The 121,896-nt window shown below is 41.7% G+C and overlaps 5 protein-coding genes across 7 annotated transcripts; 3 read left to right on the plus strand and 2 right to left on the minus strand.

Annotated features, from left to right (window-relative positions):
* Positions 1 to 36,430: 36,430 nt before the first annotated feature.
* eme1 (essential meiotic structure-specific endonuclease 1) lies at positions 36,431 to 42,868 on the minus strand. 3 transcript variants are annotated; one of them, XM_041974516.1, is made up of 9 exons: positions 42,818 to 42,868; positions 41,130 to 41,830; positions 40,859 to 40,986; positions 40,653 to 40,739; positions 39,971 to 40,092; positions 38,728 to 38,866; positions 38,313 to 38,428; positions 38,048 to 38,237; positions 36,431 to 37,273 (listed from the first exon to the last, which is right to left on the minus strand). In XM_041974516.1, the coding sequence occupies exons 2-9, from the start codon at positions 41,809 to 41,811 to the stop codon at positions 37,097 to 37,099; spliced, it is 1,641 nt and encodes a 546-aa protein (XP_041830450.1). In that variant the 5' UTR covers positions 41,812 to 41,830; positions 42,818 to 42,868; the 3' UTR covers positions 36,431 to 37,096. The 3 variants fall into 3 exon arrangements, with proteins under 3 accessions (XP_041830450.1, XP_041830449.1, XP_041830448.1); XM_041974515.1 differs by lacking the exon at positions 42,818 to 42,868 and adding an exon at positions 42,523 to 42,786; XM_041974514.1 differs by lacking the exon at positions 42,818 to 42,868 and adding an exon at positions 42,395 to 42,786.
* Positions 42,817 to 46,640, plus strand: mrpl27 (mitochondrial ribosomal protein L27). The gene is made up of 4 exons (XM_041974517.1): positions 42,817 to 42,903; positions 44,054 to 44,182; positions 45,374 to 45,441; positions 46,120 to 46,640. Exons 1-4 carry the CDS (start codon positions 42,852 to 42,854, stop codon positions 46,324 to 46,326), a joined length of 456 nt encoding a protein of 151 aa, XP_041830451.1. The 5' UTR covers positions 42,817 to 42,851; the 3' UTR covers positions 46,327 to 46,640.
* A 4,635-nt stretch (positions 46,641 to 51,275) lies between these two features.
* Positions 51,276 to 58,604, minus strand: LOC121632547. Its single transcript, XM_041974135.1, has 5 exons — positions 58,396 to 58,604; positions 57,488 to 57,594; positions 54,813 to 54,908; positions 54,567 to 54,728; positions 51,276 to 52,012 (listed from the first exon to the last, which is right to left on the minus strand). The coding sequence occupies exons 1-5, from the start codon at positions 58,430 to 58,432 to the stop codon at positions 51,797 to 51,799; spliced, it is 618 nt and encodes a 205-aa protein (XP_041830069.1). The 5' UTR covers positions 58,433 to 58,604; the 3' UTR covers positions 51,276 to 51,796.
* Positions 58,605 to 61,338: 2,734 nt separating this feature from the next.
* LOC121632546 (ras-related protein Rab-37-like) lies at positions 61,339 to 80,823 on the plus strand. Its single transcript, XM_041974134.1, has 9 exons — positions 61,339 to 61,551; positions 72,942 to 73,052; positions 73,562 to 73,603; positions 73,690 to 73,756; positions 73,862 to 73,914; positions 74,136 to 74,201; positions 75,363 to 75,419; positions 75,507 to 75,583; positions 78,891 to 80,823. The coding sequence occupies exons 1-9, from the start codon at positions 61,396 to 61,398 to the stop codon at positions 78,994 to 78,996; spliced, it is 735 nt and encodes a 244-aa protein (XP_041830068.1). The 5' UTR covers positions 61,339 to 61,395; the 3' UTR covers positions 78,997 to 80,823.
* Positions 80,824 to 86,655: 5,832 nt separating this feature from the next.
* slc9a3r1a (SLC9A3 regulator 1a) lies at positions 86,656 to 120,583 on the plus strand. Its single transcript, XM_041974348.1, has 6 exons — positions 86,656 to 87,350; positions 110,776 to 110,946; positions 116,582 to 116,735; positions 116,840 to 116,880; positions 119,713 to 119,817; positions 119,901 to 120,583. Exons 1-6 carry the CDS (start codon positions 86,877 to 86,879, stop codon positions 120,042 to 120,044), a joined length of 1,089 nt encoding a protein of 362 aa, XP_041830282.1. The 5' UTR covers positions 86,656 to 86,876; the 3' UTR covers positions 120,045 to 120,583.
* Positions 120,584 to 121,896: the final 1,313 nt, after the last annotated feature.

A 121,896-nucleotide genomic window follows, 5' to 3' on the forward strand; every position in this document is an offset into this window, starting at 1 on the left:
TTCAGTGCATTTATTTAAGTACTGTAGAGGTTTAGGGTACCTGAAAGTATTCTTCCCTTTGGTAATCTAATACAGTCTTTTAAAAAACTACATTTTTGGGGAGTGTAATTTATATTTGTATGATTAATATAGTCAATAATGTAATTACCAAGCAAGTGATATTATTAGTCGACAGAGATTAAATCTTCAGGAACATTTCCAAACTACCCAACATATTAATAAAGTCATTCATTTTAGCCTTAAGACTGAACTCAGGAACACTTTATTGCATCAGTATTTCTACCCTGATGGCATACTAAGCAGTTTTGGTACTTTAACTGTACTGTGCCACGTTGTTGTGTTTGTCTTTTCAGTCAAATCTTTAAGGCAGGACTTTAAAGCTTCATTTCTGCTCCCTTTACGTACAGAAATAGATACGTCTGTGTCAAACATCAAACATTACTGCCCACGTTCATGTGTCCTTTATATTGCCATAGTTGTTGGACAACACATCCACTAGAGGGCAGTGCAGAGCTCATCTCTGCGTTCCAGCATCAGTTAAAACCGTCCTTATGAAAGGGTGAATGAAACCTTTCAGGATAATAACTGACATAAGAACTTAGGTCAAAGACATCACATGGTGACGGTGGAGGCTGTACAGCCATTACATACGTCGCAGCTTATTCTTCTTCTTTGTTCTTTTTATTGGTTGCATGTCAGTTATACTGCACAACACTGCCCCTGTGATTCCGGCTGGTACTGCTCCATTTGCTACGTCTGGCTACGCATCCCCAAGCTCTCTGACAAACAGACTGAAATACGTCTGTAGCTACAGGAGGCAGCAGGACAGAAAGCTCTGTCTCTGTGTTTTTAACATGGAGCATAAATAAGTTTGCATGTTTCTACACAGTGAGATTGATTGTGATACTAAAATACTAAACCTGTACTCAAAGCTGCAGTAATGTTATGGACAGTTATTTAAGTAACATTGTCGGGGTGTGTGGTCCTGATAACTCTACCATGTCTGAGGTTTTTAGGGTACATTTCCTCAATGGGTGTTTGGAACATTAGTCGGTCTGGTTCCAGATTCCCTGGAGTTACTGTAGGTTTTATTCATTGCCATCAAAAGATTTAACATTTCTTCGGTGACTTTTATTAGAATGCTTTCCACATTTTTCTGCTCATTTTCTCTCTGACATATTTTGAAAGTGAAGAAGTTGTTCGACCATGAACAGCCATTGTTTGTTTGAACGACTCTGTCTTAGTTAAATGTTTACAGACATGGATAAAGAAAGAAGCGCCGTCTGTGCCAACTTTTCTGTGGAAAAATAATTGCTAAGTTCATGAGGGAAAAGCTGATTGCTTGGTTACCTACACATCTAGTGAAGAGAATAAAACCTCTGGGTTTTTGTTGAATATTATCCACAACTATCCAATGTTCAGACAACATGCAGATTATACTGAATAAACATTCATAAACATACACCAGTTACCAACACCACAACACCTACCGCTGTTAAACTGTACAGCCCCCAATGAGGAGGTTATTACAAAGATGAATGGCTTTGTTTATTACTTAATTTTTTTTCTTTTTTTAGTGACATACCACATACAAACACATAGTATAGGAACAAATCTATGGATGCACATTTATCATTTACACACTCACACCCTTAATCCATCAGAGCATTAAGAGTATGAGTTCTGTAATTATTAAACAGGTGGATCTGTGTGCACACAATTTCCTCCAGGACTAATAAACCATTCTGGTTCTGATCTGAAAGTAGTGTGGGTGGGAATCAAATTTAAGTAGATTAAAGTTAAATGAAAAATGCTGGGAAATTGTATTATTGAAAGTTTAAATTTGTTTATTTGTTTGTTTGTTTTAAAAAAAACACATTAATAATTATGGCGGTCAAAAATTACGTGTTAACAGCGGTAACTAATTTATGTAATTAATTGCGTTAAAAATTTGAACATAATTAGCGTATGCAGGACATGACAAGCCCCATACATCCGTCATTTCTCTGTTACGACGGCGTGATGTGGAGAAGCACGATGGAAGAGGTGAGCCGGCTGGCTCTATAGATGGATTTAAGAATAAACTCAGCATTAATGGAGCGACCCATGGGCCTCGCCTCCATGGAGAATGAAGGTTTTAACACACACTCTTTTCCTGGTGAGATGGTTCCACACCTGCATTTTTCCCGTAATTTTTTATTTTTTTAACTTATCCTGCGTTTTGCTCCAACATGGCTGCTCTAGAGAATCTCTGGTCGTCTCTGTTTGTGCAGCAGCTGCTTCCTCCTCCTCTCATGTTGTTCTGTGAATCATGACGGCTGTTGGTGATCAGCTGATCGGCTTTTCTCTCCTGCTGCGTATGTTTATGGATCAGCTGAGAAGGAGGAAACTAGCGGTTCATGTTCACACGTCACATATTTACCCCAAAGTCTTGTTGTTGGCAGGACCTTCTCTAACACAGTAGCTGCTGGTGGTAGACAGGGTTTATACTTCAGCTATGCAGGGGCGGGTCTAGAAAAGTTCAGATGGGGGGGCCAGGAGCACTGACCAGAAAAAGAGGGGTCACAAATTAGACCTTTTTTAGATTTTATGAAATATTGAACTGATCATTACAATTAAAGTGATCATCTAATGTAAAAAAGTGAAGAAAAACTAGTAAAACAAGCAGCCAATGATGTATTTTATCAGCAGGTGTTTACTTTGGGTGAAGCTGCTGTAGGACTTTTATCACTGCTGCACGAACACTCACACTTCAATGAAAAAGAAAACCCCTGTTTTTATCCAGATCATCAGTTTTATCAGAGTTTCTTCATCAATGTCAGCTGTTTAACTTCAGTCGTCACATCTGCTGGTTTTAGGACAGAAATTATCACCATGGAGACGGTTGGTGAGATGATGATATATGAATTCTGAATTATGATCTAGAACATGGTAGAGATGATGCAGAACAACATATAGAAGTTCATTACATGCTGCATTTACTGACCCTTGGACATCTGACGTTTACCCAAGGGAAGGTCAGTTAACAGTAAATATTTGTAGCATCGGCTCATTCTGGAGATACAACACAGTAAAAAATAATCGTGAATGGTGATTAATCGTGATTAATTCATTTGTAAACTGTGATGAATCTGATTACAAATTTTAATAATTTGACAGCCCTAATAATAATCTATTTGAAGACAAAAAGAAGCCTTGATCTGGAGGTCGATGGCTGCTTGCAGGAATGACTTCTGCTTCTATGCTGCATTTCCAGTCCAGTCTGTTGTCCGGCTGAACTCCAAGTTGTATTCCTCCACCACCTCCACCTCTTCTCCCAGGATGTAAACTGTTTTTTTTTTTACTCCTGTTGCTCCTGAAATCAACAATTATGTCTTTTGTTATGTTTGTGTTCAAAATGAGATGATTGTTTCTATTCTATGACAGGACTCAGAGTTGTATTGGAAGTTAGAGGTGTACAGTGTGAAGCGAAATGGTGAGGGTTCAGTCCTCCAGTGCTGCTGACCACCATCTCAGAAACATAGTCTCACAAACTGTGGTCTAACCTGCCGGTTAGCTGGTCATAAATCCAGCTGGTGGTGGAGGTATCCACCTGGAATTTATGGACACATAGCACATAAAAGAGGAGCCTGAACTATATTAAAATCACCTGAGAAATCAAAGAACATGATCCTCAAAGTGTTGCCTGATTGGTGCAGGGAGTGAATTACAGATGTGAGGAGCAGAGTGGCTCAATGCTTTCCCTGCCATGATGCTGAGACGGCTGAAGGAAGAAGGCCTGAGGGAGGGGGAGGAGGTGATGATGTGCAGGAGATCTGACAGAGAAGCAGATGGAGGTTGTGAATGACCTTGAATGTGTGCAGGAGGAGCCAGTGCAGCTGCAGAAGGGTTGCAGTGATGTAGTGAAAGGAAGAGGTTTTGGTGATGATGCGACACTTATGGAGATATTTCTGAGGAAGACCGAAGAGGAGAGCATTGCAGTAGTAGGAAGTGACGAGGCTATGAACAAGGATAGAGGCAGTATGGGCGGTGAGGGAGGGGCGGAGACTAGATGGAAACGTACAGAGCGAGTAACATTACTGATGTGAGCATGAAATGATAATGAGCTATCAAGGATAACACCCAGTCTCCCAATATGAGGAGAGGGGGGAACAGGGGAGCTGTAGAAGGAGAAAGAATGTCAACTTTGGATGGCGTAGATTTGTTTCCTATGAGGAGGATTTCTTTTATCGCTGTTTAGCTTGAGGAAGCTGGAGGTGAACCAGGATTTATAGACATTATGATAAATTGCCTCCAGTACATGTCGTTGGCACTTTCAACATTTACACAGAGTTGGTAGAATTCTCTGAGTATGAAATAAACAGAGATGTCACATCTCTAAATCCATGTTTTATTATTACGTTTTGTACAGATCTGTGTAGACTGCAGAAGAAGAGGGGAACTGGTTGTGTATTCTTTAAGTCCTCATGAGAGAAGATGTGCACATCAATTAAAAAAAAAAGAAAGATGTTAAACTAAATCTTCCATCTATGAATGGAAAAGGAATGTTGTTATACTTTCAGTCAGGATTTTAAGAAACTAACTCTGAACTCATTATTTCATTTCTGGGGGTGAACTGGATGTTTACATTGATTTATTAGAATCAAAAGATAAGTAATGGAGTCCATCACCTCCACATGGAGCTGTGACTGGCAGCAGATGTACACAACAAGCATCTTTAATCAGAATGAGCTGTTGCAGTCTCCTTTAAGAACATTTACTCTATTTCAGTGCTTTACATCATATTTGTGTAATTTAGCTATCGTGCTTCAAGCTTCTTCACTGTAGGACAGTTGACATCAAAGCTGACTGTATCAATGATTACACTGAAGCAGGGATCAAGCTAGTTTTCTTTCTCTTTTCTTTCAGCACTTCTTTTTCTTGCCACTTCCATCTGTGTCTTGATGAGTTTTATGTGAGCGGCCACCTAGAGGACGTTTCTGTAACTACAGGTGTAGTGTAACTGGGAGCTTTACATCATTGTGTATTGAGTCACAGTAATGGCAACTGAGCACACAGTGTCCAGAACTGCTTCTGGCTATGTAGTGATTACATTTTAAAGAAAGCATTTATTCACGGCTAAACAAGACAGCATGACCAGGCGGGTAGACTCCACAACAGAATCTGTAACTAGAGTAAAGCATGGAGTGAAGCCGGACATTACACACCATCTCTGCATTGATCTCCAGCCCTGTGTTTACCAGCTGATCCGGCTGTACGTTCATGTACGTTCAGGTGACTCGCTGCCTCCTCTCAGAGATCTTGGCCCTCCCTCCCTATAAAAGGCCACAGCCAGCGAGTGAAACAAAATGTTCACCTGAAGCAGACCAGGATCCGACTTTACCTCTAAAGAAACAAACAAAACTGTGTGCTAACACCGTTAGCGGAGATCAGACACCGTATGATGCTAATGGTGACAATGGATTCATTTACAGAAGAAAACTGTATAGAAAACCTGCCGAAGGTAAGTTCTCTTGCTTGTGGCATCATGATCTTATAAGTTAGTTTATTACTTGACATGTTCCAGAAATTGGTGATGTTGTCTGACTCAGTGTGTTTTTCCTTTGCAGACATTCGTTTGCTGACGAGGCAGGTGGGGGAGGGGGAAGCAGCAGAGGGAGGTGTGGCTCATGCCACGTTTTGTTTTAGTCTACAGGCAATGCACAACAGCAAATTTAGCTTTTTTTCCTTTTAAAGATGCACTACCAAACATGAGCAGGTTTTCTCAGAGACGCCTATCGACGGCTAATCCAGCCAGTAAAAATCAGTCTCCACTCATGTCTTGTTCTGTCCCTTTCTCTCTTTCTTTTGCTCTCTTCCTCTGATATTTTCCTATATGCTGTAAGTGTCCCGGAAGCGAAGAAGTGGTTTCTCAGCCTCTGGCCTCTGGTGAGTAGCGACGGCTCCAAAAATGTAGATAATAGATTTCACTGAGCCAGCAAGCAGGTCTGGAATTCAGAGTTTTAAGATCGGAAAGTTACGAAGTGCGTCCCTAAATCTAAATACTTGTCCACATTAAAGCATAGCTCTTGATGCAGTTCATTTGCTTTAGTGCTTAGTTTTATCCAGACAAATATGTTTTCCTCAGTGGTATCCATGTTTCACACCAACTGTCACACGTGATTACGCTCCACGTTGTTTGTGGCAGGTTTGATTTGACCGCAATGGAAATGGAAACCGAAGAAATCACGGAGCAAAATAAAAAGACCAAGACAAAGTGTCATTAGCACCGTTTCAAACAAAAGAAAAGTGAATTTATTGTGCTGTGTGTCCACTGTAAAACTGTATTAGCTTACCATAAAGGACAACATTAACGATAGCATGTCAGCAGAAAGCAGCTAGTTTCCACATCCAGTCAAACACAGCAGAACAAACACAAGATAATGTTTCATGTTAGCATTTTAATGTAAATCTGAGCCTCAGCTAAGAAAGCACATTAGCTGAGGTTTGCATTTGACAGTAAAAAACCTCTTTCATTTCTTCACACAGATAAAACAAGCCCATGATTTCTTTTCCCCCCAAAAAAGAACTAATGCCAGTTTGCATTAAAAAATCATCTCCTGTGGTTCTTCAGCTATGAAGAGCAGTAGGTGTAAAGGAACAAGGAATCACTGGAGTTAATGAGTCTGTTCAGTCACTCCTGAGCTGAGGTAGCTTCTCCTCAGCTGACTGCCATTTATTTTCTGTCAGGGTCATTTCAAAAGTGGCACTGAAGCCTGAATTTATCTGGCAGCCCACATCACTCTGTGTTGTCACCGCCAGCCCTGGCAGGAGAAAATGACTTAGCATTTTTTAAAACACACACTCTTGTGCTTCTTGTCAAAATTAGCAATTCAAATGTAAAAGAGACAACAGCAACATTAACTGGCTTAATGGCAGCTGTACTAGCAAATATGTGCTTGATAGTCATCTCATTATTTCCCTATTAGTAAAAATGACACCGAATATTTGGATAGCAGAATTTCCCTAAAGGATTCTGTACATATTCCTGACCTGTCATGGATTTGTTTCTTCATCATTATTAATATTTTTGGTGGTGTTCATCAGGTGATGGCTGAAAGGAGTAGACACAGGTAGTGATTGAACTTTCGCTCCTCCGTGGGTAATGGGGTGGACAGCAGGGAGTAAACAGGGGCCTGGGCAAAGGTTTGGCTAATAGAGAGTAACAACAGGGGCCAGGTTGTTGATGTTTATATGAGGTGTAAACATTGGAGCTATTGACTGCTGTTGTGCCTACTCTTCAATCGCAGTGAAAACAGAGAAGCAACAACTACTCATGCAACAAGTGTCACAAACCAGTCAGCAGCTGTAACCTCCAAAGTTCATTGATCCAAAGTTCATTTGTTTTATGGATTGAATGACCAGGGCGTGTGTACTGAAATCCTAATAAAGCCTCTTATTTACTTTTTCTGTTATTAGTAGTGAATCAGAAGAAGACTGAAACGACACCAGTTAAGATTTCTTCATATCCAGCAGTCACTGATTTTCTTTTTGGTCGTAAGTTAATGTAAAAGGGCTGAGAATATTAGGTCACATGAAGTTTTCCAGGCTGAAGTGTCTCAGATGGGCAGGTGGAGAAGTTTTAGAGGCTCTCTGGTGTGCCTGGCCAGGGGCACTGGGGCCCGACTAGAGATGTGACGTTCATGAACAAATCGATTCTTTTGAATGACTCTTTTAAATGAACGATGGGAACCGATTCACAGCCGTTCATTTGCGAGACATTCTTTATAAATACAAATTTTTGACACTGCCTTCATCAAATCAAATCAAACTTTATTTATAAAGCGCTTTTCATGCCATAGGCAACACAAAGTTCTTTACATGATTAAAAACATAAGAATAAAAACACTCAATGAAATCTTTCACACAGTCACATATGCCCCCCCCCCCCCCACCTCTTCTAGCTAAAAATGACTGAATGAATAAATAAATGAATAAATAAGTAAATAAGAAGTAGTACAATAAAATGAATAACATTTGTGACATCATAGAAGTCTAATGTCAAACACGCTCCATTCGCAGAGAGTATTGTTTGGAAACAAATACTGTGAGTTCTATCCAAAACATTTACTAGAATTTATAATTTTTTAATCTTGTATAGTAGATTTTATATAGGTACATATTTTGATTGTTTGTCATTCTTATATATTGTGAAATTTTGTAAGATATTGTGAGAACGAGCCAGTCCTTTAAATGGCTCTTTGAAAGGACAGCTCCTCAAGATCCGGCTCCCTTCAAAGAGCCATAAATCCCATCTCTAGTGCCGACCCTCACTGGGGCCTGGCCCTGCTCTCATACCGGGCCTTCCCCAGGGCAGTGGGTGGCTCTCTGGCTCACGGGACTCTGGGTTCTGTCCATGACTCATGCTTAGGGGTCTGGTGCCTGGCGGGGCTGGCAGACCGCTGCCCCTGGTCCCCTGGGGCATGCGCTCTCTGGCGGAGGGGGGGGTCTGGCTGCGGCCTTCCTCTGCCTCCTTCTGTCTGGACGTATGGCTGCTCCTGCGATGGTCTGTCTCGGTTCTGGTCTCTGTGGTGGTTGCTGGTTGCCCGAGGCTTGGGGCTCTCTCGGTCTGCTTCTGATCCTTGGAGGAGGCGTGATTGCATTTGCATGATCACTCAACACAACTCACCCCTAATGTTTTGTACACACACACACACACACACATTTCTGTTTCTGTTGTACTTATTGATGTTCCTGGTTTTTACAGTTTTTCTTCCCAGCAGTGCTCCTGATGATTGTATCCTCTGTCCACCTTCTTTGTTCTGTTACTCCGGTCCAGTCCAGCAGTTATGAGTAAAATTGACAAGAAACATTTAAAAATTGCTAAAATAATATAACAATAAAGAATCATATTTAAGATTCAAGGGGAAGCTCATATCCGAAAAGCTCCTCTTGTACTAAAGTAAATTAGTTTGGCACATCACGGCAGCCATCATTCTGCTGTCACGATGTTGGACTGAAAAAAAAAAGGAAAAACAGCCATGAGGAGCGTCTGCCCCGTACAATAGATCTGCTGCTCTTTCATGAAGCTTCCGTATTTAGTGGAACCGAGTTACAGTTCCAAAACGGTTCTTTTATCAGCATCACTCGCAGCATCTATTTTATCCTAATTCAGCAAATGTGAACGGTTTGCGTTAAGGTAAGAAACTTTTTATTCAGTGTTTTCACAAAAACCTTGATTACATGCATGTTTTGTTACAAAAAATACAGATTTTAATGGAAACCTTTACTTGAACAAGTGAACACAGAACCACATCAAACAAATCAAACAAAGGCAAACATTATCACACTTTTACATGAAGTGATGGATATTTTCATTTTACTAATTCTGCTCTTGGCTATTCAGTCTCCAATATCTTTGAAATAATGAGATACTTATTTTTCTGCTAATTTATTTGAACTTTTCTTGACATGACTGCATTGAAATCTGAGCTGGGCTTCCTATAGGAATCAAAGAACTGCAAACAGAGAGAGAAAGAAAGCATACTTCCTACTTTGTGCCATACAGATAAACTAGCTGAATCCCTGTAAACACAGTGGGAGCTGCTTTGATGGAGCAGAGGATCGTCTCAAAGGGCCGCTGCCATCCTGTGTCCCTGTTTGTGTTCCTTTCGTCCAGTCTTTATCTTCCTGTGGCTCACTGGGGAGGGAGGCAGTCCAGCCTCAGAAAAGAAGCAATGATGAATGACATAACACAACTCTCTCTCCCTCTGTTATTTTCTGTCCTCTTGTCTTTCTTTCCTGTTGCCTCTTTATCTCCCTGCGAGGATGAGGACGCTTGTCTCCTCTTTGTCATGTGCTGCTGTGCAGCTGCATAAAGACAGGACATCATCCCGCGGTGTTACAGCTTGCAGCCGGTCGCTTCAAGGACCTGTCACACTCTGCCATGCATTTTGAGGACTGTGGGGATTGAGCCACTTCGGGTCCAAGGAGTTGCTGTGTCTGAATTGAAACAAGCTCTGTGAAAGGCCCTCAGTCTGCTGAAGGCGAGCCAGCTGGTGACGCATAACAAACTTGTGTGTTGACTGTTAAATGACAGGGGAAAACATGCATCCTCTGTTGGGTTATGTGCACATTAAAAGCATGCATTTCTCCTCTTATTTCCATTTATTTGTCCTTGACTGCCTGTCTGTGATTAGAAAACCGTGTTCCTTGGGCTCCTGTGAATGCACTGTGTTTTGAAGTATTCGATCAAAAGCTTTTCACAGTTTGTTTCTCTGCATCAAACAGCTTAAATGGCAGCTGAATGGATTTTTTAAAAATGCCCTTGCCACTGTATTTGCAGTTTTGAGTGAATACAAAGTCTGGTAGAGGGAGTTGGGGGTCCGGTTTGATTTAGGAGATTTTCTAAGCTTCTCAAAACTGCTGTGTTTGTGTATTTTTGATAGAGTTCAGTCTCCACAAAGGACCTTGTGATTTCTGAAACTGCAACTCTTCTCTCCAGTGTAACGCACGGCATGCTGATTAAGAATGAGGAGACGGATGTAAATTTAATGAGTAGTTTGCAGGTCCCAGATCCAGCCGAGGCAGGTCGCTCAACTGACTTCAGATCATTTATTTAAGGTTCAGATTTGTGATTGACCTCTGCTGCTGTTACAATGATCACACGAAGGGTCTAAAGACCCACTATGTACCTTTCCAACCTGTCCAGCAGCATCCAGCGCAGGCTTCACACGCTAGCAGGCAGATGTAAAAAAACAGGCTGTTTTTAATGCGCACCGACACTGATTCAGCAAAGAAATGTTAGAAGATATTATTGGTGGAAGAGAGGAAACAAAAGAGAGACAGATGAGACACTAGTCAACATGAGATGGTCTGGAGAGGTCTCACAGTACAGGCAGGATGCAAGATGGATGCTGAATTAGGCGTCGATAGGGTCGCATCACTGAGAAAATGGCAAAGTTATGTAGTGTATCTTTAAATATTACAAGATGGAATAACATTTTTGACAGCTTTGTGAACACACCAGTCTTGGTTTGTGGAGGAGAGGGTGTATACATAGAAGAGACAAAGACAAGGATTCTTTTTAAAGGCTTGAAAGCATATATGTTAAATCTACACAAGCATATCACAGATTGGTCGAGAGACTAAAACATAACTGACGATACGTTACTATTGTAAAATGAATTATTGTTGTTTTGGGTGAAAATAGTTTCACATTTGTTGGGACTATATTGTGCTACTGCCACAGCGGAGAGCGGGCGGAGTGATACGGCTGAGAATGCTCTCAATGTCTGAGTAGAAGAAGAGCTGCAGTGTTGTGTTGTGACCGGGTCCATCATATGTTCAAGTCAGAAGTTGTTCCCGAATTATTTCTCTCACCCACAACCTGAATTTAGTTAGCAGTTAACGCTGAAAACGCAGACAGCATTACACTGTGGTTCTGCACACTGATGCTGTCTTCATCTGACCGGGGGAAACAACCACAGAGCGTAAGGAAAGAAGATTGACAGATAAAGAGTAAAATGTCATGGCAGACTGGCCACGGTGTGTAGAAGTAAAGACAACCTAAATGTAGAGTGATGAGACAGCAGGCTGGCAAATTAAAGGTTGTTCAACCAAACAAAATGCGCTGCACTGGCAGGGCGATAAACAAGAACCAAAAACAGCTTCAGCAAAAGTCGACAAAGCCAAGGTACCAAAAGAACAAGCTCAACCAGGATGCCTCACCCGAGACTTCAGCTCCTGGGCCCCGGCTTTGTCCGTGACCGTCTCCACCTTAGAGAAGTTTGTGCTTTGGAGAATTTCTCTAAATGCTGAGGCAATGGCTTTCATGTGGGTGACCCTCACATGGAGGTTTTCTGAAGTCGGCTCCCTCACAACCACCTCCTTGTTGCCCTGCTAAAGCCTTGCCTTGTCTCTGCCACTGGAGACCTGCAATAAAGTCCACCAGGGGAAAAATATGGCGGCTGACTAGGGAGCAAAACGGCGGCAGAGGACGTCAAAAGTCTGGGCTAACTTTACGTTAAACTTTTAAAATAAATTAAATGCATGCAAGATTTATCAAGCGGACCTTGTGTACCACGGAAGTACGTCTGCAATGCTCGAACATTTAAAGAGGAGGCACGGCGGACTTTCATAACAACCTCATGCAAGATTTCAAAGCTGAAAGTGAAATAAGATCCATTTATAATAATCATGAGGTACATAATCCGATTGGTCAACTAGTCGTTTTAATAGTCGGTGACTAATCGACTATCAGAATAGTCATTAGTTGCAGCCCTAATATGAACACAACTGGACTAATATTGAACTGCCTGTGATGGACTAGCGACATGTCCAGGTGTACCCTGCCTCTCGCAGACTAGGCTCCTTCCCTGTAACCCAGAAATGGAATAAGTGGTATAAAAAATAAATACATGAATTGTGCTGAAGTGGACTGTGTATGGAAAAGTGCCTTTAAGCAGCACTTTCACAAAACAATCATGTTGTTCATACCTGCAAATTCAGAACGTGTGACGAGGGATGCTGGGGGCATCTCATGAATAAAATAAGAAATTAGATAAGTTGAGTTTCTCAGGGGTTTAAGTGCCAGCATGCTGGGTGGGATGTCCTCCCACTCTTCATTATATATATGTTTTCCTTTTTTTCTTTTCCTCTGGCATTATTGCTCTGTCAGGTGAAGTTGTGCACATGCGTGTGGGTAGGGGCATGCCGGTTAGAACACTGCCTTGAACGGGCGCGGTAACCAAGGAAACAGGGTTGAGTTCATGTTTCCCGTTCCACAGCCAGGGTTTATTGCTTTATTGTGGTCAGCTTTGAGAGAATCGGGAAGGAGCTGGACAAGCCCAACAAAGCAGCTACGCTCAAGAAAACAAGCCCAAAAACCTGCAACTGAGGACTTTTCCAGGTTACATCGCTTATAACAAGCAGACTTGACAACACTGGTCTTCCTCCTGAAGCTCTCTCATACTGGAGAAGAATTGTCCAGATATTATCGATCGGGCCAGGGCTCCCTCTTTACAACCTGAAACTGTCGTAGATAAATTCTTTATCAAAAGGGCTGCTGATATTAAGAGTCTGCAGACAGAGGTCTTTAATGATCCTTTATTCGGCCGACCAGGGGGGACACCCCTTCAGGACAAAAGACCCCGTACAATCATTCTCCCAAGCTTATATAGCCTGCCTGTCACTATTTTCAGACACACAGTACCCAGGTATGCAGCCTTGTAGGGCTGACTGGTTGACATCATTTTGATATCATGTTATAATGTCATCCTATTAATATTGTGCTGACCAGGGCAACTGCACCTGTTGTTTTTCAACTCTGATGCATTCAAACTTCCACATTTCCCCCTTTCAAATATTTCAGAGTAATCGGCCCTAAGACGATACTCTGAAACTTACAATAGGGAAACCTTTTTTAAGCACACTTGTCCACACACGCAGGTCTCAAGCATAACATAGGAGCCAATCTGAACCTCCCGTACGAGGGCGAAAAAAAACCCCGAAGGGAGAAAAAAATTCCCCCGTGCCCCCCCTGTTGGGCGAGCACCGGTAACTTTTTGATCTCACTTGACACTCAGGCACGGGTAGGCCAGCGAACCCCTGCAAGAGACCTTCTAAGTACTATGACAGAAAGTAACCATACACACACAACAAAGAAACACATTACAATCCGTTTTCACAAGGATAAGCTATTACAGAAGATTTTCAACTACAAAATTCACACGTGAATAACACAAGATAGAGTCTTTTTCCAGTCCGGAGGCAGACAGGAGCATTGGGTCACCAGCCTTCCGTTACAGGCTGCTGCCCCTTTTGTCCAACCGACTGTAGTTCTCTTGAGACGTCACAGGTCCAACTCAGTACGGACCAATTGGGCAGCCATGATGAAGGATGTCTGTTTCTTGAGACTCGTACTCCATGCTCTCCTCAGGGCGGGAACGATGCACATGCCAAACAAGAAAAGAAGGATCAGAACCAAAGCTGACCCAACTCCCACCTTTATCAATACATTTTTCCAGTCAGCCATTAACTGGTCCAACCAATCAAGAGACCAGTCGCTCTTCCCAGCATGCTCCCGCACCTCTCTCCCCACCCGCATATTTCTTCCATGGCAGATGCAAAAGAACCAACTGGCGCTGTGTTAGCTACACTTCATACCACACATCGGGAGCCCAAAGAAAGCATTCGTCGTTGTAGACTTGAACGCTTCCTCTTTACACACCCGGCGTTGTTCCTGGGCACACTCCCAAGAGTTGTACTTGTCTGGGATAACAACCGGAGGGGCTCCAGGCGCCTTTGAGCACCATATGCATTCCTCCGATGTCATTTCCTTTACTGACAGCCAAGCCCAGCGATACCAAGTGTTGGCCATCGCTTCCTTCCATAAGTAATCTTCACTAGGTCTAAACCCTCGTACTTCCGGTTGCCCCTTTACATCCTCCCCCCCCTCTAATGTTTTATCATGATAACTATCTACCAAAGTATCTAACCCTAGAGGGGGAAGAGTGAATGACTCAACCACCCCACTGTCTGGTTGGCCATCAGCAACCACGGTGGGCTGCGGTTCAGGTGTAAAAGCAACTTTATTCACAACAGGGGTATTAACTGTGGTCTGGTAAGAACTTACAACCTTCCCAATCTCCAATAGACCTTCCAGTGTGTTCCAAGCAGCAGCCCATACCTGGTCAACCATTAAGGATGTTATACGTGCTAAGTGTTCATACCCCAGTCCTCCTGGTACTGACTGATGGTTACCTATTCCTGCCTGTGGGCGTGGAGTAATGATTGCTTCAAGACCAACCTTATCCGGCTCCAGGGCCGGAACCACAGCTAGAGGGGGAGTGGGCCCCTCCTTTACAAAGTGAACTCCCCATTGCTTGGCTGTTGCAGCTGTGGTAACATAAACACTTAAGTCTGAGCCCAGAGGTTCTAGCCTGGACCCCAAAGCCTCACCTCCCTGAGCACCGCTTTTATCATCCACCCCAGGATTCACTGGAATGTTATGGCCCTCTACATCTAGTTCCTTAATTGATCTTACTTTCCGCCTATGTTGTGCCAAAAGGGCAACATCTGTCTGAAATACTGAGTCACGGGTAGTGTATAGATGTGTGCGGGTGCATGCCGGCAAGAGACCTGACCGATAGTGACATTTGGCATGTGAGTCGTACTCCCCTTGGTCACTGAGGTCGCTCCCTCGTTGCGCAGTTGCCCCTCTGTTTCCTTGAGAAGGCCCTGGTGATGGGACGACGTGGTGACTGTTGCTTCGGGTCCGGATTGGTTGAATTGTCCCTGCCGAGATCCCTGTCTCGCCCAGAAGAAGAAACCAAAGGAATGTCAACCACAACATCATCGGGCGGGAACTCTGAATCTGCCCTGACAGGACTATCTTCGTCAGATGCATGCGAGGCGATACTTCCCCTTTTGGGGGACTGGTCATTTGAGAACGCTGTACAGTCCGACCAGTCCCCAGGGCCCGTTTTGCAGTTGTTGGTCGTAGGTGCCAACGAACAATGGTTCAGATGATGCCAAGCGACGCTCCCCTCAACCTGGACCGAAGTCGGTGTGGCGCGGACCACCGTGTAAGGACCTCGGCGTCTAGGAGTGTTCCACTTTCTTCGAAACTCCTTAATGTACACCTTATCCCCGGGCACCACTGGACCAGATGTCACAGAGACTGGTTTTGGCTCGTTCGCTTTTTCCTGAAAATAAATCGCTTTATGGATAGCAGACAACTGTTTCATATAACTGTGCAGCTCCTTCTCCAACTGCTCCAGCGGGGGTCCTTTGAAAGGACCCCGAAACTGCGGACCCGGCATAGGGCGACCTGTTAACATTTCATGAGGAGACAAATGTGTGACCCGATGAGCTTGCATGCGGTAACTCATTAGGGCCAGCGGTAATGCGTCATGCCACCGCAACCCAGTACATGCACAAATCTTATTAATTTTTGCTTTAAGTGTGCCATTCACTCGTTCCACCCCTCCCTGGCTTGAGGGAGTGTAGATACTTCCATGGCGGACTTTGATTCCCAGCTGACGCAGGACGCCCTCGTAGACTTTATTGATAAACGCTGGTCCCGAGTCTGATGAAAGGATGGATGGTAAGCCAAACCTAGGGATTACCTCACGGACCAGGAACTTCACAACCGTTCCCGCCCCCATGTCCTTCGACGGAGTGGCCTCCACCCAACGACTGAAATGATCAAAAACCACCAAAAGGTAGCGCTTACCGTGTACCGGGACCAACATGTCCACAAAATCTAAAATCAGATGACGAAACGGGCCTTCCGGGACAGGAATTCGCGCTGTGGGGGTGACAATACCTTTTCGAATGTTATTTTGCGAGCATATCTCGCACCGATTAAGCGCATCCGTCACCAGTGCCTGCAGGTACGGCGCCCAATAACCCTGTTGTTGTATTCGATGTATCACCTCATCTCGCCCACAGTGGTCTGGTTTGTGACACTCTGGAATTAAAAGAGACAAAAGTGAGATTGGAGCGACGATCAGGCCGGTATGTGACCGCCATAACCCTCGCCCATCTTTTGTAGCACCCCTTTTTTCCCACATGTTTTGTTCACTCGCGCTAGCACGCGCTTGCATTAATGTGATATCATCAGGTGTGACAGATGGTTCCAACTCCACAGCTGGGGCCAAGACGGCGACCTTGCAACCTGAAGCGTGCTTTGCAGCTTCGTCTGCCGCATTGTTTCCCATTGTGGTGATGGAGTTGTCTTTTCGATGAGCAGGACACTTGATAATGGCCAATCGATGTGGAAGCATCATGGCCGAGATCAACTTCATAATCTGTTTCCCATGCCGAACGGGTTTACCATCTGATTTTTGAAAGCCGCGCAGTTTCCAAACTGCTCCAAACAGGTGACAGACTCCGTGAGCGTATGCTGAATCTGTGTAAATATTAGCAGAGGAGTCTTTAGCAAGTTCACAAGCTGCAGTAAGTCCATACAATTCAGCTAATTGTGCAGAGCAAGGTTGTAAACATTTTTCAGCTTTTACTGTTACGAACGTCCCTTCCCTTTGTTGCACCACGGCGTAGCCTGCGTGAGTTCCCATGTGGTCTCGAAAGCATGACCCATCCACATAGTACGTGACCTGTGCGTCGTCCAACGGCTCAGATTCCAAGTCCGGTCTCAGTTTCGAGTACCTCGTGGTCTCAGCGACGCACTCGTGTGTATCACCTTCAAATTCAAAAGGTAACATATTAGCAGGATTTGTGGTCTCACATCTCTTAATTGTTACATCTGGATAGGTGAGCAATGGTAGATACTGAAGGCAACGTGCTGTTGTCAGAACAAGTTTACTGTGATTGATCAATTCTGTGATTTTATGATGGGTGTAAATAACCACAGGATATGACTTAGTTATTGCAGACGCCTTTTCATACGCCATGTGAACAGCTGCGAGGCCCTGGTAGCAGGGGGGCCACCCTCGTGCTACGTCGTCCAACCTTGCACTGTAGTAAGCGATGGGTTGTTTCCTTCCACCAGCACATGAGTCTTGTGCCAATACAGCCGTTGCGTACATGTTGCATCTGTTTGAAACGTAGAGATAGAAAAGTTTGTCATATTCTGGCATTTTTAGCGCGGGGGCATTTTGAAGTTCCTGCTTGAGCATATCAAAAGCCAACAGTGCCTCTGTGGTCCACTCCAAAGACTTCTTTAAAGTCTTGGCTTCAGAGGACTTCAGGAGTTCCCTAAGCGGCGCCGTCTTTACTGCGTAGTCCTCCAACCACTCCGCGCTGAATCCTGTAATACCTAAAAAGGTCATTAGTTGCGCGCATGTCTGTGGACGCGGTGCTCGACTTATGCCTTTGAGGTGGTCAGGAGACAGAGCTATTGTTCCATGGGAGATTACTCTGCCAAGGAATTCCACCTGAGGCTGGCAGAATTGCAGTTTTGTCCGAGATGCTTTGTGTCCACATTCTGCCAGTCTCTGCAGCACTTTGATCGAGTCGCGCTGACAATCTTCAATGGTGTCTGAACAAATCAATATATCGTCTACATACCGGATTAGGACGCCGCTCAAATCCAGCTCCTGTAGATCCTGACTCACCACACGATCAAACCACGCGGGGCTGCTTGTCAGTCCCTGGGGCATTCTGGCGTAGCTGTATTGTCGACCTCTAAAGGTAAACGAAAACAGATATCGTGACTCTTCTGCCAGAGGGATACTGAAAAATGCTGAACAAAGATCCACTACTGTAAAAAACTTAGCTTTAGTAGGGATGGCATTCAACAGTGTGTGAGGATTTGCGAAGTCTGCAGCGACATCTTCAAGAATGGCATTGATTGCCCTTAAATCATGGACCAGTCGGTACTTTGATTTATCTGCTTTTAGAACTGCAAGAATTGGGGTGTTACAAGGACTAGAAATCTCAATCAGCACTCCTACTTTTAAAAAACCATCAATTAAGATTCCAATCCCTTCTTCATCTGCGGGATTAAGTTTGTACTGTGGCCGCCAAGGTAAAACTGCACCTGGTTTTAATTTGACAGTAACTGGGCTGGCTGAAACTGCCAGTCCCACATCCGTCTCATGTCTGGACCACAGTTGGTCCGGAACCTGTGTTAAAATATCAGTTTCCAGATCACTGTTAAATCCAAGGGGGTTGGTTTTGCATGTCATCATTATGTTTTTTCCCTGGTAGCACCACCATCTGAGGTGTTGCTTGTAATGACAGATCACACCTAATTCTTAACATTGAGCCATCCTCTGAAAGAGAGATTAATGGGTTCTCTGTACTGTTCCATGTTAAATGCTCTGCAGTTCTTACCATCGGACCGAGGTCCCTTGAATGGTATCCTGGGTTTACCAACAGTGTAATGTGTGGTAAGGATTGAGTAACACAGTACCATTTATCAATAAAGGTGTTCCGGTTTACCTTTAATGCTGCACCCTGGCCTCCAATCAGGATATATGGAGCCTGTATTTTAACCATCACTCCATCCGTCTCCTTTTCCCACTTATCCTGAAAGGTTGAGCTGGCTGATGGATCAAAGAACATTGTACAGTGAGGAGGTAATTTTGGTGAAGAACCCTCCAGGGCCCAGGCCTCCATGCATGCCCTCCATTTCTCCAACTCCGAACCCAGAGGCCCCTCTATGTTCCCCAGCCAATAAACATTTGCTGGTTCTGCTTGGGCATTCATTTGTAAGTTTAATCCACAACTTTCCACATATATTCCCAAAGGTGAACATAAAATTTTGAGCCCAAGTTTACAAAGTGCATCTCTTCCTAACAGATTGACAGGAGTTTGGTCCGAGACCAAAATGGGTATTTTAATTTCATCATTACCTACTTTCATTTTTACGGGAGCAGTAATAGGAACCAATTGACTTTTTCCCGAGAATCCTACTGTCTTCACAAAGTTGTTTGACATGGGAAGGTTCTTGGCAAGGGATCCCTGTATGCATGAATGAGTCGCCCCCGTGTCAATCATCATTTGGACCTGTCGATCCTCAATTTGGACATTTATCATGGGGTCAGTGCGTGTATGCATAATCAATGGGTACGAACCTTTACCCGCAGGATCCTCGGGACCCCCCTAAAACTGAGAGGGTCTTGGTCGTGGGCCACCCAGGGGTCCACCTCTTCTAGGGAAGCCTCCGTTTCTTCCAGGACCACCTGCTGGGAGGGGCATAAGCCGTGGGCAAGCCTTAGCAAAATGTCCAAACATTCCACAATACCAGCAGCGGTTGGATCCCTGCCACGCCCCAGACGAGGGAGTACCAAGCCTTGAGTATGAAGGACGGAACGGCTGGGGACCCCTAGCGGCCTGTGTTGACTCAGGAACTCCAGCAGTCCGTCCCGCACCTGGATCTGTGAACACAACAGCTTGAACCTTTTCTTTCAGCTTGCCTTGCAAATCATTTAGTTGCATCTGTGCCAGCTTCCTTTGAATCTGGAGGTCCTGTTCAGAAGTCTTAGTTAGGTCTTTCCTGTATCGGGTTACTGCATGAACCACATGATCACGGAACTGTTGCGCTGGCATAGATGTTAGACCAACGACATCCTCCAAACGTCTGCTGACATCCTTTGGCATTGAATCGATGACTGCATTTCTGAAAAGAGTGAGCAAAATAGGATCATTTTCCACATCTTTCTGAGACTCTTGACGCCACCTTTTTAACTGTGTATCGATGTATGCTGCTGGGTTCTGGTCGTCCTTCAGAGGTTCCCCTTTTAAAGCATCAACATCAATTTTATTAGGGTACTGTTTGCGTATTCCTTGCCAAATCACCCCCTTATAGGCTGCTAATTCTGTTCCATCTGCCCTTTCACTCAAAATCCAGTCCAGTTCATTGTCTCTGAAAAACTGCTGCATTTTAGACAACCCCAAAACCTGAGCGAGGACAGCTTTGATGTCACCCAGTGAAAGAAATGTTCCAGCCGTGTTTGATTCCAAAGCCTTAATCCACTTGCCTCCTCCTGCGGATATTTGAGGGAGCTCTGAGACCAAACCTGTCAGGTCCCGAGCTGAAAAAGGATGATAATCAGCCCTTGTTCCCCGTATCAGAATTGGGAACTCCCCCCCCTTCAATCTGTCAGGAGGTCTGATGTTAGGTCTGTATCTTAAATCATATTCGTCTCTAGGGACCCCTGTGGACGTGCCGGGTTTCTGTAAGCATGCAGGCATGGAAACTCCGCCTCCTGAAGTGGCCCCCTCCACCTCCTCATTTAAGTCATCTATTTCCTGTTCCATCTCAACTATCTGGCTCCGTCCCAACTCACGTTGCAAATCTTGCTGACGTGGTCCTAAGTTCATCCAAAAGCTATCATCTGTCTTACCTTTCCGAGCCAGTTCGGTTCGATCCTGGTAACAGTTAATGATTCCAGACTGACGTCGCTGTGTACTACAGTATTTTGGAATTGTCATGTGGGGAGGAGTTTCCTGTTTTTCTCGAGGAGAATGTATAGAGGTTGAATGCCTTCCTACCTGGGCGTGTGCTTCCCCAGTGCCCTGTAAGGACGCACCCCGCTGTTTGAAGTTGGGTGGGTCTGGTTGGGGCAATGCATCAGTAGGAGGTCCCTTCTCCGCGAGCCCTGAAGCAGCAGATAACCTATTTTGGATATCACTTACATTTCCGGGTACGCCAGCATCAGTCAGTCCCCCTAGAAGGCTCTGCTGGTCATCAAGATTAAAGTCCCCATCAAATTTTATCGTTCCTGTTAAATTTGGAAAAAGTTCGGCGTTAGTACAGTTTCCAGTTTCCCCTGGACTATCCGTGAAAGACACAATCGTTTTGACATTTCGTTTAATTGGCTTGCTAATTTTAAATAAGTTTAAAATTTCCAATTCAAGCTGTCGTTTCTTTTGTCGTTTCTTAGAATTATTTTCAGCTTTGTAATCTTCAATGCGATGTTGCATTAATTCACAAATCTGTGGGTCAAAGCTTCCTGTAACAGGCCATGGATTTATCAAATTTTTAGTTCTTTTGCACCATTTTTCAGACATGTGTTGAATCTCTTTCATTCTATGGGGATGACGGATGCCAACAATAGCCTGTGGCGTGCTCATTGTTATCCTATTTAATCAACCCTGCTTTTAATACAATATGATAATCATGCAACTCAAACGAAAACCACTTGGGTGCGCCGCAGCTCCGTTTCCTGTTTCTAGGCGTCGGTCCAATGGGAGGAGTCGTGTTCTGTTGGAAGGAAACCAAAAGAGTTCAGCGGTCTCATTTTAACAGTTATAATAGTACAGATTACATCCTTGTAGCTGCACGAGAGAAGAGCACTATTTTATTTTGTCAGTGCTTGTCTCTATGCGCGTTAGCAAGTAGCTTAGTGTCAGATTTCACCAGACCACTATTTGTGAGTTGGGGAACGAGTCAATTTATGCACTGCAATACAGATTAATTTTTCAACATGCAGCATGCAATATTACTGCAAACAGAGGCCTCTGTCTCATGCATAAACTTTCTTCCAACAGTTACTTGCAGCGCTGCTTCAATCTCCAGTTACACTCAGTCACGCATTCCTTTCCACATTTAGTCCATTCTTTGACACACAAGCTTACTCGGTGTCCAGTTTCGCTCAGACACACACTCACTCAGACAATTCATCCTCAGCTTTTTCCTCCTCTCAAAGGAGAGTTTAAAGCTTTCTTCTCTTATTTTTTCTCACAGAATTCACAAGTTTACTTTCAGCGAGAGAGGTAAGGCAATCAAAGAATAGTCACACACTCAGTCAGTCACACATTTCTGTCCGGTGCATCACACACTATCCGCTTCATACACACACTTCAACAGCTGAGCAAATCACCATTAGTCAGAGGAGAATAAAACCAGTCAAAACACAGTTTAAAACTTTTCCCTTATTTCCTCACATAGAAGACATCAGTTTACTTTTCGTTGGAGGGGTAAAGCAGTCAAAAGACAATTTTCAGCTCACTCAGACACCCATTCCTATCCGCTTCATACACACACTTTAACAGCTGAACAAATCATCATTAGTCAGAGAGGAATTAACAGTCAAGACCAGTTTAAAAGTCACAAGTTCGCTCCCAGTGAGCAGTCCAAAGAAGGAATATGTCAACAGTCAGTTTATAAAGCCTTTTTCCTTCCTTTTTTCTACGTACGTTATTTAATGTTGCAACAAAGTTTTTCACAGCTGTACTGCGCTAAGCCCCTTTTACGCAGATTTCCCGGGTTAACAGAGCTTAAACCTTTCACTACTGGCTCTGTTTAATTTAGGATCAGATTTTTGATCGATCTTTGCACCTTGCTTTCCTATGAACCTAGTCATAAGCTACTCACACCCACTTAACTGACCCCGTACAAGACCAGACTATGGCTCGCAATCTTGCGGGCCCTGTGTTTAACTTTTTACTAAATTTGAACTCAAAACGGATCGATCGGTGCCTTCACATCATTTTCACTTTTACTTCACTTTCACTACTATTTTTGTTGCCAATTTACTTTCGCCGCTATACTGACCCTCCTCTCAAAGTTCCCGGGCGACCGCGTCCAGTAACGCCGAGGTTTTGATAGGGCCTTGAAATGTTACACCTTAAAACTGACTCCCCTCCCACTAATTGGTGGAGTCCTCCGCCTATCTCCTTAAACTGAGCCCCTCCCCACTAGGCTGGTGGGCTCCTCAAAAACTACTTTATTTCTCCTTAAACTGAGCTTCCTCCCAGCTACCTCTGGTAAGGCCCTCATAAACTACTTTATTTGTGCGCACAAATTTATCTGTCTAGCAGAGTCACACAGCAGCTGTATAACTAAGTTCAACTTGTAGCCAGGACAGCCCCCCCGCCCCGACTCACTTCACCCAGAAGGATTTAAAATGGGGCTTACCTCCCTGAGCGGTGAGTCGAAGCGATCCAGGCACCCGGCCCCAGCGGTTAACTGGCTGGCTCGCCAAATGTCGTAGATAAATTCTTTATCAAAAGGGCTGCTGATATTAAGAGTCTGCAGACAGAGGTCTTTAATGATCCTTTATTCGGCCGACCAGGGGGGACACCCCTTCAGGACAAAAGACCCCGTACAATCATTCTCCCAAGCTTATATAGCCTGCCTGTCACTATTTTCAGACACACAGTACCCAGGTATGCAGCCTTGTAGGGCTGACTGGTTGACATCATTTTGATATCATGTTATAATGTCATCCTATTAATATTGTGCTGACCAGGGCAACTGCACCTGTTGTTTTTCAACTCTGATGCATTCAAACTTCCACAAAACGTTTGTTAAGGTTGACCCCAAACGCACCGACCACGTTAGATGGTCCATCAGATTGGGTATTAAAGTCACACTGGTGTGTAGAGTTATGAAAGTTCAATTTCTATAAGAACTAGTTCAAAGTTCAGTTCACACATTCTAAAAATGAACTAGTTCATTTTTTTTTTTCACAATGTGTTGCTGCGAGCTGTTACCCTCAGAATACAGCATTTTCCTGTTGTTGCCACCCATTCAGTCCACGCTCGTAGCAGCTGCAGCTTTCATTCCTACGGGATAAAAACATGAGGAAAAACTTGCTTAAACGGTCTTTTTTTTAATGAGGAATTATTAAACTATCTGAACTAGGAACCTGGCTGAGGTAGAAAACAAAGAATGTACCTCAAAGTGCAAAACATTTAAACATTATTTATCTTTTCATTAAGTCACTTTTTTTTCTGACTTGTTTGTCCAAAGAAAAGTTCTAGAACTTGGGGCATAAAAGTGCATCGTGTACTAATGAACTAATCAGGGGTGTTAATTGTGATATATCGATTCACCGGATAAGGATTCAGTGTTTCCTAATATATCAAATTCTGTCACAATAGATTCTGCTTGGATTCAACACATCAAATTTAATTTTCATGAGCTCAGCTAGACATTTAAATTAAATACAATCTGTTATTTTATCAAAACAGATTATGCAGGTTTCTTTCTTAGGCTGTCTTGTAACTGATTACTGTGTCAGTGTTTGATCAGTAGAAGAAATAACGTTAACAATTCATGATGCTGTAGGTGTTCTTACCTGGCTACCAGCATGGCATCCTAAGATGGTGCAGGCATGGGTAACCCCATCTCCAAGAAGAAAGAAGCAAGCTTGGGGACAGAGAGGCTCATTCACCGGAGATCGCCAAAGAAAAATCTCCTTTGCTGTCACATACAGCTTGGATTTCAGTGACAGGAAGAGCTTGTGGTTCTTTTGTGGTTCAGCAGGAGTGAAATATTATGATGTAGCGCACATCTGTTGCAGCATCCTCACTGTAGAGAGGATACTCAGGTCAGCAAAGGCCTACAGTCGCTCGAGGGGGGAATTATCCCATGATGGATTTCCATCATCTCTTCCACTAAACTCTTCTACCCTGCTAGCTACGGCTATTTGCAGGGTATAATGCCACATGGAAACAGACAGTGTGCTAAATTTCATCGCTCCATCCATGTTTTGTTTTTTTTTCTTTTACTGGAGTAACATCTGGACCAGCATGTTGATGTTGTCCCTGGAGAGCTGAAAGGCATCTTCCAGGTCTGCCTCAGAGGAAAACATGCAGCAGATTGGGACGTTGTTTCAGCTCCGACCGCTCGATCCTGTGTTTAAAAAGAAATATTCATATAGAATATTTATTCAGCTTACTGGTAACACTCTGTTTATGCATTTATGCATCATGAGTTTTCTGTTTACTGTATTTATACAAGAATATTTCACATCTATATGTATGAAACATGTATTTATCCCACCATTTATTCCAAAATATGTTGCAGCTGTAATATATATACATATATATATATATACATGTACATATACACATATATGTGTATATATATATATATATATATATATATACATATATATATATATACATGTACATATACACATATATACATGTACATATACACACATATATATATATATATATATATATATATATATATATATATATATATATATATATATATATATATATATATATATATACACACATACATATATATACAGATGTGGATAAAATTGTTGGTACCCTTTAATAAATTAAAGAAAAATTCACAATGTTCACAAAAATAACTTTGGTCTGACAAAAGTAATAATAAATAAAAATTCCATTAAATTTAACCAATGAAAGTCAGACATTGCTTTTTAACCATGCTTTAACAGAAATATTTTAAAAAATAAACTCATAAAACAGGCCTGGACAAAGATGATTGTACCTTTAACTTAATATTTAGTTGAACAACCTTTTGAGGCAATCACTGCAATCAAACGATGCCTGTAACTGTCAATGAGACTTCTGCACCTCTCAGCAGGTATTTTGGTCCACTCCTCATAAGCAAACTGCTCCAGTTGTCTCAGGTTTGAAGGAGCCTTTTCCAGACGGCATGTTTCAGCTCCTTCCAAAGATGCTCAATAGGATTTAGGTCACAGCTTAAAGAAGACCACCTTAGGATAGTCCAGTGTTTTCCTCTTAGCCATTCTTGGGTGTTTTAGCTGTGTTTTGGGTCATTGTCCTGTTGCAAGACCCATGACCTGCAACAGAGACCAAGCTTTCTGACACTGGCCAGCACATTTCTCTCTAGAATCTCTTGATAGTCTTGAGATTTCATTGTACCGGCACAGATTCAAGACACCCTGTGCCAGATGCAGCAAAGCAGCCCCAGAACATAACAGAGCCTCCTCCATGTTTCACAGTAGGGACGGTGTTCTTTTCTTCATATGCTTCATTTTTCCATCTGGAAACATAGAGATGATGGTAAAAAGTTCCATTTTTGTCTCATCTGTCCATAGGACATTCTCCCAGAAGCTTTGTGGCTTGTCAACATGTAGTTTGGCAAACTCCAATCTGGCATTTTTTATGATTTGTTTTCAACAATGGTTCCTCCTTGGTCGTCTCCCATTAAGTTCACTTTGGCTCAAACAACAACGGATGCTGCGATCTGACACTGATGTTCCTTTAGCTTGAAGTTCACCTTTAATCTCTTTAGAAGTTGTTCTGGGCTCTTTTGTTACCGTTCGTATTATCCGTCTGTTTGATTTGTCATCAATTTTCCTCCTGTGGCCACGTCCAGGGAGGTTGGCTACAGTCCCATGGATCTTAAATTTCTGAATAATATGTGCAACTGTAGTCTCAGGAACATGAAGCTGCTTGGAAATGTTCTTATAGCCTTTACCTTTAATATGCTTGTCTATAATTTTCTTTCTAATCTCCAGAGACAACTCTTTCCTTTGCTTCCTCTGGTCCATGTTGCGTGTGATACACACACTGTCACGGAACAGCACAGTGACTACCTGTAGCCCTATATATAGGCCCACTGACTGGTTACAAGCTTGTACACACCTGTGATGCTTATTAGTGGACACACCTTGAGTTAACATGTCCCTTTGGTCACATTATTTTCAGTCTTTTCTAGGGGTACCATCATTTTTGTCCAGGCCTGTTTCATGAATTTATTTTTTTAAATAATTCTGTTGAAGCATGGGTGAAAAGCAATGTCTGACTTTCATTGGTTAAATTTCATAGAATTTTTATTTATTATTACTTTTGTTAGATTCAAGTTATTTCTGTGACCATTGTGAATTTTTCTTTCATTAACCGAAGGGTACCAGCAATTTTGTCCATGTCTGTATATATATATATATATATGATGAGAATGTTTTAATTTCCTTCATTCATTTTAACGGAATCAATGATTTAGTATGTATGATGTTTGTACCATATAGTTAAATATATCATAGTTATCTATGTTTTACTGAATAAATGTGTGTATATATGTTGTTTATTTAAACTGGTTTGTCTGTGACTCTTCTGGGTGAATGTTGCTGTTATCCTGTGAGCCAACAATGGCTCTTAACTTTGTTTTTATTATTGTTGTGATTATATATATTTGGCTTTTTTAATGAGCACATTATAGACATGTTGCATGGTCAGTTTACGGTAGTATTAGGGTTGATTGCCACTATAATGCTTACATGTACAGTTTGCCTACAGGAAAAAAATAAATGTTTGTGGTAACGATAAAAGAAAAATCCTTACTCATCCAGCACTTATCTGAATCTTTATTACAAAAGGCAAGTAAGAATATTTAAACAACAAGTAAGATAACTAAAAAAAGACAAAGACAAGAGCCAGACAGGCTAGAGGTGGAGGCAGAGGACGTCTCAGGAGACAGAGAGGCTATAGGTGGAGACAGAGGACGTCTCAGGAGACAGACCGGCTAGAGGTGGAGGCAGAGGACGTCTCAGGACACAGAGAGGCTATAGGTGGAGACAGAGGACGTCTCGGGAGACAGAGATGCTATTGGTGGAGGCAGAGGACATCTCAGGACACAGAGAGACAAGTGGTGGAGACAGAGGACGTCTCAGGAGACAGAGAGGCTAGAGGTGGAGGCAGAGGACATCTCAGGACACAGAGAGGCTAGAGGTGGAGGCAGAGGATGTCTCGGGAGACAGAGATGCTATAGGTGAAGGCAGAGGACGTCTCAGGACACAGAGAGGCTAGAGGTGGAGACAGAGGACGTCTCAGGACACAGAGAGGATAGAAATGGAGACATAGGACATCTCAGGAGACAGACAGGCTAGAGGTGGAGGCAGAGCACGTCTCAAGAGACATACAGGCTAGAGGCGGAGGCAGAGGACGTCTCAGGACACAGAGAGGCAAGAGGTGGAGACAGAGGATGTCTCAGGAGACAGAGAGGCTAGAGGTGGAGACAGAGGACGTTTAGGAGACAGAGAGGCTAGATGTGGAGACAGAGGACGTCTCAGGAGACAGAGAAGTTAGATGTGGAGGCAGAGGACATATCAGGAGACAGAGAGGCTAGAGGTGGAGACAGAGGACGTCTCAGGAGTTAGAGAGGCAAGAGGTGGAGGCAGAGGACATCTCAGGAGACAGAGAGGCTAGAGGTGGAGGCATAGGACATCTCAGGACACAGAGAGGCTAGAGATGGAGACAAAGGACGTCTCAGGAGACAGAAAGACTAGAGGTGGAGACAGAGGACATCTCAGGACACAGAGAGGCTAGTGGTGGAGACAGAGGACGTCTCAGGAGATAGAGAGGCAAGAGGTGGAGGCAGAGGACGTCTCAGGAGACAGAGAGGCTAGAGGTGGAGGCATAGGACATCTCAGGACACAGAGAGGCTAGAGATGGAGACAAAGGACGTCTCAGGAGACAGAAAGACTAGAGGTGGAGACAGAGGACATCTCAGGACACAGAGAGGCTAGTGGTGGAGACAGAGGACGTCTCAGGAGATAGAGAGGCAAGAGGTGGAGGCAGAGGACGTCTCAGGAGACCTAGAGGCTAGAGGTGGAGACAGAGGACTTCTCAGGAGATAGAGAGGCAAGAGGCGGAGGCAGAGGATGTCTCAGGAGACACAGAGGCTAGAGGTGGAGGCATAGGACATCTCAGGACACAGAGAGGCAAGTGGTGGAGACAGAGGACATATCAGGAGACCTAGAGGCTAGAGGTGAAGGAGGAGGACATCTCAGGAGACAGAGAGGCTAGAGGTGGAGACAGAGGACGTCTCAGGAGACAGAAAGACTAGAGGTGGAGACAGAGGACATCTCAGGACAAAGAGAGGCTAGTGGTGGAGACAGAGGACGTCTCAGAAGATAGAGAGGCAAGAGGTGGAGGCAGAGGACGTCTCAGGAGACAGAGAGGCTAGAGGTGGAGACAGAGGACTTCTCAGGAGATAGAGAGGCAAGAGGTGGAGGCATAGGACATCTCAGGACACAGAGAGGCAAGTGGTGGAGACAGAGGAAGTCGCAGGAGACAGAGAGGCTAGAGGTGGAGACAGAGGACGTCTCAGGAGACAGAGAGGCTAGAGGTGGAGACAGAGGACGTCTCAGGAGACAGAGAGGCTAGAGGTGGAGGAGGTGAACTGAACGTATTGAAGAACGTGTTCAGCTCATTAACTCTGTCCAGACCTCCATCAGTGTGACCCAGATCTTTTAATATTGTTTGAGTATTCAGTGATAGAGAAATTTAAATGCTACAAATGCCTTGACTGTCATTTTTAAATTTTTAGTGTGCATAAAGCCATGTAGCCATTAGAAATTACAGTATGTGAAAGGGGTTTTTTAGACACCCTAAGAATCCCTGGATTTCACATACTGATTCTAACCGAAGTTAACAATGATCCTTATGAATATTACACTTTGTAATATCTAGTGATTGGCCACCCCATTAAAAATTTCCTGGATATGCCATTGCTGTCACCCCATTTCAGGAGCCAGTAATGCAAAACACTGGATAATATAATGTCTCTTTTTATCAGTTATTAAGGCAGATCCAGACTTTCTCTCAGTAAACAAGTATAAACAAATATTTGTTGTTGAAATTAATTCCGAATCATGTACCATTAAATTGTGTGAGCATAAGTATGATTTTAATGTGCTTAATAAAGACAGAAGTTGTGCAGCTGTTTGCTGCATTTATTTCAGTTTTGTCAGCTCTATTGTTGCCTAGCAACAGATGGTTGTAAATTAAATCATTGTTTTGTGCCACACAATCATTTCAGAAATTATTCTGACACCCTCTAATTCTGCACCTTATTGTAGATTAATTTTGAGTGGGGAAAACTGGTATTTTCTCCCATCAGCCAACTCTTAATGTCCCACAACAAGTTGACAATTCTACTCGTTTCTTAGAAATCTATCCATCAAAAAGTGTTCGGATCCTAGTTTGAGAAGTTGGTTGAGGCCTCTTGGGCTTCAGTTAGAGCTCCAGGTGTTTTTGTGTGAATCTTTACTATTGCTGCACATCTGGATTTGGGTAATTTATCCCATCCTTCCTGACAGATCCCATCAAGCTCTCTCATACTGAATGGAGGATGTCTCTGAACATCTGTCCTACAGTCTATTCACAGATGTTCGGTGGGGTTAAAGCCTGGGCTCCCACTGATTCACTCAGCTGCCCCCCACTCGTGTCATGAAGGATTTTGTCTTTTGCTTCATTTATCCTCCCCCTCAGGTCTGGGATGTTTCCTTGTCCTTGATGCTTAGAGGGACCCCACAGCATGGGACTGCCACCACCATGCTTCCCTACAGGAACTGCGTTAACAGGGATGGGCAGCTTAAGAAACAATTGCAGGCAACTATAAAATTTCTGCAGAAATTTTGATGGATGCCAATGCAGCTATTGCCTTCTGAGATATTCATTTAACTGCATATAACACACAATGGGGCAAGACATTAAGGAAAATATTGGGAAAAAAAGCAGCTGCTGTGTAACTGGTTGGTATAGTGACAAATCCGGTCCTAATGACTGTGGGGGTAGGGCTGAAGAAAGACATACTGGCTGTTTCCTAATACTAAGTATGCTACACTTGCTAGTATGGACTTGAGAAGTTTGACTTCGAAGTAGAAACTTCTCAAGTCCAACGTCTGAGGATGGAAGGACCAAGTACTCATTTTGTATTTGGAACAGTAGAAAGCTTGATGATATCAAAGTCGTTCCCACAGAAAAACTTAGTTTTGCAGAAAAAATTGCAGAAAATGTACAAAATGTTATAAAAATAGTTTTCATTACTATTTTTTAAATAGTTTTTTTGTAAGTCATTTTGTTTAAACACAAGATCATGAATTCATCAAACAATATCATCAAGCATAAGTGCACGATTTCATGACACAACTTCATCTTGGGCATAAGTGCACACAGCTTATTCAGTACCTGGTTGAGCCAAAGAGCTGGACAAATCTTTCTAACTCATTTAGTTAAGCTAAGTGTGGAAATGCTCCTTAAACAACTGAGTCTTTAGCTTGCTTTTAAAAGTGGATAAGGACTCTGCGGATCGGACGGAGTTTGGTATATTGTTCCACCACCGGGGAACAACAGAGGAGAAGAGTCTAGCTACTGATTTTAGCGCCACCTTGTGGTGGGAGCACTAGGCGTCTTTCACTGGCAGAGTTTAACTGTGGAGAGGGGGTGTAGCTCCGGATTAAGGAGTGAAGGTAGACCGGAGCTGTTTGGGTTATTGTTTTGTAAGCCAGAAGCAGAGCTTTGAATCTGATGCGCTGCAACTGGAAGCCAGTGGAGAGCGATTAGCAGCGGAGTGACATGAGCTCTTTTGGGCTGGTTGAAGACCAGACGTGCTGCTGCGTTCTGGATCATCTGCAGAGGTTTAACTGAGCATGTAGGCAAGCCAGCCAGTAAGGAGTTGCAGTAGTCAATGCATGAAATGACCAGAGCCTGGACCAGGAGCTGGGTCGTGTGTTCAGTCAGGTAGGGTCTGATCCTCCTGATGTTGTAGAGAGCAAATCGGCAAGATCGAGCAACCGAGGCAACATGGTCCTTAAAGGTCAGCTGGTTGTCTACCATGACACCAAGACGTAGGCACAAGCGTGATAGAGTCAAGCTGCACACTTATCTGTGGCGGTAAGGAAGGATTGGCTGGAAAGACAATAAGGTCGGTCTTGGACAGATTTAGCTGAAGGTGGCGATTCTTCATTCATGCGGAGATATCAGCAACATGCTGATATTCACATTGAGATTATTAGGAGAAGCCATGAGAGCTAATGATGCACGGAGTGAGGAGGTGTATAGTGAAAAGAGAAGAGGGCCAAGCACCGAGCCCTGAGGCACCCCTGTTGTCAGCCCATGTGATCTGGACACGCCCCCTCACCAAGATACTTTGAAGGATCTTCCTGTGAGGTAGGACGTAAACCACGAGAGGACAGATCCTGAGATGCCAAGAGTGTGGAGAACAGTATATGATGGTTGACTGTGTCAATTAAAAAGAAAAGTATATAAAATACAGGTATGTGTGTGTGTGTGAGAGAGAGAAGTGATGCGCTAACGTATTGTAGCGTCTGTATTAAAGTGCTAAATCACAGCACTTTAACCACTGATGTTAAACAAACAGAAACTGTAGATGGTTTATTAAATGCATCCTGTTCCACTGAATCACTATATATTACTGTTTCTGGATGGTGTGTGCATGACAATGTTTCACACACAACTGTGTCTGCTGGTTACCATTGCTATGACGACGGCCTGCTGGTTGCTGTTGTTACGCCAATAGACATTATCTGCCTGCTTATTCTCAGAAACACACAAAGTCAGAGCTTTTGGATGATTTACAGCTTAGTGCACCCCTCGAACAAACAAGAAACATCTTCAACAACGAAGAGCCACATAAAAAAATACTTTAACTGTGAGCAGCAGAAGGGTCTGCCGGACACACTGATGTAATTTTTGTCATTCTACTGTCTTCTATGTAGTTTTTATGACAAGTTAAAAACACCCCTCATCTTTTTGGCTGTGGAGAAAAAAGAAAATATAATGACAGTGAATGGAGCCAGAAGTGGGGGTACTCTGGACTCTGAGACAGTTCGGCAGAAAACCTTTAAGCCTATCGCAATGAAGATTACATTGAATGGCAGCCAGGGAAAATGCCTGTTTTTTTATACAAATAATTTGTGTATGTGCAGGAAAAACTTTGGGCCTGAGTGAAATTCCTTAAGAAATTTTCTGAAAAATTTTGAGGGCCAAATTAAGAGTGTCTGTCAGAGCGAAGAGATTCTGAGGGAAATTTCACCTTTTTTTTTTTTTTTTTTTAGAACTTAACCGGCGTTTGTGTCAAAACTGAAAAAGATAAAGAAATATTCTTTCAGACAGTAAAAGTTTTATCTTTTTTGACTCATTTAAACTTTAAATTAAGTTTCTACATAAAAATATGCCTGAGTTATAGGACTCCAAATTTAACTGGGTTTTTCATTTATTTCAGCCCATTTAAGGAAAAATTGCAGTTTTTTATGATTTAAGTAAAAACCAAAAGCAAATTTTTCCCGATTAAGACACACATTTTGATATAACTTGTGGGGGGTGAAGATGAAGCTGTGCGTCTAGATAGAAGCCTAAAATCACAACAGAAACAAAGTAATAAGAATATATGAATAATATAATTCATTCAAAGATCCTTTTATTAGGTTTTGTTTTTTCTCCATTAAATGTGATTTTTCACAAAACAGCCATTCAAACATGCTGACCTATTGCGCATGCACACATGTGGAACAGCCCCATCCCCCCTTGACATTTGCACTTCATGATTATACAATATTAATTGGGGCACACAGCAGGGTCTGAAGAACCTGTTCCATAATAAGCCACACTGACACCCCCTGCTCATACCAAACTGCAACCTCCAACAGCTAAAAGCAAGGCAAGCCACCAGCTATTAGACATCCCGCATGGAAACAAAAACCTCATTGACACACCCTTCACTGTGAAATCTTATTGCAGGAAGCAGGAAACCCTCCTCTAACTTACTAGCGCCATTTATCAACATCTTCAGCTCTCTGTGAATATTTGTCTTTCCCTTCTACTTTAGTTTACATGATGCATTTTCTGTCTGTCTGATCATTTATCCAGCCTCTGAAATCCTGACACATACTGACGTTTTTCTATCAGCCGCCATCTGCCTCTGGTCTGAATCGCTGGGGTTAATGGTGCAAGCCTGCCCTCTGGTGACTCGGCACCATCATACCTGGCTGAAGCCTCCAGAAGAACTCAACTTCAGTTAGAGCATTGGTTTTCCATTTTAATACAAGGTTTGAATGAAAAAAAAAAACAGTCCCTCCACCTTTTAGCCTTGTGTGTGTAAAATTCAGGATCACTGTTAAATTGTTTAACCTTAAACAGACTTTGCAAGTCATCCAAGATGACCAGAGATGAATCTGTTCGATATCCAAACCAAACTAAGAAACATCTGGTCTGTCTGAAGGTTTTGATTATTTACCTTTTCAAAATAATCCAATTAATTTATCTGAGCTCCTCAGCTTCCGTTAATTCTTTTGATAAATACATTTCCTCCACTTCGAGTTAAATCACAGAATAAATTGCACATCGTCACCAAACTAGTGATGTTTGTCTGTATGTTGCCACATCTTTGATTCAATTCAATGTAGTCCAGTTAGAATCTAATCAAAACAAATTCATTATATGATTCACAATAGTCCAATTTCTAAAAACTGTGTTCATATAAACAAATTCATGAGAAAAATTACCGAAGTAAGGAAAACAATGGATTGAATAAAAAATTCATTTAAATTCAATCCTCCATCCTGAGCTGAACAATGAAACAGTAGAGAGAGAAAACCTTTTTTTTTAACAGGAATCCATCAGAGCCAGAACCAGAAAGGCCACCAGTTGGGGGTGGAGAGGAAAGGAAAGAGGCCTCAACAAGAAGTATATCTAATCCAGGGATTCCTGCTGAGAAAGAAGAGAAACACAAATGAATGTCAACAATATCAGATTTTTCTACATGGAGAGTAAAGCAAGCAGAGAGGAGCCCAGTGCATCATGGGACGTCCCCCAGCAGCCTCAGCCCATAGCAGCAAGACTAAAGAGATGGATCAGGGTTAAAAAAAAAGGATTAACGTGTTAATTTTCCTGCAATTAATTCTTTGTAATTAACACATGAAAGTCCCCTTTGACAGCGTGGCTCAGCAAGGTAGAGCGGTCATCTTGTAACCTGAAGGTTACCGGTTCGACCCTTGGCCAAGTCGAGTTCATGTCGACACCGAACCCCAAATTCAGGGGTGCTCATGTTCGGTCCTCGAGATCTACCATCCTGCAACTTTTAAATGCAACCCTTCTCCAACACGCTTGAATCAGATGTCATCTGCACGTCATTCAGCTCTGCAGAGGCCTGGTAAGGAGCCAGTCATTTGATTCAGGTGTGTTGGAGAAGGGTTGCATCTAAAAGCTGCAGGATGGCAGATCTCGAGGACCAAACTTGGGCACCCCTGCTCTAATTGCTCCTGATGGGTGGTGGCTGAGCGCCCTTGCATGGCAGCTTCCGCCATCAGCGCGTGAACGTGATGCATGATGTAAAGATGGGTATCATTCCAGGTAAAGCGCTATGTAAATACCAACCATTTACCTCCCTAACCTGACTCATCGGACCAGCAACGTTTCTCCATCTTCTATTGTCCAGTGTTGGTGAGTGTGTGTGAATTGTAGCCTCAGTTTCCTGTTCTTAGCTGACAGGAGGCACCCGGTGTGTCTTCTGCTGCTGTAACCCATCTGCTTCCAGGCTGGACGTGTTGTCTGTTCAGAGATGCTGTTGTGCAGACCTTGGCTGGAACCAGTGCTTATCAGACTTCCTGTTGTCTTTCTATCATCTCCAGCCAGTCTGCCCATTCTCCTCTGACCTCTGACATTCTGGTTCAGACAACTGCTGCTCTGGATATTTTCTCTTCTTCAGACCATTCTCTGGAAACCCTGGAGATGGTTGTGGGTGAAAATCCCAGTAAATACTCAGACCATCAAATCAAAATCAAATTTTATTTATAAAGCCCTTTTCATACATAAGGTAATACAAGGTGCTTTACAAGATTAAAAAAAATTAAGCACAATTCAATTCATGCATATTAAAAACAAAAAACATCAAGATGAATTACCTAAAAATGAAAAAACAAAAAGAGACATCCCTCTGCATCTGCAGTTTCTCCAAGCGCTCTCCTCCATATCGTAGTCTTGTCCTCACCATGATCTGTTTTAGCACGGTCTCTCTGCATGCAGGGCCTGGAGTAAGACATGTTGCTCATCTTTTAAGCCCATTTTACAGCTCATTACCCACCCGTGTCTCTCCCCCTCTTCTTCCCTGTTCCAGACCCGTCACTTTGGTCAGGTTCCATTTTTACCAAAGCCGTGGAAATGAGCTGTGGGGCATGGCAAAATGAAGTGGAGCACGTCGGTGGCAGCGTTTTACCTCTGCACTCCAACACAAACAAGGCTTGACCAGCACAGACAGCACCTGCAGCTCACGTAGACAACAGGCGAAAGACGCGAGGGCTGACATGTTCCACCGCAGGTAGCAGCCAGTCGGATCATTGCAGAGGAACCAATCTGGATCCTGTTGGCTGAAAACTCAGGTTATAAAAGGTCCTGCTTCTAGGAAACGTCTGTGGATGTTTGAAAAAAGACCCGTTAAAGGAAAACTCAGTTTAGCGTTTTAATGTTAATCTGTGTTTATTTATGATTCATTTGTTTAATATTAAATTGTAGTTTTTTTTTTTTTTTTTCCTTTTCCTGATTTTTTTCTTGTTGGATAGGTCCTGCTGGTGAACAGAAATCTTGAGGTCTGAGCTTTGAAAACACTCAAACATTTCCCGTTAAACCACTCCATGTTTCTCCAGCAGGATGATGAGGGCCACGGTCCTGCTGGAAGGTGAACCACCATCCCAGTCTAAAGTCTCTGGAAGACTCAAACAGGTTTTCCACAAGTATTTCCCTGGATTGATCACCATCATTCCCTCGACTATGACCAGTTTCCAAGTCCCTGCCAATCCCCACAGCATGATGCTGCCACTACCATGCTTCACTGTGGGAATTCTCGATGGTTTGGGGCAGACATATCTGCAAGCCCCTGTATATAAATTTGAGAATTTAAGTCAGCCTGACTCCAAAATCAAATGTTCGAATAAAACCTGGTTCAAAAGTGTAAAAGTTTCCATTTAATAACTTGAGAGCAGCACGATGAGGGCAGAATGTTCTGTCAAGTAAAATTAATAATAAAGTAGTCCTCCAAAATGATAAGTTTCATCAAACTTTAACATGTCAAAATAAAAAAAAGAATTTTGACTGAATGAATTAACTACCAGCTAATTACATGATCTTAAATGAAAGCTGTGAGCACTGACAGAAAGATAAAGAACCAAGTTCAGAGGCTGGAGTCCAGCGTGAGCTCCGGATCACGGGAATGCATCATGAGGTAGAGGCGTTTGGAAAGCTCCGGACCGACCCTTCTGGTTGTGGCAGTGACGCCCTCGCCTCGACGGATCAGGAGGTCGGACAGCAGAGACACCTTTTCGCTGTCTGACCTGCACTGGCTGTAAGCCTGGAGACAAACCGGCCAGTTTTAGTTTCCAGAAAGCATTCACACAGATTCAGATACATCACTTCTTCACGCTGCAATAATAGGAAGGATCTGAAGGGCAAAGATGTGATGAAGGAGTGAAGACTATGTATGATGCCCATTATACAGAATTCAGCCAAATAAAAAGTATTTACAGCCCTGTTCAAGTTCCAGGTTTCTGTAATGTTAAAAAATTAAACCACAAAAAATGACTTCTAAACTTTTACAACCTTTAATAACCTGAATAACTCGATTAAAAAAAACTGGCTGCGTGTATGGACGCCCTTAAACTAAAACTTTGTTGAGTCAGCTTTTGATTTAGTCCCAGCACTCAGTCTTCTTGGTAGGAGTCTCCTCATGGAACACGGATGACAACACAAGCCATGGCACTCGGGGGTGCCAGCAATCTAGTGGAGTTTTAAGGGTTAAAGAAGAGTTTATAACGAGCCTCTTACTACCAACACTGGAACTGTGTCCATCCTGCAATGTTTGTAACCAAGAAAACTATAAAAACTATCTGGAAGTCAAGCTCGCACAAGATTTTATCTGATCTAAAAAGATATTTTACATTTTCTAAAACATTTAATGCTTGATATTCTGGAGCAGTCAGCAAGCTGATGAGTGAAAAATAGTCAACAGAAAACTGAGTTACATAATCATTAAATGTCAAATGATCTTGCTAAAATGTTCTGTTATAAAGAGAAGAAATGAAACGTGTAGAGTCGGTGAATGTGTGTGAGCTGGGTGTAAATGCACCTTCTTGAGCAGCTGTGGGGAGGGATAAGCTGCCAAGATGGCAGCAGCCATGTCTGGACTGACTCTGTTGAACTGTTGAATCTGTCTCTTCCACACCTGCAGCAGGCCTTTACCGGCTTTATCCACCCGCTGGCCTCCCGCCCACTCCGTCTCCAGGTAGAAGGAGAAGCCCGTCTTCTCCCTCTCGCGCCTGGAAACAAACCGAGGAATGTAGGAAAGACTGTTTGATCTGGCAGCAGAGTCGTGAAGACCTGAGGATGCTCACTTGAAAGGGGCCTCTGCAACTGCTTTGGTTGCCATGGTGACGTGGTCTGAGAAGTCCTTCCAGGTGGATAAAAAGTGGACAGAGACGCCAGTGTGAAGCTGCAGATGAACCACAGCCTGAAGGAAAAGAGGGACCACCAACAAATCAGATACGTAGATATTGAGTCTTTTGTTTGATTTTTATTTCTTTAACATATTTAGCTAATCCATTCTATTTTACCGTTTTTATTTATGCTCATTTGGTTATCTAATAGCCTTAGGTATGAATAATGATTTTACTGTAATTATAAATCGGATTATAACTGGACTACAATGAGCTGGATTAAATTGTGCTTTTTTCTTCTTCTTATACTTTCCCGTTTGGGGATTAATAAAATATTTTTCATTGAATTTCTTTAATCATGTGACCAACCTACCTCCTCTACTTCAACTCGGGACACTTCAGGCAGAACCTCCCCTCCATCATTCCTCCTCTTCTTCTTCACTCTTCCTCCTTGTGCATCTTCACCTGTGACAGCCTCTTTAAACCTCTTCTGGTTGTGTGACTTCTGCAATCTGGGAACAGAGAGGATTTTTTTCTCTTTAATTAAACACACTGAACACCTTCTGCTCCTTTTCCTCCCTTTCCCCAGTTCACACAGTTTCCAGCTGAATCTGCCAGACTCCACAGACAGCAGTGTGTTGACGCTGCCATGTGTTGTCATCGAGTGTCATTCTTTACGATGTTGTAGACGTTCGCTGCAGCAGGTGTTCGTCTCCACAGCTGCTTCCACCACATCACTCGTACCACGAGGAAGGTGACTGCCGTCAGCTGGGCTCCTACGAAGTCTACACAGGTATAATTTAGCAAACATTTCTAAAACTATGACTGATAGCAGGAAGTGAGATGGTCTGAATATGTTTTGAATTCACTACTAATTACGTACTGATTTCTGTACAAGCTTATTTTAAATGTGTGTTTCTGCAACTGCAAGTGTGAGTCTGATCAGGCCGTGTGAGGCCGAAGCAGCCAGTAATACAAACATCCTCCCACATCAGACCTCCGTAATTTCATTAGTGCCAGAGGTGGGTAGACAAAAACTATACTCACGTAAGAGCAGCATTACTTCAAAATAACATTATTCGAGTAGAAGTAAAAAGTACTCAACTTACTCAAGTACTGAGTAACTATTTGATTGAAACGTCTGATTTATTTTTGATAAGTTATCAAAACCATCCTGATCATTTATAATCTGCAAGAATAATATTTCTTCTTCACAAATTTACTCAAGTAAAAGTATAATGCTGTAAAACTACATTTAAAAGTACTCATCATCATTATCTTTATCACTTCGTCCTATTAAGGGTCGCGGGAGAGCTGAAGCCTAACCCAGCAATTAGCGAGAGGCAGGGTACGCCCTGGACAGGACACGCGTCCATCGCAGGTGATGTGATGGTGATGAGATACAGATGTAGATAACCGCAGGCTGACTGGGATTTAAAACTTGCTGTTTTATATTTTAAAATAAAACACAACAGGTGGAACAATAAAACAAACCAAAAAATGCCTGAGCTCACTGCCTGAGGGTTAATGAAAATGAACAGTATGCAGATACAAAAGGAGCCTTTATGTTGTTAGTTTATCTGCAGCTTCCGGAGCTTCGTGCTCGGCGCTCCTACCTGAAGTATTTTTCCAGCTCCACGACCGCCAGGCTGAGGGTCTTGGTAGGATTGCGTCTCTGCTGATCCTGGACCCAAGATGTCAGAGTCGGACCACATTCTGACCTGCCACGCCGCTCATTCTGTATCAGACGGGAAAGTTACATCTACGTCTGAGTGATAATGTCATAACATAGCTAACCTTCTTTTATTTGGAATTTTTAGACAAGTTTGAGTTTTATTGTATGTGAGGTCAACACTGCTGAGTTTAGATGTGTAACTGTAAGATTTTTGCATTAAAAAAAAGAAAACTTTCTCCATTTCTAACATTTCTTTTTCCAATTTTCACTTGTTGAAGTCTAAATTATTATTTGAAATATTGTTTTGAATGTTTAAAGCTATTGTTGGTACTTTTTTTTAAGTGGGACACTAAAATAAAATAAAAAAAACAAAGATGTGCAATTCTTGGAAGCCAATACTTCGTTCAGACTCCATCAGAGAAATCACTGCCTGTATGAAACAGACATTTTACCATTTCATTAAAAATATTAGAACATTTTGAATCTGATGGCAGTAGTGCGTCTCATAAAAGGTTGGGAAAAGTGGGACTTAAATTTCCCCATTGATATTCTATATGGGCCCTTTTTAAAACAGCTGTGGTGTTGTTGTTGCATTTAAACCAGAATCAGCAGCCCTGACACACCTGTATGTAGTTGTGGATCAGAGTGATGAAGTCATCCACGGTCATCTGCAACACGACATGGGCCTCTGGTACACACACTTCTTCCAGCTGGGACATAGAGGGGTTGTAAATGCAGTTAATGTTTTTTTTTATTACTAAATGTGGTACTCTGTGTTCATGCTCCACCTGGACCTAAATAAAGAACGAGGATTAGCTTGTCTTGTCACCTGTGCACCGGGAGCTCTCCTCATCCAGCTAACACTGCGTGGGATGGGTTGTTTCTCTATGGCACAACTGCACCCCAGAGCCTGCACTGCAGCCAGCAGAGTCCCACCTCCTTCTAGCTGCAGAAGAGCTGCAAACAAAAACACAGGGAAAACAATGAAGCCAATATCCTAAAATTTATTCAACTAAATCTGAAGGGAAAGGTCTTCTCTAAAGAGACTCTGATAACCTCTTATGTACAGTGCCCGGTATCATTTAATGCTTTCTCCTCACCTGGATCAACAGTGACCACCATATGCTTGATACACTCCTCTGGCCTCAGGGCTTTGGCGGCCTCTGCCAGGGTTCTCTTCTCTGCTTTCCGCTTCTCTTGCTCCTGCCTAAGTGCCTCTTTGTCGCGCTGCTGTCTCTCTCTAGCCTGTTTCCTCCTCAAAGCCTCCTCCCTGGAGGCCTGAATCTCCTCCGCTGTCCGCTTTGTCGGCTTCCCCTTGGCACAAGAAGTGTCTGAGCTCTCTGCATGCAGCTGAAGAGGCTCATCTAGCTTCTCTGGGCTCGCTGTTCTCACCTGGTTCAAGCTGAAAGGGCACTCTGGCTTGGAAAAGCTGTTCTGGGCCAGAGGCTGAGAACTGGCCAAATTCTGATCAATGGAGGCGGCACTAATCGCATTGCCATGCCTGTGTTTGAGTCTCAGAGCCAGAGGGACATAAGGTGCATCGTCGTCAGAATCACTGCTGATCATCATTACATCAGCTGTCCCAGTGCGTCCACTTTCATTACATTTTTCACGGGAGGAGCCAGCTGCAGATTCAGCATCAGAGTCATCCAAATCCACCACATCTGGTTTCTCTGTGCTTCCCTGAGAGGCTTGGCTTAAGTGTCGACCAGGCTGGAGAAAGTCGAACACAGGCAGCTCTTCATCTTGGTCACTGCTGCAGTCACTGTAGCTTCCCATCATCTCACATTGAGGTAAATTACTGCACATGATATACAAGACAAGATTTATGGCAGAATCATCAATTGAAAAGCAAATCTTTCCCCCAAATGTGGATTCTTCCCCCAATGGCAAAAACTACACCAGAGTTCCATCAAAAATCTTCCAATTAAGTATTTATCAGGTAATTAAGTTGTTAATGAGTCCCCTGACAGGCAAAAACCTATAACAATCACCAAGTATAGGAGCTCTGGTAAATTCGGCGTGGACATTATGTAATTGTTTTTGTTTTTAACCGTCCTCCACAGTCAATTATTGTGTTCAGAGATAAGGAGAGTCAATTACAGATGTTACTTGGTCTAACAGCGGAATTAATTGGCTGTATAACTTCTAGATGCGCTGTTGGGCACCTACACAGAAGTTCCAATAAAAAAGAAATTACTTTTAAATTGAGTTTGGAACAGCATTAACATTTCTTAAGGCAGTCAAAGTCGAGATAACACGGGCAAGCCAAGTCCAATTTACCAGACGGCTGACATCCAAACACAAAACAACGACCGTAACAGACAGAAGTTAGCAAACGTCAGATTAGCTGGATGAGATTTACCTAGCTGCTGCCTGCCCAGCGTCATTCATAGAGTTGTTTAGTTCATCATGTAGCAGGACCATTTAAGTAAATATAAGTTGTTTGTATAAACTTTCAACTACAAAAGCCGGCAATTTATTTCCACCTACAAACGTGTTGAATAACGTCTGAGACGCCGTTTGATTTCCCCGGGTAATGGTGCATTCAACAGCTGTCAGAATATTAAACTTTCCCTTTCACGTGTCAGTTTGAGCATCATTCTGTTCTTATTATTACTCCAAGAGAAATATGTTAAAAAGTCTATTTAGATATTATTGATGATAACTTATTTGCTTTTTGATTTTAATTTCTGTGGCATTTATCCACAATCTCAGGGCCGTGGTTAACACTTCTCGCTACGGTGGGTTTCGTAGTTACTAAAGAACTTGAATGTAGCAAAAGTACCCGGATATGACGCGTAGGATCTGACGTGTAGGCGATGAGCGTCAAGATGGCAGCGCTGGCGTCCTTGATTCTCAGGACCAGAGGAGGTAATTAATATCTAAAGCGGTATTTTGAAAAATATACTTTGCAGGACACGTGTTTAAATGTGAACAGTTAATGTGGTTATTCTTCCGGTTCATATTTGTGTTATTTGTATATTTCAAAACAACACATTTTGTGTTCTAACCTAGCTAACTAGCTAGCTGTGCTGTCCGGTGGGTAAGTAGCACTGTATGTCATTTTCAGGGTTGTGGAGGTTTAATAATTTGGCAATTATACATTTTTATCCAGTAATCTGTCATTGCGTCGTCGTTTAGCTGCTGCCAATTTACCACACATTTCATTTAGGGCTGCTCGATTATGGGTAAAATGATTATCACGATTATTTTGTTTGAAATTGAGATCTCGATTATTTAACATGATTAGAGAATGAGAGACAGTGCGGGGTGGGTTCAGTGTGACATTTGAAGCTTGTCTGTGGTAATACAGACTAGTTTCTTTCCACCAGGTCCCAGTAGCTATTGTTACGTTCTGCCCGGTGTGATCTGGAAAAAAACAAATTCTGGAGACATTTCGTTTTCATGTTGAAATCCGCGTCAATAAAATGTAGTGTGACATTTATATACGGCTCTATGGCGCGGCTTGACCACAGGTCCTTAGAGGTGGTGAAGCAATTGGCACTGAATAAAACTAAAGCAGTCGGGGCTGTGGGAGGAGTCTGCAGCTGTGGGAGGAGTCTGCAGCTGTGGGAGGAGTCTGCAGCTGTGGGAGGAGTCTGCAGCAGAGCGCTGCAATGCCAGCTGTGGTCGATTTGCTACTAAAAACAGCACAAGAGGAGACTGCGAAGGACAAAAATAATCTGGCCATTTCATTTTTATGGTCGTTGAAAACCAAGATCGTAATTGTGATTAAAATTTGATTAATCGCCCAGCCCAAATTTCAGTTGTCATTTGTAATTTGTGTGTAGTGTAGAATTATCCTAAATCGTGAATGTTGAGACAATAAATCATCAATCTCAACCAACAAGCCAATGCAATTATTATCTATTGATTTAATTGGGTGCTTGCTCATTAAATGAGTATAATATTGTTAGAATATGAGCCATTTATTGATGTTATATTTAGCTAAATGTAATCGGAACTTTAAGCTTGGTTCCCTGTAAATGTGACACGAACATATCTGTTCTGCTAATTTCAGGTCTGCTGGTTCCTGGTCAGTCTCATCTGCTGGATTCTGTGCGGTTTGCCTCCAAAAAGGCTGGTGGCAGCTGCAAGAACCTTGGAGGGAAGAGCCCCGGACGGAGATACGGTTTCAAGAAACAGGATGGTAATAACAATTCACTTTGTTTGGTCTTGGTTTATACATCCATTCATTGTCAGTGGTGTGTCCAAACATTTGACTGGTGTTGTATGTGCCTGTTTAATTGTTACAGTAACTCCTCTAATGTATTTCCATTAGGTTAGAGTTTTTAAAAAGAAATCGGGACATAATATAGTCTGTCTGAACTGTCAGTCATATTTGGTCTGAGCAGAATTATTCTGTAACACAGTCTGAACTCTCTCAGAGAAATTCAGGAAAACTTCAGGAATCATTCTCCAGGCATCTTAAAGGACTTTCCAAAGCTCTTCTTTGGATGTTTCTCCCTTTTGTTCCGTCTCTGTCCAGGTTCTGGGGCGGATGCGTCCCTCCATTAGGCCTGTTGCCACTGATTTTCTGTGCAGTTCTTGTGTCATGTGACATACCTTAGCCGTTTCTCCCTGTTTCCCTTCCTTAAGAACGACTTCTTGACAGCCACGTTTCCATGGAGACCATTTCTGATGAGGCTTCTGCCAACAGTAGACGGATCAACTGAAGGTCCAGAGGTATCTCTCAGGTCCTGGTTCAGGTCTTTGCTGGATTTTTTTCCTATTTCTTCCGGACATAACTTTCAGATCCTGTTCATCTGCTGTTGGTTCTTTAGTCCTGATTCTTCTTCTTTTGTCCTCCACTTGCACAGTTTCTGCACACCAAGATGAGATATGCCAAATTTTCACTAAACAGCTCTTTGACAATCACATTGTTTTCTGTCTGTCAAACTGCCATATACCTGCTATTTTTTACAGATTCAACAAAAGAAATTGAAGCAAATGACATGTCTATGAAAGGCTGCTAGTAACAAAGAGAGTAAAGATATAATGTAAAAAGATCTCTGTCACGAACTCGCACAACACTGTTCATTCATGGAGTTAATCCCTTAAAACAAGAAGAAGAAGAAGAAGAAGAAGACAGATTTTCTAAAAAAGGGTCCGCTACTGGACGGAAAGTGGTGAAATAGACCTTCTAAAATCCTCAAGATCATTTTAAAGTATTACAAGAAAGTCCAGTTCCATAGAAGCAAAGTAAAAAGTAAATAAAAATAACAGTCTGCACATTCTGGCTTTGGATTTGTACAGAATCATTCAGACCAGACGTCTGATGGTTGGAAATGCATCTGAACGGAGCTGAAGTCTCTTATTTTTCTTCTCGCCTGTTTAAAAGGGAGCTTCGTCCATGCTGGCAACATCCTTGCGACACAGAGGCAGCTGAGGTACCACCCTGGAGCACATGTGAGTTTTCACCATTTAGTTTTGGTCCACCAACTCTTTCAAAAACGTAGTCCAGTGTGGCTTTCTTGCATCTCTTTCTTAATTCTGGATCAGTGTTCAGGTTTGTGTAAGATGATAATTAAAGCTGCTGTCAGGCCTGAGTACAACAACAAACTGCTCACATGGAGAATTTATTGCTTAACTCAGTCCCCCGGCCATTTAATTCAGCTTGAAGTGTCCCAGTTGAGCAGCAAATCAAAGGTTAAATATAATAATTTAATGACTATTTGGAAATACTTTGCTCAACAAACACAGGATGGAAACATGATGTGGACTCACACACGTTTGGTGGTTGTCCTTGTTGATCCAATGGTGCAGCTTTTATTTATTTAGTTTTATACTGAAGTACTTTTGTATAATACAATAAATATTCATTTATGATAACACGGTTTTAATACATAAACATAAAAATAGTAAAAGGGAGCAGGCCTGAACATGTTCTTACTCCTGCGTGCTTCTTTTTTTGGACACGAGGATTTAAAAAAATTCTGGATTTTTTGTTGTCGTTGTTATTAAGTATAAACTTGTTTTTAATTTATCACAAATTCCTGTTTTGTTTTTTTTTGTGTCTGTTATAAAAATAAAGTGTATAAACTAACTTCCATCCTTTTTGCCCCCTGATTCCCCCTCATCCTGAAGGTGGGGATGGGAACCAACAACACTCTGTATGCTCTGGAGGACGGCCAAGTCCGATTCACCAAGGAGGTCTACGTCCCGCCACCTCGAAGCCTGGAGTCCACCAGCATCATCACCAAGCTGCCCAAAGGAGCCGTCCTCTACAAGACCTTCATCAGCGTCCTGCCTGTCAAGCAGGAGGGCAAGTTCGAACTGGTGGACATGGTCTGATGGGGAGGGAGGGGGTGACTCGTCACTGGGGTCCAGTCAGGCACGAACCGTCTGATGCTTCCTGATCTGGGATCAGAGCGGGAGGCGGTGGAAAGCTGCTGACTGCGTGACAGAATCACCTGACTTTATTTACTGGAACTCAACATAAAAACCAAAAAGGAAGGTTTTCTAAGCGTGAACTGTGAATCCCGTCATCGAGGAGGAGCGAGGAAGTACGAGAAGATGATCTGCGACATTTCCACCGGACACCCTGAAATTGACGTGGGGTAGTACTGGATACCATGTGTTCTGTATTAAAGTTTTCTATGTGACTGCTTGTGTGTCATCACGTGTTATCTTTCCTGGGGTGCAGCTGCTTTTATTTCTTAGTCTTTGCTGTCACTGCGTCCGTGCAGAAGTCCTGGTTATTTATAAAAACACCACCAGACCAGGGAGGCCTGAGCTGCTGCTTCTCAGGATCAACATGCTGGATGCAGGACAGAGGAGCACATGACGATAACTGGATCTGCAGCGGAGGTGTTGGGACCAGTCAGGGCTGGCTCCACCCTTTATCACCAACTCCAGCTTTGTGGGGGTCCCCCCCAGACCACCTCACACCACCAGCGCTCAGCTTTTACTGGAGATTTATATTTCATACACTGGACTGGTGTTTGGCTCTGGTTTTTAACCTCACCAGTTTAATTCAGATCAGTGGTTTAGGATGAGTTTGTGCCTTTTAAGACGGTGATGTATGCATGCGGTGAGAGCAGACAGGACACAGAGGAAACTAGTTCAATGGTATAATTATTCCTGCTTTTAAAGTTCAGTGGAACATGAGTGTGAAAATGCAGTCTGACATGAAATACCTTAAAACTGGAGCCACCGTGTTTATTCTGAGGTAGTACATTTCTTAAATAGAAAGGAAGGAAATACATTTTGGGAAAACGGGTCATGTCTATACATTTGATCAATAAATCGTAAGAACCGAGCTTTTTCAGTACCGGCACCCATGAGCTCCCCCCACATGTCAAACTTTTAAAGCACACCTTTAAAGGCATTTTTAATTTCATTTACTGTATATTTCTCTTTTTAAAGTGTGTGTGTGTGTGTGTTGATATCTTTAAGTTGTTTTTAGTTTAGTCATTTCTTGTAATTAATCTTAACCATAAATTTCTTTTAGTTTTTTTAGGCCTCTGTGTTTTGGAGAGAAGAATTTCTGGCTGTGTGGAAACGTGGTGGTGATGCTGGTTTCTCCTCAAGACGAATCTTGTAGCAACCACCAGCTGCTTGTAGAACCAGAGTGTGTGAAGCACCAAGTATAACAAGGTGCATATCTGAGGATAACTGTCTATTATATGCTGATGCAAAACAAACCAAATCTGCTACACCACAGCATCCTGAGCTGGGGAGGTTCGTCAGCTAATAGTACGGTTCAATCACATTTAGAGGCTCAGTTTGGTTCACTGATACATATAATTGTACAAATAGTTGTTTTCTAAGTTTACTTAAAATTTTATTTTCTCTCTTTTTTTCATCACAAATTTTTAATTGCAAAAAAAAAAAACTTACCATTTTCTATTAATAAAGAACAGTGTAGTACCAAAACTGTCCAGAAGATGTCGCACAATCCCTCCCATTAACACAAATTATTTAGTCTGACAAAGCTCTCAACAAGACTTAAAAAAAGCCATGAGAAAGTATTTCAGGGACTGGCGGTATGCAGAGGGAGTGTGGGTAAGGCCAGGTGCAGTGGACGGGAGGTGGATGATGGATGGCAGGAGTTAGCTGACCTTAATCTTATGGGATGTTTGTGGGTCATTGTGCAGCAGTTTATCTGCTCATTATCAATGCGTTCAGTCATGCAGACATGGTCAAGGCAACTTGCTGAGTTTCAAAATGGGAAGGAAAGAAAGATTAAGTTGCATGGTTGCTTGTACCAGACAGGCTGGTCTAAGCTTAGTTTAGTTTATTTGCCATTTGCAGAAGGAAAAAACAGTTGCAAGGAACTCAAAGTGCATTTTGACATTTAACAGACAAAACAAAAAACCACAAGCCTACGAATACAACACAGCCTTTTAGAAACTACTGATCTACTGGGATTTTCACACACAACCATCTCCAGGGTTTCCAGAGAATGTTTCTGAAGAAGAGAAAATATCCAGAGCAGCAGTTGTCTGGACCAGGATGTCTGGTTGATGTCAGAGGTCAGAGGAGAATGGACAGACTGGTTGGAGATGATAGAAAGACAACAGGAAGTCCAATCAGCACTGGTTCCAACCAAGGTCTGCAGAACAGCATCTCTGAACACACAACACGTCCAACCTGGAAGCAGATGTTCTACAGCAGCAGAAGACACACCGGGTGCCTCCTTTCAGCTAAGAACAGGAAACTGAGGCTACAATTCACACACACTCACAACACTGGACAATAGAAGATGGAGAAACGTTGCTGGTCTGATGAGTCTCCATTTCAGCTCCACATTCAGATGCTCGGCTCAGAATCTGCTGGAAACATCATGAAAACATGGATCCATCCTGCCTTGGATCAACGCTTCAGGCTGCTGCTGGTGTGATGGTGGGGGGAGATTTTCTTGGCCCACTTTGGTCCCCTTAGTACCAACGTGGCCTGGTTTAACCAGCACAGCCTTCCTGAGTATTGTTGCTGACCATGTCCATCCCTTTATGACCACAGTGGAGCATCTTCTGATGCTACTTCCAGCAGGATAATGCACCATGTCACAAAGCTCAGATCATCTCCACCTGCTTTCTAGAACATGACGATGAGTTCACTGGACTCCAACGGCCTCCACAGCCACCAGATCTCAGTCCAGTAGAGCAGCTTTGGGATGTGGTGGAACGGGAGATTCTCATCATGGATGCAGCCGATAAACCTGCAGCAACTGTGTGATGCTGTCATGTTAATATGGAGCAAAAACCTCTGAGGAAGGTTTCTAGCGCCATGTTGAAGCTATGACTTGATCCGAGTTAAACAGTAACTCTGTACTGCTGAACTCAGCTGAGTTACTGTTTAAGCAGAGCCAGATTTGACCAGACAGGCTCTTCCAGGTGCATTTGCATAAAAAATGCACAAAAATGTGCAAAAGTCAGAGTGCTTTAGCACTAGGTGTTCTGACATGAGTGAAAGAATCACATGGTGACACGTAACCCTCTAGCACTCTAGTCCTTGAAGTTCCAGTCCAAGTCAAACTTGGTGTAGATATTTAGTTGTGCATTAAACATCAGCAAATTGTGGTTTTAATCTGTTAGCATGTGGGAACATTTTCACATTGCTCTTTATTATGGGCCCACACAGCCGTGTGAGACCAAACCTGGAAATCAGTAAACTTATAATAAGAAGTTTATTCCTTCAACTATTGTTCATTAAATCAAAGAATGAGTTATTGTAAACCCAGAAGTTACAAACTCAACTACAAAAAGTAAAACTCTGTAAAGTTTAAATAAAAACAGAATGCACTGGTTTACAAATCTCTCAAACCAATATTTTATTCACAGTAGAAAGAGAAAACATCAAATGGTAAAACAAAGCAGCAACATGAGCATGTTAATTACAGAGCACCTTAGAGAGGCAGAGTCTCTCCGAACTAAAGCTGGGGAATCAAAAGTCTGAAAAGAATAAATGCCTTCACAATTTGAGTAAATGTAGATGATCATTTCTTAAATAAATTGTGGAAAAAGATGGAGCGATTTCATGATTAACTGTACAGGACTGATATGTAGCCGCTCGAAGATGCTGACGCTGCAGTTGTTAGGACAAACCAGGACCAGGACAAACAGTCCTCATGTGGTGCAAGATGGGCTGGATGTGTGCTGCTAAACTCTGTCCTTCAAGTGAGAAATCATCCGTTCAAATCCAGTTCTGTACATCTATTACACAGTCCTTTCACTTTTCTACTCCTACTATACCCACAGGTGATCAGGGCCATGCTCATTTAAACACATGTTAATAGTTATAAAACTACATATAGTCTCAGATTACACGTTTTAATACTTACTGGCCACCGCTGTCATCATGAGACAGAACAACTCTTTTTCAACCTGGATTGTGAAACCAGTACGGGGATAAATGTTTGCAGTTCAACATTCCTGGTGACACTGGGATGGATTTTTCCATCATCTACAATAAAATGCCATTAAAACACGTAGAGGACCAGCAGACAAACAGCAAAAACCAGTACTGGTTACCGCAGGTGGCACTGCATGAAAAACATACATGATTCCTGTCATGGAAGAACACTGCATGGACTCAGGAGCACTTCCAGAAATCTCTGTTTGTGACCCCGGTTCACCATAGCATGATGAAGAAAAGTCTGTGGACCAAAAGGAGACCTGGCTCTCTGACGGAGTGATTAGCGCCTGTCAAGCTGGCAGTTTAAAAATCTGGAAAGATCAATCCTAAAGGGAAATATGCTCATTTTAGAGCAACGTTTCCTTCCATCCAGATTTACTCAGGAAACGAGCTGCACACCTCTTCCCCCGCCTGCTTCTAACGGTGTGGTTTCATAGCAGAAGGATCAGGTGCTGGACCGGCCTGCTGCAGTCCAGATGTTTCACCGATTCAGAACATTTAGTGCTTCATGAGTCGAGAGTTAGATTCCTAAATCAGAGAAAAATGAGACATTTCTCTCCCAAACGTCCATCCGCTGTTCCGCTCGACTCCGGCCGTTTATGGACTGTTGTTAAAAGAAGCCAAAATAGTAAATATGTTCAAGACTTGGAGTTAACATGTATGATAAAATCTTTTATAAAAATAGTCTTCCCAAAGAAGGAATACCCAGACATTTGCATGTGCTGTGGGTGCCAGGTGTGGAGTGTGTGAACCCTTTCACAACAGCACACGAACCACACCGAACATACATGTCACTGTGCTGCAAGCAGGTTCTCAGTTTCTGATGCTACTGTAGAAAAGTATGTGATTATAGTGAGAAAAATCCTGAGAAAAAAGTTGTCTCTGTGTAAATTAACACAGAATTAAATGATGTACACATCACATCAAGCCATATTTTATTCCCAGTAGAACATTAACAACATTTCAGATGCTGAAACTGAGACATTTTATCATTTCATGGAAAATATGAACTCATTTTAAATCCCAACTTCCCCCCTCATGTTTCATGGAGTAAAAGTTTACAAATCTGTACAGCAGATGCACAGAATAAAAAGCTCTGGCAGCCCATAACAGTCTGCAAGCTTGGCTTGTTTACCTGTGAGTGTTTTGGATTTACTTGGTACGATTTATTATTTTTGTTCCATTCTTGGAAAAGCACCATGCGGCGCTACCTGTAACTGAATAAACCATTCAGAGAGACGTCATTACAGCCTGGAGGAGTTTACAGCTTCATTATCATCGAATACCTCCAGACTTCCCAGATTTATCAACAGCTCTGACTCTGACTACAACCATTCCCTTCCCCAAGCGCTGTCCTCGTCCCTGATGCTCGGCTGCAGCGACAAGCAAAAGCTTGACAAAGAAGTCAGATAGACAGAAACTTGCAGCGGGGAGCGGGGTGGAGGGGAGAGGCTGAGCCCTGGGGGGGTGTGCACCCTTCACCGGGGTTGTGTTGGTCCTCGCTGAGGTTAGGGGGGTCATCGTAAGCGCTGACTGGCAGCTGAACGTCCAGCGACTGATGAATATCTGCAGGCAAAATTTCAAGAGAATGGCGAAATGTTTCTTCATACGTTGGTGGAGGCTGGAAAAGAAAAAACGATGAAGTCAGACTCAGTTTCACATTGTTTAGTGATGATAGTGATAATGTTTATTTTTTAACCTTTAGTTCATTCAAATCACAACCATTTAAGCCTTAATGTGAAACCACATATCAGCAATCTGGCTTTTCCTCATGTTTCTAGGCTGAAACTACACAATTTCATCTTAAAAAAAATCTCATTTCACAATTGTTATTTCCTACGTTAACCATTTAGGGAATTACATTTTAAATATTTAGTGTGTAAGTTTAAGGAGGGGATTAACACCTTAACACTGGAATTTATTTATAATGATTGAAAAACCAACTAAAAGGTGTTTTTTTTTCATTATATTACTGTTTTCATATATAAACAAGACACAATGACAATAATTACAATTAAATATTAAATAAATTAACAATAATTCATAAAATAAAAATAAATAATAAATGAATAATATAAAATAAATATATAAATAAGAGTGAATAAAAGAAAATAAATAAAATAAATTGATTAGTTAAAGATAAATAAAATAAAAATAGAAGTGGCTTACAGCTGTTAAAGGGTTTTTATAAAGTTGGGGAAAATGAATATGAGTTATTCACGTTTTAAAAAATAAATTTAGCTTATAAATATAAAAACATAAAATAAATAAATACATTTCGCTTTGGATAAACAAAACATGTTATTTCTAGAGATGAGTATTACTGCAGTATATAAAACGTGTGTGAATTAATCAGTAAAACATATTTAAAAGTAGAATAAAGTGTAAACCATATTTAACAACGTCATATTATTGATTATCTGTAGATTTAGATTTTTCATACCCCTATCTGAACAACGAACGAATACCTGTTTAGCAATCGTGTGTATGTATGTATTTTCTTTTTTCTTTTTTTTACAAGAATACATCTAATTATCCTTAAAGAGCCATATTTTCAAAAGAAAATCTCTCCAAAGCATTTAACAAGAAAAATAAGCAACATTTCCCTCATGATCATATTATTTGTCCATCCAGGCCTCCATTTTGGAGTTTAATATAAATCTATCAAATATAGTTCTGAATGCTGGCATGAAGTCACATGACCTGGTTACCTGACCTACCCCCCTCTGAAGAGGCTCTTATGACATGACGCACTAACACAGTTAGCTTGCTACGTAGCAACATCACCACAAACATGTGGTGTTTGGTTCGGTCTTGCTCTTGATTTGTGGTTCTTGGGTTTTGTCATGTTCAGTTTGTTGTGTTCATGCTTTAGGTTTTCAGTTTTGTCATGTTTGGTTTTCCCTCTTGTGTTCCTGTGGTTCCTGTTTCTGGCTCATTAGTTCACCTGGTCTAATTACTCATTCACTTCACCTGTTCCTTGTTACTCCTCCTGCACATATATACCCCATGGTTTTCAGGTTGCTCTTGTCAGATCCTTACATGTGGTTCATTCCCTTGTTGTGTGTGGTTCCCTGTCCGGTGTATCAACAATAAAGCCTTGTCACCAGCACAGTTCTGCCTCCTGCCTTGACTGCCTGCATTTGGGTCCTCACCTCCGCCCGCTACACGTGACAGAATTGATTCAATACGTTACGGCATGCATCATGTTAATCTTCTGTCTTGCATTGTTCCGTGTTAAACCTCCATGTTTCTGTAGCAACTCAGAACTGAGAAACCACAAACTGGCTCCGCTGCAAACTGTTTGAGTTTCTGTATTTTAAACGACGACAGTTGTTTCTCCTTTAAATTCGAAGGTAAAGCAGGAATATTTAGGTGGCTGCGATCTGCAGCTTTGCCACTAGATGTCACTAAATCAGCAAACTGGATCTCAAACTCCTTGTGTATCATATTCCTGTGTCTGAGACGTATTGGATCATTTTATTGTAAAAACAAATACACCCTGTTGTATACCATGTGATATTCATTCGTTAATTATTCAGTAATTAATTAAAGAGTCAAATAAAGGCTTCTAAAAAGTTGAACCTTCCGCCCATTATTTCTTGCGTCTGGTGTTAAGGGGTTAAGAGACATCTACCCACACCTTTAAAACTCATTATGTTGTATGTTGGACATCATGTGGACATTTTTCCCTGATCTTACAAACATTGAAAAGCACTTGTAGGTTTGTCATTACAGTTATAATCATTTGTGGCACAATTACTACAAAGATAGCAACTATTTGTTGCCATAAACTGACCAGTTAGTGTTTGAGTTCAAGTGTTTGTACCATCGACTGAAATTCACTGGCTCTAAAGTCTGATGGGTTACCAGGTCTGGAACCTTTGTGCACATGAAGACCTTAAAGCTGCGCTCAGCTGCTTAATTGTTAAAAGAAGTTGCTAGAAAAAAAACTGATTTTAACAAGAAATAGCCTGAAACATGTTGGCTGGAACATCATTATAACCCTGGACAGAGTCTAGCAACATCATGCTAAGGTAGGTCTAGAGTTTAGTCACACAGCTCCACATATCTTGCTCTTAGAAAGTAAGTAAGTTGACATAGTTGTTTTAATTTAGTTTATCTTGAGGGAGTAGCAGTAAAAATAGCAGGAGAACGTTGTGGAAATGCATCACCTCCTCAGGGCAGCCGCTGAGGCCAAAGCGTTGAGCAATCATGCTGTGGATCGGTCTCTGCCTGTCTTTCTTCCGTACGCTCTCATAGGAAGGCAGCCGGGGCGGAGGACCATCCATGTGGTAGTCACGTGGTTTCCCGATGATGAACAGCGCTCCCGGAAGCTAATTTACCCACAAACAAGACCGTAAGCATGATAAGATGCATTTCAGTATGACTTGTCTGCTCTGAGTCTTCAAACCACTTACTTGCGGTCCGATAGCTCTCTGGTTAAAGGCGGCATCGTGCCCATCATGGGAAATACCGATCAGAGAATGCCTGCTGTGGTAGTGGGGAAGATGGTCCTGGTAAAGTAGATCATAACAGTTAGAATTTCTTAAAGTTATGCAATATAACTCTTCAATAACAATCCATCCATCTAAAGTGAACAGCCCTGGTCCCCAGTCTGGATAAATGTGGGGGATTGTGGCAGGCACTGCAGGACACTGACATCCGAAGATCATGTTGCTAGGCAGCATTGGATGCCCGTCTGTAGGAGGACTTCGGATCAAGAAGAGGAGGGAGGTAGTCAAGGCAGAAACAACGGTTTAATGGTGGGAGCTGAAGACAGAGGAATGTTTTTTAGAATTCAGGGAGGAGTGTTGACAAGTTCCAGGTGGTGTTACCAAATTTCTGGGAAGTGCTGAAGGAAAGAAAACAAGCTGGGATGATAAATGAGAATGTAGAGGAAGAGATTGGAAAAGAAGAAGTTGGACAGGAGTGCTGGGAGGTTAGTTGGACTAGGAGAGAGGAGGAAAAAGTACTTTGAGTCATATGCGAGGCTGGATACTAAGAAAGGATTCATATGAATTGACTAGACAGAGCTGGAAAGGATGTGCAGAAGTGGATGTTACATGGAGGAGCTGATAAATGTAGAAAAGGAGGAGGAGGAGTAAATATAGTGAAAAAGGAAGTGCAGATTATCGGCGAGGAGGACGAGCTAGATGAAGAGTGGAAAGGTAGTTCCAGTTATAGATTGATTCAGTTTAAAGGTGCAGGGTGGATTGGGTGTTATAGAGACAAGCTTCGAGTTTTAAAGGCTCCGAGAGTCCAGGAGCTTAAAATCATAAAACTGATGCAAAAGAGATTTTTTATCTTAAAGTTGCAGAATGCAGCAAAGTCAAAAGCCAATGATAGAAAGATTTAATATATTATTTAAGCAATCTAACCTCTTTACTAAAATAACTTGTGTTTGTGTTTTCGTGGAACGAACCATTTATATCTACTTGCCTTGGGTCTACATACATGGCAGCTGCCACCATTTTTACTACGGTGTCTCTGAATGGACAAACAACTCTGAGAACACCGTTTGGGAGAAGTAAGGCCTTAAAAGAACCATAAAAGACATGCTCACAGCTGCACCTGAGATCAGGTGGTCTCAGGTTTGCCGACACTAACACAAAAGCATGTTTATGTCTGGAAGACTTTTGGCCACTGACAGCCACCATACATTCACAACTGTGCCTTTCAGGTAATTGCTATGTCCATCTTTACCACTAGATGGCAGTAATTCTTACACACTGGACCTTTAAAGTCTTACACAGGAAACAAACTCAAGGAGATGAGATTTATTCTCCCCTACATGTGACAGATGTGGTGGTGTGTATGCATCACTGACTCGTTTATTCTAGTACTGGCCAGTTTTAAGTAATTACTAGAACAACATCTCTAGTTTTCTGGACAACTCAGGATTGACATTAATTTATATCAATGGTTCCCAACCTGTGGTTCCTAATGATATTTAAATTAAGGCCATGTCCACACAGAGAAGAGCTGAGTTCTTCTGCTTCAGTTTTTTGTTAAGTTACCTTAACTTAAGTTTCATCAGAGGACTCATCCAGAATGGAAGCTAGCTGATGAAAGCATAAAGCCAAGCATGGATTCTGTTTGGTAGTTAGATGAGGGGGGTCTTCAAGAAAAATAGTTTGGGAACCGCTGATTCAGTTTGGAACCGATCAATATTTGGCTGCTGTGATGAGATAAAGACCCTCTCTGCTCACCAAAAAACAGATTCTTAAAGCAAACAGGGCTGCAGCTGAAAAAACGACAGATCTCCATCATCTCCATGTTTCAAGATGCTGCATGAGATGTTTACTGTTTCTAAGATGGAACAAAGCTGTGATAGCAGAGAAAAGCAGCAAGCATTCTTATACATCAACGTCATTGATGCCTTTTGTTAATTTCTGTATTGAAAGTATTAAAATAAAAAAAGATGATGAGTTTATGCTTTATGTCCAGAAAGAGTTTTTGATTTTCTTTCTTACCAACCATTTATTATTATTATTTAATTTACATTTCTTTAGCAGTGTGGTATATAAAATAGGAATATTAAAATCTCTGCACCTTATCACCACCTGCGCTGTGACATGACATTTCTCCCTCTCTGTAAACTGTCAGCTGAAGCCTGAACAAACGACATGTTGTTCTGTGTACAAAATGACAATAAAGTCTGTCTAAAGTCCAAAGTCTAAAGATGTGGAGGTGTGTAATGGAGAGCGGAGGAATGACAGTCCGTAGAATGTGTGTGTGTGTGTGTGTGTGTGTGTGTGTGTGTGTGTGTGTGTGTGTGTGTGTGTGTGTGTGTGTGTGTGTGTGTGTGTGTGATTGAAAGCGAGGACGGTTGGTGAAAAACTTCAGACACTAAGTACAGAGATTAGTTAGGATGTGGGAAAGTTTTGAGTCTTCATTCATGAGTCTCTCATCATTTTTAATGTTTTTATGGCTGTGTTGGGCTTTTTTCACGTCTCTTTAAGGTTTAGGTCATTTTCGGTCATTTTGTGGTTGATTTGAATCCCTGTGGTCATGTTGTGTTTCTTTGTGACCTCATAGAGTTTGTGGTGGACCAGGTCTCTTCATGGTCATAGTAGTTGGTGCTTGTGCTTACGGTATAGTCTTGTGTCCTGTAGGACCTGAATCTGCAGCAGAGAGGATCTTTTCTGTAGAGGAGCACCACCAGCATCAGTATCGCTAAACAAAAGGCTGCACAGGACACTGAGGAAGAGGAGGAGGAGGAAGATTAAAAAACAACAAACTGCATACAGTATACTCCTCACAGCAGACAGACATGTATTAATTTTCTATCGAAGCCATCAGGTCCCATCAGGTGAGAGGCAGGATACACCCTGCTAGGTCGCTAGTCCATCATCTGCATCTGGACCAGATCTGATGTAACGTGTTCCAGGATGTTTTTATATTCAAGAATCTGTCTTATTTATGTATTTTTTTTTAGAAATTTCCTGCTTCTTGGTAAAAGTCGGACCACCAACAGGCCAAAGCTAGTTAAACATTAAGCCCTTTAACCTTAAAAGCACCTTTAATTGTTTTGTATTTCACTATATTTGGTATGAAAACACAACCCAGCAGCAGGTTTAGATCATTAAATGAAGAGGCCTTTAAAATGAATGCAGCATCGCAGGGCTTCACTTATCAGCCTGCTGATGGTTTTAATGACTTCTGTTCCACTGAGTCATTGTTTTACTGCTTTTTAAGATTTTCTCCCTTTTAAAGAGACGTAAGAGACTTAACTTTCTCATCCATGAAGAGACTTTTTACTTTGACCCGCTCCCGACCACATTATATGGTAAACATGGCTCAGAGTTTAAGTAAGTAAAACAAAGAAAATCAAGGGAACATACTATTCAGCCATCAAAGATTTATAGTTGCCATGGTAACGCTTAAAACACAGTTACATTTTTCCATCATGAGAGTCTTGTCCCCTAACATCCCTCCTGGTTTATAACTGAATCGTGTCAGATAGACATGCTGAAGAAGAAAATGAAGTCAAACACCCACCTGAAGCCATGATGATGGTCACCAGCTCTGGAGGCATGGCGGCGCTCTAATAACCACCTTCTAGTCCTAATTTCAGTGTTCTGCTCTGCACGTCATCTGCAGCTTTAGACAGGTCCTGCCTTTCCGTTGGAGCTGGACGGAAACAGTTTTATGTTTTTCTTTCATCATGCAGAAACTAGATCCTCCTGGTAGCTAAATATTAACACTGTGTCAAGAGCGAGGGTGACTTTCCTGTCCTCATTCTGGGGGTAAAAATAAATAAATAAGTACCTTGAAGCTGTCTTTTGTAAACTCTAGTGGACGTTTCTGGAAGTGCACAAAGAATGAGCTGCTGCAGGTTATTAGAATCACCACAAGACACAGTAATGTGACCCCGGACTGTACTGGGCTTTTCTGTTCTTTACAGTAAATGTAGTTTAGGGTCTGCTGGGCTTCATCTGCTTCATCCTGACCAGGATGAAGTGAGTGGAGAAAATGGATGGCTGGTTAAAGTGTGCACTGCCCACAGAGGCGTTGTGTTTTTCAGCTTCCTCTCCATATGTGCACGTTGGAGCACCGCCTCTACAGTTTAGCCGTTTTGCTCCTGGTTATTAGACCTCCTACGCATGAGCTGTTTGTTACTCAGCTTTCTGCTGCTCAGTGTGGATTTCTGGCTCCATTTGCAACAGCGGACAAAATGAATGAAATAAAGGTTGAAGGTGTGAAATATGAACAAGTCACGCATGGGGCAACATCAGGCCAACATCTCCAGCCATGAGTCAGTCCATACATATCGTAAGCTTTATATCATAATGGCCGAAGTCATATTTTGGTGAAATTGTGATATCTATCTAACGGTACTCTCTGAAAATAATTTAGGCAATTATACTATGAGGCTAACAGTCTGCAAATATGCAAGAAATTTCTGTTTGTTATTTCACCGCTTGGTCAATCACAGCAAGCCTGTTTACAAGCTGTAAAGCTTTTAATGTTTTATGTAAAGCACTTTTAATAGTCTTGTACACACGTGTGCTATACAAATAAACTTTAAGCCTTTACATCTGTGCATGTGTAAAAAAACAATAATAATAATAATAAAAAACAGAAGTGATGTAGTCACAACCCATATATTTGCTTTATTTATTTTATCTCTATTCCCAATACATTGGTCCATATCAAATAACAAACCAACGTTTTCTCCTCATGGAGGATAAACAAGGAACAGCCTGTAGCCTGTTTCCTGTTATTGCAGGGAATTATTGGACTGTGTCTGTAAAGTCCCTCGAGATGACTTTGACATGGATTGACAGCAGGGCTGACCTGAGCCTTTATGGGACTCCAAGCCGATTTTAATTTGCACTTTTCAATATGCAGCGTGATGTATGCACGTAGTATAAAAGACCAGATATTTACAAGATGTTGAGTACTGAAACAAATACTAATAAATCCCTTTTACTAATTAGTTTTGACTTTAAAACTTGAAACAAAGGTACAGCAGTGTGTAAAAAGGCAATCTTCCATTACAGAATAGTTAATAACTGCAGCTAACTTGTCCTTGACTTCTAAAGTTAGTGAACCTCAACTAATCCACAGAACTCTGCTGCACAAAAAACTGCATGCACCGAATTATATTAGGAAAGGAAATTATTTAACTATTTGCTTCACAACCTAGACGCTTAGTGCTCCCACCACATCAGTAGCTAGACTCCTTCCCTCTGCTGAGTGAGGAAATCATGATGAAAGGACTATAGGGAGGAAAGGAGAGAGAGAAAAACAAAACGCACCGCCTCTAGCACTACACCACAGCACCTGTGTCCATGACGTCCTCTCCTGTTTGATTTCTTGCTTGTGTTGTTCCTACTCTCAGATGTAAACCTGGATTTACTCATGTGGCGTCTGCTTCATGGCCATAGGTGCTGCATAGCTCCACGGAGGCCCGACGCGCACCTCTTCCAGACCTGACGTGCACCCCTGCTATGCAGATAGTAACGCAGAACTACTCCCTTATGATTGGTCAATTTGGGATTACGAAATTCCAGATTTCTGGATCTTCTTCTTTTTAAAAACAGCATCCGATGGATCAAGTTGATGAGAGGCTGATCGAATTATTTCTTCATTTTTATCCTAATAAAGACACTGAACCATACCGGACGCCATTGTTGTTTTAAAATAGAAAATATGTACCGGAACTGAAATGAACCATCAAAAGAACTCCGACCTGGTGAGTTTACCGGCCGATACCACCCCTGCTGCCACCTTCAGGTTAGGAGGAGAAACTGCAACACGTCACCATAACGAGGTGTTCCCCCTACGCTGGAGTGTGAGAGCAAACTCACCACCATCAGCTACGCCGTAACCGACTGCAAGCAGACGCTGTGCGAGCATAAATCCGGCTTGAGTCGCTTTGGAGAAAAGCGTCTGCTAAATAACTGTAGAATAGAACAACCATTAAATGGTATAAAAATGGAGTTCCTGTGTGTATTACCATTTTTATTTCAGCGATTCTCTATCTGCCTGTTTTTTAATGATTTTCTTTTAAATTAAGGCATCTTGACATTTCAAGAACACTTGGGGGGGCCCTGTGTGTGATGGGGCCCCCAAACGTTATGCTTTGGGCCGCCTCTGATCTGAATTGAGTTGAATTGCAGTAACAGTGGGACAGGAATGTTTAAGGATGCTGGATGTCTAATGAAGACGTGACCAGGCTCGGATCTTCATCATCATCATCATCTCCATTCAGCCTCAGCATCCCTCCATCCTCCCCCAGCTTCAGCACCGCGTGAAGCGTGGTGCGTGTGAACCATCACGACGTGTGTTTATTTAAATGTGAAGTGACGTGGACTGTGATTCACTCCGAGGGAAGGGTTTGTTTTGGAGCGTGCATCGCTGGGAGAAGGCTGAGCGTCGGCGTGGGGAGGGTTGGAGCCTGAGAGCGTGCGCGGTCCGTCAGTTTAGCTTCTTCTTCCTCCGCCTCGGTCCTCGGTTTTGTCTTAGACGCGCGCAGGAGCAGAAGACACCAGGATGGAGCGGATGGAGTCTATGGAGCCCATCTCGGCGTACTACACCACAGCGTACCCGGAGATTCAACCCGACAGCGGCTACGGCTCCGGAGAGACCACCGAGAATCAGGCGAAGACTCCGCCGGCTCCGACTTATGATGAGGAGTTGGTGCACAAGGTATGAGCCTTACAGCTAGAACATACAGACTGTTGTTTCCTGGTGATCTGTTAGTTTGGATGAGCTGGGGTGGACGTGGCGCTTTCCACGGTGTTGATCTTCTCCTGGATGCAGTTTCACTGGAGTTGGTCAGCTTCCAGACTACTGCGCATCAAATCTGCTCAGTAAAACACATCATCCCTTCAGCAGAAGGAAACAAAGTGGATTTCTTTTAAAACAGAACCAATTTAACAAGAGCAGTCATCGTCTCAACTAAATTCTGCTAAGCTGATATACAAAATAACAAGATTGTAAGTGAATGCTGTCACACACACACACAGCCTCATCAGTCTGAAGGTTTGAAGTGGGACTGCAGCTATCCAGAGGATGCTTGCCTGTCTTACTCTCTGACCCTTGACTTCATTGTTGGTGGAGCAAAGATAAAAGAGAAACTCCCTGAAGGCTTCATAGAAAAATGTCACATCGCGTTATGAATCAGTGCAGCAGGAACAGCTTCCATTTAAACCCCACAGAGCTGTCAGTCATAACTTGTTTCCTTTTTAAGATATAAGCTTATATGTGGTGGTTTCCACTCTGCAGCGCCCTACTTAAATATCAACGGATTAGTGTGTCAGCTCACTGATACACTGGTCCCTACTGTTCCTATTAAATGATGACTTCATGTCCGGGTTTAGTAAGTTGTCCCACATGTCAGTGGTTGGATGAGACGTTACTGGGGTCCCTCTTCTAATTTAACCACATGCACTTTGGCTAAAAACCTCTGATGGGCTCAGAATATAAATGTGTATAAATGTGTTGATATAATCTGGCTCAGTTCTCTTTTTCTATGTTTGTGGAGTCCAGTACAGGGAGCCCACCTTACTAAACCGCTTTTGTGGGCTCAAAATGTTGAATTAGATATTTGAGGATCAAAAGGTTAGAAATATTTAAGGATATGGTTATTAAGTGGTGGTGGTCAGAGGAAACTAATTTATCTGGAGGAAACCTCTGAAGAACAAGAAGAACAACATGTTAACAACTTGTATAACATGTTATACACTACTGGAAAGCCATGATTCTGGAGATGTGAATGATGTGTACCATTCTAGACTACAGTAGTTGCTGTAGATTCAGTAAATACTTATTTCAGACCAGTTGCCAATGCAGTTAACCTCTGAAGCCCTGCTGTACTTCAGTAGCAGATGATGCTGTTACATCAGCAGGGGACCAGTAAAAGCAGTCCAGTAGCTGCTACACAAGTCTTTTATCATAAAAACCCATTTTAGGCATAAAATTGCAGGCTCTTAAGGGGTTAAACAGCTGTGAACATCACTTTGCTGCTAGAGACAAGTCCTGATAACACAAGTAATTTGAGCACTGAACTGAGTGGTTACTGTTTGTAAATGCAGCATTTCAAACGAGGCTGCAGAGTAGTGTTGCACCTGATGTATCTTGGAAGTGGAGAGTCATTTCTGATCTCAAGCTTGAGAATAACGACTTAAAGAAGATGAAGGACGGACCGTAGTCAGTCATTAGTCATGCAATAAAAGGGCCAAATATGAGATGAGCCGATCAGATCCCTCCTGATCTGATCAATAATGAGCTTGCACTGATAGCTGAGCGGCCGCATGAGAAGGCGAACATTCATTCTACCTGGAGGTAATAACCCAGCTTCTCACAGGATCGTTTATTATCCCAGACGTTAGCACTGAAAAGACTAATGGCTAACTTCTTTAGACATTTTCACACTGCAGACAAATTTGTCTTTTTTTGCTCATATGTGACCCATATCAGATCTTTTTATGACAGTCTGAACGGCACAAATCAGATTTTTTTCTAATTCAACCCAGACTTCTTTCATATGTCGTTCTTAGGCGGATACATATTCAGTTCTTCTCAAAGTGACCTCAGAACGGTCACGTTGCATTTCATCTGACTTTTACGTCATTGGAGGGAGACAGAAGTGTCAGAGGCGGGACGCGGTAAGATCGAACATAAACGATGGCAGGAAAAATTTTTGTCCGAATTTTTCTCTGATTTGATTGTAAAACAACTTTGAAACTGATGCACACAAGCTAACAAGTTTAGCTTCCGTATTAACCTCCATAAACGCAGCGTGAGGTCACGTCTGCCTCCACCCATGCAGGTCACATTTAAAGATAATGTGAACAACCATGCAAAACAGTCCGATTTTTATAACAGAGGACGCTTATAAAGACAGAGATAGAACAAATGTGTGCGTGTGGGTGCACGCATACATCATCATGCACATTTCTATGGTGAAGGCAGCAGGTGGATTTCAAATGTCAAAATATTTAACACGAGCTGCTCTTTCTTTCAGAAACCAGGAACAATATTTACAAGCGAGCCGCAGACTGTGCTTGGCTTTTCTCTCCTTATTAGTCCTTGTTTCTTGGTGACTTGTGTGCTGATGATTCTCTCTGGAGGCTGTCTTCCTTCTGTCCTTCTGCTCCACCTTCATCCCCTGAGTAAACATAATGACTCAACAAACAAGAAGCCCTTTAAGTGTTCTCTGGTTGGACCACAGGGAGACTAAATACTCTCAGCTGTCCGTGCCACATTTCCCTTTCATTTCTAGTTTTGATCAGAAACACAAGACTTAAACCAGTACATTGTTTTTTTAGGCTGCTTTTCATGTGATCGCAGAGTAAAAATGTTTTAATGTGAGAATTTGACAGAATTCCTTTTTTCCAGTCTGTTTTTCACAGCATTTTATTGGGTTTCAGCATCTTGTGTTGACTCAAGCGTCACATCTATAAACCCAGCTGGATTAAAAAGAAGCTGCCTGGGCAAGGCTTTTATAACAGGGTGTCACTGCTTTGAAATGGAGCATTTATATGATACTGCAGATTCCCTTTCAAACCATTTAGAACCCTGCATGGAGTCAGCTTTGACCCAGACATGTCATCTAAGTCGCATATAAAACTCAAATTTCTCATTGTGGTGATGAGAAACTGGTCCATGCGTTCATTTCAACGCCACTTAAACCGAGTATCTATCAGCTGATCCAACAACAGTGCTGCTGGTGACTGCTGAGGTTAAACCTTGGATTCCCAATGCAAGAGCAAACGGGAGGGATGTACACTGATTATTTATACATGTGAATGCAGCTTTTTTTTAGATCTGTGTTAACCCTGATAAAATGTTGAATGTTCGCACAGCAGCTCTCCACATTAACCTCATAAACGACATTAAAACAGATAAATAACCAGATAGGAAACATCAGTCCACATCAGAGATGGACATAGTGATCATTTAGAAAACATTCTTTATGAAGAACATGTGAAACTGTTTCCATTTTCCAGAGGTGTGGTGTGTAACTATGATAAAGTCTTTCAGCACACACACATCTGCTCCAACTGTACATTTACTGCAGCCATCAAAGGGGAAAACTGCAGTAATCTGCTGCTAATCTATGGTTTCTAATCCCAGCAGCCATATGGAAAGTGTCCAGCTAATCCCATCCCAGTCTCACAGACTTCATACACACCAGGAAAATGCAAGTGTCATTTCTCCTTTATCAGTCAAGGAGGGGCCTCTAAGTTCACTCAATTACCTGAAACACTTCCTCTGACTTCGCCGAGAAGAAGCAGATCCATCTTTATTACCGCGACGGTTGCTGTGGAAGCTCCGTTCGTGAAAAAAAAGCAGGACTCGAACAGGAAGAAAGGGAAGTCACTGCAACTTAATCTTCTAAAGAACCCTGGAGTTGAGTAAAATCTAATTTTCTTTCTCTCTTGCTAACACCAATGCCCCATATTTCACGTCATCAGTGTCTAATTCCCGAACATGTGCGGAGCTTTTGCCTAATTGCCTTCAGTCTCCTGAGGGGTTTGATGAGACAGCTCATTTCCCAGCTAACGTCTGTTACCACAGAAACAGTCTCATCCTCATCATGTGGACCATATGTGTGGCTTATAGTATGTATGTTTGTTTCACTCCGTAACGCACACACATATGGAGGTGTTCTGTTACAAGCACTCAGTGATATTCAGAGAAAAGCAAAGAGACATAATTAATTCAGGGAGACTGAATCAAAGGACATTCTAGTTATGCTCCTTCCCTTCTGATCCCTTCTAAACACTAACCATTCTCAATATTAAGTGTTTTTAATCATTTTGAGAACATTTTTCTTTTTTTTTTTCTTTTTTTTTTTGTATTTCAAACTAAAATGTCAAACAAAAAAAAGTGAAAATTTAACACAAAATCTAAATTTGTGACCCCTAATCCTGGTAAGCCTCAGATTCCCAAGTGCAAGTGAATGCATCATTTAATGCATCTTCATATGTGCTTCTGTAGCGTAATCTGGGCAAACACCGGAAGTAGAAGCTCCGCCGTTGCTGAGGTGGCATTTCCGTACATGTCAGAGCAGATGAGAATCAGACTATTTTCTTAACAACGCCAAGGAAACCTGGAAGGACTTCTGCATTTATTTGCTGTTCGAACAGCTGCAGACAACTATTTTTGTGGTTAAAACAAACCTCAGCAGCACCGTGGTGGTTGTCTGAACCCGTCGTGTGTGATATCATTTGAAAGATCTCTGCTGAACGATCTGATCTCAGCTAAACTCGATATCCCGTAAACATGACAGTAAAAGGGAGGGTTTTATGCTAGGTGTGGACTCTCATTGGTTGGTCTCAATTACGGACAATTTCATTTTGATCATGTGACACACTTCACTGATTTCCTGTTTAGCTTTTTATGGGACTTTTCGTGCGTTCCACTTCTCCTCTGTCTCTTCGTTTTAAACTGTTCATTTAGCAGAGCCCTGTAAACTCAGTTACATCATAATTATTCATCCTGAGATTAAAATGCAATTAAATTAAATCAAATCATCCGTGTTTGCTGTTGCTATAAAGAACTCCCCCATTATCCTGTGGCCACCGCTTTGTTATCAATTCCCACGGATATCTAACCGGGTGGCCATGAGTTAACTATCCCGGTCCCTTGTGTTAGTGATCTGTGGCCATGGATTCATGTGTTGTCCAGACGGGCTCCTTTAAATTCACTACTTTTATGTTTTAGGATTCTTATGACTGTTGATTGGATTACAATCTATTTAGTTGGTGGGATTTGTTATTTTTGATAATTGTTCTTTTGCATTTTGTAAGGAACTCGTTGAAAAGTGTTATAAATAAAGTGTGATTCATGACAGAAAACATTAAATCTAAACATTTTAGAAAAGCAAAACTTAAAAATGGAAAAAAAAAGTTGTAAATTAATCCCATTTATTATTTCTGGCTCAGTCAGAGGAAAAACATGGAATCCATAGTTTTTTGTCTCTGTTCTAAACTTATGCTAAATTAGCGCTATAAGCTAGTACAGCCAAAGAGATGTCGTCCGGTATTTGCAGGAAGAGGTGTTTGCATCCCTTTACCCTGTCAAGGCAGAGTGCATTCTTTCTGTGTGTTTCAAAGGCAGAATAATTAGGATTTTCTGGCAATGCCTGAGTGAATCTGAAATTACCTGGATGATCATTGAGGCAGCATGCATATTTTATCCACTGACACTTTTCCTAAAATCCCTCTAAAAGCTGAGATCAAAGCGAGGCTGAGAAACCTGAAGTGTTGAGAAAAGCTGCCCCATCCTTCCAGCTCTAATCCTTTCCTTTCATCCCTTCAATGTATTCCAACCTTGATCGCTCACACAGCTCGAACACAAACGGAGCTGCTCTCAGACTTCTGCCTCTGATCGCCTTGTCTCGCCTTGTGGCTTTTTCCTCTTAGGATGGAAAGCACTCATCATCAGTGTCAATGATTTGCACCTACGTTGCTTTTTAAGTGATAACAAGGACATTTCAGCACACAGAAAGACCAGTGAACCCCTCAAACCCGCCTTCAGTGGACAACCTGTTCTACCTCCTGATGAAGGAAAATTACAATCACTTCATTCTCTATTTTGATCTTATATAAGCTGCTCAGCTTAAGTCGTGCTCATATGGAGAATGTTTTTCCAGTGTATTTCTTGTCTCTATTAGGAAGTCAACGGTAGCGAGATAAAAGTAAAGAAAGAAGGTGAAGGGACATCCAGCAAAGGTCACCTGCCACACAGGAACCACAGGTAGCTGCTAGGAGTCATGGTTGTCGTATATAACCCCTCCACGCCCAGGACACCCCCTCATTTGACATTCAATACAAATTCAAGACAGGTCAACCTGTAAATAACCTGCAGAAATACTCTCACACATTACAGATGTTTATAGTCACACTGACGCCCCCAGCACCTCCACATTTACTTTTAAACTGTAGACAGTTCAGGACAGCCTCAGCTGTCAGATTCTGAGCCTAAAATGATGTAAAAACGAGTGTATCAATAGATATAGCAGCATAAAGGCCGACCAAAACATTCATTTATTTATTTTCAATACCACTTAATCCAATGCAGGATTTCCATAGTAGTGATGGTGATGTTTTTATGGTGAAATGTGATAAATAATGCTGTTATCATGGATCATTGTGGATTTACCAGATAGAGTCTCTGAATAAAACTACATTTAGTAACTGGATTATAAACCTTCTGGACGGGATAGAAATGCCTGTAAGACTTCTATAGATCAGCTAAAGGATAAGCTATCCATCACAATTTACCCCACAGAGTTACACACTACTACTTCCTGAGAAACTGCGACATCATAAGAAATAAAATCTAGTGGCATTTTAAGGGTTAAAGGAGAAATTTGGGAGTTTTTTTTGTTTGTTTGTTTGTTTGTTTATTTGTTTAGATAGAGTAGAATTTCTTCTGACAACCAAATAACTAAATACCTTCTGATAGTCAGAAATGCCTGTAACAAGACATCTAGCAATGAGTTTGTTATAAATATCAAATCCCCGTTGCTAGACAAGAACATTATTAATTTACCACCTTGACGGATCTGGGTTGGACCCTTTTACTCCAGAACTATCTTAATTCCAGGTGTCATTGATTGAAGCAGGTGGTGGAAACCTTCCTCAGAGGTTTTCTCCATATTAACATGACAGCATCACACAGTTGCTGCAGGTTTGTCGGCTGCATCCATGATGAGAATCTCCCGTTCCACCACATCCCAAAGCTGCTCTACTGGACTGAGATCTGGTGGCTGTGGAGGCCGTTGGAGTCCAGTGAACTTTATCCAAACAAGACAGTTTTGGGGCAAGAGAGAAACCTGAGTAATGCCTTGTGGTTTGAGGGATATGGATGAAATGAAGGCATAGCAGAGGCATTAGAGCCTTTGGGTTTGAAATAAAATATCCAACCTGAATCTTCTGTAAACACAGTAATTCAAATAATGTTTCATTTAGTAAAAGGTGAATAGTCAGATAATTATTGTGCATGTACCACAAGTCTATTTAGCGAGTCCAAGTCGAGTCCCAACAAGTCACTTGCAGGAAACCTGGTGATGATTATCACTGATCATCAGCATAAACTGACTAATGCTCCTCTCCACTGAACTTTATGAAATTCAGAAAACCTGTAGATGAACATGGAAAGTTATTCTGACTAGTCAATATGTTCCCAACATTTAAAATAACTATTAGCAGAGAGGATGGACATGTGATTTAATAAATGTTATTGTTATTATATTTATATTATACAGTATATAATTCATAGGTTGAAATGACTTAATGTGAGATAAATACAGAAAATGTGAACATCAAATTTTTTCAATTAAATTAAAAGCTTTTGTAATATTTGAATTAATATTCCTCTGCCACTTCCAGGTCCAAAAACATGACATATAATAATATTTATAACATTACTAGAGCAGCAACATCTGCAGCCTGTTTTGCTAATAAACAGACCCAGTAAAACCAGTTGTTTCCAGTGGGTCTGATGGGCGTTTAGCCTCAGTTTAATGTTATCTGGGGCAGGTCATGGTAATCCAGTAGTTTATGGAAAGTAATAAGTGTGTTCAGTGAATGTCTCATTCTTCGTATGATCTCATTCAGAACAGATCACAATCTGATGGAGTTAACGTTATTTTAATAACAAACTAATGTTTACGCTGCTGTGGCGCTACGCTAACATAGTTGCTAACATTAGCTTTCATGTTACAGTGACCTCCAGGTGTGTTTAAGGTGGATGAGGTGGATCTAGAATCCTGGATTTTTACACCACAGATGGTGCAGTTTGCTGCTCAGGCGTGCTCACTGTTGCTGCCATGGTTTTAATTATTTGCGTACACATCTGTGTTTGTGTAACGTTATGTCAGTGTTACGTCTGGGAAAAGGAATCACATCCAACAGACAGAGAAGAAAACATTAACAATAAAAGATATTGACGTGTCTTAAATCCCAGGATTCTTTCTTTATTATTTTACTTGTTGGGGACCATGCACAAAAAGCACTGATCCCAGAAGAGAGAAGATGCTCCAGATTTAGCCACCATCTATTTTGTATCTGCGGTACCAGTGCAGGTCAGCAAATATATACAGTCAAAGTAAAACAATATAAGTGCCATTAAATAACCCACCACAATAAAAGTCATAATTATAAAAACTCTTCTATTAAATTTCTTATCAAATAGATTTAATAAAACAATCAAAAGCAAATTAATAATAATAAAAGACAACCATATATGTAAAACTTACAACACATACAACAGCCATGCACTAATGTTGGCAGCAACATTTAAAATGTTTCTGATGGGGTTTGATGGTTCTGATTGGTTCTGGTCTAGACTATAGACTAGGGCTGCTCGATTATGGGAAAAATGATAATCACGATTATTTTGATTGAAACTGAGATCTCGATTATTTAACACGATTAGAGAAAAAGAGAGCGTGAAGGGAAGGGGAGGTTTATGGGGTCAGTGTGACATTTGAAGCTTGTCTGTGGTAATACAGACTAGTTTCTTTCCACCAGGTCCCAGTAGCTCTTGTTTGTCTCAGACCAGCAGCTACGTTCTGCCCGGTGCGATCTGGTAAAAATGAGTCTGGAGACATTTCGTTTTCACATTGAAATCCGCGTCAATAAATATAAATAATAATAATAGTAATAAATATATGGTGCGGCATGACCACAGGTCCATAGCGGTGGCAGAACATTGGACTGTAGCCACGCCAACACCCTCACCATCCTCATCATCCAGGGAGAGACTCTCCACTAACATGGAGACGAGATGGCGGTGATGCCGTTTGTCCAACGTGTTGATGAGTTTCTTAAATCCAGGTTGTTCACTGTGTTAACTGAAAAAAGTTCTGTTTGTTTATAACGTTTGTCTCTCTGTGTCTCTGGAAGCTGGTAGATTATTTAGTCGCAACTCACAAAAATTGAACATTTTTCTATTTTTTTTGTGTCGCGTTGCAGCCTGCGTCTGCGTGAACGAGTGCAACATTTCACATGCACGAATGTCGCCTGTCGCTTGGCTGGAGGAGGGCAGCCATTTTCACCTCATCGCGATAGAAAGTTCGATAGAAAATGATGGAGAAGGAACGACGTCGCCTCTTGTGTGTCCAGCCCATAACAGGCGAAGTGTTTGCAACTCGCGCTGAATAAAACTAAAGCAGTCGGGGCTGTGGGAGGAGTCTGCAGCTGTGGGAGGGGTCTGCCGCAGTGGGAGGAGTCTGCAGCTGTGGGAGGGGTCTGCAGCAGTGGGAGGAGTCTGCGGCAGTGGGAGGGGTCTGCAGCTGTGGGAGGAGTCTCCAGCAGAGCGCTGCAATGCCAGCTGTGGTCGATTTACAACTGAAAACAGCACAAGAGTAAACTGCGAAGAACAAAAATAATTGGATCATTTCATTTTTATGATCGTTGAAAACCCAGATCGTAATTGTAATTAAAATTTTATTAATCGCCCAGCCCTACTATTGATCTCGTCTGCTGAGGCCATATGAGCCACCAAGACTTCTGGGATCATCTGGGTCCAGTTTACTTTCCTTCCCGAGAGTTCGGGCTAGAGATTTGGTTTTTCTGCTACTGATATCTGGAACAAACTACCAGAAAACCTGAAGTCTGAGCCCAACCTGAGTTCTGGTAAATCGGGTCTGGAAACTTTTACTTGCCACTGCTTTTAAAGAAACATACAGGGTTTCTCTTTTCTTGAATATGTACAGTGATAGTGATAAAGAGGATGCTGTATTTCCTGTTTGTATCAGGTGTAATTCACTTGTTGTATTCTGACAGTACAGTGGGTTGCCTCATGTATGAAATGTGCTATATAAACAGTCTTGTTTTACCTTAAACTTTAGCTTAATTCCCATAATTCCAATATTTCTTCAAACCCAACAACATTGTAGACACAGCTAATTAGAAATTGTACAGATAAACATTAATAAAAACGTTTGCATCCCTTTGGCTTGGTAAATTAATTATGTTCTTGTCTAGCAACAGGGATAAATATTTATAACAAACTCATTGCTAGATGTCTTGTTACAGGCATTTCTGACTGTCAGAAGGTATTTAGTTATTTGGTTGTCAGAAGAAATTATACTCTGTCTAAACAAAAAACTCCTAAATTCTCCTTTAACCCTTAAAACTCCACTAGATTTTATTTCTTATGATGTCGCAGTTTCTCAGGAAGTAATAGTGTGTAGCTCTGTGGTTAAATTGTGATGGACAGCTTATCCTTTAGCTGATCTATAGAAGTCTTACAGGCATTTCTATCCTGTCCAGGAGGTTTACAATCCAGCCACAAAATGTAGTTTTTATTCAGACCATCTGGTAAATCCACAATGATCCATGATAACAGCTTTATTCATCAGATTTAAAAGATCCCTATCACTACTGTGGCAATCCTGGATTGGACTAAGTGGTATAGAAAATGAATAAATTATTGTTCTGGTCGGCCTTTATGCTGCTATATCTATTGATACACTTGTTTTTACATCATTTTAGTCTCATAAATGACAGTTGAGGCTGTCCTGAAAAAGCCTTACATGCATCTTTTATTATTTTATTTCGTTTTTATATTGAAAAGCAAAAACAAAGCAAACAGGCAGAACAAAATAGTAAAAATGTCTTGGAGTTTTAAGGGTTAAAGGCAGAACACAGCTTGGCTGAACGCCTCTGATTGTCTCTGCTACAGTCTAAGAGTAAATGATGTAGGTGGTGGGGGCCTCAGTGTGACTGTAGTTGGATGGCAGCAGCTGAAGATGAAGTATTGACTGATGGCCCTGGTGACTAACTTGTACACTTCTGAATGCTGCCTTTCAGTGATTTCATTGTCTTGAAGGTTATCTCCTCCGGTTTGTGAGTCATACTGTGACGGCGGTACTTGCCAAGCTCTTATAAAAGATCATATTATTCCTGCAACTTGGAAGAATAAATGTCCACCGTGACATAGATGGTGACTCACGAGTAAAAATGATAAATTAATTCATTGCAATGGCTGATTGTAGGTCATATTGTCATGTGTCATGATGTTAGAAAAGTACTGGAAAGAAACCTGAGTGTGTTTGTTTGTGTGTTTTCCTGCAGACAATCCTGGTCGGGGACAGCGGCGTGGGTAAAACATCTCTGCTGGTGCAGTTTGATCAGGGCAAGTTCATCCCCGGCTCCTTCTCTGCTACGGTCGGCATTGGATTCACGGTGCGTTCAGGTGTACGCATCTGCCTCTCCGTTCGTAACATTCTCCTGTAGACAGAAAGCAGGACAAGCCACATGTTGAACAGGTTTTATTTGTCCAGGCTGTGAGATGTCTCCTGCTAAGGTTTCTGACCATGTACATCGTGTCTAAATGCTAGGTCTCTTCTAGATCTGATCCTGTACCATACACAGCAGCTCACTCTGCTTGTAAGTCACAGTAAAGTTTAAGTATGAAGAAGAGGACAACTCAAATCTTAAAAATTAAATAATGTGTGGGATTTTGGATGGAAACACGAGGTCTGGGTCAGCTCTCTCCCAAATGAGTGACCCAGAGTCCTTTAACCTCTCTGTGATGCAACAGGGAACAGACTCATGTTAATGAAAATGAACTGACCTTCCTTGGTCAACAAAGGGGGGAGGTGGTGGTGGAAAAAAGAAAGGGAAGCAAAAGAGGAAAGATTTTAATGTAATGAACTGATCTTTTTTCCATTCTCTCTCTCATTTTCTCTCAGAATAAAGTGGTAACTGTTGATGATGTGAAGGTCAAGCTACAGGTCAGTGTGTCCATCAGTCCTAGTGTAAAGATGATGTGCTGTCAGGATAGCAACGTTTAATCAGGCCAGTTTATGTTCTGTCTCAGATTTGGGACACAGCTGGACAGGAACGGTTCAGAAGCGTGACACATGCATATTACAGAGATGCACACGGTGAGCCCAAACATACCCTAACCTACCAAAACCTGAGGAAACTGCAAAGATTTGCACGTTTGATGTACATTTTAACCCATATTTTCATTGTTTCTTTTCCTAAAGCTTTGCTTCTTTTGTACGACATCACCAGCAAATCATCCTTTGACAACATCCGGGTAAGTCTGGGCTATGTCTACAACCTGGAAATAATGAAAAATGGTGTGGTAAATCATTTGTAAAACCACACAGAGTTGACACTAGTATCTGAATTATACCATTCAAGGAATGTTTTTGTTTTAAGAACATTTGAACATAAAGGTCTTTTTAGCCAGTTTGGACAGTTTTGTTGTGGATGTGTGTTACAATTAACCATGTGTGTCTGTTTCTCTTCCTCCAGGCATGGTTAACAGAGATCCATGAGTATGCACAGAGTGATGTAGTCATCATGTTGCTGGGCAACAAGGTGAGAGGGATGATTAAAGAATCTCAGCAAGTGAAGGAACAAGTGTTGAAGAAAAAGAAAGATGTGATTCTTTTTTTATCTTTTTTCAAACTGACTGAAATAAGTAGATTTTAGAAGAAAGAAGAGCAAAGATGTGATAATAATTCTAATATAATAATAAATGTTATTATAAGTGCCTTTTGAGACCTTGGAGCCTTAATCATTGGGAGGGCCACCAGGGATGGTGGAGGAGGATCCGAGGGAGGTCAGACAAATATGGGGAGACATGGCTATGGATGGCCTTGATTAAGAATGCAATTTAATGCTTCACCAGAAGGCAGTGGAGTTGCTGTAGGATGGGGGTGATATGATGGCATGAAGGGATCTTGGTGATAATTCGAGCAGTGGAGTTCTGAACCAGCTTGAGGTTATGGGAGGAAGGAGTTAGAATAAAGAAATCAAGCAGGATGTGATGAAGCTAAGGACAAGGATGGAGGCAGTATGAGGGGTGGAGGAAGGAGATGGTTCCTGTGTTTATTCTGAGACTCTATATGATAAATCTGCAATGTGATAACAGCATCATTTATCACATCATAAAATCATCACCATCACTACTATGTTGCTAAGAGACCTCTATTTAGACCTGGACATGATGATGAAGCCACTTCCTGTCAGACTTTCCACCAATCAGAGAGCTTAGATTGATGGTAACGTCCAATCAGGAGCAGCCAAAGATCAACCAGTGAGCAGAAAGTTCTATGTGTGTGTGAAAAGAAGAAAAATAATGCTCCTCTATGGCTGGAATAAAGCCAAGAAGACGTTTCTGATGCACGGTGGCGCCACAAAGCAGCTGAGCTGGAGTTGGTTTAGTGAGGATAGCAGGTAAATAGTAGCAGGAATAACTGGAAATGAGGAAAAAGTGGAAACATGGAAATAGTTTCTGTTGTGTGTTTGTTTCAATGCCAAGATTTCAATGACTTAAGGGAACGATATGCAGTTCCTGACTAACCGTTGACGATATAAACGATAGCGCATGGTGTGGGGGTGGGTAGTATCTTTTTTCCAAGATAATCCTCTCTTGTTCAAACTAAACTTTCTACATAGGCTACTAGATGAGATGCATTCATGTCCTTACTTCCATTTAATACTAAAACCCTAATTTATAGTGTGTCCCTCTTTCAGGCTGATATGAGCAGTGATCGAGCAATCAGGAGAGATGAAGGAGAAAGACTGGCCAGAGTGAGTATTTCATTTGCTCCTGTACTAACAGAGTTAATGTGGACGCCTCTGGTGCTCACTGCTGTTTGCTCCTCTTCAAATCTTAAGGAGTATTCAGTTCCTTTCATGGAGACGAGTGCCAAAACGGGAGTCAACGTAGACCTGGCCTTCACAGCTGTAGCCAAGTATGACACACTGCACACGACCACTTCTTATTACACCGTCTACATCTGCATTACTGTGATGTGCACAAACATGCACCAGCTTTGATCTCAATGGGGTTTTGATGGTGCATAAAATTACCACCGTTGAGAAGGTTGTAATTTGATTCTTGAGATCTCTGCTCTGGAATCAGTCTTCTATTGTTTCTAAAGTTGCCTAGCATAACACTTTGACTAAATTATCCTGTGATTAAAGTGTTTATTTCCAACTTTTGTAATATCCTGCTGGCCTGGTGATTGAGACAAGGAAACTTATTATACGACCCTAGTTCCAAAACAGTTGGGACATAAAACATAAACAACATATCAGATGGTGAAACTGAGACATTTTACCATTTGATGGAAAATATGAGCTGATAGTGAATCTGAAGGCAGCAACACATCTATAAAAAGTTGTTCCAGGGCAATGTTCGGCACGGTGTAAAAAGTAGTTCCAGGGTGATGTTCAGCACGGTGTAAAAAGTAGTTCCAGGGTGATGTTCAGCATGGTGTAAAAAGTAGTTCCAGGGTGATGTTCAGCATGGTGTAAAAAGTAGTTCCAGGGTGATGTTCAGCAAGGTGTAAAAAGTAGTTCCAGGGTGATGTTCAGCACGGTGTAAAAAGTAGTTCCAGGGTGATGTTCAGCACGGTGTAAAAAGTAGTTCCAGGGTGATGTTCAGCACGGTGTAAAAAGTAGTTCCAGGGTAATGTTCGGCACAGTGGAAAAAAGTAGTTCCAGGGTGATGTTCAGCACGGTGTAAAAAGTAGTTCCAGGGTGATGTTCAGCACGGTGTAAAAAGTAGTTCCAGGGTGATGTTCGGCACAGTGGAAAAAAGTAGTTCCAGGGTGATGTTCAGCACGGTGTAAAAAGTAGTTCCAGGGTGTTGTTCAGCATGGTGTAAAAAGTAGTTCCAGGGTGATGTTCAGCACAGTGTAAAAAGTAGTTCCAAGGTGATGTTCGGCACGGTGGAGAAAGTAGTTCCAGGGTGATGTTCAGCACGGTGTAAAAAGTAGTTCCAGAGTGATGTTCAGCACGGTGTAAAAAGTAGTTCCAGGGTGATGTTCAGCATGGTGTAAAAAGTAGTTCCAGGGTGATGTTCGGCACAGTGTAAAAAGTAGTTCCAGGGTGATGTTCGGCACGGTGTAAAAAGTAGTTCCAGGGTGATGTTCAACATGGTGTAAAAAGTAGTTCCAGGGTGGTGTTCAGCGGGGTGTAAAAAGTATTCCAGGGTGATGTTCAGCACGGTGTAAAAAGTAGTTCCAGGGTGGTGTTCAACATGGTGTAAAAAGTAGTTCCAGGGTGGTGTTCAGCACGGTGTAAAAAGTAGTTCAACGGTGATGTTCAGCACGGTGTAAAAAGTAGTTCCAGAGTGGTGTTCAAAATGGTGTAAAAAGTAGTTCCAGGGTGGTGTTCAGCATGGTGTAAAAAGTAGTTCCAGGGTGGTGTTCAGCATGGTGTAAAAAGTAGTTCCAGGGTGATGTTCAGCATGGTGTAAAAAGTAGTTCCAGGGTGGTGTTCAGCATGGGGTAAAAAGTAGTTCCAGGGTGATGTTCAGCATGGTGTAAAAAGTAGTTCCAGGGTGATGTTCAGCATGGTGTAAAAAGTAGTTCCAGGGTGGTGTTCAGCATGGGGTAAAAAGTAGTTCCAGGGTGATGTTCAGCATGGTGTAAAAAGTAGTTCCAGGGTGGTGTTCAGCATGGTGTAAAAAGTAGTTCCAGGGTGATGTTCAGCACGGTGTAAAAAGTAGTTCCAGAGTGGTGTTCAAAATGGTGTAAAAAGTAGTTCCAGGGTGATGTTCAGCACGGTGTAAAAAGTAGTTCCAGAGTGGTGTTCAAAATGGTGTAAAAAGTAGTTCCAGGGTGGTGTTCAGCATGGTGTAAAAAGTAGTTCCAGGGTGGTGTTCAGCATGGTGTAAAAAGTAGTTCCAGGGTGATGTTCAGCATGGTGTAAAAAGTAGTTCCAGGGTGGTGTTCAGCATGGGGTAAAAAGTAGTTCCAGGGTGATGTTCAGCATGGTGTAAAAAGTAGTTCCAGGGTGATGTTCAGCATGGTGTAAAAAGTAGTTCCAGGGTGGTGTTCAGCATGGGGTAAAAAGTAGTTCCAGGGTGATGTTCAGCATGGTGTAAAAAGTAGTTCCAGGGTGGTGTTCAGCATGGTGTAAAAAGTAGTTCCAGGGTGATGTTCAGCACGGTGTAAAAAGTAGTTCCAGGGTGATGTTCAGCATGGTGTAAAAAGTAGTTCCAGGGTGGTGTTCAGCATGGTGTAAAAAGTAGTTCCAGGGTGATGTTCAGCAAGGTGTAAAAAGTAGTTCCAGGGTGATGTTCAACATGGTGTAAAAAGTAGTTCCAGGGTGATGTTCAGCATGGTGTAAAAAGTAGTTCCAGGGTGATGTTCAACATGGTGTAAAAAGTAGTTCCAGGGTGATGTTCAGCATGGTGTAAAAAGTAGTTCCAGGGTGATGTTCAGCAAGGTGTAAAAAGTAGTTCCAGGGTGATGTTCAGCATGGTGTAGCATCTCTTCTTCTAACATGTCTGGGAAGTGAGGAGACCAGTTGCTGGAGTTCTAGGAGAGGAATGTTGTTCCATTCTGGTCTGATGCAGGATTCTAGCTGCTCTACAGTCCTGGACCTTGGTTGCTGGATTTCTGCTTCCATGAAGCTCCAGATGTTGTGTATTGGTGAAAGGTCTGGACTGCAGGCAGGCCAGTTCAGCAGCTGGACTCTTCTCCTGTGAAGCCATGCTGCTGTGATGGATGCAGGATGTGGTTCAGCATCGTCTTGCTGAAATCTGCAAGACAATTGTTCCAAGGTTTTAGATCCAGTTTGTCTCAGATTGGTGAAGCTCTGTCCATCTTTCCATCTGAGAGACTCTGCCTCTCTGAAATGCTCCTTTTATACCCAGTCATGTTACTGACCTGTTGCCAGGTAACCTGATTAGTTGTCAAATGCTCCTCCAGGTGTTTCTGGTTTGTACCAGGTACTTTTCCAGCCTTTTGTTGCTCCTGTTCCAACTTTTTCCATCAGATTCACTATCAGCTCATATTTTCCATCACATGGTGAAACGTCTCCGTTTCAGCATCTGGTATTTGGTTTATCTTCTACTAGGAATAAAATATGTATTTATAAGATTTGTGAATCATTGCATTCAGTTTTAATTAATATTTTATACAGCGTCTCAACTATTTTGGGAATCGGAGTTGTACTTCAAAAGCCTCCCACTTCCTTTAAATCAGAGCGTATCGATAACATCAACGATCTCTTCTGAGCTCTGAGTCGTCTGGTTGTGTCCTTCAGGGAGCTGAAGCACCGGGCCGTCCAGCATCCCAATGAACCCAAGTTCCAGATTCATGAATACATTGAGGCACAGAAGGAGAAGTCAGGTTGCTGCAGCTACTTCTGAATCCCAGAAAACCTCCTCCCATCACTCCCAGTGAACAGACTGTCGGAGACACACTGAGAGATCTGGAGTGGGAGGAAACCACTGCTGCAACCTAAAGATTATGCTGCTATTGGTTTGAGATGAAAAGCCAAAAGTGCATCTATCAAACGCATCAGAGGAGAAAGAAGCAAGCTAATAACTCAGTTTTCTTTAGCCAGGAACGTATTCTTCTAACTTTTGTGTGATTTGTAATTATTATGTAAATTCTTGAAAAGAGTGGTTTTGTTTTTCTAATGACGTAATAGCCTTATCATTCTTATTTTCTGAGATGACACATGCTTTGGTTTGGAGATTAGGAACAAGAGAAAACCTTGTCTAAAGCTAAAAGAACATGCAAGCAGAAATGTAAAGTGACTTTGAGTCTGCAGCCACATCAGCAGCTTTTGCAGGATGTGAACTAAACTGGCTCACCAGCACGACTTCATCTTAAATGGCATATAGCAAACATGTGGGTGTTCCCGCCGTGGATGCTGTAGGACCTAGATCCCAGACTCAGCCCAGACTCTGCACATGTGCTGCAATGGCCTTCTCTCCACTGGGTTCAACCCACATGTAGACCTTTTGTTGGGAAGCCAAAACACAAGTCAAGTTCACTTTTTTGAGGCTGTTGCAAATTTTTACAAATATAAATCTCAGTGGAGTGAGACATTTTCCTTCTAGATGTCTCTGTTTCTAGATGTGATGTCTGGGGACAAAGCTTTTAGAGGGTTTCTCTTGTTTTGCAAATCTATTGTTTTTATGTACACAAACATGCAAAGTAAACAACACAAACCAGCTTGTTATTGTGATAGTAAACATTAAGTGGATTAAAACATGAAGAACTTGCATGTCAAGACAAAGTTGTTTAAAAAAAAGCTGCACACATCTAGACGTTATGTATCCTTGATGTCAGACTTTTTTAAAATTACTAGCAGAATCTGAATTAGCATTTTTTTAAGAATATTTAATTTCTTCTTCATTGAGAATTAAATACAGTCATGAAAAACACTCTCTTTCAGTTCAAAGTTTTTATATATATCAGGACATAAAACTCTCCTTTAGCAGGTCTGAAACTGAAAGGAAATTATACCTCAGATAATACCACAATGTTTTACTGATTATTTAAGAAAAACTAAGCCAATATTTAAAACTGTGTAAAAACTATGCATGCCCTTATTGATTCCAGAAGACTTGGGGAATTAAGCAGCCGCCTGGTGCTGCTTGTGACGTTTTGTCATTTTGCAGCTCTGCAACATTCTGTTAACACAATGCCAAGGAGGAAAGACATCAGCAATGACCGTGCAATGCAACTGTGGCTTCCAATGGATCTGAAAAGGGTTATAAGGTCATTTCCCAACTATTACAAGCCCATCATTGTACTGAGAGAAAGAATAGTCAGAAGACAGCTGCCAGTCTTCCAGGAGTGGACGTCCCAGCAAGTTTACTCTAAGATCAGATCGTTAAACAAACCCAAGAGCTGCGTTTTAGGCCGCGCTTACAGAGACCGGCCTTCAGAGTGAAATTTTCTTCAAACACAAGGTGAATCCTGTCCATGTAAACGTGATCTGGAACCTCATCTTGCACTCACACACTTAAGCCCGGTTTACACCCACGAAAAGCACCACAACAAAGCTGGACCTCCATCTTCTGTTTGTGCTGCTGAATCTTTTTAAGTTATTTGTTCTCTTAAAGCAAAACCAGCTGCTCTTGCAACATTTATGCTGTCAGCAAAAACACAGATTACATGCAGCAGATATTCAGTACTCTCTGTACAAGAGGAGGGCCACCAAGAGAACAAGTGTTGTGTTTTCTGGTTGCAAAGCTTCACCACCTACTACAGGCCTGGCATGCACTCTGCATCGCTCCCAGTCTTATTTGCATTTTCTGTCTGCATGGAGATAGTTTTCATTCTACTGGTGTGTAAATGCAATTTTTCCCAGATAAGCAGAGGGAAAAGTTTTAGGGTTTGCATGTAAACACCATGAAAACAGGGCCTCAGACTCTCCAGTCCTCAGTTAGCAGGATATATGTGAAAGCTCATGACAGTCCAGTTAGAAAAAGACTGAACCAGTATGGCTTGAGCGGAAGATATGCAGGAGAAAGTCTCTTCTCTCTAAAAAGAACATGGCAGCACGGTTTAGGCTGGCAAAGCTTCTGAAACAGTAGCCCCCATTTGTCCTTTAATAATGTCCTTTAGACAGATCCAGACCAAAGTGGAGATGTTTGGTCATAAGCACAGCGTGGTGCATCTAAGCACAAACACCTCACGCAAATGGTCAAACATGAGTCCCTGGTCCCAGTGAGGACCAGATGAGTTTTTATGTCCGAGAACTGAAAGAAGGTGTACTTTCTTGTCATGACTGTGATCAATGCCTTTTGCAGAGTTTTTATATACTGCTTTATATGCACCTCTGATCGGAAAAAGTCTCTATATTTTTCATTTTAATCTGCCACAAAATTGTCTCTCATTAAAGTACCAAGATGTTATGAAAACACCAGATTAAATCAAAAAAAGGAAAAAGAATAAAAACAGAAGATTTATGGAGTTTGGATCTGTGGTGAAAAGTCAACGCTGCTGCAGCTTTATGATGTAGAACAGATCCAGACAAAGACCGCGTTGTGGTTGCAGATAGTCCATGAACAGAAGCGCTGTCTGCCCTTCATTCTTGGCATGCTGCTCTTCATAAGTGACACTCGGCCGCTGTTGAAAGCTAACTGGCTTAGGGAATGCTCAGGGACACAGCTGGTGAAGGAGACAACTACGCTGTGAACATACACAGAAATGCATCCGTTAAAAACGTGTCTCTACTGAAGACCAAACACAAAATGAGTCACCTGACATGAATCCATTAGATTACTAGTTTAGGGAACATCTGTGTACATGCTGTGTTTAACTGCACCACCTCCTCTTGAATGATGTACTTTGCATTGATGGACTGGTTCTAAAGTTGACTGTAAAGCTCAGTTGCATGTAAGCTAAACTGCATGAACCACATCTGTGTTTGATTCCCATCAGAATGTATCATCTCTGGTTAAATCTGTATTTATAGGAGTATAGAATCAGTGACAAATAATTAGCATATCTGGTACAAGTTTAAGTCAATGCTCAGGGTTAAATGTTACGCCGAAAACACATGATTTAACATGTACACTCATCCAGTCACTTTATCAGCTCCACCTGTTCTTCTTAACACAAGTATCTAATCAGCCAATCACATGGCAGCAACTCAATGCATCTCGTCATGTAGACATGTGAAGACCAGAATGTCTGGTTGATGTCAGAGGTCAGAGGAGAATGGGCAGACTGGTTGGAGATGATAGAAAGGCAACAGGAAGTCCAATAAGCACTGGTTCCAACCAAGATCTGCAGAACAGCATCTCTTAGAGGCTTTCCAGCATTTCCAGGAATTTTTCTTACCTGGGATTTGTTTCAAGCATAAATGAATTCCTGGTGATCTGGTTTGCATTTCCACCGCAAAGTTCCAGGAAATTTATTCAAATGGCGGATACCACCGTTGGTAAATTGGTCAGGCCCACTTCGGCTGTTATGGTCCTTCAGTTTCTGTAATCTAGCTTCAGTTTCCAAATGTGTTTCTGTGTCCAACATTCAGCTCTGCCAGCCCAGACCTAGTTGCCCGTCCACCTTCCATAGCTCCTCTTTTACAGTGAAATTTACACTGATCAAAGCAGAGGTACGTTTGTCAAAGTAAAATAAACACGTCTGCAGCTGCTCTCCGGTTTAAACATACGATGAACGTGAGATAAAACCCTGCTCCTTCAGAATTCTGGGAAATCTAAAAAGTCCTACCCCCTCTACCAAGTGCTTCTATTCAGGGAAAGTTTTTTTTTTTTTTTACTCAGGAATGTTGGTGGAAATGCATCGGAGGTTTTTTAAAATCCCAGGTAAATGAAAAAAGGCCCTCTGAACCTAGAACACGTCCAGCCTTGAAGCAGATGGGCTACAGCAACAGAAGACACACCCGGTGCCTCCTGTCAGCTAAGAACAGGAAACTGAGGCTACAATTCACACACACTCACCAACACTGGACAATAGAAGATGGAGAAACGTTGCTGGTCTGATGAGTCTCCATTTCAGCTCCACATTCAGATGCTCGGCTCAGAATCTGGTGGAAACATCATGAAAACATGGATCCATCCTGCCTTGGATCAACGCTTCAGGCTGCTGCTGGTGTAATGGTGGGGGGAGATTTTCTTGGCCCACTTTGGGCCCCTTAGTACCAACGTGTCCTGGTTTAACCAGCACAGCCTACCTGAGTATTGTTGCTGACCATGTCCATCCCTTTATGACCACAGTGGAGCATCTACTGATGCTACTTCCAGCAGGATAATGCACCATGTCACAAAGCTCAGATCATCTCCACCTGCTTTCTAGAACATGACGATGAGTTCACTGGACTCCAACGGCCTCCACAGCCACCAGATCTCAGTCCAGTAGAGCAGCTTTGGGATGTGGTGGAACGGGAGATTCTCATCATGGATGCAGCCGACAAACCTGCAGCAACTGTGTGATGCTGTCATGTTAATATGGAGAAAACCTCTGAGGAAGGTTTCCACCACCTGCTTCATCTATCACACCAGGATTTAAGACAGTTCTGCAGGAAAAAGTACCCGGTACTAGAAGGTGGACCTGATGAAGTGGCTGTTGAGTATAAAAGCCCAGATCAGAACATTAAAGCTGCATTAATTGATGTTTTTAATTGTTGTTCAAAAAAATGTAACATTAGAAAAGCAAAAACAATTTGCTGATAGATGCTGAACTGTTTGTGGTGTTCATTTAATCAATTGATTACCTTTGAAGTATCGATTAGTGCAGCTTTGGAAACACAGCAGCTCTGACCGTCACAAGCAAGTTTACGCCTTTGTTTTTCTTTTTTACAATGATATGCAAAGCTCTCTGCCAGCTTTCATCCTGATGATTGTCCAAACGCTCTGGCCCAGTTTACACAGTTCAGGTCTGATGTGGTTCATCTTCAGTGTTTCAGGTTGTGGTCAGTAGATGTTGAGTTGCGTCTATCAAGCTGTTGCTTGTTGTTTTGACCATGGAACCAAAAGTTGTGTTTGATGTATTGTGTGCTTCATAAAAATAAATAAATTATTTTTAGCTGAGCTGCAGTTGTTGCAGATGCCTCAGATTTGTTTTTCAGCCGTTAAACATGCGGTTAACATGCGCAGTCACGAAGTCCACGGAAATGAAAAAACACGACTTCCTGTTGACCCTTCAAAGTAAACTTCAGATTTTTCTGATGGAAGTTTGTCTTTTCAGCAGAGTCAGTTGTTTTTACACGAATCAGTCATCACCAACCTCCCTTTGATAAATTATTCTCAATATAATTAATACTTAATCTGTTAACAGATCTTATTAAAGCCCATTTACCTACTTTTTTAAATGAATAAGGTTTTGTATGAAACATACTCAATAAATCGTATTGAATATGTTTTTTTATTTGCCTGTTTACTTCTCTGTTTATTTCCCTTTTCAGGTGTCTTTTTAAGTCATCAGTGCAGTTTGGGGAAATCCTTTATATGTGAATGAAGCCAAAAGATGATCAGCTAAACTTTATTTACTACATCATCATCCCTTCAACAAAGGCACTATTTAGGCTTAAATGAAAAAAAATCTTAAAATTAAATACATTAAATGTAGTTTTTTTTTTTTTTTTTAAATACTGAGTAACTAGATTAATAATCCAATCCAACTTTATTTATAAAGCACTAACAGTGGACCAAAGTGTTGTACGGAAGAATAAAAGCACAGAGAATAAAGGCAATCAAAACATTAAAATCAAATGAATAAGACAAGCAAGTCAAAATATAAAAACAGAAACAAAACATCAACTAATCAAGAGTGTGAAAAAGCCAATAGCAGGAGAGTTTTCAGAAGAGACTTGAAAACAGGCAAGGAGGAGGCCCGTCTGTACGCAGGTTGTTCCACAGTCTGGGACCAGCAACAGCAAAGACCCGATCTGCGTGAGGGGAAAGGAGCTCGGATAAACTGGGCTCTAAAATAGACAGACAGCCAATGGAGCGCATTAGAATGATTCAATAGAGTTTCACAATGTCCAAGCTCGTCCCAGCCTTTGTCTTTGACATGCCCCTCCTTACCTACAGGAACTCCTCACCCCTCACACCTCCTCACACACCCTCTGTTCTACAGCCACAAACACCCTCCAAGTTCCCAGAACCAAGCTCTGCAGCATGGGTGATCGGGCCTTTTCAGCTGCTGCCCCAAGACAGTAGAACACCTACCCGACCACCTGAGAAGTCCACAGTCTTTAGAAGTTTTTAAGCAAAACTTGAAAACCTTCCTTTTAAAAAAGCATTCTGCTAAATAACATTTTATAGACTCTTTTTATTCCTGTTTTCAGCACTTTGAGATTCCCTGTAAAAGTACAATAAAATGTATTATTATTATTATTATGGTTATTATTATCATCATTATTATTATTATTATTATTATTATTAATAATAATAATAATAATGTTTTTCTATTATAGAATTTGCTTTCATTTTTAGTTTTATCATTATAACAGATAAAATTGGCTTTATTATGACTAAACCTTCATATTTCTAACCATAAAACACGCCTGTATGTTTTTACTGGAAACATGTTATTTTAATGGAGCAACTGTCAGCAGCCATTTTCAACTCTTACTCTTCTGGTCTCTTTCATTCTTTCTTCATAATTTCTCCCCTGTTTTTCCTGTTAATTCCTCCCCCTTTTGTCTGCACTTTTAAATGTTCTTTTCATTGCGGCATCATGCAAGCAGCATGTTTTGAGATGCAGCACCTTAAAAAGCTTTAGAAACATGAAACCAGAAATCATGCATCGCATGCACAGAAGTCACATATGCAGTTATATTTGGACAACTTATTCGTATCAAGACTATTTGTTATTTTCCCACTTTGATAGTGATGTAATTTCTCTTAAGTCTTCAGCTTCTGAAACAGCAACTCTCCAAATGTTTTTCATATCTACAGGCTTCATAAAATATTCTGTTTAATGAAACCAAAACCAACTAACTAGGTAAATATGCTCCAACAAATCACACATGAGTGAATCATGACCATGCATCACCTTCAGCACAGTCCATGGATCACTAGTTTAATTAGTTTAATTTTCTTTCAAAAAGAGAAAACAAATATTTAGTCTTTTATTTAATCTTTTATTTCAGTACCAAGAAAGGATTTTGGACATGCAAACAATTTGTTTTTTTTTACAAGTAAAATGTAAGGATATAAACGTTACAGGGCAGCTGCCCTCTTGCCTCTCTATAGGCTGTCCACCCCTGTCACAAATGCATTTTCTTTAAAAATGTGGTTTTATTTCAAAGCTAATAAACAGAATTTCCAAAAGTATATATTATATAGATAGATAGATAGATAGATAGATAGATAGATAGATAGATAGATAGATAGATAGATAGATAGATAGATAGATAGATAGATAGATAGATAGATATCATTTTTTTTAACTAAGTTAGATAAGAACAGATTTTACTGAAAGGGTAAAGGTAGCGGCTTTTATTAGGAAAACCGGAACTCGCGCTCTCATCGCTTGATGTTACCTTGACAACAGTACCTCCACTACAGACCGGACGGTGTCGGATTGGAGGTGAGATGATTGCAACAGAGCGCTGGGGGAGGATCGAGAGGCAGGCCGTGGGGGTGAAAGCGCGACGTTAGCGGCGGAAACTTCACTGAGACTCTTCAGGGAGGAAGTGGAGCTCGAGCGAAGTCCGCACTCAACAGGTGTCTCTTCCCTGCATGGTCGCGGTGTGAGAGGCTCCCAGGTTGTCCGGAAAGTGGGCTGAAAAGTTGTCTTCGGTCAGTCAAGCGACAAGATGTCCCACCTTCGACCCAGGCTGTGTGTGCTGGAGAAGGGAACCAGCGGCTACGGGTTCCACCTGCACGGAGACAAGGGCAAGACCGGGCAGTTTATCAGGCTCGTGGAGCCCGACACTCCCGCCTCCGCGGCCGGGCTGCTCGCGGGAGACCGACTGATGTTCGTGAACGGGGAGAATGTGGAGGGGGAGAGCCATCAGCAGGTGGTGGGCAGAATACGCGCGACCACCGGGGCTTTGGAGCTTATCGTGGTGGACGCCGAGACGGGGGAGCTTCTGAAGAAACACAACCTGCAGTGCCGAAAAGAGTTCGTCACGCAGGGGATTCCCGTGCCCGGCGGGGACAGCGACTCAGACCGCGGGGACGCTCACAGCAGCAACGGCACCCCGAGGGAGTCAACTCCTGTCCCGCGAGAGAACGGAGACGCCTCCTCCGAGAGGTCGGGGAGGTCGAGTATCAGCTCCAGCACCAAGGTACCAGCATTATATTATATTATATTATATTATATTATATTATATTATATTATATTATATTATATTATAAAAGGTATTTGAAAGATTTATTTTTAATTCTTAAAATAAATTTAGTTACGTTATATTTTTAATTAAGTTTAATTATTTGTATTAAATTAAAAATTAAAAATTTTCTAAATTAAATTAAGTTAATTTACATTGCTTTCTTGTATTATAATGCATGATGGTATTTTTTAAAATTATTTTATAATGATATATAATGATATAATAAAAATGTTATATTAAATTAATTCAATTAAATTGTATTTCCCAAGTTATTTTATTATATTAATTAATTTAATTAAATTATATATTTATTTTTTAAGCTATTTGATATCATTTTATACTATTTTGAAATTAATAAAATGAAATAAACATTTGTATTTATTAAATCAGCTTGTGTCTGGATGGTAGAATTGTCAGGTTAAGATGGTCAGTCGGCAGCGTTTTGCCCTGTGAGCAGAATTAGGAGCTTTTATCTCCAATCAAAACACACTCAGCTGAGGTACCAGTGATGTAAGCTCACCTGCATTGTTTACTATAAAATAAGTTTATTTACTGAAACATTCTTTTTGGGGAAAAATAATAAAGTCAACCTAAATGTCTTTACAAGTAAGTTAGCTGATGAAAAATAACATCCAACAAGCTGTTCTTGATGGGTTTTATTTCGGTTTTTAAATTACATTGATGAATCTAGAAATATTCAAGACAGGGAAAAAAAAAAAAAAACGATTGGATCCAGAGACGGACACGGACCTGGTCCACATATCTGAAAATGTACCCTTTGTTTGTCCACGCAGACACTGAAAACGTCTGTTTTGGAAAGTTGTTTAGAGTTATAAATGTGTTTAAAAAACTTTCTAGCTGTTACCTGTTGACCAGGGTTAAGGCATGTGGTGTAAACCACTGTGTTTTCTTTTTTGTCTACACCAACATTATAAACTCGTCACATTTTTCAGCCGCCAAGCAGCAGCTTCTTATGGGATCCAAGCCTGGCCTGACGCAAAGGTTATGTGGAAGTAGATCCTCTGTTAAGTCGGCGTTTCTAGCGGCGGACAGACTGCGGTGCGCTGGAGAGGCGACACGGCTCGGTGAAACGTGCCAGGCCTCTAATCTCTCCTGTTAACACACTCTTTGTCATGTTAATATTTGTCAGCAGCTCTGCTTCCTGTCTGGGATTCCTCGTCAGGTTTGGCTTGTTGGACAAGACTTCTTGTCACACTTGGAGCACGTCAGTCATAATCAGCATCCGGTGTCTTCTATTATCTGAAAGCTGTTTGGGAGAAGTGAGCTGAGATAATAGCGTAGATTTAGCTGCACACACCCAAAGCCTCTAAAACCATTATAAATAAAGTGCTTTCTTAGATTTACAAGCGGTTAGAGACCTTCAACACGAAGCTTTCTGTGGTTCTCCATAACGCTGCGTCTTCTGTGGTCTGACATTAAAATATTTTATGGGGTTAATCTTTGAAAGGGTAAACAACATGGCTGTGGATTTGTAGGCTGCGTAACTGCTTTAGCCAGAGCAAAGTCTGGCCTCTGATTTAAAGCTTGTGTAACAGAACTGCATCACAGCCTCGTTGTGGATGTTTACCTGCATGGAGCTCTCTGAGCTGAATCCACCAGGACAACAGCCATTAGGAGACGCCTGCCTCTTTTCTCCATTCGGTGTCTAATGTATTGTTTGCTCTGTTGAATCCAGACAATATTATTTAGAGATAATTCTGATTGGCTAGTCCATGATTTCATCCACTTGAAGTTTATGTTCCACCAGGCCAAGAGTGGCAAAACCCACTCCCACAACAAAGTTATCATTGACTGTGTTTGAGGCATGGTTGCTGAACTGAGAGGGGACGGTAGCGACATGTCTCGATCCATGTCCAGCACCTCCGGAGGTGTCCCTATCATTTTCTGTGCTCTCCGATTCTTTGCATGAGAATTAGGTGATTAGGAAGTATTTGCAGAGGAAAGTGTGTATTTGATATGTAACAAAACTTTATTGTGTCCACGTGCAGTTTGCACCTGTTGCTTGCGCAGGTAGAAACAGGAAATGTCCTGTTCTTGTCGACGCGGGTGGCCCGTACCCCCGTCATTTATACCCTCACCTTCAGTGAGTTGGCTGGACGGATGCTGCAGACCTTCCTGCCACATTCCTGCCTGATGGAAAACTTGGCAGAGGCCGAGTGATGGTATGATACTGCCCTCTGATACCAGCCCCCCAGTGGGATGCGGTTGAGTGGGCTGGCCAGCAATGACGTGAAACCAGGCAAACAATAGTTCCTTTCACGTGACTGCATTTGATTAGACGCTGTGTTGCAGTCCAGAGCTCATCACTTAACGTTTCTCTTTTTTTTCTTTACAAAATCCTCCAAACAAAGAAAGAAAAAAAGACATGTTCGCCATATTTTGGTACCCATCCCGGCCTCCAGCAGCTGACTCCTCTACCACACCGAGGTCCGTCACCATGGAGATCCCCAGCAGCAGAAAGGAGCTTTGTCCACAGTGTTTGCCTGTGGAGAAAAGCTTCTGGGCCTGAAAGAAAAAAAGACGGCTCTCACGGCTCTCTCCTCCTCAACAAGGAGGCCATGATGACCCTGAAATACATACAGCCAGACTTAACACGCACTGTAATAAAGCTGGAGTGTTGGTCACAGAGGGCTGTGTGAGGATTCAACAGCAGTTTGTGAAAATATCACATAGAGGATCAGAGTATCAAGGAGTTTCTGATCCAGAATACCAAAGCAAACTCAAGACAACATGAAAATAAATTAATAAATTGAGTTTGGAAGTAATATTTCATGGTGATTCATAAACACAAAGTTTACAAAAACAAAAAGGACAATTAGCTCCAAATAAATAGCACATGTGCCAAAATGCTGACCTGTGGTTGCCAGTTTGGTAATGTTTGGGGTAAATGTGAGGCTTCTTTCATGGTTTCAGTCTCTGCATGCTCAAACCAAGTGGAAGTTACCAGTTGGAGTTCCAGTTAAAACATCTGCCTTATGGGCAGCTTCCTGTAAGTGGTCTGGAGTATGTTGTTATGGTGATTGTTCAGCAAAGTTTCTGCTTCTTATCTTGGCCAAAAACAGTGAATTAGGACAACAAAACTTGACAAAGTTTGTTGTTGAATAATTAGAAGTATACTACTGTAAAGACATTGGAAGAAATCCTACACTGACTAGCCAAAAAAAAAAACAAAACAACAAAGCTCACACTAATATTTAGGTGGACCGCCTTAAAACTGATTCCATCAGCATTCACTGTGTCGTCGTTTCTAGAAGCTTCTGCAGTGTTATAAGATTTATTTCCATCCAGTGTTGCATTAATTTTTCACCATGATCTTGTATTGATGATGGGAGAGTCTGACAACTTCAGGACATACCAAAGGTTCTCAGTGGGGTTCAGGTCTGGACTCTGGTGGCCAATCCATGTGTGAAAATGATGTCTCCTGTTCCCTGAACCACTCTGTCACAGTCGAGCCCCATGAATCCCACACTGTGCCATCAGGGAAGATGGAATAACCTGCTCTTTCATTATATTCAGGTATCAGCTGACCTCATTCTCTGCTCACATAATGTTGCTGAACCCAGACCTGAACCTAGACCTGACCACCTGCAGCAACCCAGATCATAAACTGTCCCCACAGGCTTGTACAGTAGCACTAGGCATAATAGCTGCATCCCTTCACCCTCCTCTAATCTTACCCTGATGCTCCATCACTCTGGACCAGGGTAGATCTGGACTCATTAGACCACATGACCTTCTTCCATGGCTCCAGAGTCCAGTCTTTATGCTCCCTAGCAGCCTGAAGCCTTTTTCTCCAGTTAACCTCACTGGTTAGTGGTTTTCTTCTGGCTCCACAGCTGTTCAGTCCCTTGAGTTCCTTCACATTGTTCATGTGGAAATGTTCTAACTTTCACTATTAAACATGGTCCTGAGTTCTACTGCTGTTTTTCTTCCATCTGGTTCCACCAAACATTCAACTGATCCCAGATCATTCAGGATGTTTTTCTGACCACATTTCTTCCTGGAAGACGATGGTTCCCCACCATCCTTCCAGATGTTAATGATGCGTTGGACAATTTAACCCAGTTTTAGTACTTTCTGCTTCCCCTTAGACGTTTTCTCTGCTTGATGCCAATAATCTGACTTTTCTTAAACAGACACGTCTTTCTGCATGGTTGTTTGAGAAATGAGAAGCTGCTCGCTGATCAGTGGTGTTAAAGGACTTGTTGCAGCTGGAAGATAGTCGCCCATGCAGGAATTATCAAATAGGAGGCTCCCACCTGTTTGCTGAGTTAAATCTGGGTGGCCACTTTATATTATCCATTACACTTTAAAAAAAAAAGGCAGTTAAACCATATTTAAAACTTTTTATTCATTATAAAAAATGTTATCTTGTTTAGAAAGTGGTGTACTAGACAAGAGCAGAATGTGTAAGATTAATTATCATGTTACTCAATCCTGATTGTTTTATGCACATATTAGGTTAAATCCTCTTACAGAGACACAGTTTGAGGTCTTTCACAACCAGTTTTAGCTGAAAAAACTTCTTTCAAGACCTCCTAGTACCAATTCACAAACACAGCAAAAATGAGATATGTTGATATACGGGGAAAACACTCAGCTTGAGAATAATCAGACTATAATCTGGAGAAATAATCTGCCAGTGCAGCAGGATAATTACACTGGAGAGGATTCCCTGAAATACGAAGAAAACATATTTTTAGACGACATGCATCTTACCACCAGTGGATGGATAATGGATTCAGTGTAAAAAGCCTTGAAAAGCACTTTACACATCAAATCCATTATTAATGATTTAATTTGGTGTAAATGATTTGCTTTGTTTAAAGACAAAAATCTCTTAATGTTATTAATGAATGATCTTTTTTCTCAAAGGGAGAAACAAGCTGAAAGAAGCGTTGACAAAGTTTTTTTACTTAAAAATTGACTTGAAATGAGTGTTTTACAACGTGTTTTAATATATTTCTTCTCTAAAGCTAAGCTATTTTTTGATTTTTGAGTGTAATTCTCTTACTGCAACGACGACGTATTTCACTGGATTATCGTCTGAATCTTAAGTTAATGGCGGTTTTTTTCACACTGAGTTTGTGTTTCAGGCCTTTTATTTTACGACATTTATCAATAATGAGTAAATGATCACATAATCATCACAGCAGCTAACTTTTTAAAAATAGATTTTCAGGATGTTTTTAGTCTTTATGGATAACAGGATCATTACGAAGGAAGCTTTGACATTTAATAAACCGTCCAGGCTGGAGCTGAACATCATTCACTCAGCCTGAGTATCCATACTACTGTTTACCTTTGATAGGTAATGAACATGCTAAATTATCCTTGATATTAACAGATATTGACTAAAACTGAGGCTTTGTTTTGCTTTAGTTTGGATTTTAGCTGTTTCAGCTGCGAGAGATCCATTTAATAATTATACTCCTTCATTCCTCTAAGACTCAAAGTTCTGTAGTTACAGAGGAACTTTGATCCTCTTCAGCATATCTCATCTTTTTTTCCAGCGTTTCACAATCTCTCTTATCACTTCACTTGCATAACCCTAAGAAAGAACAATTAATCTGACTTTTAATTCATGAGTCAGGGTTGCCATAAAGCTGCATGACGGAGATGCTGCTCAACAAAGTGGATTTCAATTAAAGAACTGTGTCTAACCTGAAGCTGCATCCACAGAGAGTAACATGCATCTACCACCAGCTGAAACTGGGTTAATTAATCAGTTTTACAAGGTGAAAAAGTGCTGAATTTGTTAGGAATTACTCCACAACTTTAATTTCCTCCTACCAGCGACGCCTGCACTTTGATGCCCACAAATACACTCGATGAAATCTACTCTGGTTCAGATGATGAAATGTAAGACTCCACTTCCACAAAAGTTAAAAACAGAAATGAAAACAGGATATAGTGACCTGCAAGTCTCATGAATCTATACTTTTTTATTCAAATCAGATGTTGAAAATGAGCTTTTTCACTCTTTCATTGAAAAATTTGAGCTTATCTTAATTTAAAGGCAACAACGCATCTGAAGCGTTGGAACAGCATTATTTATCACATTTCACCATAAAAACATCACCATCACTACTATGTTGCTAAAAGACCTCTGTTTAGACCTGGACATGATGCCTAAGAAGTTGATTTTAGTCTTTCTTCTATCTGTTTGTAAATGAAAACAAAGGGCGCACTAATATTTAAGTTTTTGTCTCTGCTTTCGACAGCATTCTCTGGGTCATTGTTTCTAGAAGCTTCTACAAGATTTATTTCCATCCAGTGTTGCATTAATTTTTCACCAAGATCTTGTACTGATGATGGAGAGTCTGACCACTGCACAAAGCCTTCTCCAGCACATCCCAAAGATTCTTAACGGGGTTCAGGTCTGGGCTCTGGTGGCCAATCCATGTGTGAAAATAATGTCTCCTGTTCCCTGAACCACTCTGTCACATCATCTTGGAATATGTCTGTGCCATCAGGGAAGATGGAATAACCTCCTCATTCAGTATATTCAGGAATCAGCTGACCTTATTTTTTGGACACATAATGTTGCTGAACCTAGACCTGAACCTAGACCTGACCAACTGCAGCAACCCAGATCATAGACTGCCCCCACAGGCTTGTACAGCAGCACTAGGCATGATGGCTGCATCCATTCATCCTCCTCTCTTCTCACCCTGATGCTCCATCACTCTGGACCAGGGTAGATCTGGACTCATCAGACCACATGACCTTCTTCCATGGCTCCAGAGTCCAGTCTTTATGATTCCTTGGAAATTTAAGCCTTTTTTTATTATTATACTCACTGATAAGTGATTTTCTAATGGCTGCAGAATGGTTTATCACCAGTCCTTCCTTTCACTTTGTTCATGTGGAAATGTTCTTACTATCATACATAGCCCTGAGTTCCACTGCTGTGATCACCGATCATTCGGGATGTTTTCCGACCACATGCGGTGGACAGTTCAAAAACCAGCTCAAAAGACAGTCATCCATTCAGTAATTATCCAAAGGAGGCTCCTACCTGTTTGCTTAGTTAAATCCAGGTGGCCGCTCTTTTTTTGGCCAGGTGTGACATCTAAAAAGTGACTGGTCTGTCATCCCAACCAGTTTATGAGTTGATCAGCAGCTTATCTTGTCTTTTTTCATTACTGATTAACTGTTGAGGTGATTTATCAAGCTGAACTGTCAAACCTGCTTTTTCCTGGGACTGACACAGAAACTGCTAAATCTCTACATTATAGGACAAGTTCTTCCTCAGCGGTTGAAATGACCAAAGTCTTTGATTTATTTGACAGAAGGGCAGAAATTGGCTTTGCAATCTACAGCGACGACAGTTTGTGCAGCTAAAATAAGTTTTATTAAGAGTGGAGTTAGAAGATTAGTGACTGGTAGTTTTCTAGAAAGTTCATTTTCCTTTGACTGGGTGCATGCTTGGCCTGGTGTCAGGACGGTTGGTTCATTTCTGATGAACTTTATTCTCAGCCACTGCTGTGCAGACTGTGGTTGCAGGAAACCACCAACACAAAACAGCAGCAGCCATTTCTGAAATATTTAGTTGTTTTTTTTAGGAGCTGTTACAGTATTTTTAGGTTATGTAGTTTTTACAAATAAATTCACTGTTGAGTGTAAATATCTGGGGGCATTTTAGATGTATTTTAGCTTTTATGTGCTTGCATAACATTTTCAGATGCATTAATGACAGGAAGTCTGTAGAGGAGGATTGTGCTCTCGTAGATGCTGCTGCTGTGGCAGCACCTGCTAAATGACCAGACCTGCTGTCTGGGTGGAAACTACAGGAAGACGTAGAGCACGAAACATGTAGAACAGCTGTCTGCCGCCATTGTTATGAGACATTATTTTCATCAGCTGAGTTTTCGTTCGGGCGTACTGTGAGCCTTTGAGCTGTTTTCAGTATAAAACACTGGAGACTCTTGACGAGACTTCTTTGCTTTGTATACACTTAATGTCATGGATCTTCCATATGGTGCAGGTTCTTGTGTGGTGTGTATGTTCCAACATAGGGACTCCTGAGAGTACAACATAGGGACTCCTGAGAGTACAACATAGGGACTCCTGAGAGTACAACATAGGGACTCCTGAGAGTACAACATAGGGACTCCTGAGAGTACAACATAGGGACTCCTGAGAGTACCGGGGAGCAGTTTTCCATCTGATGGGTCTTTACAAAGGCTGCTATCCAAAACAAATACCATAAAAGTGCTGTTGGCGTCATCTGACTGGGCTCCTCTGCTGTCTTAAACAAACATGCGCACAGGTACAAAACACTCCAACCTCATGTACATGAAATTTGCACTTTCACTTTTTCGCCTTAAATCGTGCAACTTTTTATTTATTTATTTAACTTTTAGCAGCAGAATGATGGTCTGGCTGCGGTGAACAAATTTGCTTTGCCAAGAGGAGCTTTATGGGTATAAGTCTCCTCTTGGTAATCCAGTTTTTCTTTAATTTAAATTTTTATTTATTTATTTATTTTGAATTATGGAATTTACATAATATTGCTAGACCTGACCAGAGGGGGCAGAAAAAAAAGGAGAATAGTGAACAGAAATGAAAAGGAGAGCAGAGAAAAGAAGATAGAAGGCAACAACCCCCCAATCCAAACAGAAACACCAGACAACCAACTGCTGCACCCGTACAGAAACACACCAGAGAATTTCCTACAGCTTTTTACAGCAAAACCAAGCTGACGTGCCCCAGAAGTTGTTTGTTGTTTGTTTCTCCTGTTTTGCATGTCGTGTTGCTCAGACCTGCAAAGGAACAACAAGATGTAAATTAGTGTCTAATGTTAGCTCTGCACAGCAAGTTTTCATTTTACTAAAGTTCATTAAGGTGCAATATGTTCCTTTCTCAAGATGAATAGATCAAATAAAAATAAAAAACACCCTCTTCACCATCCAAGCTCCCTTTCCAGCCTTTATTCTTATCCTGCATGAACACCTGAACCTTTTTTGGAACTGATGCAAAGACGGTTTTATTCTCTTTTTTCCTGCAGCGCTCTTTGAATGCGTAGCTAATCTGTCCAGAGAAAGCCTGTAGATCCATCAGGATTTAATCAGGATATTTGGCATGACAGGGATTATAATTACTACTGTTGCAGTTAATTAGTAAAGTATCTTTGAAGTGTCTCCCCCTTTTAGAGTCTGGGTGCATTGATAGTTTGCTGTATATGGGCCTCTGTCCTCCAGCTTTGTGCTCAGCTGGCTTTCAGCTCAGATTAGTCGGCAGCATGATCAAACTGATAGAGACGCCTGTTTACTCACAGACGTAAATATGTGGGAAAATGCACATGCCATATGAGACTGTTAAAGGTCTTTTTGTCCTCAGTTAAACACGTCCTAATTTCTCATTTTGTCAGCATAATAAAATGTTTACTAGATAAAGTTTTATGTAAGCTAAGCTAGTCCACATTAATGATTTGGGCTCCTCTTGGTGAACCAAGTAGGCCCTTTTTTTAAGTGCTGCTGTTGTGCTAGCTACCTAACAGTACAGAAACAAGTAGTTAATTAATGCAAATTAAATGGGTTTTCTTTATATTTACATTTCTTCATCACTTCTTTTTGATGACTTTTATAAATCCTGGATGAGAATGAGGAACGTTTATTGTCATTGCACAGATGAAATCACAGCTGCTTTTGGTCAGATAAAAAATGTTAGTTAAACAAAACTAAATCAACTGTAGCTGCCAGAATAAAACCAGCGTTGCCAGACTGGACTGGTTCCAACACAGTTTTTATTCTGATTTTGCAGGTACAATTATCTTTGGGTGGATTTTAAGTGACCGTTCTACAGGTTGTATTGAAACACACTTCATCCAGTCAGCACCACCTGACCCGTCTGCATCACTGGTTGGCTGTTGTCACCTGTCAGCCAGCGCTGATAACGGAGACTGACTGGTGATGTTGTTCTTAGCAACAAGTCGAGCTGTAACGTAGACTTAGATTTGTCCATGTAAACGGAGCTAATGAGACGCATAAGCCCGTTTCCAGCGACGTGGCCGGATCGGTACGGACCGGTTTGGTTTGGTAAATCCTGACCTCTGTTACGTTTCCACAGCTAACCGTACCCTTACCTGGAAGGTGGCGTATCGGCCAGACAGCAATAAATGCTTTGACTAGGTAACAGCTTCACGTCATAGCAACGCAGCAGAGAAGTCAAAGAGGAGGATGGTGGACGTCCAGCAGATTGTTCTTTCTTCTTGTTTTGTGGCTTTAAACAACATAAACACCACAGTAAATTTAAACATGGAGCTGTTCCTGCTTTGTTTTTATTGCCAAGTCACACAGGAAGCGATGAATCTTTTGACTAAAGCAGTGTGTCAAGCTCCACCCCGAAGGTTGGATCCATAAGATTGGGACCTCCGTGGAGGCGTCCTTACCAGATCCTTGAGCCGCCTCAGCTGATGTTGTTTTATTACTAATATTAACCACATACCACACATTAATTCTGAACATCACGCTTCCTGTAACTGAAGCCAATGTTTTATTATACACCACTCCTCTCCCTGCTTCCTCTACCTCACCTGTGTCACGCTGTGCTGCACCTAACCTGCCTGTCAAACATCACTTCATCAAATAATCAATTACAAATTGCATTCATTTCAAATCTCTTCAAGTCTGTGAACACAAGGAAACTCTAGCATTAAATTCTGTGACATCGTTACCTAACCAGAGCGCTCCTCCTCGGTGGCCTTTTGCTTTTTAAAAAATGATTTTAACAGGCTCATCTGAAACTGCAACCCGTGGTTGATCCCTTACGGTGTGTATGGGATCGCCAACATTGTTTAATCTAACCAGCGTCAACTACGGTAGCGTCGCATTTGCTGTTCATCATAAAATCTTCATTGGAAAGTCTAAAGCAGCTCATTAGCAGCTATCTTTTTTCTCCCCAGACTCCACTCGTAATAAGCTTGTGGAGAGCTGTAGAAGTTTACCTTACCTGCAGGCGTAACTAATGAAGTTTAATTAGGCCCACCTCTCTCCTCGTCACCGCACTCTGCATGCTGCGTTCACGTTCAAAGCAAATGTCTGACAGCAGAGTATCCTACCGCTGCTGCACTTCTGGAGGCGGCACTGCAGAAATTTTGTTGTTGTCCATGTGAAGCGATTTAATTCTCAGCATTTTTAAGGTGTGACGTTAATATAGCTGTGATGGCCCGCCACGGCTGGGTCGGTGTAGGGAAACACGAACTGGGTTGTTTCTTCTGCTGCTGGTTTGCTTTCCTTCTCATATAGTAAACAACAACAGCAGCTAAAATAGTCAATATTTAGCCAAGTCTTTGGTGTTATATGTGTTGTTGCATTTTATTTTATTTATTTTTTTAATGATTGGTGCATTTATAAAGAAACAAAAAGAACACCGGGTGTGTCAATGATGTGATAAGTTATACCAACACAGAAGAGAAAAAAATAAATAAAACAAAGAGTAAAAGAAAAATCGAAAGAAAAAGATGCAAACCGATGGATGGACACACATAGAAGCATTTAACATAATTTAGATACTCATTTTAATTAATAGTGATACCAAGATAATAAGAATAAACTCAGACCTTTGCATGCAGGTTCAATTAGCTGGGGTGGATGCCACACCACCCAGGGCACCCCCACCTCTGAATACCACCCAGCCTCACCCACAGGCCACGTTCAGCCTGTGTTCGGATAGTTTTTCTTACGGTCTTTTTGGTCTGTGGCTGATGTGTGATGCATTAAACATGGGGGGAGCACTGAGCCTGTGTCCTGCAACGGGCTGGAAATCGTCGACTATCTGGCACCCCTGCATGCAGCTCGTAATGTCCTGCACAGCCCCAGTGTTTTAAGCTAGGGGAGTTGCATTACTTGTAAAATTTTAAAGGCAGAAAAGACATGTTGGACTTGTTCAGTAGAAGGTGAAATAGCCTCACATACATCAGTTTCATCTGACTGCTGGGTTTTATGGGTGGATCCTGTGAGAAAACCACTTCCTGCTAAAATAGTTGCTATTGTGCAGAAGCTCCACTGTTTGTTTTCATCAGTGCAAGTTAATGAGAAGTGCTGCAGGTCCTAGTCCTGCACAGCTGAAAATGACTGTCCTTTAAATGACTGTCCTCCAGATTAATGCCTACAAAGCATTTTTAATTGTCTCATGGTCCACCTCTCACCTCATCTCTGTTGCTTTGTCCTGTTCAAACAGAACAAGACAAAGATGTCTTCGGCATGAGATTTGGATGATATTTGAACACTTGAAATCCCCAGAACGATGGCTAAGATGTGGTCAGTGCCAGCTGGTAACAAGCCCCGGGTTCTGCTAAATTTAGTAAGGAACTGAGCCCCTCGTGCAAGTCTTGCTGCTGAGACCTTCTGTGAATTCCAATAATCCCTGAACTTAACTTGAGTTGATTATTTCGAGACGTTGATGTGAGAGGGGAAGCTGTTTGCAGCTGACCTGTTGGAGTGGTAAAGCAGGGTCCAGAGATGTGTGACAGTCATGTTATTTATTGCATGTTTGAGGTGTAGCTATGAGTGGAATTATGCCCAGATACACTCGCCATAAAGTTTTTGTATCTTTTGCATCTCAGTTGCTCAGTTCAAGGTCCTCAGATAAGTCATCCCTCATTATGAGAGACTAGTTGGAAGCACAGGATCTACTGTTTAACTACAGTCAGCTGTAAAACCATTAACCTTTGATATTGAACGAGCCGAGGGGAATGTTTATGGTGGTGGTTGTCTCTTGTTCCATTATACTTAAACCAGGCTAATCCTGCCTCCATGATGTTGTGGGAGATTAAAAAGCAGATGTTGTTTCTGGCTGTGTAAAAGCTTTTGTTCTTTTCACAGATTTTGTACTCATTTCTGTTGATTACCCACCAGTGCTGTTACTGCTTTAACATGCATGTAAAACAAGCTATGAGTGACCTCAGGGACCGTTAGCAACAAACAAACCAAACAAACAGCAGGAGAGGCTTTTTGTTGCTGTACGTCTTAATGCCAAGTCGTGCAAAAGGAGGAAGGATGTGACTTCATGTTTGGTCAATGACATCAATTCCAATTCTGATATTTGAAATTGGATATTTGCAGATACTAAATCAGCTTACATGAACATCCGTTGTGATCATGGTCATGACTGCTGTTGTTGTAATTGTGTAAGGTTTCACTTCTTAATAAGAGAGCAGCTGGTAAACTAAAATGATCCAGTTTAAATGTTTTCCAAAATTATTTATAAGAATAAAACCTTCTAAATAAATCAAAGATTATGTATGTAAATAATCTGGGAACGTTTTGGTCTGCAGTATCAGTTGGGAAAACTCGTTTCTTCTGAAGTGGACATAAAAGCTACTTTTCAATCAAGCTGGAACGTCTTCATTTTAGTTTAATTTGAAGATGGTACAAACAGGACTGTGCTACATGTGTTTAAGATGCTGCACAGGTTTACAGCAACAATGTGAAATATGTTTGTCATGCTTAACAAGCTGCAGCTATGAGCAAAACTGCTTCACCTTTTTCATGTGAGTCGCAGTGTCACGCAGGATTAAAACATTTTAGCTCGCAGACTTTTCCAGCTGTGCTCGATTTGCAACTGAAAACAGTACAAGAGGAAACTGCGAAGAACAAAAATAATCGGATCCTTTCATTTCTATGATCGTAATTGTGATTAAAATTCGATTAATCGCTCAGCCCTATCTGGATGTTCTGCAGGCATTTTTACATAACAAAAAACTGAAAGAGAAATAAAACAAAACAGGTGGACCAGAAATAAGAAAAAATGGCTTTAACTTTTAAGAATTAAATTATTTCAACCCATGTTGTCATTTTCTTCTCTTGGCACTAACGGTCTTCCATACAGATGCATGCCAAGCAGCAATAAATGTGTAATCTATATTACTCATCACTCATCCATAGTTATTACTTTAGTTATGTATCTATGTTCACATGTAGCACATAGTAGATAAATGTTTAGATATGCAGGAAGGTGGGGCTGTAAAATCTGATATAATGCCTTGAATAACTGGTTAAAGAGTAAGTTAATCAGTACTGAAATACAACCCCAAGTTCCTTCAGCAGCAAGTCATGGAAGACTTTGTCCAGTGGTGTTATAATTCAGCTGTCCCCGCCCTGTTTGGCTGTTTGTTCATGACTCTGTTGATACTGTGTTGTTCATGTACATCAGTTTTCTCCCTGAACATCCAAAAGCAGCACTTACAGACACTAAAGACCAAAGATGCACAGTCTGAGACAAAAACCGAGGAAAAAATCGGTTTATTTATTCTGCTCTCAGCTTGATCAGAAGCCTCTACAGCCAGATATTAAAAGAAGTAGCCAGTGAGCTGCACAGAGACGGAGACGTGCTTACCTGCCTGGACTTGGGTGCAGATTACAGTGCGTCATGTCTGCCAGAGAATGACATGATAAGGACTACACACATGCCCAGCACAAACAGGACATCTTGTTCTTCTCTGGATCCTTACTGTGGCATTCCTTCTCAGCTTCCTTCGCCCCAAACATCATTATCAATCCTCCAGCTGGGTGTTGTCACCACACCCAGACCTTGACCTTTCAGCCATCTTTCCATCCAGTTTGACAAGAAACAGCTGATCCTGCAGAGACCAACCCCTCCCTGCATTAGGATATTAGTTCTCTGAGAAAAATACTGTTGGTGTAATATAGTAATTAATTACATTAGATACAGGATGATTTTAAGTTTCTTTTACTAGTTTTTAAGTGTCTGAATGGAGTAGCCCCAGAATATTTATCTGACCTCGTTTAGGTCGACCCTCCAGAGCCCTTAGGTCAGCTGACCAGATGGTCTTTGGCTGAGCAGAGTCCGCTCTACTGCATTTTATCTGTTTTTATTTTTTCTTTTGTTGCTTTGCTTTTATTTTTTCTTATTGTTTATGACTGTTTTTATGTGAAGCTCTTTGGTTGGCCATCGACTTTTAAATGTGCTCTATAAATAAAGCTGACATGGACCGTTAATAAAGATATAAAGCATTGTGTGTGTTTTGGTGGTGGTGGTTGGTGGTTATTTCTGGACCTCCTGCTGTTTCACCGTGTGATTCGTTGCTCCCCTAAAGTTCGGTAACTGGATGATGTCACATACTATTCAACAGCCTACAAAGTATTTGTTGTTGGTCTGTCTGAGCTCCCCTTATCAATGCTGGAGTTGACCGAAGGCTTATTTAATTAATAAGTTGGAATCTCATTACCTGTTGAGGGACGGGAGGTTTAAATGGCAGCACTGCTGTGGCTGTAACGCCATCAGCTGACGTCACTGCAGCTCTGTCTGTGTGTTTGTCTGGAGCTGGTTTTCTGTTATTGATTATAGATCAGATGTACAGAAGTACGTGACATCTGCTGGTGAAGATGCAGGTTTTAACCAACCAAACCCCTCCCCTCCACCTCGCCACGGTTTCCACATCCACCAGCACAGTAATGGCCCAGTCAGTTGGTTTGTAATTGAAATGGACAAACAGAAATGTAAATCTAGAACATAAAAGGCCATGTTGGTGAGCTATTTGGTCTGAGCAGCTTCACCCTTCATCAGTCTGAAGCCTCTTACACAAACTTTCTGTCGTTTCTTTAACTCACAGCTGCTAGTTGTGAAGATCAGGGCTCAGATTCACATCTGCCTGCAGCGTCTGCAGACCAACACGTCCTTAAGACCCCGAGTTCTGTCGCTTATGGTGAAAAGTTCCTGGGAATGGTGGTGTGTAACTCTGTGGGGTAAATTGTGATGGGTACCCCTTTTACCTAAAGGGTGAGCAAAGTAAAAACCACTGTTTATTCAGAGATCAACCAGTGAGCAGAAAGTTCTATGTGTGTGTGAAAAGAAGAAAAATAATGCTCCTCTATGGCTGGAATAAAGCCAAGAAGACGTTTCTGATGCACGGTGGCGCCACAAAGCAGCTGAGCTGGAGTTGGTTTAGTGAGGATAGCAGGTAAATAGTAGCAGGAATAACTGGAAATGAGGAAAAAGTGGAAACATGGAAATAGTTTCTGTTGTGTGTTTGTTTCAATAACAATATTTTTTCTCCTGAAAGCCAAGACTTGAGAGAACGATGAGATGAGAAAAGGTTTGGTCACTGTTGATCTGTGTGTTATTTCTACAAAGTTCTGTTAGTAATAAATTCTGCTTTCTTCTTCTGGTCGGCCTTTATGCTGCTACATCTATTCATACATTCATTTTACATCATCATCGCTGTCCTGAAAACTTTGGTTTATTTGCATAACCCCGGTAAAATGAGCAAGATGTCTCACTATGGGATGCCCGCCTCTCTGCAGCCCTCAGAAGCTTTATCTTGTTACCCCAATCCTGGTTGGCTGGTGAACGTGTCCGTCTGCATCAGGTAGTGCCATCCACCTGCTCGTGCAGACAGCACTGTCTCATTCATCCATCAGTCCAGTTCTTGTGTCATGTGACACCTCAGCATTTTCTCCCTGTCTCCCCTTCTTTAAGAACGGCTTCTTGACAGCCTCGTTTCCACGGATACATTTCTGATGAGGCTTCAGCCAACAGTAGATGGATCAGCTGAAGGTCCAGATGCATCTCTCAGGTCCTGGTTCAGGTGTTGGATTTGTAACTGGTGCTACACAGATAAGCTGAATGCACGTAGATTTGGGCGTTGGTTCCTCTGCTGTACATAAATGCATTTTAAGCCACAGAGTTCTCTGTGTTGCTGAAACCTGCTAGTTACTTGTGGATCACCTTGTTGGTTCAAAATACAAAATTTAATCTGTTAAACTTCTTTGTCTGACATCTTTTCCAAATGCATCAAACACAGTAGGAAAAAAAACGTGTCTTTGTGAGAAGCTGCTCATAAGAAAGAGCCCAAAGATATTTAATACAGGTTGTTTGCTTACAGATCTGGTTCATCCCTTGAGTTTCATGAATGAATCACAGGTCAGTGTTAAATTGTTTCTCTAGAAAAAGTGAAAATGTCATGTTCAAGGACTGGACTGGAAATGGGAAATTTTCTTCAACATCATACTGTGAAGAAGCTGCGACCACAAGAGCAAAGTGATTATGTAATTCAGCTGTGTGGAGGTCCAAATGTTCAGAGGAAAGCCTGTACCTTCGATTAGGAGATAAGTTTAGCATAAAACATTCCAGCATGGGCCTGTCAACCTCAGTTATCATATCATCCTTATCTTCACAAACAACCGTGAGCTTTGTCATGAATGTGAAAGGTTCATCTGTCGCCACACCTCGCGTCCTCTTCCAGATCGCACGCTGACCACCGCCGGGCGCTACAGCAATCATCAACCAGCCAGCTTTCATATAAACCTGTGGATCAATACATAATCTACCTTGTGAGAGGTGCAGAGGGAGAATTTGTCACGAGTCAATGCTGAGGCTGCACCACTTGATCTGAAACGCTCACTTAGCAGGGAATCATTTACAGATAGCAGCAGATAGCTGATGATGATGATGCACAGATAACTGCTCTTATCAAGAGGTAGAAGAACAACAAAAGGGTGGAGAAGCTTTATTGTTTCGTATTAATCATGATTGTTGGCACATGTTGAGTTTAAAACGACTGGGAAGAAAAGAGAAAGCAGTGGGTGAACTGGCTGGTTAGAGAACATTAAATATTTGTGTCCACGGCGACGACTGCACGACACTTTCCTTAAAGATGGCCATTTCAAGCCACAATATGATTAGAAATTATTTGACTTTTCTTTAAATATCCTCATCCAAACATCTGCCGGGGCTTGTTAGCGTTGTCATGGAGACATGCTGTTACGTTTCCACTTCGTTTCCAGTGTTGTCCTGACGTTGGTCTGCAGAGCATCGCAGTTTATTTTCCAGCTGGCGTGACAGTGAGAGACGCCTTTCCCTCGCTACCTGACTAACGCCAGCATCATCAGTTAGTTTTCTCAGCTTGGTGGTTCTTCTTGATGCAAGTGGAAATTCACCATCAGCTATGAGGTCCACTAGTTGCTCTTCATATCTAACATCAGCCTTCATCTGGTGACAAAGCTGCTGATTTCTTTGCCGTCTGTTGGCCGTTTTGCTCTAATCACTTCATAGTCATTTGCTAGCTTTACCAGCAGAGGCTGACCTGGACCTCATTTACATTTATTTTCTTGAAGAAGTTCCACACAGAAAGGTTTAGTGGTGATGTGTTTGTCACTGCTTCTCTATTAGCATCAAATTTCGCGGTGACACACACGTTTTTACCAGTTCGAGCAACAGCGAAGCGTTGTGTTGTTTTTTCCTGGTGATTAACAGAGTTTGGTAGGAAGCCATTACCCTCGGGTGCTGATTAAAACAAGACTGTCAGACATTAACACGATATTCACATACACTTTTTCATCTCTTACAGCTAAACAACTGTTTGAAAATAAAAAAAGTCATCATCCATCCCTAATTTGATTTTAGATTTACTTCATTCGCAAGAGTTAATATCTGACAAAAATAAGTCAAATCAGAAACATTAAAAGCTAAAATGTTTTGCTAAAAAGCTAAAATTTAGGTTAAAATACTTATATTAAGATCAGTTTTCTAGAATTACTTTTCTAGTAATGTCTTCTTTTCCTAATGAAATTTGTATTTACTATCTTTAAATCAGACCCATATTGTCATTTTCTTCTCTTGGTACTAATGTGCTTCCATACGGCTGCATGTCGTATTGGCTTGGAACATATAACAGCTATTTTACCATTTCTAATCGATAGTTTTTTATATTTTGACCAGCCTGCTAGCAATGTTTTCTCTTTTCAATAAAATCTATATTTACTATCTTCACATAATTTTGATCTAAGATTAAAATAAATGCCATAAGTAATTTTCAATTTTGGCCCTAATGGGCTTCCATACTTTAGCTATTTGCATTTAGGACGGGTTGTTGGAAAGGCAGAAATTCTACAATCATTTCTAGCTCATGGTGTCAGTTCAGCAGCATCTTAACTACATGTGTGACTACAGCGTGAAATGGGCGGAGCGACGCTTCACCTGTACACGGGATTACTGACGCACTTATCAGAGCCCAGGCCACTACGGGATTAACCTCTGCAGTGGAGCATGGATGCTGCTTCATTCAGCAGATAATCCAATCTCATTATGCAGGAGCGTTTTTCAGGATCCTGCAGGTTTCCAGCTTCATACGTGACCACATGAGCAGCACATGTGTGTGTACACGATGTAAAAAACAAGTTACATGACGGTTATTTACAGCCATGATGTGGACTCCTGTTTGAAGCTTGGAGACATCTATGATTTAAACCTCCTGTTAGAAGTTTAGTTTATATTAAAGATTTTATATAATCCACAGTTAAAAAGTATTGTTAATAAAAATTATTAAGTTAAAGTTGTTTAACTTTACATCAGAAAGTTTCTCTCCTACAGTTGTTTAGAAGACATTAGAATGTAATGATATAGATTATCTGCTCAGTGTCATTCAGATTCTGTGATTCAGATTCTGGAGGTACGTCCTGTAAAATGTCAGCCAGTGAGGCCACATCCACTCCACAGCTGTGGTGGCTGTGGGCGTCACGTTTGCAATAAAAAAAAGTTTAAATGTCAACAAACCAATTTAACTACAGCTCAGCGTCGCTGCGTTTCCTCCTCATGTTACCTCACTTAACCAATCAGATCTGAGCGTGGGTCCGCCGTGAGAAGAGACAGACCTGTTTACAGTCGCCATGAATGATGTTCGATGTTATGTGTAGAGTTGCTAAAAAAAATCTCAAAATTTCAGTGTCTGATCATCTGAAGAGGCCCTTTATGTCACACACACACACACACACATACATATATATATATATATATATATATAGAAATATATATATATATACATACATATATAAAATATAGTGTATCACAGACACAAAATATCGTTAAAGTTGCTTTAGCTTAGTCCTGTAGCTTTGAAAAGGACAGTATATGATAACATGAAATTTACGTCACACAAAAGTAAGAATGAAACTTTAGTTGTCGTTTTAGGTGTAATGTAAAATAAAATTAAGCTCACAAGTTTAAACAGAAACAGACTTTTGGGGGAAGTTAATTTTAGTCATCTGAGCTCAGGCCTCGAGTGTGAGGTCTACAGTTGAACCAATAAAACAATTAGTTTTTACAGAGTTCATCCAAAAGCAGAAAACCCAGCCTGATTAATCTGTGTGTGTCATCAGATTTCTGCATCAATATGATTCTCAGGAACTTGAGCTGATGCAACGTGAGCTGTTACATCCTGTCCTGAACCTGCAGGGGAACTGTCCCCGAACCTCAGACTGAGAAGTGTTTGTTCTTTTCTTCTTCCTTCTCAAGCTTTCCGTCAGAGAGATGTCTTTCTGTTGACAGATGTTTGTAGGAAACAGGTTGATGATGATGTTAGGACAGATGTGAATAATGTGAGTACCAAGAGGAGGTTCTCACATTTCACCGCAGCTTATTTACGCCAAGATAAAGAAAAGAGGGATCCGAGCAGAACATGTCAGATCTAATGTAACAGATATGGATGCCCTTTTTAGCTGCCCTTCAGATATCAAATTTTGTATGGCAGAACTTTTTACAGCTTAACAAGACAAAACTGAAGTCTTTAGCTTAATTTCCACCGGGTGTGTGTGCGTTGCATTCTGGCTGCACTGCGGTAACGTAATGTTTTCATGGTTCAGCAGCACAAATCTGCATGGGGCTTTTATTTTGAAAATTACTGGAAGCTTTTACGCTGCTCCCGTGTCTGATTTCCTGTCTGCCCCTAACTGAACTGCTGCGTTTGACGTTCTAGATGTATGCATATGTTTAGCAGAGAGCCGCGACAAGGCGCTTCTGGGACGCTTCTGACACGTGTCATGGTGCCCGGTAGAAACCAACCATTGACTAAAACGACCGGAACAGCTGGGAGGCCGCGGCGCAGCCGGAACAGCTGGGAGGCCGCGGCGCAGCCAGAACGCGGCGCACATGCACTAGGTGGAAATTGGGGGTTATTCCTCGGCCTCAAGACCTTGAGAGAGAAACATGTTTCTAAACTACAGGTACTGATCCATCTTTGCAAGTGGAAAACCTGGACGCCACTTTTGACTCTGGCCTTAGTTTTATCCCACTAGAAAAATAGGTTTTTAACATCTGGAAAACATCACCAGAGTCCGCCCTATTCTCTCTCAGGCCAACACGGAGATGCTAATGCATGCTTTTACCACTAGTCGCATAGAGTACTGTAATGCTGAGGGCTTCCCAAAAAGAGTATTTTGGCTCTTCAGTTACTACAGAATTCAGCTGTAAGTGTACCATTACGCCTGGAACAGAGGAGCTCCGAGCTGCAGAGAACGTTCATGTTTTTAAGAGCAGGCTCAAAACTCACCTTTTTAATTTGGCTTTTACTTAGTATTTATTGTTTTAGTGTGGATATTTCATTTATTTTTTGTAACCTGGTTCTTTTCAGAGACATTTTATTATATTTTAACACATTTTACTAATAATACTTTTTATCGTAGCGTTTTATTAAATTCTTTTAAGCTTTTACCGTTTTTACTGTTTTATTATATTGCGTATTTTCCGGTGTTCCTCAGAGGGAGTGCTCTGTGCTGGGGGTCGCGCCGGTCGCGTGGGGGCGTCTTCCGTGGTATTGGTCTTTTGGCTGGTGCCCGTGGTCGCTGTGGTCCGGTGGACTCCTTGTGCAGATGGCTCCTGTGATAGTGTTTCCTTACAAGGCTGCTCTGAGCTCAGCCACATATTAATGTGTGTGTGTGTGTAATGTGTAGTGTTGGAGATGGGGAGTTCTTACATTTTAGTGTACATTAAGATTAAATATGCTTAATAAATAAAGTTTGATTAAGATAAAAGATAACAGAAAATTTCCCTCCATGGCTCATGATAGCATCTCTGATATCACACACTGCTGCAGCGTGGCTTACGGGAGCAGAAATGATCCACCACACCTCAGGCCACAGCTGTGTTTAATATCTGCGGCTCTGACGTCCTACTGAACAAGGACAGTTTAAGTCGGGTTTAGAAACCGCACCCTAGTTACTGAGCGAAAATCTGAGCCTGTGGCTGGAAATGTCAAAATTTCCAGTCGCCTTGAAAAGCAGAGTTAAAGCTCATTTATGCTCCTGCTACGTACGCAGATAGGTACGTCTGGTTCACATATCATTTCTCTGATACTTTTACGTGTCCCTTATGTGAAAGTCCAGTAAGTATTCTAGTCAGTTTGTAACTGAACACAGGGAATATTGTTGAGGTAAACATTTTTTTGATGAAGTCATTTTAATCCCTTTATTCCATTCATGCATGCTAACCGCCAGCTTGCCAATGGTATTTTCCATAGACGTTAGCCAAAAGCTAACTTATCGATGTCTCTATATGCATTCATGTGTAATGTTACGTGATTTCACTGAGACAATGAAAGTATTTCCAGTGGGATACTGATGTATTTTCTGTATGTTTGCTTAGTTTTACACTTTTCTTAAGTAAAGCTTTGGATCTTCCGCACACACAAGCGGCGGCAGAATATGTACGTTACATTCTTAAAAAAAAATTATGTTGCTGCATCGATGCAGGATCGTCCACGTCCGCATCTCCATGCATCGTAGAAACGATTCAATCTAACACCTCTCATTTTTCCCACATTGTTAGAAGGTGGTCACCGATTTTCACATTCAGATTGAATCTTTGTTTTCTGCATTGTTTCTTATTGAGTGTGTGTTTCTGGGAAATAAAGTGAAAAATCTCAGCTGCCACTTGGATTATGATGTTTGTCGGTATGATGCCTCTGGATGGTCAGACTGTTCGCAGACAGCAGAGCCTTGTTTGGATAACTTCAATAACTGGATGAAAATCGTAGAGTTGGTATGAAAAGTAAGATGTCCGTGTTTTAACATGCAACAATATTGGACATTAATCACGTTCTTTAACGTCTACTCAGCCAATCTCAGTTAGTGCCCACCAACCAAAATGAGCCGCTCATCCGGTTTCTTCTCACCAGTAAAACTAAAACAAGGCGTGTTTGCATTGACTGCTTCAAGGTGAATAAATCAGACAATCCCTTCAAGCCACAATTTATTTACAGTTAGATAAAAACAAAGAAAATACAAGAAAAATTTAAGAAAAAAACAAACAGAAAAAGACTGGAATAAATAAAACAAACAATTAAATATAAAATAAATTAAAAACTAGTAATGAGAAAAATAATATAAAATAAATTCATAAATAAGAGTGAATAAAAGCAAATGGAAAAATAAAATAGTTTGTTAAAAAGAAATAAAATACAAACCAGAAGGGGTTGGGGTCAAGGGGGGAAATGTGCAATAAAACCAGGCTGATGGTTGCTATGGTGATTCCCTCCTGATATCAGGGATCTGGAGTGATGTGTTTCCCAGGAAACACGGCGTATTTCCAGGAGTGACTGATGTTGTTGTGCTGTTGGCAGGAGGAGCGTGACGAGCGGCGGCCTCGCCTCTGCCACCTGAAGAAAGGCCCCGGTGGTTACGGCTTCAACCTGCACAGCGAGAAGTCCAAACCTGGCCAGTTCATCAAGACCGTTGACGAAGACTCTCCAGCACAGAGAGCCGGCCTCCGACCGCAGGACAAGATCATCCAGGTTTAAAACGCACACTTTCCTTTAGTTAGACATGGTCCTCGAGAGAAAACGGCAAAGTTTACCCTGTTACATCAGTGGGAAAATGTCTGTTCAACTGTTGACTGTCTGCATGAATATGTAGGAATTTTGTGATGTTATGGAGAAACTTCCTTCTTATCTGTGAAAGCCAGCCACTCTGGCCTTGTTGAACACCGTGGGGTCAGAGCTAATCCACTTACTGTGTCTGTGGGCTGAATTATAGGCTGTTCCAACAGGCTGCAGAGGTGGATTAACCCCTAAAACTCCAGTAGATCACCAGCACCAAGGTCCTTCTCTCCTATCACCACCAGCGTCTCAGGAGCAGTGGTGTGTATCTCTGTGGGGTAAATGTGATGGATAGCTACCCTTTAGCTGATCTACGGAGGTTTTCCAGACATTTCTATCCCGTCCAGGAGTTTAACAATCCAGCCACTAAATGTAGTTTTATTCAGAGACTCTATCTGGTAAATCCACAATGGTCCATGATAACAGCATTATTTATCACATTTCACCATAAAAACATCACCATCACTACTATGTTGCTAAGAGACCTCTATTTAGACCTGGACATGATGATGAAGCCACTTCCTGTCAGACTTTCCACCAATCAGAGAGCTTAGATTGACGGTAACGTCCAATCAGGAGCAGCCAAAGATCAACCAGTGAGCAGAAAGTTCTATGTGTGTGTGAAAAGAAGAAAAATAATGCTCCTCTATGGCTGGAATAAAGCCAAGAAGACGTTTCTGATGCACGGTGGCGCCACAAAGCAGCTGAGCTGGAGTTGGTTTAGTGAGGATAGCAGGTAAATAGTAGCAGGAATAACTGGAAATGAGGAAAAAGTGTGAATATGTAAATAATTTCAGTTAGATTCTATGGTGGGGCTGAAGCTGGCTCCTGTAGAAACCGTGGCCGAGCAGAAAACACTGTCCAAACTTAGAGCAGTGATGGAGAAGGCCAACCACCCGTCCGCTCGGCCTTCACGCAGAGCAGGTCCAGCAACCGACTGCTGCTCCACAGAACGACGGAGGAAGCCATTTGTCCCGCACGCCATTAGACTATACTCTCTCTGGAGGGGAGGGGGGAGAGAATAGAGACAACACTTAAGCACTTTTGAACTTAGACCTTTATTATAAAGTTTTGATAATTTTTTAAATTTTTTTTTTAATTGAGTATTTTATTGCTTTTATTTATTTTGTTTTAATTTTAGAATGAATGGTTTTAATGTATGTCTGAAGCAGTTGGCCACAATGAATTTCCTTTGGGATTAATAAAGTTTAATCAATCAATCAATCCATAAATTTATATGTTAAGCCAGAGTTATGACAGCGGGGGGGCAGCAAAGCGAAATAAAATTTAGTTTTTGCACTGCTAGCAAAGCACGGACAAATTTGTGAAAGTTCCAATGGTCAAACGATGTTGGGTCAACAACAGAGATTTTAACTACAGTAGAAAAGACATGAATATATGATGAGGCATATCTTGCCTTTGGCTTGACCAGATACTGGTCAAGTAATGGTAATGGGCAATAGTGGGTAATGAAGGGTGACCACAAAATATCAGCATCTGACAGAAGCCAAACAAGTTACACCACTTGGGGACTTTTCACCCTGAACACAAAGAAAAACCTGTTGATTATTTCAGAAATAAGAAATTTGAGCTTGACATTATTGTTGTAGATGGGGGGGGGGGCACAGAAAAAAAGTTTGGGAACCACTGGTTTACAGCCTTTAGAAAGGTCTTTTTGGAGAATTTGGGGAATTTTCTGTGCAGGTTGGGAGTTTTATCAGCTCTGCAGTTTTCTGTACCACCTGCTGACGTTCACCATCAGTGTGGGAGCTGGTGAGACCGAAAGATTCCTGACCATATTCCCACCTCCGTCTTCCTCCCACAGGAATTCCTCTGCTTTATCGCCCTGGATGCTTGATTTATTCTAGCTCTGGGAGTGTTTGTGCACCATGCTCTGCAATAACGACATTACCCAACATCCTGCATGACCGCTTCCATCATTATGCTGTCAGGTGTCCTTCGGTTTGACTTCTCAGCTGTTGTCCAAACATGCTGCGGTGCAACTAAATCCAAGAGACTGCAGCATGTCCACCTGTGTAAACTTTGTGTGATGTATTAGAAAGTTTTAATGTTAGGGGGTGAGGGCACTAAATAGGCTTTCTATTTAAAATGTAGCATTTAATGACTACTTTGTCCTTCATGACCAAGGCCCCGTCCACACATACAAATTTCGACAGAGTTTTCTGTATGTTTACGCCTTTCATACAAACACAGTTTTGGGGTTCGGACAACAACCTATTTTTGGATAATCCGGCTCGGCTGTTTATATGTGGACAGGATAACCGGCGTTTTGGCTCACAGCGTCAGATTGAAAGCAACCCTCTGTGTGGGCCGCATCCTGGTCCAGAATAACTCAAAGGTTGTTAAGTTAATACCATCCAGAGTAATTACATAGCTAGACAGTGTCTACGGTCAACAACCTCAGTCTGTCTGAGTTAAGAAAGAAGAAATTCATCCAGTTATCCAGGTATTTATAAGACATCTTTGTAATCTGACCAACTGCTTGGTTTCATCAACTTCATGGAGAAATATATGAGTATCATCTGCATAGAAGTGAACATTTATGCCATGGTGTCTAATACAGTAAAAGGTTAAAAGTATCGGCCCAAGCACAGAACCCTGAGGAACTCCATAACTTACTCTGCTGTGTGAGGGAGAAATTGTCAGATAAATATGAGTTAAACCAGCCTGATGTGGTTCCTTTTAATCCCAATAACATGTTCAAGCTTCTGTAGCAGGACGATCTGATCCTCACAGTATCAGTCTTTGTCTACAGTACGTACTCATTTCCTGCTTCAGTGAGCTGTGATGGGAATTTGCTGAGTTCCCACTAGGGCTGTGCAATATATCACATTTTGATTTTGGTTTCCAGCTGTCCCTGCTGGTCCCTGCATTATTTACTTTGGAGGGTACAATCAGAACATGGTCATTAGTAAATGTTGTGAGTTTAGTGTCTGCAGCTCATTTCCAGTCAGATAGTAAACACTCCTTACTTCTAACACATCATCTAAACATTACTCTGAGACTACTTCATCTTGTTCTGAATCTCTGTTACATTGTTAAAGGTTGTGGAGATCATGTCTTCATTTACTTTTGATGTTAAGTCAGTTTAGTAATGAATATGAGGTCTTGGGGTGGGGGTGTTATGCTGGCAGGGGTATTTGTTTGTCCTCATGCTGCAGACGTTCATCTGCTCCACACCCAGACTGAGAGCTGCTGCTGTCCTGGCCTACAGTCAGATAGTAATAATCCCTACATAGATGCTTATGTGGCCTACAAAGCTGGTCCCGGCTCGGGTTACGTCTCCGGTAAACGTCCTGCCTCTGTACAATGAGTATTCGTAATTTCAATACTGACCAAAAATAATCGTTATGATTTCTTTGCCCGAAATGGAGCAGCCCTCGCTCCCAGTAACGAGGAGCATCAATGCAGCCTGAAGCTGAGGGTGGAGATGAAGATGGAGCGACTTACTGTGAAGTAACACCACCCTGCTGAAAAGAAAGTGACAGACTGGTGTTGGAGTGTCATCCACCATCCACAGCAGTCCTAGAGTGCACTGAGATTGTAAGATCTTTTCCTCTTAAATCATTTCTGAGGAAGGTTATAAGCAGGTATTTAACCTGGAAATATTCCAGATGTTCCTCTCGGACATGGTGTGGACTTTATCCCGTCCTCTCCCAGAGATGGAGATCATGAGCAGAGCTGTACAGCTGAGTGTTCATCATTTCCTTCTTGGTGACCATGATACCTTTGAGCAAGGGTTTTTTCCATGTTGCTTGTTCAGTAATTGAAGTGATAATGCGGTTGGACCGAAGCTTCCAGTCTCCACAGTTACCGCTGCCTGAATTTGTAGGACTTAAATAGGAATCTTCTTTTTCAAAGGAGTTCCCCTGAGCTGTTAGTCTGAGACTCCAGTCACAGTTCAAGTGGAAATCCTCCAGAATTTGCTCTGTCCACCCTCTGAGACCAGACACGAAGCCAGAAACGGCTTCAGACGGAGGATTTCGCCCAAACACTGATTCAGTAAATGAAGCGAAGCAGTCCTAAACATGTTTCTGTAAGCTTTAATGTTTACACGCTGCATCTTTCCACAACTAAATCTGAGATGAGATGAGCGTCAGTACTAAAAATACTCTAGATAAACAAGTTCTGTCACATTTCAGATGTTTGACATCAGCTTCAAGAACCTTGTGTGTTCATGTGACTTCTGTAGGACAAAGTTTCAGATACAGTAGAAACCAATCAGAGGTTTAAATCACAGCTTTGATCAGGATACGATGTGATATCGATTCACCATTCAACCACATAATTAACAAATCAACATGATCACAGTGAGAAGAAAACAAATGGAACTATTCCAGAGTAGCTGTGGATGAAGGTGCAGCAGCATGTTGGAGTTCAGAGCAGGGGTTTGACGTGGTGAGGTTTACCTCCACTCCAGCCATAGACCTCGTCTCTTACCAGAGCAGCTTTATTTATCAGACATATTCTGCACGAGTCGTCTAAAGAACGTCGTTCTTCATCTGAGGGAGCATCGTATGAGGACCGATGTCAGCTCGCTGTGTTCATTAGCTCTTTACTTCTTCGTTAGCCTGACTGGACGCTGTATGAAAGCTCCTCTGAAGTCTGGATGGCCGGAGGTTTCAAACTAGTTCAGGTTCCACATTCAGCCCAGTCTGACCTGCAGTGGCTCGACCCAGTAAAATGACCTCATAGTAACCTAGAAAAAATAAAATACAAGAACGCCATCAAGATGTTGATGTTTAATCAGCTATCCTTTCAGAAAACATCCTCAACATGAAAACTCACAATATTACAAATCGTGTACATTTATGTGTACATAAAGTTTACACATTTATGTATTTTATTTTGAATATATTTTACTTTATTGACTAAATATTTGCTTGTTTAATTCTTTATTAATATTGCTGATTAACTGCATCATTGCCTATAAAACCTTAAACTATGACTTAGGCAGTTATGCTGATAAGGATATATATCATTTACTTGTTTAATTCATTATTTGTTTTAATTTCATTCTGTTTATATCATATTAACATTTTAAATTCAACATTTTATAAACCAATGTTATAATTTTTTATAAACATTTTGTATAACTTTTATTTATAGCATCTTATAAAATATTTTTTAATCTTTTGATAATTTATTTTATAAATATTGTCTTTTTATTTCATATTTATATTTGATATTTGTTTTATTTATTTTTTCTTTTTCATTCTTATTAACTTTACGTGTACATTTCCACATGTGTGTAGTAATCCTGACACCTCGTCATACAAAGGATGGTGGTGATGACTTATCGTTAGCGCTGCTAGCTTGTGACAAAGCGCCGCGGTTCTTCGGGGTTGTGGTGTCACACAGAGAATGGGACTTCTCCATAAATGAGCATGTTTCCAGACCACTGCTTTCTTTCCCAGAGGAGAGACGGTGCTCATTGTATTGATGTTTACTTTTTGGATGGATGATTTGATGCATGGATGTGGACTGGTGTATCGTTACTCGGGTCTCTGATCCCCTGTCGTCTCCTCAGGTGAATGGCATGTCGGTGGTTGGGAAGCAGCACTCGGAGGTGGTGGCGGCCATCAAATCTGGAGGAGACGAGACCAGACTGCTGGTGGTGGACCCCGAGACGGAAGACTTCTTCAAGAGATGCAACGTCCAGCCCACAGAGGAGCACATCAGTGGTAACCAGAGATCCTGCTGGGATTCTTTAATGTCTTGACTCCAGCTCAGTCGGAGCAAACTGATGGACGTAGCGAGGCTGACCTGTCTTCTCTTCCTCCTGTAGGACCTCTTCCTGAGCCGGCGTCAGAGAGAGCATCAGAGGAGGTGAGGAACACACACACACACACTGACACACAGATTCCAGATAGAAGGCTGGGAAAGTTTCCCTGATCCGTTACGTCTGAACCAGATCGGGAGGGAAGGATCTGCTGGTGTTGTAATTTCCCTCTGGGATAAATAAAGTTTGTCTTGTTGTTTCATTTAATGTCAGGAGGTGTGTTAGGGTGGGAAAGTGTGCAGAGAAAGAGATTTCCTGCAAACAGATGACTGTAGAAAGAAATGACCAAGGTGTCGCTCACCAGCCTGGAAAGCAGAAAAGCTGCCGTGAGCAGAGGAAAACATGGAAGATGTTCCCCCTCCTGCAGGCTAACCGGCTGTTTAGCTAGCAGTAACTGGGTTAAATGGTCCTGTTTACCTAACGTAGCGTTGAGATTTCATGTTCTTTTATATTCATGATGCCGTTTGTAGATTTGTACGACTCAGGTTAACTTAATGTGATGAGTTAAACGGATCGTACGGATGAGAAAAACCTGAAAACTCAAGTTTTTTTACAGATAGTTTCACTTTTCAAACAACCGATTCAGCGTGAGGTCGATGCCTTTCAGTGGCCAGTGTCTGATGGTCTGTACATGAAACCATGGTTACTCTCAGATACGTGGTCTGATTCTTCGTTTCCACTCGTCCGGTGTTATTGATGCATCAAACAGCAGCTGGAAGTCCAAGCTAGCCAGATGTTTGTCTGAAATGTTCCAAACCATTTTTATAACGTAGTTTCCAGTTAGAGGTTCTGTAGCCGCGTCCATCTGGTTTCTCTGAGAAACCCAGAGTTAATATGCAGGATTTTACATGGACTTTTCTTCTGTTGGCACCAAACGATGGAAATAAATAAAACTTAAACGCTAAAGGAGCGTTTAATGTGAAATCAACGCGTAATAATCGGATTATAATCCCGAGCTGCCATGTGATTGGCTGATTAGCTGCTCTCTGCTAACAGGCCCACAATGCATTTCTGTTGTAATTACTGGCAGGTTTTTATCAATAATCAGTCAATCACTGGGTACTGATTAGTGATAGAATCATAGTAAACGAGGGGGCGGAGTCTAAACTGGTCATATTTGTTCAAATAAACAACAGAAACTGTAGAAATCAGAGGAATGTCCCTTTAATTAGCTCAGGGTTTATCAAAGTAAACAGTCTCTTCAGTCCCCTCCTCCTCCTCCTCCTCCTCCTCCTCCTCCTCGTGCATCGGCCCTCTGTGACATTGTATCTGACCCTTCACCATGGCAACCAGAGCTAACCAGTCAGTTTCTCTCTCTCCGTGTCCTGGAGGATCATGGGATTGCGCTGGCTTTAACTTGAGGATTATGCTAACGAGATGACTAATGAAGGCCGTTCACACACTCTCCTGCAGCCAAACACTCGTTCATTCAGCCGTTTATTACATAACGCAGCGCTCGGCATGCGGCTCACGCTGCTTTCTGATGATACGTGTGTTTCACCAGCTGGGTCTGATTTTACAGAAACTCCACAAACAAACAGCTGTTGTTGTTCTCAGAGGTTCGGCTGCATCCAGACTCTGTGTTTGGGTTCCTGGAGAAAAGCTCAGCAGAGTCTGAGCTTTGAGTTGAAAGTGCCGACTTCCAGCTTTAATAAGCGAAGAGATGAAGGTGATGATGGCATCCTGTCGTCTCTGCTGCCCCCTGCTGGACCATCGTCCACCTGACAGCCGTCTGTTGGCTTCATGGAGCAAAACTCCTATAAAACTTTACATAACTTTATAAACTTTATCGCTAACATAGTTAACGAACAACTTCATTCCTGCAGAAAACTGTCAGCATTTTAAGGATTTTAACTTTTTGATGCCAGTTTTATGATTCATTCATTAATTCTCTTTTCTTAGATTAAAAAAGTCACTTTTTAAGTAATAGCTATTACAAAGTTTAAATATGTGTTCTGTCATGTTTTTCTTTTTGATAACGCTGTTAAAGGCTTTGGCATGAAAACATTTTAAAAAGTTTTAGCTGTGTTGGTGCACATGGAACATTTTAATATAACAAACGCTTTTCCAGACATTTTATAATGAAACGTTTTCATTTCTCTAACAGAACGGTGTAAATGTCTCTTCAGTCATTTAATCTGCAGAAAACCTACAGATTGAGAGATTTATGATGGAAAATATTAAACACCTTCAGCTCTGATCAAAGACATTTAAACATTCTTTAAATGCTCTTTGACTTCATGTCACTGTTGTTTTTTATTAAATAAACATAAAAATATAGAAATATTTTCCTTATAACAAATGTTGGGGATTAGTATTTTTATTTTGGCTAATCATTGACATATCCAAGACTCGTTATTTGTTTTATGGAAAATAAATAAATAACATTAGCGTGCTGTAACCAAACTGAAATTTAAAGGGTTAAACTTACAATCTTCATTCAGTCTGTGATTGTTTTGATCAGGATGAAGTAGATCTGTTTATTAAAATAGATCCACGTTACAAAGCAAAGCAGAGCTCAGGTTTATTCTTTTTGTAAAACAACGAAGTCGCTACATACAAGCAGAGACTCTGCTGATTACAAAGTTTGATTCCAGCTGTAAAAACTGTGCTAATGTGTTCTCTGCCTTTCCGAAAACCACTGGACTCAATCCTGAACGAGCTGGGCTGCTGTCCTCTGGTTTTCACTGAAAGTCATCATCACCATCGCTAGTTCTGGTTTGGCAGTTTGGTCGGTTTTGGCTGATAAGCTGCAGCAGAAAGAGAGAAAATCCTTCTGCTGATGAATGTAAAACAAGCAGCGAGCAGCTGTAATTAAGCCACGCTGGACTGGAGTAATTACATGTATGACCAGCGAGAACTGTGTTCGTGTTTTACAGACTGCAGCAGAGAAGAAACCTAAAGCATCCGTGAGCTCTTCCTCCTCCAACACCTCATCCGACTCGTCCCTGCCGGCTGCAGGTCGCAGCTCCTCCCCACCACAGGTTCGTTGTCCACTGAAACACGACAGTACTCACTAAAAACCTGCGTCTGAGTCACGTTTACTACAGAAACCATGTGTTTGCAGGCCGAGAGGTCCCCAACGGCCGACAGCCTGGGTCTGGGTCTGTCACTGGCCCAGGCCAAAGAAAGAGCCCATCAGAAGAGAGCTGCCAAGAAAGCCCCGGCCATGGACTGGAGCAAGAGAAACGAACTGTTCAGCAACTTATAAACTTCATCTTCATCATGTCCAGACTGCTCTGTGCTGCCCTCCGGTGGAGAATCCAGAGCCAATCGGCTTCCGGGTCATCATGTCTGACGGACACACGGCTCATTTTAAACTCCAACGTTAAACAGTATTAAATCCTGATTTTATCTTTTTAATTTAATTTTTCCTTCTTTTATGTTTTAATGATGGTTTGAATGTCGGCATCACTCATGAATGAATGTTTGTGAAGAGTAGAGGAAAACTGGAGATTTAGATAAAACAGGCCTTCCTCTGAGCTGAGCAGGTCTGATTCCAGGAAATGTTTTTTTTTTCTTTGTGCTCTTTGATAAATCTGTATATACATAAATTTAAGGAGCAACTGTTAATTTTTATTTGAGGAAAGTCTGAAAAGTTCTTGAATCCTGTTGATTTTTTTCTGAAATCGCATCATGTTTTTGCTGTAAAAGCTGCACCTGTTGACGTGGCCTGAGTCCGGTCTTCAGGAAAGCAGACGGGTCTGTTCTTAGCATGTAAGGATGATAAATAACAACATCTGGATCAAACACAACCGAGTCTGTGTGGTGATGTGTGTCGTCCAGCAGAACGAAAGTGGTTTCTGTCCATTTAAATTACGTCTACGTCACAATAAACCGTGAGGAGACCAGGACCAGGTTCTCATTACAGCATCACAGATCAAAATAAAGGCAGCAGAAAAAAAATGGATGATTTCTTTGTTGCAACAATAAATGTTTTACTGTCGGAACATCTGTTTATTTCCTTCAGGAAATAAGGACGGCGTGTTTGTGGGCTGCAGCCACGATAAACTTACCAAACTTCTGCAGAGGAGCAGCTTTGGGTGGAGGCTGGTTGATGGTCTGAAGCAGCAACAAGGCCTAGCAGAGAGATCTCTCATTTTATTTTTATCAGTTTATCAGGGACGGTTCAAAGAAACATCAGACACGAAGAGTAAATAGAAACTGCATCGCTCGTCCCTGGTTGGGATTTTCAAGGAGTAGAAATGAATTTACAGTATAAAACAAACAGACGTAAGTATAAACCTCATTAATATCTCTTAAGAAAAACATGCACAGACATGCTTCATATAACACCTTACCATGTAACATCTAACACGCTTACAGAGCACTCCTGTTTGGTTTTCAAGCAGTTCTTAACAGTTCCTGTAAAACGTATTCAGTGCAGCATCAAGTTGGAGATATATTTTAGGTTATTACTAACTGACTTCCTGGTTATTACTGACAGACTTCCTGGTTATTACTGACGGACTTCCTGGTTATTACTGACTGACTTCCTGGTTATTACTGACTGACTTCCTGGTTATTACTGACGGACTTCCTGGTTATTACTGACGGACTTCCTGGTTATTACTGACTGACTTCCTGGTTATTACTGACTGACTTCCTGGTTATTACTGACGGACTTCCTGGTTATTACTGACTGACTTCCTGGTTATTACTGACAGACTTCCTGGTAATTACTGACGGACGTCCTGGTTATTACTGACGGACTTCCTGGTTATTACTGACTTCCTGGTTATTACGAACTGACTTCCTGGTTATTACTGACAGACTTCCTGGTTATTACTTTTTTTTTTTTTTATTGAACACAATAGGAAAATACAAACTCTCGTAGAGGAGATGAATTATTAACAAACTCTTGCTCGGGGGAGCGTGCAGAGAACATGTCCATATCTAGACTAACAGACTAACAGAGGGGGTTAAATAAACAAGTATCCAGGTATATGACTAGGAGCCAGAACAGAAAGAAGAATAACAGTAAAAGAAAAAATAACAGCATTTACAACAAAAGGAAAAGCAGTGAGACTTTCACTAAAACAATAAAAAAAACAGACATTAGG

The sequence above is a fragment of the Melanotaenia boesemani genome, chromosome 21 (genome assembly GCF_017639745.1).
Source record: "Melanotaenia boesemani isolate fMelBoe1 chromosome 21, fMelBoe1.pri, whole genome shotgun sequence".
NCBI lineage: Eukaryota > Metazoa > Chordata > Actinopteri > Atheriniformes > Melanotaeniidae > Melanotaenia > Melanotaenia boesemani.

Bases quoted from the DNA above. Each gene is read 5' to 3' on its own strand.
- eme1 (XM_041974514.1), bottom strand. From the start codon at position 42,456: ATGGTCCTGCTACATGATGAACTAAACAACTCTATGAATGACGCTGGG. The intron at 38,238-38,312 runs GTGAGCATCCTC...GTTTGTTTCCAG, and splicing joins GTTGCAGAGGCCCCTTTCAA to GCGCGAGAGGGAGAAGACGG. The intron at 37,274-38,047 runs GTGCATTTACAC...GTTTGTCTCCAG, and splicing joins CCCCACAGCTGCTCAAGAAG to GCTTACAGCCAGTGCAGGTC.
- mrpl27 (XM_041974517.1), top strand. From the start codon at position 42,852: ATGAGCGTCAAGATGGCAGCGCTGGCGTCCTTGATTCTCAGGACCAGA. The intron at 44,183-45,373 runs GTAATAACAATT...CCTGTTTAAAAG, and splicing joins CGGTTTCAAGAAACAGGATG to GGAGCTTCGTCCATGCTGGC. The intron at 45,442-46,119 runs GTGAGTTTTCAC...CTCATCCTGAAG, and splicing joins GGTACCACCCTGGAGCACAT to GTGGGGATGGGAACCAACAA.
- LOC121632547 (XM_041974135.1), bottom strand. From the start codon at position 58,432: ATGCCTCCAGAGCTGGTGACCATCATCATGGCTTCAG. The intron at 57,595-58,395 runs GTGGGTGTTTGA...CCTCTTCCTCAG, and splicing joins GACCATCATCATGGCTTCAG to TGTCCTGTGCAGCCTTTTGT. The intron at 52,013-54,566 runs GTGATGCATTTC...TTTCTTTTCCAG, and splicing joins TCAGCGGCTGCCCTGAGGAG to CCTCCACCAACGTATGAAGA.
- LOC121632546 (XM_041974134.1), top strand. From the start codon at position 61,396: ATGGAGCGGATGGAGTCTATGGAGCCCATCTCGGCGTACTACACCACA. The intron at 61,552-72,941 runs GTATGAGCCTTA...GTTTTCCTGCAG, and splicing joins ATGAGGAGTTGGTGCACAAG to ACAATCCTGGTCGGGGACAG. The intron at 75,420-75,506 runs GTGAGTATTTCA...TCAAATCTTAAG, and splicing joins AAGGAGAAAGACTGGCCAGA to GAGTATTCAGTTCCTTTCAT.
- slc9a3r1a (XM_041974348.1), top strand. From the start codon at position 86,877: ATGTCCCACCTTCGACCCAGGCTGTGTGTGCTGGAGAAGGGAACCAGC. The intron at 116,736-116,839 runs GTAACCAGAGAT...TTCCTCCTGTAG, and splicing joins CACAGAGGAGCACATCAGTG to GACCTCTTCCTGAGCCGGCG. The intron at 116,881-119,712 runs GTGAGGAACACA...CGTGTTTTACAG, and splicing joins CAGAGAGAGCATCAGAGGAG to ACTGCAGCAGAGAAGAAACC.